General features: G+C 40.0%; 3 protein-coding genes across 7 annotated transcripts; 2 read left to right on the plus strand and 1 right to left on the minus strand.

The window, feature by feature from the left end:
- Positions 1–26,957: 26,957 nt before the first annotated feature.
- LOC117249205 (uncharacterized) lies at positions 26,958–68,498 on the plus strand. Its single transcript, XM_078165504.1, has 41 exons — positions 26,958–27,114; positions 27,530–27,706; positions 28,687–28,826; positions 31,059–31,169; positions 31,256–31,416; positions 32,676–32,840; positions 32,938–33,090; positions 33,394–33,476; positions 36,359–36,506; positions 36,594–36,707; positions 37,190–37,267; positions 37,366–37,461; positions 37,651–37,757; positions 39,514–39,583; positions 41,348–41,440; positions 41,689–41,784; positions 43,162–43,389; positions 43,474–43,528; positions 47,213–47,358; positions 47,469–47,528; positions 49,705–49,846; positions 50,831–50,978; positions 51,160–51,299; positions 54,018–54,128; positions 55,752–55,912; positions 56,014–56,178; positions 56,969–57,121; positions 57,423–57,505; positions 59,191–59,338; positions 59,577–59,690; positions 59,836–59,913; positions 60,123–60,218; positions 60,332–60,438; positions 61,638–61,707; positions 61,803–61,895; positions 61,994–62,089; positions 63,142–63,345; positions 64,927–64,981; positions 65,079–65,215; positions 66,618–66,735; positions 68,155–68,498. The coding sequence occupies exons 2-41, from the start codon at positions 27,576–27,578 to the stop codon at positions 68,235–68,237; spliced, it is 4,737 nt and encodes a 1,578-aa protein (XP_078021630.1). The 5' UTR covers positions 26,958–27,114; positions 27,530–27,575; the 3' UTR covers positions 68,238–68,498.
- A 626-nt stretch (positions 68,499–69,124) lies between these two features.
- On the minus strand, positions 69,125–73,913 carry cbll1 (Cbl proto-oncogene-like 1, E3 ubiquitin protein ligase). Of its 2 annotated transcripts, none has more exons than XM_033614674.2 (6): positions 73,799–73,913; positions 72,611–72,775; positions 71,809–71,915; positions 70,829–70,912; positions 70,675–70,748; positions 69,125–70,465 (listed from the first exon to the last, which is right to left on the minus strand). In XM_033614674.2, exons 1-6 carry the CDS (start codon positions 73,809–73,811, stop codon positions 69,454–69,456), a joined length of 1,455 nt encoding a protein of 484 aa, XP_033470565.1. In that variant the 5' UTR covers positions 73,812–73,913; the 3' UTR covers positions 69,125–69,453. The 2 variants fall into 2 exon arrangements, with proteins under 2 accessions (XP_033470565.1, XP_033470564.1); XM_033614673.2 differs by having other exon boundaries at positions 72,611–72,778; positions 73,799–73,910.
- A 1,075-nt stretch (positions 73,914–74,988) lies between these two features.
- Positions 74,989–107,413, plus strand: ppp6r2a (protein phosphatase 6, regulatory subunit 2a). 4 transcript variants are annotated; one of them, XM_078164995.1, is made up of 24 exons: positions 74,989–75,424; positions 79,754–79,923; positions 82,037–82,291; positions 84,290–84,476; positions 84,704–84,841; positions 84,935–85,000; positions 85,155–85,267; positions 85,805–85,918; positions 86,174–86,300; positions 88,161–88,313; positions 88,851–89,075; positions 89,180–89,244; positions 90,284–90,399; positions 90,488–90,573; positions 91,323–91,403; positions 91,540–91,637; positions 99,193–99,250; positions 99,485–99,612; positions 99,736–99,857; positions 99,961–100,105; positions 102,022–102,110; positions 102,263–102,455; positions 103,951–104,058; positions 105,869–107,413. In XM_078164995.1, exons 3-24 carry the CDS (start codon positions 82,065–82,067, stop codon positions 105,915–105,917), a joined length of 2,688 nt encoding a protein of 895 aa, XP_078021121.1. In that variant the 5' UTR covers positions 74,989–75,424; positions 79,754–79,923; positions 82,037–82,064; the 3' UTR covers positions 105,918–107,413. The 4 variants fall into 4 exon arrangements, with proteins under 4 accessions (XP_078021121.1, XP_033470639.2, XP_078021123.1 ...); XM_033614748.2 differs by having other exon boundaries at positions 102,266–102,455; XM_078164997.1 differs by having other exon boundaries at positions 74,992–75,087.
- Positions 107,414–110,338: the final 2,925 nt, after the last annotated feature.

Here is a 110,338-nt window from a genome sequence, read left to right on the forward strand (position 1 = left end):
GTCAGACAAAAGAATATGGTTTATAGCTTGAACAGGAAATAAATCACTCTACTTATGATAGTCACTGTGTTGCTACAGGGCTATAAAGTGTCTGTGTAGGACTTCATAGTAAATTTACAGTCAACTTATCTCATGTGACTGAAAAAAGCCTTCATTCAGTATGAACATTTAGCAAATATTGGCTGTACATACACATCTCTGAATCCACAATCGCACTGCCTACAAGATAAATGAGTGCAGTAAACCACTTTGTCAGGGCCATATCTTTAAGGCGTGCACATCCACATAATGTTATACGTGTTCTGTGTGAAATTCCCATGTTAAAATTAGTATCTTTGTAATGTGGATTGTGTGCAGAATAAAGTACCTGACATGAAATTTAATTGACTGATAATGCTGTAACTAAATGATGTTGAAGCACACATTTTATAACATCACCTGAATATGGAGCTAGATTTGTCTCATTATTATTTGTGTGAACACATAGACAGGCCAAGTGTTAACATGTAATTTGTAAGTATAAAACACCTTCTACAAATTCAAAAAAAGATTTGTAACTAAAAAAACATTTTGCAAATAGAAAACAGATCTGCAAATACACAAATATGGAGCTAGATTTGTCTTAATACTTTTTCTTTGTGTGTAAATGTGCGATCTGTAAATATAAAACTTCCACCAAAACAGAAATGAATTGTAATATCACGAGAATATTTTGCAAATATAAAACGGATGAATAAACAAACTAATTAAAAAAAAATGCAAATCCACGAGCATATGATTTAGATTCACAAATCAAAAAACTGGATTTACAAATATCTGTTTGACAGTTATAGGCTACATGTTAGGAAGATATTCACAAATGCTTTTGATTTATTTCCAATTAATTAAACATATTCACAGATATTTTTTAAATGTACGAAAATTGTGTATTATCAGATCCATGATATACTTGCAAAATAGTTTTGTAACTTTACAAATCTTTTTTGTACACGGTTTTTTTTTTTTTTTTTTTTTTTTTTTGCATTTGACTAACACAGACGAAAGTAACCACGCAAGTTCTTTAGCTGACTTCCATCACTATAACATAAAGTAGTGTCAGTATTTGCTGGTTCACGGTTTGACATGGACTCATCACTTTGCCTGATGAATCAAGTCTCTGACGTATGAACAGTTGACAGCCCCGAGCCTTTCTCGCCTTTCATTTCCTGTACCTTAGCTAGCTAACACTAACGCGGCATTGATAACGGACAAACTCGTAACTACATATTTCTGAAATGTGGAAAAAATATACATTTTTTTTAATTCACAGCAATGTTCGTGTTACAAGTACTAACCGGCGTCCAACTGTAACGTTACTGACGTTATCCTCGCTGTGACAGGAGAGAGGGTTTTTCTGGCTCTCCACAGTTCAGCACTGAAGCTAACGTGAAGATGCTAATGAAGGCAGGATTCTTACCTCCGTCCTCCAGCTGCTGTGGGGATGCTGCCCGGAGAATATGAACATACACCTAGACCTGTCCTCTTCAGTTGAAGTTTAACCAGTTTAACGTCCTTGGGGGACGTCACATAGCGGCAACCTGTTATGATACACAGATAGTCTACGCTGAAAGGATAAATTACTCCATTGTGAAATTCCTTTCCATCTTCCGGTTTCCAAAGATTCTTACGCATGCGCTCTCGTCTTGTACTCAGAACGGTTTGTAGTCCTTATAAACGCTGAGTGTTTGAGCTGAGGCTTTTCTTGCCAGATAACCAATGAGTTTCAGTTTAACATGTGTTTGCCTTATTGTTTAAGTATAATCTTGGCAGGTGTTTCCGTCAGTCATCATATGCAAGTGTGTATGTTAAAATTAGGTTAAAAAACTGTGTTGATGGGGCGTCGGTGGCTTAGTGTTAGAGCAGGCGCCCCATGTACAAGGCTGTCACCGCAGTGGCCCGGGCTCGACCCCAGCCCGTGGCCCCCCGCCGCACGTCACTGTCACGTGTTGCAAACTAACGTCAGAGTGAGAGCTCTTATTTTTATTGTGGATCTTTGGCTGCTTGGGGGCAGGGAGCTGGATGATGAAAGCAGGGCCGCCGGCGTCATGACGTGTGGTCACGGGGCTCCCTACTGTGCTCTCTCACGAGCTCCATAACGAACGACGGCATTATATAAAATGTCCTCATAGAGTTGTTTTGACAGTTGAATCAATAAGTAGTAATTAATCACTGTGATCCATAACAATGTAACACAGATTTGACCCCCAGCACATGATGATGATGATGATGATGACAGAAACTGTCACATAATGTACTATTGTATGGGTTTATACTTGATATCTCCTTGGACAGTTTGGTTTGCTTCTGAAGACATTTTTACTAAGGTCATTTGTAATAAATTATTCATAAACATCACCACAAACATACAACCCCAATTCCCAAAAAGTTAGGATGCTGTGTGCAATGATGTGCAAATCCTTACCCTCTATTCAGTTGAATACAGTCCAAGACAAGATATTTAATGTTCAAACTCATAAACATGATTTATTAATATACATTTATTCTGATTTTAATGCCTGCAACATGTTCTAAAACAGCTGGGACAGAGGCATGTTCACCACTGTATTACATCACCTTTCCCTCTAGCAACACTCAGTAAGTGTGTAGCATTCAGCATTCAAGGTGTCTTCACAGATGTGAAAGTTACCCATGATGCTATGGGCACTAACTAACACACCCCCATACCATCACAGATGCTGGCTTTTGAAGTTTGAGCTGGTAACAGTCTGGATGATCCTCTCGTGTCATGTCACATTGTCCATGATTTCCGAAAACAATTTGAAATGTGGACTCATCAGACCAATGCACACTTTTCCACTTTGTGCCGGTCCATCACAGATGAGCTCAGACCCAGAGAAGTCTGCAGCGCTTCTGGATTTTGTTGATATCTGGCTTTCACTTTGCATGGTAGTCTTAACCTGCATTTGTAGATGAAGCAACAAACTGTTTTTACTGACAATGGTTTTCCAAAGTGTTCCTGAGTCCATGTCGTACTATCCTTCCTACAACTAAGTCAGGTTTAAATATAGTGCCCTTTGAGGGGTCAAAGGTCACAGCCATTCAGTGCCCCAAAAGTGTATATTTTACAAAAAAAAGATAAAGTTGATCAGTTTGAACTTTGCAATGCAGGTGCTCAAGCAGAAAAAAGAGCATCCCTTTCACAAAGTGCACCCTGCTGAGAGGTTTCTATTACCCAGCACCAGATTATTTCTTTAGCTTGAGACCTAAGTACATACAATACATTTGTGCACAGCTACGAGCAGGGGAAATGTCTGCTTACTAACAAGGTGTCTAAATATCTATATTCTATAGTATATGCATCTAGAAGCAGCTACACATACACTTGCTGTATGGCTTGAGGTAATGTACAGAGAGCATTGATGCCATGCGCTGAGTGTGCCATCTGTCTTTCTGTATTAACACTTTGTTTCCACTAGAGGGCAATAACAGTCAAAAAGTTCACAAACTTTAAAGCAGTGTCTGTAGAGTTTAATCATAATACAACACATGTTTTTCATGCTTTTAGCTGTACTGACTTAATACAAACAATATATGAGAAATATGTGAGAAAGTGCAAGACCTCTATATCAGTATATTTTTACAATATAAAAATGTTTTCTTAACATACATCCAGCTGTCTCACAAAAACAAACACTGACTGATCTTTTGTTTTTTTAGTGTCATAGTGTGAAGAAGTATGGAAACTGGCCTTTAAGATGCTGCCATTTAGTCTGTGTATTTTTCTGTGTAATTTATTAAGAGAGGTTGAAAAGGTTCAAGTACAAACGTTTTCAAATTTTCCTTAGAGATAAATAAAGCATCATAAGATTTGGTGTTAAAGGGCTTTTTGTTTGAAAATTCCTTTAGCACATTAAACCAAACACTTATTTTCAAACCAAAATAAAGAAAAATTTTCCTCCTCTGAGATATATATTTGAAATCAAAACCATGGCAGCTGAAATTCATGGCAGCTTTTTTTTTTCTTTATCAACTGTAGGCTATATCATCCTAGCAGACCCAACATGCCCATGATATTTGTCATTGTATGAAATGTGTGTCTTGCATACTGCGTCATTAGTCACGCCAAAAAAGCAAGTTCAAAATGCTGTATGCAAGAATATTTTTTTGAAAAGACATTAAGACATAGAAGATTAAGAATGACTATTAAATTAAGCAAAGTAAAAAAAAATAAAAACCCAAATAACAGAAAATGTTTCAGTTTACACAGTTTTATTTCAGTAATAAATAGCCCCAAATGTAGTAAACAACATAAAAGATCAGTGGGGAGAAAAAGAAGATCCTCTACTTAAGTGAAAGTAAGTGTTCAGTAAACAAACACAAGTGTTACTGGCAAAATGTATTAAAAGCACTTATACTAATGAAACAATATTTAAGTAGCATTTTATTGTTGTAGCTGCTTGGAGTTGAGCTAGTTCTTTGTGTACAGTTAGCTAGTTTAGAACAATTATTTATATGAAACCATATAAAAGGTATAAAGGAGAAATCATTATTTGAGTAGGTGCTAACAAACCATTAGCGTTGTTAGCATTGCAAAAGAAATTCTGCAATACTGCTATAAAGAAGCTCTGCCATTACACCAGCTTGGGTTTTTTAATATAGAATCACGAGTGCGTGATTTTAAATAGCATGCTTCCATCCCTGCAAGCAAAAGAGGCATGACATGACAGCATCGGCATCTGTTGTGGCTGGGCCATTCACACAAGTGTTGATTTGGCTTTGTTACAACCTCAGCTGCTGGCTTAACAGTGGAACAATTCTGTCCCCCCATCCCATGTTTGTATGTTTGATACAGAACAGCAAGGTGGAATAACGGCACAGCATTTCCGTCTTAAACAGGCTGTATGAAAGGGGCTATGAACATCTGAAATGAGACAAGCGGCTCCAACTAGACACTGTTTTTTTGTAAGGAGTCAGATGCTAAAAAGGTTAGGAACCAGTGGTCTTATCTAATCTTCAACAATATTTTAGAGCTTGTTATATTTTTTTTTTTTTTTGCTGTGAAATAAATACGTTGGAGTAAAAAGCACAAAACCTGTCTCTGCAATTGTTGTGGAGCAGGAGTATAAAGTTGCAGAAAATGGAAATACTCAAATTAGTGGTATAAGGAAGTTATGATGAGCTCCGGCGCACATCATCTCGTCACATGATTGTAACTTGACATTGAATAACATCAACATACATATTACTTAGCAATCATCATTGCATATCTGTGTATAACAAAAAATCCCAAAGAAAATAAGAAATTATTAATGTAATTTAACAATTTTAATAGTGGATTTATAGTTATAGAATAAACATATAACTTTGTTATAGTTGCTATTGACAATTTTACAAATTAAGAAAATTAACATGAGGGAGATAGCTTTGCCTTTTTCAAGGGCATATGTAGCAAATGACACTGTTTCTAATTCAATGACAGTTCTTCTTTGAACACAGGCATATTTTCAAGGTGGCAGACACTCATAAGGGCCCATTCTCCACCCAACACATTGTTGGAAGGCTCACTTTCTCCATGGGCCCGCCACCTCATGGGCCCCAGTGCAACCACACTGCCTGCACTGTTTATATTTACGCCCCTGACTTTAAATATAAGTATCTCAAATTTGCGCTAAACTTGACTGAACGTACTTAGTTACTTCCCACTGCTGCTGAAGAGTGCTGTAGTAAGAAAACAAGGACCTACTGTAACTTCTTTCATCTTGGTCAATAGGTTAAAAGGGAGTGGGTGCGGGCTGTTTGCTGGTTGGTGTCAATGACCTCAGTGATAAAGCTACAGTACAACAGTCTTATTCAGCTTTTGCTACAGCTTTGACCAATCACAAAAAAAAATCTTGCTGCTTTGCATTTTCCATCACTGCACTAGGGTGTAGGTTTCATATTGGGAGGGCACATATGAAACAGGGGATCATCCCCCAGGAAATTTTGAGCACCAAACACTTCACCAAACAGTCATTGGTTTATGGTGGAAAGGTTTTTAACTTTAACAAAATAAAACTCCTCTCTTACTTTCATGTTTTATTTGGGGGTTAGAGATGTGCATATTCTAAATATTGAGGGGGATGTGTCCCCTGCGTGAACTTTATGTTTTCTTTTATTGTGTTCTATTCACATTGCTAGCTGTGGCAGGTCCACACCAAACGTTTTGGACGATTAGGAAACAACATACAGGTAAATGAGTTCTGAGCGTGTGATGAAGTAATCACCGAGTCACTGGCGTTGATAAACTGCGATCTCAAAGCCAGTTTTATAAATATTTTACAATGTTGTTTTGTTCTGTTAGGCAGTAAAAACAGTATTTATTGCTTCTTGAATTAGGAGTGGGGGAACATTGTTATCATGATGGGTTTTCCCTGCGTCTTTTGGCCTTCAGCCTGATGCTCCGTCCAGATGGACAAAGAATTATAATCACAGTGATGCTACGTAAAACTGTGTCTATTCTCCCTGTGTCTCAGTCTTTCATAAATTATTGTCAAGGCATCAAGTTGAACATTGTCTCTTAAAATTTATTCATGTCTCCATGTTTTTGCAGCAGTTATATCTTACAACACCACTGACCTAAAACCACAGTGTGGCGCCAGCATTGTCCGGGTGAGAACACTTCCTGTTCCCTGTTCTCACTTTGATTTATTTTTTTTAAATGACCTAATTGCATTGTCACTGCTAAGTAATACAGCAGATACAGTCTATTATGTGCTGCCAGAAATAACAATGGTCAATGAGTCCTGTGCATTGAATTAACCACCTGAGACCCACATAGACCCATTTGTCTGGGTTTTTTTTTTTTAGGTGGGTGGGGGGTCTATTGGGGGAGATAACAGGTCAACAGTAGATGCCACACAGAAGTGGTTTACATCAGCTGGGAACCTGAAGATTCATTAGAGATGTCATAAATTTGTAAGAAACATTTTGTTTTGCTTAGGCACCTGTTCAGAGTTTAAAGGTTTGGAGTGTATAAGGGCTTAGAGTATTATGATCGAAATACAGTCAGGTCCATAATTATTTGGACAATGATATAGTTGTCATCATTTTGGCTCTGTACACCACCACAATGGGTTTTAAATGAAACAATGAATACCTGCTTAAAGTGCAGACTCTCAGCTTTCATTTAAGGCTTTTTTCAAAAATGTAGTATGAACCGTGTAGGAATTACAACCATTTCTTCACACAGTCCCCCGACTTTAAGGGCTCATAAGTATTTGGACAAACTAACATAATCATCAATTAAACAGTCAGTTTTAATACTTGGTTGCAAATCCTTTACAGTCAATGACTGCCTGAAGTGTTGGACACATAGGCATCATCAGATGCTGGGTTTCTTCCATGGTGATGCTCTGCCAGCCCTTTACTGTAGCCGTCTGCACTTCCTGCTTGTGTTTTGGGTGTTTTGCCCTCAGTTTTGGCTTCAGCAAGAGAAACGCATGCTCAATTGGATTCAGGTCAGATGATATGACTTGGCCATTGCAGAACATTCCACTTCTTTGCCTTAAAAATGTCTTTGGTCGCTTTTGCAGTATGCTTCAGGTCATTGTCCATCTGCACTGTGAAGCATCATCCAATGAGTTTTGAAGCATTTGGTTGAATCTGAGCAGATAATGGTGCCCCAAACACTTCAGCTTTCATCCTGCTGCTCTTGTCAGCAGTCACATCATCAATAAATACAAGAGAACCAGTTCCACTGGCAGCCATACATGGCCATGACATAACAGTACCTCCACCATGCTTCACTGATGAGGTGGTGTGCTTTGGATCATGAGCAGTTCCTTCCCTTCTTCCTTCTCTTGTCTTCCCATCATTCTGGTAGTTGATCTTTGTTTTATCTGTCCATAGTATGCTGTTCCACAACTGTACAGGCTTTTTAGATGGTTTTTGACAAACTCTAATCTGGCCTTCCATTTTTAAGGCTAACCATTGGTTTGCATCTTGTGATAAACCCTCTGTATTTATTCTAGTGAAGTCTTGTCTTGCTTACAAGAGCAGCAGGATGAAAGCTGAAGTGTTTGGGGCACCATTATCTGCTCAGATTCAATTAAATACTTCAAAACTCATTGGATGATGCTTCACAGTGCAGATGGACATTGACCTGAAGCATACTGCAAAAGCAACCAAAGACATTTTTAAGGCAAAGAAGTGGAATGTTCTGCAATGGCCAAGTCATATCATCTGACCTGAATCCAATTGAGCATGCGTTTCTCTTGCTGAAGCCAAAACTGAGGGCAAAACACCCAAAACACAAGCAGGAAGTGCAGACGGCTGCAGTAAAGGGCTGGCAGAGCATCACCAGGGAAGAAGCCCAGCATCTGGTGATGCCTATGTGTCCAACACTTCAGGCAGTCATTGACTGTAAAGGATTTGCAACCAAGTATTAAAACGGACTGTTTAATTGATGATTATGTTAGTTTGTCCAAATACTTATGAGCCCTTAAAGTCGGGAGACTGTGTGAAGAAATGGTTGTAATTCCTACACGGTTCATACTACATTTTTGAAAAAAGCCTTAAATGAAAGCTGAGAGTCTGCACTTTAAGCAGGTATTCATTGTTTCATTTAAAACCCATTGTGGTGGTGTACAGAGCCAAAATGACGACAACTGTATCATTGTCCAAATAATTATGGACCTGACTGTATATGATAGCCATGCTCCCATGCTCACTTATGTCTCATAAGTTGTTGAAGCAATTTTTGGGTTGATACCATTTGTTACAGAGATTTGGTGCTAAATCTAAGAATATGTTACCACTCCAAAATTGATTAAAAAAAAAAAAAAAAAGGTCAAATCCCACCAGAATACCATATTAAGACACCAGGACCTTGAGGAACACCACAGAAAAATCCATGCTGTGATTTGGTGTGAAAAAACATTATGATATTTGGTGGTTTCCGTAAGAATAGTATTTTTCTGCGATTGGATGGCGAGCACTTCTGTTCTGGAAACTGCTAAGAACAAAAATATCCATGAAAGCCATCCATCCTCTGAATACTCAAGGTCTCTAGTTTGTGGCTGTAAAGTTTCATGAGACTGTGATCACTATATGTCATTTTATACAGTCATAATCATTTTAAGAAAATGGTCTCACTACAATGAAATGTCAACTGTGGGGGCTAACTTCACCACACATGAACAAAATTGGGCTCTGTGAATCCACAAGAGTCTCGGCTCTCCAGTCATACCCAGTATATGCAAAACTGTATCAGAAAGGGGAGACTTGCAGGTACCCACAGAACCAATATTTTCATTCTGATATGTTGAGGTGAGAGATCAAGAGACCTCTCTGAAAATGGCCATGCTGTTTTTCCCTCGCCAAAATTTAGACTAACTTTGGAGCGTTATTTAGACCCCTTCCTGAGAAGCTAGTACTACTGCATTCATTATGTCTTCTAGTTTCATATGATACCAATACCATCACTCTAGCTTTAAAACTCAGCCTTCTATAACCTCTGAAAGACAGGAACGTCGGCTGGGATCTCAGGTGACCAGATGTGAAGCTCTGTCAGCCCTGCACTAAATAAACTTAACTTCTCCATATTTATCACAGACTGATTTTACAGAAGAAGGTTGCTCTGGTATTTGAGCTTGCCTGCCGCACGTCTACATTAAAAACAATGAATCTGAGGGCACAAGAAATGCGGCATGTGTACGGCCCCTTATTCCACCTTGCCATTCTGTATTGGTACAACCATGGAATGGGGGGACAGTGTTGTCTCCCCTTTAGGCCAGCTGCAGAAGTAGTAACAGTGCTGAGTTAACACCTTTGTAAAAAGTGTGAGCCTGCAGGACGCGACAGATGTGACGTTTTGACGACGTTATGTGTGCAACCCACGGCTGAGTGATTTCAAAAGCCACTAGCAGCAGCTTAGTCAAAGAAGAAGAACGGCAACCGAAAATGCCAGCAAACTGTGTATGTAAGAGTATGAGCTCAACTGCTATATAACTGGGACAGTAAATGATTGTTAATGCCGTGTTATGTTGTCTTAATGTTTAGAAAGCACTGCCCACTTGTGTTATATGTCACACTGGACGCCAAAGCTGTTACATGTCGCATTATTTTTGTTTCCGCAGTGCTGGCAGGCTATTAATGCACATTTGGAATTATGCTGCCGTTGTCTGGTTCTGTGTAAAAAGCAAGGCAGCACGACGAAGGGTTTTCGTCACAGCAGTATTGCTGAATCTCTGTGTAAAATAGGCTCCTATGTGTGTGTTCCACTGGCTAGCTAATCGTCGCACTGAGCTCATACAGTGGTTATCCCTAATACTGGGATAGCGTTCTTGTAGAAGCATAATGCCCACCCTCCGGTTTCCCCAGGTGAACAGTGTTGGCTCTGTCAGCATTGTTGTCGTTGTCCGCACTGCTTATTGAGCTAGTACTGTTAGCCTCTAGCCGCTGGAATCATAGATATGCTCTGAATGTCACATACAGCTTCTTTAATACTGGGTTTTATTTTGTAGTGATGCATCATCCTTTATAAAATCTAAATTTGCATATATATTTATTTCTAACTTCTGTTGTCAAAAGTACATTGATTCTCTCTAAAATGTAGTTGACTTTGAATATACTGTTTTCACTGCCATGCTCCTGTCTCTCTATTGTCCTAAGTAGGCAACTGGACTACTTGAGTTTCTTGAAGACATTTCACCTGTCATCTAAGAGGCTTCTTTAGTTCAATGTAGACTTCAGTGTAAAGATGAAATGTCCTCAAGAAACTCAAGTGAGTCCAGTCGCCTACATTTTAGCACTTAGGAAGACTGAGAATCTTTGCCAACACGTCTATCCATTGTGTTTTCCTGTGGTCCCCATATCCCTGCTTGTACTCCATGTCCCCAGTTTGTTCATGTGTGTGTTTGTGTGTGTGCATGTGATCATTTCTGTCCCGCTGTTAACCTGCACCCAGCCTACCACCACACCTGCTTGCAATCAGCTCATCACCTGGCTACAATCAACTCATCAACCCTCTGTATATCAGCCCCAGCTTTCCTTCCACTCGTTTCCAGACTGTTGCTCCAGTCTCAGTGGTAGCTACACTCAGGCCTCTACTCTATTGACTCTGCTTGTTGAATTGTGTGAAGTATTTGTACCTCATCTAATGCTTGTTTGTTCCTCTGCTTCCTGTGCCACCATGCCGACTAGCTACTCTCCATTCCCACTCTCCTTCCTGCAATTCTCCAGCCATTCACTCACCTTGGTCATCTCCTGCTTTAGTACTCCTGCAATAAACCTGTTAAACGTCATATACATCCTGTCTGTGTTCTGTGCTTCGGACCATTTGCAGCAACTCACAACAAATGTAGCAGAAAATGGAAAGATATGTGTAAAGTACACATATCTCAAAGTTGTACATACCTTTTCTTAACCTAGAAAAACATTTTTTTCATATCCTCATGATAATCTATAGCAAAGTTTATTTAACAGTTTTCTTCCCTATTTCATAAATGAGCATGTAAGCAGCATGTCCTTATTGCATCTGAATTTGAAAAGGTGTTCACAAGTGCAATGACTGGATCCAGCAGTGTATATGTCAGAATGATTCAAAACTGTGTACTTATTGTTTGATGTTTGGCACACACGATTGCTGTTACACAGGAGAAACAAACCAATGTGTGGTTAAAGGAACAGGTGCATGCTGGTTTTCAGAAAACAAGGGGGAGTTAAGGCCCGAACATACTCGTGCGTACTATAAGCGGAGCGGATTCCGCGAGTTATGTTCGCAGTCATTCGGGCTTCCATAGTCGAGCGCACTTCCGCGTTGCAGTTTCCTGTAGTGTGAAACACACTACATTACCCACAATTCTTGCGCGTCGATGTGAAAAATACATGCTGAGCAGTCACTGGTGCGCGGAGCGGAGTCCGCGCTGTCGTAAAATCTGAGCTTTGCGCGCACAGGGCTTGCGGACGTCCGCTTTTGGTCTGGGTGGACCTCCACGGAGTCCACTCCACGTACGTTCCGCCGGAGTATGTTCGGGCCTTTAGTGTAGACTGGCTGATGATGTTTCCCACCTATGAACGCAGTCAGCAGTTGAAGCATTAGGTCTGTGACTCACAGCTCATGGAGGTAATTAAGGTATTTTAAAACCCTTGTTAGTGCCCAATTACTAATATCAATTGTAACCCTTTTCTGAGTCAAGTGATTTACACTTTCAGGGGATAAATCCACTCAAAATTTTGTAGAAAGAGGTTCCGTTTAAAGGAGCAGTGTGTAGGGTTAAGTAGCATTTAGCAGTGAGGACTGTACATTGCAACCAGCTGAGACTTCTCCTGTTTGCCAAGCGTGAACCACCAGCTAGGACTCCTTCAGTGGTCATTGTTCAGGAGGTTTTTCAGGGGGCCGAATTATTTGCAGAGGTCTCTTCCTCTCCAAAACAATTCGACCAGGTGATTTAAACAAAAAAAACAAAACAAAAAAAACCCACTAAATAAATCAGTTTCACATTAAATATTTGTGTTTTTCCAATGCTGTTTGGCATGTCACAGAGGGCCAAAGCACTAAAGGCCCAATCTAGAGCCAGTCAATCAACCTGTGCTTTACAAAAAGTTGACTGGGATTTTTCTAAGAAGAGGCCCAAAGTCAGACTGTGTGTGTGTGTGTGTGTGTGTGTGAGGCTTCCGTCCAATCAGTGCTACTTCCTCTGCAGGAGTCTTGTGACATGGGGGATCTATAGAAATTACAGACAAACAGCATGACCCCATCCTGCTAAAGTCTCTACACCATAGTAACACTGAGCAACATCATTAAAACATTATAACGTTTATTTCCTGACATTGAAAAAATGTCTGCGTTTGTATCACTCTCCCATGGGTGGAGCAACAAGGACTTCTGTCCCTTTTGTGCTCAAGGTGGCTCCGCCAATAAAAATAGCTTTTGTCTTCCATTCCTTCAGTTTGATTAGTTGAGATGCAGAAAAAATACATTCTTAATACTTTATTCACTTGCATTACGGGGGAGATATGAGGAGAAAAGACAATATCTGAACAGGAAAGGGAAATAAAATATAGTTGACACATTTTTTGCATTTTTTCCTGAGCTTCATCAACAATGCTGATGATGATATAACACATCAAAATGTGAAACGATAACTTAGTAGTCTTAATGTTCTGTTTATTTCCAAGGATGGAAGGGAGCCACAGAGAAGGGTAGATGCTAAACCGTACCCATCGAACCACAAAAGTGTTTTGACTAGTCTCTACTGTGCTGTGATTGGCTAATACTCATCATGTCGACAGCGCCGGGCTTTGGGGCTATTTTGACTTAGTAGCCAAACTGTAGAATTACAACTTCCAGGTCCATCATGTGATGCCATGTGGTCTAAAAAGACTCAGCACTGATAATTAATAATTTTATACCTGAGAAGTCATATTTTGCTCAACTTAAATCTTTATTGGTAAAAAAAAAAAAAAATTAAATCACAGTAGCAAGTTTTGCGTATTGTAGTCTCAATATATGTCAGTTCTTACATGAAGATGCTTTCTTTAACAATCTTTAACCATTGGTTCCTTGTTTGGCCCCCAGTTCCTCTTAAAAGCTTTTTCTATAAACAGAATTTCAAGCAAATTCCATGACATTTTCTATATTAAATTACAGAAGTACCACAGTACACACCTCAAAGGGACATGGTCACTGCCATCTTGCACTGGTTACGTCATTTGGAGCCAGAGCCTGCACAGTAGTAATCTCCATGGTATAGAGTTCCAGCCCATACATCCATTCAACCCATTTCGAGCGCACCAGTTGGCACACAAAGCTGTCAATCATGATGCCAGTCCAACTTTTTATAGAATCAAATAACTATTTAAAACCAAGCGGAAAAATGGACACTTGAACACACATCAGTATGTCAGCTATTACATAACTACCTAAAACTACCTAGAATGAAAACAGACACCATTTTTGGGAAAAATGTATTTGATGTCTGCTTTGAGTTTTTGGTTTGGCCCATGTCCCATCCACCAACATATCGGGGGCGGGGTTCATGACTGAAACCAGCCACCAGGGGGCAGTTGATATGTTTTTGATTAATTTTTGAGGAGTCGTCATGTTGTCCATGTTTTTTTATATAGTCTGTGATTGTAATATGGGGGTGTATGAGGATCAATTATCTTCTGGAGCCAGACTCAAGCGGCTATGTTAGGAAGTGTAGTTTTTGACACTTCACGTTGGCTTTGTCTTTCAGCCCCAGAGGTTTTCGATTGCCTAGCCCCAAACCTTATCCATAAACATCAAAACTAAATGCCTAACCTCAACCCTTATCCTAAATTGAACCTCAACCTGATTCTTACCCGAACCTTAAAAGCAAGTCTTAACCCTCCAACAGCCCAACCTGGTTGTAGGTTTAGGATTCAGGTCTAGTGGCATTAGCTTTCATTTTAGGTTATGGTTTGAGGAACAACACACAGTCGCACAGTTAGGACCAAAACATTCACAATGTAAGCACGGAAATGCAAATGAGAGAGCTCACTCTGCCTGCTGTAGAACTCCACACTGCAATACTAAATGCTGCAGTTATTGCTTGTGTTTCATTAACAATTAACAACAGGTGACACATTACAGAGCACGATGATTTCAAACTACTTTACTTTTATGCAACTGCTCTGTAGAAACGCTGTTTTGATGTGTATGCATATGTACCTATGACAATGGCCTATTTTATTATTTATTTCATCATATTAAACTTGCTTTGTATACAAAGTCATGTCTCTAGTACAGTTTGTTCTAACAATCCTCCAGTCACTAAATGGATTCCTAATCGCAAATATTTTCTTGTTGCTGTAGCTGACACGTACACCTGAGGTATGTGATATCTGTTTCATGTTATGATTTTATGGTTCAGCACCACTGACTGCTGCTACAAGATAATAACCTCAAGTCTATAAAATCTGACTGTATCAGTATGAATCACATGTTTCCAAGCTCATTGTAAAATAAAGTGTTTGCCTTTGTTTCCTCGTCTTCAAATAGCAACCCAATCAACCTTGAAGATTTCAGGAAGGAAATTTCCATCCTTGAATATTAGGAGGTTTACAGCTACATCACTGTAATGTTAGTCTCAGTCCGGTGAGTCAGTTCAGGATCTTGTTATTCATCCATTGTCATGCATGCTCCAAACTTAAAACATACCTGGCATAAACATTGACACTAGCCCAAAAGGTATAGGCCTTTATTAATTTTAGCGTGAAATAGTGGAGGGAACAGCGGGATTTTAACTCTCCAAAATGCCACTGTGATGTGACAGAGCCAAGCTAAACCAGAATGACTATTATGAGGAACTGGTGATGAAAATGATTGTCAGGAACAGATATGAGAGGTGACAGAGATCCCTGGTTGTGGTCAGATGAATGCTTTGTAATCACAGCATCCTTTGTCACAGGTCACACGTCTCTCCTTGTTTCCTCTGCCTCTTTCTTAATTCAACACGAGTATCTTGAATAACAGATGCTGCACCTACAGAACTATACATACAGTATCTGAGTGTATCTCTTGAGAAGACATTGTATCATGCTTATTGTTACATACTTGTCATTTTAAATGTCAAATGACACATATGTAACAATAAGTCTGTTTCAAGACTTTGTGAATAGTCATGCTGGCAGTTCTGTAAGGACTTTCAGCTAAATGCTAATGCTTGCCCTGAGGTAGTCTTTTGACCTGTCCAGGGTGTACCCTGCCTCTCGCCCAGCTCTCGTGTCAGCTGTGACTCCTGACAGGATAAGTGGTTACAAAAAATGAATGGACATTCACCGTGTTAGGTTAGCGCATCAGCATACTAACATTAACTCGGTAGGGTGTAGAGTGCCCCGGGGATGAGCCCTAAAACCCTAAGATGAGTTAGCATTTTAGCACTCCTGGTTCCCTTGTCTGGAAATCAATGGAATCAATGGGTTTTTTGGTTGTTTTTTTATGTGTTTTGTTAGTAGTCTGAAATAAGGTCTATGGTTAACACAAGCTTAAAAGACATTCATGTTTTGTTCTATTACCTAGTCTTAGGGCTGCTGTCAAACTGTGCCTATTTGGGGCAACAAAAAAGTTTGTCTTAGGTGCGTCGGTACATTGAACAAAGTAGAAAGGACAGCAGAGGCTAGAAAACCACAAAACACATCTGTGCACAGTAAAAAAGGTGTTCAAAGTGCAAAAAACAAACAAAAAAAAGATAAAGAATGAGTAAAGACAGTAGAAAACGTTTCAGTCCTTGACTATCATCAGTGCACTGATCAGCCTCTGGACCATGTTATGTGGCATTCTAGCCCAGTTACAGTAGTGCACTGGTATCCTCTCTAGTTTGTTCTACGACATATAATACCTCAGTAAATACCCCACCCGTAAAAATTTAAGCTTTTATGTGTCTTAAAAAAGACGGTTGTTAACAAGTGGCTAAATGAGACTACAGAACGTTATCATGTCGAGCACAGCTTTACAGTTATGCTGTGGGGGCAACGGTAAGACATGCAACCGTGGTGTAGTTCTTTTATGGCCTAACGTTAGCTTTTTACTTCTAGAGATTGCGTTAAGGCTTCAGGAATCATAAAAATAATTCATTTGTGAAGTTTATCTTGCTGAACAAAACGTGAAAGTATCATAAACCTTTGTTTGCCAGTTAATCTCAGTCAGCCAAGGAGCTGACTTCTAGTTCGGCCCTCTGCCAACTTATATGGGGACAACAATGATTTAATCGTGTGGCTCTTTAGATTTTAGAAATGTTATCGGACAAAAATGAATCAAATAGTGACAAAGAAACAAGTTATTTTGAGGGGGTCGTGATGCTCAGAAAAAATATCCACTGATTTACAGACAGTCTCTTTCACAATGTAAGTCTATGGAATAAAATATTATTGGGCCCAAAAGAGTGCCCTAGGAATGAGTCCTAAAACACAGAAATGAGTTAGCATTTAGTATTCCTGGTTCCCTCATCTGGAAGTTTTTGGGCAAATGCCTAAAATCAGGTTGGTGGTTAACACAAGCTTAAGAGAGGTTTATGTTTCATTCTGCAACATATGATATGTTAGTAAATACCCCACTCATGAATTTTGAAGCTTTTGTGTGTCTTAAAAAAGGTGGTTGCTGACAAGGTTAAACGAGAGTACAGAACATCATCATGCTGAACACAGCTTTACAGTCTCGTAAAGATTAACTTTTTACTTCTGAAGTGTGCATTTAGGCTTCAAAATCGTAAAAGTGGTGTTCATTTGTGAAGATTATCTTGCTGAACTATTGTTTGCCACTGGGTTTATTTTCTGCAATAATCCGAAATCAAGCAGAAAAATCCCATCGGCACTGGCCTCTAGGAAAACGTCATCCCTTGAGCACTCTATTACTAAACACAAAGAACAGCTATGGCTGATAGGTCGTAAAGGGTGGACCGACTCTTTTCCCAGTATCAGTTCCTTTTAGTTGAGACATGTAAACTTATTGAACCTTTCAAACCTTTAGGGTTTTTGCAAAATATGTGGTCAGTTTTTCCTAATTCATCATGTACAATCATTGCCAGTCATCATGTATAAGTTCACGTTAATGATAATGGAATATTCATTTTAATTCATTGACTCAGCTTCCACTTGTATCTAGGTAGGCTATGTAAGTTATTATTATCAATGTGTTGTTTAAACGCTCTGAGCAAAAAATACAACACATCTTTGTAGCATCAATTTTTTTCACTTTAGAACTTAAAGCTCATGAACACACTGAAGTTGGACAAACCACCATTCAAGGAGTATGTGGATGCACCATTGGCATTGGCTCATGGAGGTCTTGACTTGATTCCGATTCAACTGCTTCTCATTCACTCACCATGGCAGGAAGTGTGAGCAGTACATTACGATAATAGTGACTGGCTGAGTGGATAAAGTAGGGGACTCATGAGCACTTGGATGTTAAATAGGTTGATGCATACATACTGGACACTAAAAAGAGTAATTCAAAAGGATTTATTTGTTCATTTTTGCCCGTCACAACTGATGGGAATGTTAAAATCAAAATACTGGGTAAATATAAGAATGTTGAAGAGCTAGGGGATCAGCACAGTCTTTGGAATGTATCCTCTGGGAAGCCATGAATGTCCATACAATGGGTGGACTCTGTGTGACATCTAAAAGGAAAGTAGACCTCAAGATAAACAGCCTGCACATTTCTGTATATTTTATATTCTGATATTCTGTGTTTGTTACTATTTATTAAAATGAAAACTACATGTCCTGGTGGCTTTAGAGGATATTTGTACTTTTGCCCTCTCTGACACCCATCTTTTCTTTCACTCAGGAGACTAGTATTTGCATCTTAAAGTCAATATTTACTTCTTTTAACAACGTAGCCTGGTATGCTAGTATGTGTAGCATGCTACACTAGTGATGTATGTCACGTGACACACTTTACATTACATTAGTGACAAAAGTTCCTATTTAAGGGCCAAACCACAATGTTTTTCCCAAACCTAACCTACGTAGTTTTTTGCCTTAAACTTACCAAGCAGTTTTGAAATTGAACTGCCACAGTTTAATGACATTAAGGATGTGTAATGTTGGCAATATATCTCATTTTCAGTGTTAACTACATTTTTCAGTAGTGTGGCAATATCGTCACTACTTTCTGAGTCAACTAGCTTAACAGTAGAGAAGTTCATTAATTGATCAAGTAGCGTGATAGCGTCCATAAAAGTTACGAGTTATTTTTCCCAGCAAAAGCTCTGAACTGCAGCTGATTTTTTTTCTGCCGAGGTCTAAATGAAAGTAAGAATAATACAGTTCAGGATAAGTACTGTGACTGACGCCAGCAACACACTGAGGCATGTAAACAAGGGAAGCACTTCCGTATGACATCACTTACTAATCCTAGTTTATTCTGCTTGCTGCTTCGCTATTGGCTTTTCTTGGCAAGACCTGCCCTACTTTGCCTCTGATTGGCTACATTGCGCTTCTTGACATGCCTCTCACATGTGTTGCCCATAGACTGTATATATTAAGTGCATTTGTAGTGGACACTAGAGAAATAGACACAAGGGCCGAGAAAAGAGCTAAGGAGACAGAGGGCAGTATTAAGAAGGAAGAGAGGAGAGAGAGAGTGACATACTAATGTCACATGTTATTTGCAGGACATGTTCATGTTCTAATGTCCCAAAAAAAGAAAAGTTTCAATTTAGGTCTGTTATTTTTACTGTTTTTATTACTGTCTATGGTTTTATTGACTGAAAATACATTTTGGAATTCTGTTTTTGAATTAGTGATGTAGCCAGATAGCCTACTGTAAAAGACCAAGACAGAGAAATGCATGAAGTAGGAGGAGGAGAGAGAAAGAGAGAGAGCAATATGCTGACTGATGATGTCATGTTATTGGAGGACATGTTCAAATGTCACAAAGTCTTCAGAAAAAAAAAAAAGAAATGAAGAAAGTTTTAATTTAAGCATGTTATTTTAATGTAAACAGTTCAACTGAACATTTTTTTGCCTGCCTATTTGTTTGGCTGACAGTTTTTCTTATCACTTTCTTATCACAGAGAAAACACTGATTTGACATAAAGCATAAAGCTACTTTTGCCATTTTCTCATAGCTTAGCGTGTTACATTTCTCTGGAGATAGCTTCAATGTAGTGAAAGTTTATTTTGATGTAGAGTAGCCTAACTAACAGCTTAGCTCAATACATTTTCCAAGCAGCTTGCCCAACAGTGGTCGTGTTTGGGCTGGTCATATAAGATGTTTTGGAAGTCAGTGAAAATTAGCCTTTTCTGAGAGCGCTGTATAAAGAGGCTCACAGTCTTTTTGCCAGTGCTTCCACATCATGAATGTTGCAATGATTTAATGATGCTTGAAGGGTAACCTTAAATCAGTCTGGTGGCCTCTGCGGAAACGAACGAAATTACAGATATTTTTAAGATCAATCAGTCTCTGTAATGTCAGCCCTCATCTTTTGGCACAAGTTCAGTATTCATTTCCTGCAAACATCCTGCAACACTTGTTCAAGTGTGAGTTGAGGGCGTAGAGAGGAACTAAACAATAAACATGGAATACCACTCATCTCTGGTTTAGGACTACTTGCCATGTGGCTGTGGTTGGAGGCATAAACACTTTGTTTCCTTTTTGTGATGGGCTACCGGACGTCTGAAAACACCACTGACCCCAAGGAGAGAGACAGAAACACACAGCTGTTATCTTTTAGTTTGGGTTAAAAGTTATCTTTACCCTTTAGTGTTGAATAAGTCTGTGATAAGCAGAGTAAAAATATCAGATTATCATGCTGGTGCCAGATAAGAAAAGAACTGGCACACTTTTCCTTTCAAAACAACATAGCATACTTTAAAACCTTTTTAAACACAAGAGATCCTCACAAAATTGAAAGGAAAAGGTCAGCATTTTGGGAAATACACTTCTCTCCAAGAGTTTGGCAAACAGATTGACACCACTTTCATAACTGTTGAGTCATAATGAAGCTGGAGGCAGGAGACAGTTAGCTTAGTTTAGCTAGATTAGCTTAGCTCAACATAAAGACTAAAACAGAGGAACAGCTTGTCTGGCTCTGTTAGTAGATTTTTGTTACCTTTTAACAGCATTATGGAAGAATGACTTAATTCCTGTAAAAATGAAAAGTTGAATTTATTAAAAAAACAAACAAACATTAAAACACATTCTTACACATATTAACATTGCCCACTACAGCCCTACGCAGTATAGCGTTACCATTAGCTTGTTCTGGCTAATGTAAGCAACTTTTTAGGTAGGTATTGCTGTTCAAATGACATTACTGAGTTAGTTCGCTGACTGTATGTGCAACTATAGCATTATGTTTTCCCATTTATATGCATTTTCTATAATGGAGCTCTATTTCATGGGAAGCCTGGGGCCGATGTATTTTACGCAGAAGTTTCCTGTAATTTTTTGCATGTTCAGCAGCTTGTCCAACTGTCTTAAATACTCTAGGTAATGCTTGCAATTTACCAGAATGAATTAGGCTACTTAAAATAAAGCACTTTTTGAAATACACATTTAATCCACCCTGAAATTTGACTACATTTCAAATTTCTGACCATAATTTAAGACAAAATCTAGCTGGTTTGAGGCGACATTTTTGGATGAAACCTTTAACATAACTTCATACTCCTGTTTGAAACTACATTTAACTGTCATGTTTGTTCTTTACTGTTATCAATTTTTTTCTCGGCCCACGTGAACCTATAAACTTTGTACCCCATTTTGGCATTGATTCCAGGGTGGAAAGCTTTGAAGGTCCGAGCATCAACATTGTTCCACTAATGGTAGAACAATGTTTACTCTGTCCTCAAACATGATTGCTACAGCCACTGTGCGAGAACACTGCATGGTTGGTAACATTAGTCACACAAGCAAACATGCTCACATACACAGCTTTCTCTCCCACACACCAACCCCAGGAAAATACCCTTTAAATATACGTCACAGCAGTCTGTGGTACTTGGGTGAACACTGTAAACACTTTGGTTTTTAGTGAGTCGGCGAATATATAAAGAGTAGAGGAGGAGACATATTGGAACAAGGACTTAAAAGACACTTGGAGGCCTGATCATGAGTTGACTCTACTGCATCAGTAAGTGAAATTCTAACTGCTCAATATTTACACTTTCTCTGTATCTTCATGACACTGTAAATCTGTTGTATCAGGGTGTTAAAAGTTCTCAACTTAACTATTATTAACTAAGAAATTGCATTATGTTTCTCCAGCACTTGAAGTCTGGGGCCAAAATCTATTGATCTTTATTATCAGTCCATTGTCAGTAATCTTTGATTGCATCTGTTATCTTTGTACACAATGTATTTGCTATTTATTGCCCGTGATGGGTTTAAAGTCTGTGTCATAAAAAAACACCTTTCATGTGTTAAGCCTGAGTTGCTGAGAGTGTTTCATGTACACAAACATTTTACCTGAAGGAGTATTTCTTTTGATGGATTTCCTGACTGTATTTCTTGGTCAAATTTGGCTTGCGTATCCTGTATCCTGTAATTTTTGTTCCGCTAAATGTCCTTGTTGGGCATCTATATTGTATCTCTCTCAACATTTCCATCTGTCTAATCAAAGCTAACCTATCCAGTATGTGCCAGAGGAGATAACAGTATACAATAGAGTGATGCATAAGTGTTGGAGGTGTTGCTCTCAGTTCATTAAGATTTACTGTGATGCATTTTAGAGGGTACCAGTGCAAATAAGAAAAAGTGAAAGAGTTCATAACATATGGTTAGCATGCCGTTATTATGCAGCTTGCATTTCATTAAAAAAAAAAAAACATATTTTTTATGAACCGGGTGTCTATAGTTTGAATAAAATATTGTTCTGTTGTAATGTGAGAGAGAATACAAAAGCATTGTTTGTGTATGTAGAATACATAAGACCTTCACCACCATCATCACCAACAGACCATCCCTGGTGGTGAGATTAAAAGTGCATTTTGGTTCTCAGTATAGAGCATAAAAGTGACATAGCCAGTGGATGAGTTACATGGTAGTTTTTTAAAGAGGCACTCCAGTAATTTAGGATCGTATTTCCGTACAGTTAGGTGACTTCCAGTGTACAAAATGGTTCAAACTGTTGCAGGAGATGCTAAAATATCCTGACTTTTTGTTCAAAGGTGTATTTATTTAGACTTACCCTGTTCGGTTAAAACTTGTGTTTTCAAAACTACATACTGCAGTTTGTAATGTGGGTTTTAAAAGTCTCCAAGTCCAAGCTGAGAAAACACTGATGTTCATCAAAGTTATGTTCTCATTCTTTTGGGCTACATCCACACTTAAATGTTTTTGTTTGAAAACACACAACTACTGCTACAGTTATGCCTAGCGTCCACACTTCTCCACTATTTTGGGACCCCTAAAATGGAAACCGTTGAAAATGCTGCTTACCTTGTTTGAGTTTGAAAAAGCAGGTGTTGCATTTTAGTCTGAACGGGCAGAAATGACTTACAGAAAAAATGACGCAGACCATCACGTTCACTTCCCGATTGGGTCTTCTCAGTCACAGCTTGTCAGGACAAAACAGTATTGCTAGGTCCACATATCTTTTGTAATTTTATCCTTTTCTGCGTAGGTACTCCTTTACTATTGTCATGGGTTCCTCTGATGATGGATAATGTGCCCAACCAGTACCACTCTTATTTTGCCATATTTGCATTGTACCGACTCCCAATATGTTTTCCTCCACCCTGCCTGTCTTATACTCATGCTACTTTTAATAACAGTTCAACCTCGTTGTTGGTCCATGCAAAGAAATCTCTGGTCTTACTTTCCATCATCTCCATAGTATTTTTTTTAATAGATTTCTAAGTTCTTAATACTTTAACAATACACAAATGACGACGATGAAAACAACATAAATCATAATAAAAGTAATAGTAGTAATGATAATAATGTTAAGAAATTACAAGATACGTAAAGGATAACAAACTGCCAGCAAAAGGAAAGAGAGTACAATTATACAACGGTTCGTACTATGTCCATCTCTATAGTACTTTCTGTAACTAAGCAACCAACCACAGAGTTGACAATCTGCTTCCTGTTTACTGTATGCCTCAACGTGCATGCCTAATGTACAGCCTAATATCATGTATGGTCAATTGATATGATTATGATGTTTTCAGGTGCTAAAACACTTTTACACCCGTTTACAGAGATCATTTTTAATTTTAAAACAGAAACAGAAACCTAATGTGTAGTAGCTCTTAGAGAGCTCCTCCAGAGCCACAGATGATACCATACGACTGTCAGACATTTGTGTCTCTTTCATTTTCTCCATCTTTCCCTGTTGGGCTACAATTCCCAAAGGCCTCGATTTCATTCTAACATACAGCAGTAGCAATAGACAGATAGATAGTGTATGTTTTTCTCAGCCTTATGTAAATAGGATGACTATCAGAGCAGAGACCCTACAGTGTTGCAATGTCAAGCAGATTACTTTCCTGACTTCACATCCCCTCTATCTGTCTCACCAAATCCTGTTCACACCAGCAGGACAGTCCAGGACACTGTGTACTGAAGCTGCACGTTGTTCTTGTTCTCTGCTTTCTTTTTTGCTTTCATTTGTAGTAAGAGTACATTCTCTCCTGACTGATAAGCAATGGATATGGCAAACATACACACAAAGAAACATATCTGATGATCTACAAATGCAAAAATTGGATTGTTACATCAGGTCAGCAAAATCCGGTGGAATCTCAAGACAGAACCGAACTTTGCTTTGCGACCCACCACTTTCAGTGTGTTGCCTCTGCTGCTTAGTCAAACAAAGCTGAAGCAGTTGAAGAGGAACCGTACACTAAATTATTTTTTCCCACATAACTACATAGATTCTTGTTGGCATGTTATTTAATAGACCTCCAAGTATAAAGTGCGTAACACTAGCAAACTGAAAGTCTAATTAATGCCTCTGACGCAAAGCTGCTAGTTGCTTTCTTCTGCAGTAGCAGTAAACACAACACACAACCCTATGCCAAATATGACATGTTTAAGTGACCAAAACATTATAATTAACTTTCATGAACTGAATACACACTGAAATGGTGGCAGCGGCGGCAACGCTCATATGCTACTCTCTGAGTCCGAGGTCACACCATGGTTTCATTACCTGCATTACCTTGTCACCAGAAGGCACCTACCAGTCATTCAAAGCAGCTCGGCCATTAATTATACATAACTTTAAGCCTTGATAACATTTAAATGGGTGAGTTATATAGAAATTCACCCCCCTTCCAGTAGTCATGAATGGCGAAACTAGAGACCAAAACCCACACAGTGCCTCTGTGACAGGGGACAAGGGACAAAGGGACACAAATGTGTTGCTAGAGACTGTCAAAGCTCCACTAGACTCTGTGGCTGTGTCTGAAATCATTCACTTATCCCTACTCACTACATAGGGAGGTCTGTGTGGAGCACTATGTAGTGAGCTCATCTTGTAGTGACCATAGACTGTATGGTAGTGACCCAGCTCGCTAGCATTAGCTAGCCTTATTAGCCCTGCGCTGTACAGTATTTGTTAAGCACTAGAGAGGATTAATTGCCAATTTATTCGTAAATCTTCGGGGACCAACGACTATATGTTAAACTGACAACTTATTGCATGGCAAAGAAACTGATAATACTTATAATAGGTTAAACATGTACAACAGGTTGTAATCGAGCCGCTCTCTCTCCTCTTGTCTGTCTCTGTGTCCATCCCACACAGTCTGCTCCTTTGGCTCAACATATAATGGGATATATTGCTTGGTTAGTGACCATTGGTTTTAGACTACTTTTCACAATACATTGTAGGATACTTTGAGTCTACTATATAGAGTATAATAAATCCCACTATACATTTGAACAGCTCTGCAAAATGGCAAGCCCACTATTTAATGGACTATATAGTGAGTAGTGAGTGATTTTAAACACAGCCCTAGTCACTACAGCAGAGACTCAAAGAGTCTGACATAAGCCTCTACAGTTCTGGCTAAATCTGGACTCTGTCATGCTGTAATGCATTCCTCATAGTTTAAAAAAAAAAAAAAAAAGAAAAGAAATCACATAAAAAAAAGAACCCCCCCCCCAAAAAAGACGCCACTCTATATAAAAGAAGAATATAGCTCTCACTCCAAAAATGGTTGGGGGAGGGGTTTAATAAATGGTCAGTTGCAACTTGCAAGATAATTTGCAAAGGAAAACAGGTGTGTTCTGTCACATAACCTATAATTTGATTTATTTTAATTACAGATAGTTGTGAAAAATTATAGGATAACATATTCATATTTCGTGTTTTGTGTACATTAATTTTGTTTATAGTGAATGCAACACACATGCACATGCCTGCACAGTCCATAAAGATATTGTTTCCTTCAGTCTCCTTTTTTGTTTGATCAAGGGAAATAAATGCATACCAAGTGGAAAGTGGCTGACCTTGGTCATTGATCATTATTCCAGCATTCATTTATCACTGAGCAAGGTGTGACAGAACAAAGGCTGGCCGAAACCACCTGATCATGGCCATTCGATCAAATCACGTGGGTTAATTTATTATAGTCATTTTTATGAGGTCGCATCCACAGTCAGAACTTCACACATGATAACAAATTCGCAGGTAAAAAAAAACATGTGCATTCACAATTATGCACCATTTGGAAAACGTCCATTCAGATCTCCAAAACCGGAGACTGGATTTTCACAAAGAGATGTATTCATGCATCTGGGGTCTCACACACACACACACGCGTGCGCGAACATAAAAACACACATGCACACATACATTTCCCATGAACCTGCCCTGAACTGTGCTTGATCCTGGGCAAACAACGGGGGCAGGCAGGCATTACTTCCACTTAATTCTGAGTAGACACTTCGATAAGACTGCCCTGAAACCAGTAAGCAGCAACCCCCCACCCCCCGCGCACACCTTAGGCTCCTACAGTTTCTGCTCTTTCTTATCAGTTTGGTAGGTGTTGCCTTAAATTTGAAGAAAGACTTTCTCTTTCCCGTTAGCTCTCTGTTCTGTCAACTTTGTGGAGGGAAAACATTAAAAGGTCAGTTCAGTTTTTAAAATGATTCATCAGTTTTGACCTGCAGTGTTGTTTAATCACACACTCGATAAATAGATAGCTTTTTGGAATGATACTCTTGCATTCAGCAATTATTTGCTTCAAACAATCTCGGTTCCTGCAGACTATTTTTACCCTTGACGTGCACTGCACAGTGCTGCAGCCGACCTTTAGCGGTGTTTCCCATCCTGAAAAGCTACTTGATTTCCACTTCATAACAATGACCTGCCCTGTCCTGTCCTGCCTGCCCCGTCCACATCCTCCCTATCCTGCACATCGGTACAATATCTTCCAAATGCTCTTTGGGGGCGGAAAGTCTCCACTGAAAGTTGTGGGTTGAAGATATCAGTAAGAACAATGGTCAAGGATAAGGCAGGAGTCCAGTGGTTGTGCGAAACAGGGACTTCATCATAATTGCTGTTAATAATTACAGTTGTGATAAGCGTCAGAGGTGGCATTTATTGATGGCAGAGTCGTCTGAGGTCCCAGTTGATCTCCAAGAGCGGGAGGTGGAAGAAGGAAGAGTGGAGAGCTTGGATTTGAGACAGTTAAGGACACTGTCAGGTATGTGGGACAACCTGCTGAACTTTTCATGAGGATATAAATGTTACTGGAACAAGGAAATGTTCCTTTTTTTGAGCTTTTGGGTGTGAAGTCTTTGAAATCAGATGATCTTCATGAGCAGCAGGAATTCCAGAGGTGCTGATGTATTTTGGGTTTGAGTTGATCTCAGAAAAGTTAGGAACACATTTCAGTGGTAAAATTTAAACCAAGCCTCTCTGGTGTTTTTGTTTAGAGCTCAAAGAGCCTGACAAATCCCCCCTGCCCCAGGACAGTGCAGGTACTGACCTGGCTCTTGTGCACTGCCTTTATTTGACAGTCTGGACCTTTGTTGTTTGCTGTTAATATTATTTGATGAGTGATGTTCAAAGACAAGACAGGACCCTCTTCCTTACCTAATGTGATTAATGAATCTCAGAGACACATAGAGAGGAAGCAGCAGTCCTCCAGGCAGCAGAGGCGAGATGATACGACCGGGAGCTCAGCAGTATGTGGTGGCCAGGCCGCTGTACTCAGAAGACTCCTTCGCAGAGGACCATGAGAAGGTGTACAGGCACCGCAAGACCATAATGGACCACATCAAGCAGTACTTCACGTAAGGAGCATGCAGTGCTTTTGGTTTTTGTTTCCCGTGTAATTTTTGACTTCATCACTGTATGATTAACCTTTTAAGCCTGTCCTTTATATAGGTTAAGATGACCAACTTAAAGGGGAGAGTGGGAGAAGTTGAGCTTCTTCTTGTTCCTTGAGTCATACTTCTCAAACTATACTTACACTTCCAGTACTACATATAGAGAAACCATCCAGTTTTTGCACAGTATCAAAGCCTACGTTTTGGCTCGGTTTTTACCATTTAATTTTAGGTGAAATTATGATGGTTGATGTAAGATTTTGTAAAGTTAAGTTTTTTGTTCCTGCTCTGCTCACTTTAGTATTAAAATAACACCGCTGCACAATGCATAAGGTCCAATCCTGTATATAACCCATAAAACACATCTTTCTGTTTGTAGAAAATGAAATAACCAAATAAATGCTGTTAATAATTTGTACTAACTTTATTTATGACTTTTCGTCCTCAGACATTCATCTGACAAAATTAATATAAAAAAGAATGCAAAAACGTAGAGATTATTGTCTTGACAGAGGTTGTCTATTAATGTTCAGCAGGATTTCATATGCTTAACAAATTCTTGTCTAAAATAAATGCTAATTTATTTTTGTCATTGTAGCAGAAAATTTAAAAAGCGGCTCATTTGACCACGCTCGTCCCTGCTAAGTGATGCTCAACTTCTCTTCTTGCTTTCCTGCCTTCACACTCATCAATATTTAGCTTTAGCTATTTTTCCACTTATATAGTCATTGGTACAGTGTGATGGCCCTTTTCCCTTTTACCCTGTTTTTGACTGATGTGTAGATGGACTGATATAAGGAATTCTTACAAAGTTTAATTACAGTGCAGTTAATCGGTTTAGATCTTGAGTCTTTTTTCATCAAATGAACGTACCTAAGAGACAGTGAGTATTCCACCCTACATTTATCTATTTAACCTTGTGTGTGCTGTTGTGCATTTTGCAGATGTGATGCCAAACGAGCTAAGAATGCAGCTCTCTCTCTCCTGCCGGTCATTGGCTGGATGAAAATGTATAGAATCAAAGAGTGGCTGCTAAGTGACATTGTGTCTGGTCTCAGCACCGGGCTGGTAGCTGTCCTGCAAGGTAAAAGTTTACAACTGCAAGTGTTTTGCTTTAAACTGAGTGTAAGGTAGAGATTTAATTCCTTCTTTAAACCAAAGCTGCAGCCTCAATGCAATGAAAGATGTCTTCATGTCACTAGTAAATATGGGGTACCAATTCACATTAGACAATACCAAACATATATTAGTCACATTCTAACATAATCTAGACGTGTCTCAGCACTATTACAGTGTCTAAAATTCCCAATTATTGGCACAATGGCAGCTGGCAACATTATCTGACTGCAGCTGTCCCCTGGCCCACAGAAGAAATGCAATATCAGTTATTATCCCAGATTGGGAGAAAAGAGGGGAAAATAACAGATTTCAACAGAAAAATGCTGCTTTAAACACACTCCAATCGGCCTGACAGTAAAATGAAGATGAAACATTTATAGTTATCAGTGGCATCATTCCCACTGCATGACCTCATCAAAGGGAGGAGACAAATGATTCTTCAATCACACAGTATTGGTATCAGTAGAAAAAAAATCCTGTGTTTGAACATTCCCAGAGGGAAAGATCTTTAGACTCTTGTCACTGATTTACCTGAAGAGTTCCTACATTATTGTTGTACAGTTCATTTGTTGTAACAGAAAGAGAATTTTTGTACTTCTTCTCAAAGCCACCCAAAAGATTAGGTGGAAGTCCTTAGATTGTATAATACAGTCTTTGAAATTGTTGTTTTGGCTTCAGCTTAACTGTATCATTAAGTCTCGTGTCTAATCTGATAATATATGATAACATTAGCCTCCCGTCTGAGTTGTTTAGAGTGATAATACGGCTATCTTTAACAGCAGGTCTGGGTTATATAAACAAGCCCTGAGGTGGTATTTTTGCATATTATATATACATTTTTGTCCTGTATCAATTAAGATTTTTGTTTTTGTAGCTCTCATTGTGGGTTAGTTTTAATTCAGGTTAAGTTTATTTAGCATGCATCAAGCTACTAGTTATTTAAAGAGCAATTCATTTCATTTGCTTTATTATATTTACAGAATGTAGCAATCCTAATGAAAAAATACATTATGAATTCCTTTATAAATGTACTGTATATGTCTTTTTTCACATCATCAAACCTATATTTCAAATGATCTCTTTTTTACTACGCACATAAACACCATTTCAAAAAAACTGCAAACATCATACTTACTTTAAGAGGTGAGATATTTAAAAGAAATCATCGGTTTATTTCAATTTCATGCCAGGTTTAAAGGTACTTTAACTTAAACTATAGTGGGTGAGGGACATGGTAGCTATGCAAGACGTCCCTTCAAACAACAGATAGAGAATCAGAATCAGCGGTGGAGCGGATGTGATTCATTATAGTCACTCAGATGAGAAGCATAGTGAATTATAGAAGTAGAAATAAGAATTATACATTACAAAGTTTGTAAAAAATAAAATATGTGCAACAATGCCATCATGATGTTAGTATTTAAAATAAAAAATATGTATATTGTGCTGAGTATGTAAAGTGTGTAATCTTTTTTAAAATATGTGCCTTATGCTACAATATAATGTATTAAACTAGTATGTAAAGTTAGAAATATGAAAAAAATGTATACATGCTACAATGTACAATACAATATATACATAAGTAGGAATAAGAATAGGAATAGCAAATATATATAATATGTGCAACATGTTAAATATAAATTCATGAGTGAATACTTACTTTTTTTTAATAAAAAATAAAATAAACTTCAAGTTATAATGGGAGCAAAAAAAAAGTATTTATAAAAAACAGAATAAACTTAGGGCACCAAAACTACTTAAGTTAAGTACATAATATAATTCAACTTACATACATAGGGTAAAATGTGTCAACATTGACTTTAGGTTTCACAATGCCCTGGGGTACCAATAGAGGTCTCCTGGGACAAAGTCCTGTTTTTGTTTGACCCATTCATCCACACAGACCTTCTCCCTGCGGGAATTTTGTTGCTCTTCACGCTATGTCACCTGACTTCCTCTTTTGCTCCCGTCATAATTACTATGGCCGCGTAGAGTGTCATAGTTCAAAGCGTAGGGCCACTGACCAGAATGCCATATTTGACAAGTCAAGTGAGAACACCCTGGACTATAGCTGCAACTATCTGATCACAAAATTGTTTAGTATAAAATGCAGTGTACCTTATCAGAGAAGTGAAGTAGAGGAAACAAGATAAACTGCTGTAAATGTGTATAATATGTGCACATTTTTGTGTGTCAGGTCTGGCCTACTGTCTACTGGCCTCTTTGCCACCCTGGTACGGACTCTTCTCTGCCTTCTTCCCTGTTGTCATGTATTTTTTCCTGGGCACCTCTAGACACATCTCAGTAGGTAAGGTTACTACTTGTGTGTATCCCCGTCCCTGACTGCTCTCAAACAGCTACAACTACATCCTCTCACTCTCCTTCTCTTTGCAGGTCCGTTCCCAGTCTTGTGTCTGATGATCGGCTCAGTGGTCACCAGGTTGGTCCCCGACGAGGGTCCGCCTGCCAACATCACAGGGTTTGAAGGCCTGACGAAAGATGAGCAGAGAGTGTTGGTGGCTTCGTCTGTGTCCTTCCTTGCCGGCATCATGCAGGTGAAACACACTCACCACAACCACAACGATTATCTCCTCAACAGCTAAATCAACAGTGTGTGGCCAGATAACTTTTATCTTGTCAACACAGTAATTAGTCACTGTATATGACATTCAGAGCATTAATACTGCAGGAAACAACTGTTTGCTGTGTAAATATTTGGTGGAGTAATGGTGTTCTGAGTAGAGAATGAAGTCACACTAACTGTGTATTGTAATTTGAGCTTTTCTGTGGTTTGTTGTGGTAGCCATGCCAGCCACACGAGCATGTTATTCTATGTGAGTCCCTGAGTTTGTCCAACTGGCTAGCTGATCGCTGCCTCTCTGCACTGTGCTCATACGGAGGTTACCTCTGATAATGCCATTCCGACCCATGACCGTTCCAACACTATTATCTCTGTCAACACTGCTGCTGTTGTTAGCACTATTTATGCAGTTAGCACCGCTAGCTGCAAGTCTCCATGTTTAAAACTGTGTGCAGACAACCCCTCCAAAAACTCTGAATCCTAGAGCCTATTTACACGTAATGATAACATGCGTTTTGGTGATGCAAACACAAGTGGACAGCCGAGGCACATCGCCGTTCACACCTATGTCTATCATGCATCTCAAGCTGACCACTTGCATTCAGCCTTTATTAATGCCTATGTCACTTACGCTCGAGGGTCAGAGGCACCAGCACACAGTTATTACATCCACACTCTTGCTAGCTGCTCGCTAGCATGCTTTCTAGTCACGTCAGTGGTTGTGTCAGTACAGCTGGAGGTATTGCTGTCAGCAGAATTCAGCCAGTCTTCTTCTATAGGGCATAACAATAGACAGTCCCACAACACTTTGTTCAACTCATTGTAAAATGGGCAAGTTGTAATGATGTCCTGCATTGATGGCGTACTTGTTGTAAGGTATGCATCAGGATGCGTTAGTATTTACACTACAAAAGTCATGTGGTCAAATGCATCCCAGACCATCTTGGCAGGTGGTTTGAGTGATCAGATCACAATGCATTTCAGTGGTCATTTACACCAGTGTACCTTGTAAAAACAGATATGTTCCGAATGTTGCTTACAGCTCCCTTAAAGTATTCTTGTGTACAAAATATGATATTGTAATCATCATCTTTAGTGTATCTTAGTCTGAATGTCCTCCAGATCTAGGCGTAGTGTTCTGTTGCAGACCCTGACCTCTCTGCAAAAGGAGGGAAAATATAGCTGGGTTTCATAACCACCACCACATCATCTTGACCTCTCTGTCTCTTCCAGCTTGCCATGGGGGTTATGCAGGTGGGCTTTGTTGTTATGTACCTGTCCGACACTCTGGTGTCCGGCTTCACCACTGCAGCTGCTGTCCACATTCTGGTATCCCAGCTCAAGTTTGTGCTCGGGTTGACTGTTCCAGGCATCAGTGGTCCACTCTCTATCATATACGTAAGTCTAGAGCAGCCTTGTTAACACACTGTTAACACAGTCAAGGAGTGTGCATCATTCATCTTTTAGACCTGACTTTTTTGTGTGTCTTTTTCAGACCCTGGAGGTGATCTTTAACAAGATCACTTCCACCAATGTGTGTGACGTGGTGATCTCCTTAGTGATCATGGTGGTGGTGTTCATTGTGAAGGAGCTAAATGACAGATTCAAATCCAAGCTGCCGGTGCCTATCCCCATAGAGGTCATCATGGTGAGTAACATTGCACAACATGATCTTTATACACATTTCCATAGCCTGAGGCACTAAGGGCTTGTTAGTTTTATAAACAGTATTATATTACGCTAACTTTGGATGTGACTTTTTATGAGTGTAAAGGAGTATCATCTATAACAATCATTAATCTGATTTATGAGATCATTTATGGCACATAAATAAAAGCATTTATGTCAGTTCAAGGAAACAGCTCACAAACTGTAAACAAGAGTTCATATTTCTCATCTTAAAACTAATGGCATGAATCAGGCCTAACAATTCCTGTCATTCCTCCTCCAGACTGTCATTGCATGTGGAGTTTCATATGCGTTTGACTTCAAGACAAAATATGGCATTGACGTTGTTGGCCCTATTCCAAAAGGGTAAGACATTTCACACTGCAGCAAAAAGCAAGGAATTTTCAATACCATCAGTGATAATTAAAATTCAAGGCCAAACACCCACGAGACAAAACACTACTCCCAGACCAGTCCCATTTTATGATTAACTGCTTGACAATCATGCCAAATGATATCAAACATGCTCTATACTTTTAGGTGCAACACAGTTTAAATTAGGCATGTCCTGATCCGATCACGTGATCGGAAATCGGGGCCAATCACGTGGTTTCAGACTTGGTCTGCAAGCTGTTTGGGTGGATGGTGCAGGTCAAGTAGAATCCACATGAATGCCAGGACCCAAGATTTCCCAGCAGATCAATACATTGTGACGAGATGATCAACATTATTCACTTCACCTGTCAGTGGTTTTAATGTTGTGGCTGATTGGTGTACAGTACAGGCCAAAAGTTTGGACACACCTTCTCATTCAATGTGTTTTCTTTATTTTCATGACTATTTACATTGTAGATTCTCACTGAAGGCATCAAAACTATGAATGAACACATGTGGAGTTATGTACTTAACAAAAAAAGGTGAAATAACTGAAAACATGTTTTATATTCTAGTTTCTTCAAAATAGCCACCCTTTGCTCTGATTACTGCTTTGCACACTCTTGGCATTCTCTCCATGAGCTTCAAGAGGTAGTCACCTGAAATGGTTTTCCAACAGTCTTGAAGGAGTTCCCAGAGGTGTTTAGCACTTGTTGGCCCCTTTGCCTTCACTCTGCGGTCCAGCTCACCCCAAACCACCTCGATTGGGTTCAGATCCGGTGACTGTGGAGGCCAGGTCATCTGCCGCAGCACTCCATCAGTCTCCTTCTTGGTCAAATAGCCCTTACACAGCCTGGAGGTGTGTTTGGGGTCATTGTCCTGTTGAAAAATAAATGATCGTCCAACTAAACGCAAACCGGATGGGATGGCATGTCGCTGCAGGATGCTGTGGTAGCCATGCTGGTTGAGTGTGCCTTCAATTTTGAATAAATCCCCAACAGTGTCACCAGCAAAACACCCCCACACCATCACACCTCCTCCTCCATGCTTCACAGTGGGAACCAGGCATGTGGAATCCATCCGTTCACCTTTTCTGCGTCTCACAAAGACACGGTGGTTGGAACCAAAGATCTCAAATTTGGACTCATCAGACCAAAGCACAGATTTCCACTGGTCTAATGTCCATTCCTTGTGTTTCTTGGCCCAAACAAATCTCTTCTGCTTGTTGCCTCTCCTTAGCAGTGGTTTCCTAGCAGCTATTCGACCATGAAGGCCTGATTGGCGCAGTCTCCTCTTAACAGTTGTTCTAGAGATGGGTCTGCTGCTAGAACTCTGTGTGGCATTCATCTGGTCTCTGATCTGAGCTGCTGTTAACTTGCCATTTCTGAGGCTGGTGACTCGGATGAACTTATCCTCAGAAGCAGAGGTGACTCTTGGTCTTCCTTTCCTGGGTCGGTCCTCATGTGTGCCAGTTTCGTTGTAGCGCTTGATGGTTTTTGCGACTCCACTTGGGGACACATTTAAAGTTTTTGCAATTTTCCGGACTGACTGACCTTCATTTCTTAAAGTAATGATGGCCACTCATTTTTCTTTAGTTAGCTGATTGGTTCTTGCCATAATATGAATTTTAACAGTTGTCCAATAGGGCTGTCGGCTGTGTATTAACCTGACTTCTGCACAACACAACTGATGGTCCCAACCCCATTGATAAAGCAAGAAATTCCACTAATTAACCCTGATAAGGCACACCTGTGAAGTGGAAACCATTTCAGGTGACTACCTCTTGAAGCTCATTGAGAGAATGCCAAGAGTGTGCAAAGCAGTAATCAGAGCAAAGGGTTGCTATTTTGAAGAAACTAGAATATAAAACATGTTTTCAGTTTTTTCACCTTTTTTTGTTAAGTACATAACTCCACATGTGTTCATTCATAGTTTTGATGCCTTCAGTGAGAATCTACAATGTAAATAGTCATGAAAATAAAGAAAACGCATTGAATGAGAAGGTGTGTCCAAACTTTTGGCCTGTACTGTATATCTTCAAGATTGATATATAGTACAATTGAGATAAATAGAATTTTGTTAGTGGTACTCAGAGCTTTGAAAAAATAAAGACATTTGGAAAACTTGATGACTTACAATAAACTATTGCAAGTAACAGGACAGTGTGCGGGAATTTTCTTTCCTTGGTGTTCAGATTTTAAAACATATTGTCATTCTGAACACCATAAGTGGCATTCTATTCATCTTCATTTTATCAGGGCATGGGCATACATGTCAGACAGATACTGTATCTCAAAACCTGGACAAATAAAAACAAATCTAACTACTTGAAGTTGATTACTGTCTTTCTAAGCTTCCCAGTTCTCTACTGTTTTTACTGTAAAGACGACATGAATAAATCTCTCTCAAACAGCTGTAACCTTTGTTGGGGTTAAAGCAACTGGTCCAGTAGTTAAAAGTTTATAGATTTAAAAGCACATGGCACATGGTGTCTTGGTCTCTCACTCTGTCAGAACAGACTAATTCATGGACCATTGTAAAGACAATGAAGCCGTAAAAAAAAAAAAAAAGCAATATCCATGTATCTGTACGGTTACATCCATCAGTACTGGTGTAACACGTGTAGATAGTGTTTTATTATCTCTGTGAGTTCATCTTTAATGGCCATCTGTCAGTGAAAAAAAGTGTCATTAACTAAATACAGTTATTCACACTGTCATACACTTTATGCACGCTGGAGTAAAACTTTAACACTCGCAACATGTTTTTTTTGCCATGAACTTGATGACCCATAACCACAATGACGTTTTCTGCGGTATAATTCAAACTAAGGTGTCTATGTTTAATATTATTTCAACACAATCCACCCTCAGGTACGAGGCTCCCATCCCCCCCAATCTGCATATCTTCCAGGAGACAGCAGTGGAAGCATTTCCCATGGCCATAGTGGGTTTTGCTGTTGCCTTTTCTGTGGCAAAAGTCTATTCTGTAAAACATGATTACACCATCGATGGAAACCAGGTATGTAATAATGCGAAAATGGACCGCATGTAAAGTAAAAGCTGCATGTCTTATCAGGATTTTGATAACAAGACGTGTTTTCTGTAGGAGCTGATAGCTTTTGGAGTCAGCAACATCTTTGGAGCTTCCTTCAAGTCTTTTGCTGCGAGTACAGCTCTCTCCAGGAGTGCAGTGCAGGAGAGCACAGGTGGCAAGACTCAGGTAATATAATATCTCATGCTTTCTTATTCCTTAATTATAACCTTAATTCTAACCATTGAAATGCTGTATTCCAATCTGAGACAAAATCAGTTGAGTTACCGATGAGTTTAAGCTGCAGTGAACATAGACCCAATTGTAAACTTGAGACCAGATTACAGACATTCATGTCAAGTCACAGTGAGGGACCAATAAAAACTCTAACCAACACTGACCTCCAGTGATTGAGCGTGAGAGAGTATGATATTCCTCTACTGATATTTATCAGATAAATGAAAAATAAAGCAGTGGCATTTCAGATTAACTAGAACACACTCATATTTCGAGACACAAATTCAGACCAACATGTCTTGGACTTTTTTCATTTTTCTGCTGTGGTTTACAGTTTTCAATCACCTAAACTTCACGTAAGCCCCTTTAAGATGTGGCACCAAGGGAGCATTCCTCATCTCTGTAGCTGAACATACCTGTTCTGTCCTTTTTAGGTTGCTGGATTACTGTCAGCTATCATAGTGATGATCGTCACATTAGCCATTGGATTTCTCCTGGAGCCGCTCCCGAAGGTAAACCTCAGATCTCCCTCAAACACTACCAACATACTAGTGAAGTCTTCAGAGAGTGGACTGGCTGAAATCTGACCTTTGATTAATTATTTTACCAGTCTGTGCTGGGTGCTGTGGTCATCGTCAACCTGAAGGGTATGCTGATGCAGTTTAGAGAAATCCCATACCTGTGGAGGAGGGACAAACCAGACTGTGTAAGTTCCTACACACAGAGTAATCACAAAAAAAGTTTTAAAACCAAACATCTCTGCATTTGAAGATTTATTAGGCTCATTTTGTGCTACCTAGCAATAAAAAAGGTACATATAATATGATATATACATACAAGAGACATATTGCCCCCTTTAAAAACTCCTCTGTTTCTTACCAATGTGTGTGTCCAGGTGGTATGGATAGGTACCTGTATTGCAGCCATCTTGCTGGGGCTGGATCTCGGATTGGCTGCAGGTCTCGGTGTGGAGCTAATCAGTGTTGTCCTCAGGACTCAGTTGTAAGTATCTGGCCACTAACTCTTTACTTTTTCCACAAACAAAACTTAATAGCTATCATATTTTTTTTGTTTTAGCTTGTAATTTTCTTTCAAGTCTTGGCAGCATGCAGTTTCCTGTTTGATAATGGAAAGTCTGAACTGTTTCCTAAACTACTTAAGTCTGTAGTGCTCTGGGGAGGGCAAATATGGCAAGCCGTTTTAACATTTAATCACTAAGTCTGACTATCCGGAATTACCATTATAGATATCTATAACGTCATTTTGACTAGTAGTAATGTCATTGTGACTAGTATGAATTTTAATTTAAGATATCTGTAACGTCATTCTGACTAGTCAAAACTGAATGACAGATATCTATAACGTCATTCTGACTAGTCAAAACTAAATGACAGATATCTATAACATCATTCTGACTAGTCAAAACTGAAATACAGATATCTATAACGTCATTCTGACTAGTCAAAACTAAATGACAGATATCTATAACGTAATTCTGACTAGTCAAAACTGAATTACAGATATCTATAACGTCATTCTGACTAGTCAAAACTGAATTACAGATATCTATAATGTCATTCTGACTAGTCAAAACTACAGTTACAGATATCTGTAATTCAGTTTTGACTAGTAGTTCATGTGTATGGGGTTTGTCATTATAGATATCTACAATTACATTATGACTATCTATAATTCCAGTTTGAGATATCTACAACGTCATTTTGACTAGTCATAATTCAGTTACAGATATCTACAACGTCATTTTGACTAGTCATAATTCAAATTCAAGATATCTACAACGTCATTCTGACTATCTGAAACTCAATTCAAGATATCTAGAAAGGACCATGTAGATATCTTCAATTGATGATAATTAAAGATATCTTGAACTTGAATTATGACTAGTCAAAATTAAATTGTAGATATCTCAAACTGGAATTACAGATATCCACAATTCAGTTGCAGATATCCGCAATAACAATTGCAGATATCCGCAACTACATTGGAGATATCTATAATGACAAACCCCATACACATGAATGGCAAAAATAGTTTGAATCTTACTAGTCAAAACTGAATTACAGATATCTGTAATTAGAGTTTTGACTAGGCAAAATCTAATTACAGATATCTTGAATAAGAGTTTTGACTAGGCAAAATTATGTTGCAGATATCAGTAATGAATATCCAGTCTAGCGATTAAATGTTAAAACGGCTTGCCATAGGGCAACGTTGGTCAGCCCACCACTTGGGTTCAGATTGAAAAATCTTATCAACTGTTAGTAGATTGCAATCACATTCACAGATGCTATATGCCAAAGATTTCTTCTAGCACCCCCATGAGGTTCACATTTGGCACTTGGAGTGAAACATCTTCAACAACAATTGGATGGATTGTAATGAAATTTCTTATACACATTCATGTCCCTCTTAGGATGAACTGTAATCACTTTGTTGAATGCTTAACTTTTCATTTCATGCCATCGTCAAGTGAATTGATCTATCTAGTACTTTGGTTTTCGACCCATTACCTGCAGAACTAATGACATTCCCATCAAGATGGTGAATGTAGTCAATATTAGGCCATTTGCAAAGCATTCGCCTGTTAGCACTGTCATTGTAAGTGTGTTAGCATTTGGCTCAAAGTTCTGCTGTGCCCAAGTGAAGTCTCACATACCTGCTAGCATGGCTGTAGAATCCCTGTCTTGTTATTGCTCAATACCAAATTGAGTTTTTATATCTTTTTATTTTTCTTCAGTCCTCGCTGCAGTGTGCTGGCCAACATCAAAGGAACTGATATCTACAAAGACAGAAAGGACTACATTGATGTAAGTTGTTTTCTGTTACTAAGGTTAAAGGAATAGTTTGACATTTTAAAGGGGACCTACTATGCTTTTCCTTATTATATATAATGTTACAATGTTGGATGCTGATATTAAACATGGTCAGGGTTTCAAATAATGAGGTAAATGTATGTAGAAGTAATCCCTGTGAGCAAAAACCTCAGGCTTTAGACCGTTGTGAACACTGTTTCCAACTTTTTTTTTCTACTTTGACTACAAGCTGACATCAGCTCATGACAGATTTCTGCTCCAGGAGTGCTACTGCCAAGTGTTAACATTACATACTGTGCTACAAGTAGCTACATGCTGATGTCATGCCATGACATACATGCCAAATGCAGCACACTGAGGCAGGCAGACAGTAGGTAATTAGCTTTAATGCACACACCAATATACAACAGTTCTGGGGTCTTTGGGTTTAGCTTGCTTGTAGTCTCTGTGGTGAGTGAGTGGATGAGAGTGGGAAGCCAATACTTGAGGGCAGATTGAGAGCTGGGGATTATACTGTGAGTGCAGGTGGGTTTCTCGTGAGGCTGGTAGTGGAGTAAAGACTAAAGTAGCGGGCTGAACCAGGAGATCTGAGGGAAGCAGGACTGGTGTAGCACCATGCAGCCACTGAGGCAAGCAGACAAGAACCAGGAAGGGAGCAGGCAGGACAGGCAGGACAGAGGGCTGAGGTGATTAGCAGGGCAGAAGCAACAGAGGCAGGTCAGGAACAAGCAGGGTCATTACAGGGAATCAAGCCAAGATTGAATGCTGGAAAGTCTTGCATGAAGTCAAAGAACAGTCTGGCACTAAGGGGAAGGCAGCAGCTGCTTATATGTAGGGAGTGCTGATGAGAAGCAGCTGTGTGCACAGGTGAGTGGAGTTGACTTGATTGGGGGGTGTGGCTGGCTGGCAGGGTGCAGGTGAATGGAAATTTACCAGGAGCAGGTGAGGGAAAGAATCAGATTGTGACACTACCTGATTTTAGATCATATTCCTGCTGGAAAATGTCCTGTTATGAAGATTTTGGTTTTGAAGCTTTTATTGGTGATTTCTCGACAGAAAAAAACCCACCGGTCTCTTATACAGTAATTTCCTGCTGCTACATGTAGCTACATGCTAACATCATGGAAACATTGTTTGCCAATTTTGCTAATTTTTTTCTATTTTTTTTTTATTTTCCTGATGGAACAGCAGCTAGTTTGGAAGCTTTTATTGATGGCAGAAAGTGCCGCTACACTTCTTAACAGTCATTCCTCAACTGCAGTGATGGCGCAGAAACGCCGACATACCAAAGACCAGGAAATGATGACAAATTGGAGCAAACTGGGCTTTTGCAGGAGAGGGTCATAAACAGACAGGCGCTAAAACGGAGTGTCTCAGACAAAGGGTGAATACAGATGTTCCAGCACAGACAATATGAGAAAAATAAAGTGTTATTTTTAACATTAAAGCATGTAAACATATTTGAATAAAAACCCCATATACACATATGAACCTGAAAAGGAGCATAATAAGTCCTCTTTAACACACTTATTTGCTTACAGAGACTTAGATATTCTTATATCTTATTATTTGATTTATTTAAAATTAATAAAATAAGCAGGAGGAGGGATGTTATAAAAATGTCTTTGCTGACAGTTTCATTCATAGAATCATTCCTGTTTCCTCCTCCTTCTCTGCTTTATGTTCATCTTACTTTTGAAAGAGAATACTTTGCTGGAATTTTGGTAATTTGAGTTTAAAGATAATGACTCTCTTCAGATATATGAGCCAGATGGAGTGAAGATCTTCAGGATACCATCACCCATTTTCTTTGCCAACATTGAGTTCTTCAGGGGCAAGCTGGTAGAAGCTGTAAGTACAACACTGACATCAGATTGTTTTTTGTTTTGTTTTTTTTTTCAATTCAAAAATAATAAATCATATCTAAACACCGAAATTTAGCTAATTTAGTTTGTAACATCTAATTTGGTGGAAAATGCTGTAAAAAAAACAAACAACCAAACCATGTTGTAAACAGACGGATTGAAAAATTTAGCAGATCTTATCTTTGACCTGATTGTCTAAAACTTGTGACACACTTCACATCAATGTCTTATCAGATTGGATTTAACCCCTTGAGAGTATTGAGAAAGAGAAATAAAGCCCTGAGGATGATCCGTAAGCTTCTAAAGAAGGGAGACCTTCAGTGGACATCAGTAAGTAATGCCTTTGACCTGAAAACAGCTCACTCCTGTTCTGGCAACACTTTCACTATGCCATTAAAGTCTTGGTTCTCTGATTTTTATGCTGTCACTGTTGTCTTTTTCTGTTTTGATTTAAAATCTGTTCATGTCAACAGTGTAGAAATACATTTCCACACATTAAGCAATACAAAAAGTAAATATTACCATCACTTAAATACAATTATCAAAAATAAATCGGTTCTGTAAATGAATATAATGAAACTGAATCTTTAGTTTAAAAAAATTGGAGTGTGATGGTGTGATTTGCTCAGCAGATGGGACAAGGGTCACCTCCACTTATCTCAGATGCAAGTAAATGTGTGATCATGATAAGACCGGCTCTGTAATGTGTTGAGCAGATGAGGGTTTGTTGTGTTTGGTTTACAGCATGTCTACAACTTGTCTTACAACCTTTATAACGGGCAGGCTATAATTGTATTTTCTTGAGTATAAAAGCTGAGGCCCTGCCCTATAAAAATCAATGACTATGTCAGTGGTTGTATTCTTGCCAATTTTTACTTTCAAAATACAGTTATGTGTCCAAGATGACCAATAAGAACCTACAAACAATTACTTCTAGAAAATGGAGTGCCATGATTCCCCTGTGCTGCAAACCTTGTTGTTTCCACACTTTACCTGGGGAGGTTGTAGTGTAGACACACCCACCAGTATACCTTTGACCCTACAGGGACATTATCCCTCACCAGCTTCTCATCACTCTTGAGCCAAGTTTCCATTCAAATGTTGTACAAAAAACTTACAGAAAATCAGCAAAAAAAGCACATTAAAGCTGGGGTAGGCAGGAATCTAGAACAAACAAAGAGAAAAACAATGGTAGAATTTAAAAATATGCCCTTCTCCTGCAGCTCCCCCTCCTCTGTCCTAAGCTCTTCCCACCAGACAATCATGGGCTTATGCACACATTTCATACAGTAACCCAGTGTTTCCCATACACTGATTGATAAATCTTATTTCATCACAGAGTTAGACACATTCGCTCAGACCCTGATTGACCCATTCTTGCTCTCTCTGTTCATCAGATCACAAATGAGACGGGAATTAGCTAGCTAACATTAGCCACCCCACCGTCCTGTTGCCACATTGTGATTCAAGACTCTAGCTAACGTTAGCTAATGTGAACTTGAAGCAGCAGATATGAGCCTTTAGCTCTGGTTTGCAGCTCCAGCTCTGAAAAATACTTCTTCTTTGGGTGGCTTTGCAGCAACCCTTACCCATGTTTTGCCTGCAGTACCTTTGTCACATATAACCCTGTGATGGACTGGGAATTTATATAGAATGTGCCACAGCTCCGTGTGAACAAGATGTATAAACAGTATTTTACTATCACAGAAAGGCTTCCTGAATACCTCGTGCGGACCCATCAGTGAGTCAGAAGATGAGTACAACAAAGAGGAGCTGGACCTGCCGACTGACTTCAAGGACCTTCCCACCCGCATTGACTGGAACACCGAGCTTCCCGCCAACATCGTTGTTCCCAGAGTAGACCTCCACAGCCTGATCTTGGACTTTGCTGCTGTCTCCTTCCTGGACATCTCTGCTCTGAAGGGTCTCAAAACGGTGAGCTGTTCATTCACAGCAACAACAGAAGTAGTTCTTTCACCAAGGCTTGTCAGTCTTTAATTATCTGTACCTTCTCTACAGATGCTGAAAGAACTGATCCGGGTTGAAGTTGAGGTCTACATTGTGGCTTGTGATCGTAAGTATAAAACTACAGTATTTAAAGTCATTGCTTTTCTTCATGTCACTTCCAACAGACACAAAAAAATACTTGTGTGTTCAGAGATGTGTGAAGTGTGTCCATGTATTGTAGAGCACTAGGTCTTCAGAGGGGGCAGTATATTCCCTAAAATGGATATAGGAATATGGGTTGACAGTGATTTCTTTTTACTTTGCCCTCAGTTGAGCAACTTTTGCATAGACTTTACTAAATTATTGCCACTTACGGCAAGTCAGGTTGTCAGCTGTCACTTCTTGGGCTCCGTACAACACAAATGTGCAGCTTCAAATCCTTTCTGCCCCGTTGTTACACATCCCAGCTGGCACACGCCCAACCTTCAATTCTGAAATGTGATTGAAATTATGTCAGTTGTTGTTTCATCATCAAAACAACGTTGAAACAAAGTTTAATTCTGATGGTAGTGAAAAGGTTAACAAAGTTCTCATTAATCAGCATTGAAATTTCAGAAAGATCTGTTTCAATGTTGAAACAATTTTAAATCAGTTTTTAAAGTTTATCAAATAACATTGAAAGATAATTGCAAAATCAATGTTGATCATCGTTCATAATAAACACATGATTCAACAGTGATTCAATCATGGTGTATGACATTGATTCAATAAACATTAGAATGCCAGCTGGAATATTTTTTTGTGCAATTAAATATTCGGTGTGGGCATTTGCCAGAGGTGGGACCAATTCATTGCTTTGCAAGTCAAAATAAGTCTTAAGTATCTGAACTCAAGTCCAGGTCAAGTCCCAAGTCAAGACTGAAAACTCTCAAGTCAATTTGTAAGTTTTAAACTTTGAGTTCCAAGTCCGAAACAAGTCTTATTACACTCTTCACCAAATGTAATGTGATTTTAAAAACAGAGCAGTAATATATTAAATTTACAAAAATTCCTGATTTTTAAAATTGTGTTTACTTGTTCAAACAAGTTTGTAAATACAACTGTGACTGAACCTAATAAGAAAAAAGCAATGCTGACATTGCACTCTCATAGCATATAGCACCATGAATCCATACCAGAGTTACCTCATAACTTCCGTAAAACTTCATATAATAGCTCGGGCTACTATTTGCTTAAATCACTAAAATCAATGGGCCTATATTTGGGACAGGCAACTGTAATGGGACAGGTCTTTAATTCCTTCCACACAAAACTGTTGCTCTGCAAAGATGGGAAATATAATCAAATAGTTTATTTGAACCAGTATGAATGTGACTTGTATAAAAATTTGTCTTTAGATAATATTTCAATTATGAATCATTCATTTGATTTAGCTCCAACAGACAGTACATAAGAAAGAGAGAGAGTTTTAGCACTTAGGATTACAGCACGCAGCATACCAACACAAAACTACTTTATCCTGTTAAAACAACATTCATAACTTGGATTAATTTTCATGAAAAAAACGTTTGATTCTTTTGATCTGAGGACTCTTACAGACTAAAGGAATATGAATAACTTAAAGAGTAATCAAGGAATGGACACATAATTTGAGGTAGCCAACAGGCTGGTTTTATACATCCAAAGAACTTCTATAAAAAAATGAACTGCTTGGCAACCAGACCAGACGTCTAATTGAGACAGATGTTTATTTGTGAAAATGTGTAGCCAGGCCAGGCTAGTAAAAGGGACTAGGGGTTTAACTGAAGTTTTATGGTATGTTAATATTAGCCTCAACTTATACTCATACACGTTGTCCTCCGCTTATACTATTATTAGACAGTCCTCTCCCCAACCACTTTCGTCAGCTCTTCCGAGGAAACCCCAAGGCGTTCCCAGGCCAGCCGGGCAATGTAATCCCTCCAGCGTGTCCTGGGGCGGCCCCGAGGTCTCCTCCCGGTTGGACACGCCCGAAACACCTCCCAAGGGAGGCGTCCAGAAGGCATCCTTACCAGATGCCCGAACCACCTCAACTGGCTCCTCTTGATGTGGAGGAGCAGTGGCTCTACTCCGAGTCCCTCCCGGATGTCCGAGCTCCTCACCCTATCTCGAGGGCTTAGCCCAGCCACCCTGCGGAGGAAACTCATTTTGGCCGCTTGTACTCGTGATCTCGTTCTTTCGGTTACTACCCAGAGCTCGTGACCATAGGTGAGGGTTGGAACGTAGATTGACCGGTAAATCAAGAGCTTCACTTTCTGGCTAACCACAACGGACCAGTTAAGCGCCTGCATCACTGCTGACGCCGCCCCAATCTGCCTGCCAATCTCCTGCTCCATCCTACCCTCACTCGTGAACAAGATCCCGAGATACTTAAACTCCTCCACCTGAGGCAGGACCTACCCCCCCGACCTGGAGTGGGCAATCCACCCTTTTCTGGCTGAGGACCATGGCCTCAGACTTGGAGGTGCTGATTCTCATCCCAGCTGCTTCACACTCGGCTGCAAACCGTCCCAGCAAGAGCTGGAGGTCAATGTTCGATGGAGCTAGGAGGACCACGTCATCCGCAAAAAGCAGGGACGAGATCCTCCCATCACAGAACCTGACACCCTCCACCACTCGACTGCACCTAGAAATTCTGTCCATGAAAGTTATGAACAGAACCGCTGACAAAGGGCAGCCCTGGCGGAGTCCAGCCCTCACTGGGAACAGGTCCGACTTACTGCCGGCCACACAAACCAGACTTGCGCTTCTACGGTACAGGGACTGGATGGCCCTTAGCAAGGGGCCACCAACCCCATACTCCCGGAGCACCCCCCACAGGATGCCCCTGGGGACACGGTCGTAAGCCTTCTCCAAATCCACAAAACACATGTGGACTGGTTGGGCGAACTCCCATGCCCCCTCCAGCACCCTGACGAGGGTAAAGAGCTGGTCCACAGTTCCGCATCCGGGACGAAAACCACATTGCTCCTCCTCAATCTGAGGTTCAACTATCGACTGGACCCTCTTCTTCAGCACCCTGGAGTAGACCTTACCAGGTAGGCTGAGGAGTGTGATCCCCCTGTAGTTGGAACACACCCTCTGGTCAGTAGCCTCAAGTTACTGTTATTTGTGCAGCTTCACATGTCGAACATAAATGGAAGTTGTTGCGTCTCCATCTGTAATTTTCAACTTTTAACGTTTTGCATACTGCAACTTCTTTTTAATGAACATCGCATAGTTTTGTATGGAAACAAAATTATGTTTCATTTTTTTCCAACTGGAGCTCAATAGCATAACACAAGTTCATCATGGTTCCCTTCTGCAACTTGATTGGATGCTGTTGGATTGGTTCAAACAAAGTGGATCATCTGGGGAATTAAGTGTTGACTTGCTGGGAATGAATAGCATTAACATTGGTTGTTTCAGGAAATGAAAGAAAATTACTTGGTTTCTTGCACACTTTTTAAATAACATACTTTAAAATCTTTGGGCTTGGGGGGGATTTTGTCAGGTTTTGTCAAGTCGAGTCTAAAGTCATCAAATTTGTGACTGATTTGTGACACACCTCTGGTATCTGCTTATTTATCATTTATACTGCCCACAAGTATGTCTTTTATATACCCACCCATTGCATCAGTTATTTATTTTGTGTTTATTAGTGCTGTTAAAATGCTGTTTTACCAAAAGTTTTAACTGGTCAAGACTTATTTATGGTAGATTCTTGTTTAACTGAAATGGTAAGCATTGACTGGTTCTGGAACAGATAATAACCCATTCTTCTTACCTGCAGCTTACATCCAGATGAAACTGCATGACTGTTGCTTCTTTGATGATGAAGTTCAGCCATCAGTGTTCTTCCTGACACTGCATGACGCCATGCTGCACATCCTCGAGAAACACCCAGACCGCACAGAAAAGAAATCTGACAATGAAAGAGTAAATATGACACATTTTTATTTGGTGAAACATGGCGTATACAATATTTGGAGGAGGCTTTAGTGCTGTGTACATGTAAACAATACTTAACTCTTCATGTTGTCCTGCAGATTATAACAACAGTCACAATTCACCACCCTGGAGGCAATGTGAGGAGCAGAGATAGACATGTACGTATGCATTTTGTGTTTATTTTTACACTTTGATCAACAGAAAAACTACAAATGCACCAGAGTTTTAACCATCTTTATTACCTGAAAGGCTCATTCTTTAAATGTGATGCTTAAAAGTTCATTTTTATCAGCTCCATTAATTTCTAAAATGAAACAGACTGAACACATCTCCTTCTTGATCCACAGGTTCCAGATCGAGAAACCAGATTTTAACTTCTGAATGAGAAGACGTTTATTTTGGGGGAAAAAATACCTAAAAGACCAAAGACAAAAAGAGTAAATGTTGAAAGATGATGCTGTATAAAACACTGATGTAGTGAATGACGAAATACTGTTTTTGACTTTGTACATCTGACAATCTAAGTTTACATATGCAATATTTACGGTAATGTAAAAAAAAATAATTTCATGGTATTGATGTTTTTTATACTGTATATACTGAATTTGTAGAAATTTTAGATGCAATATATTTTACATGTTGTAGATATATATATTTCCATGATGATGAGAATAAATGAACTTCAAAATAATATTCTCTGTTTGGGACCAAAGCAATGTGAAAGAGTCTGAATGTTCAGTGGCTGAAATATTGAAATAAATATTTCATCAATCTAAATAATGTCATTCAATGTTTCTGTGTATGTTTTTTTTAATTTCCTTAAACTTTACATTCTTCCTTCCCCACACTGTTAAAAACTGTCATTCTCATCCCAGCTGGCACTGGCCATCAAATAGTTGTGAGAAAGACAATGGACTCTTCAGTATGACAGACATTAAATTCTAGTTGGAATCAAAGTCAGGTTGACGATATTCTAAATTTTAAAAGATGTTAGAATTTCATATTGTTTGGACAATAACATTATGACATTTTGCAGACATTAAGTTTTTGCTTAACTTAAGACTACATGTAGTTACCCCATGTCAAGCTGATGTTGGCATGAGACATTTGGAAGATGTTGGATTTTTGTTACTTAACACAACTTAAAACCAATAAAACATCAGCGTCATCTGTCATCAGTACATCAAAATGGTGTCGGCATTCAATGCCCTGACATTGAATTATGTTCATCTGACATCACAAACTAAATTCAGCTAAATATTAATGTCTATGTCTATATCAATGTTGGTGGCCAGCTGGGATTGGACATAAAGGCTGGATTACCAACAGGCACTGAAAGCACCAGGTTTATTGGGTGGCATTTGGTTTGTTGATTATTTTTAACCTTGTTTGTGAATATGGTGGTCACAAACAACAACCCCCCCGATTAACCTTTTCTTTAATAAGACAAATATACAGCTTTATTTTAAAGGAGTATAGTGATTGTAAGTAGTAAAACATTTACTTGAACCAAGCCTTACAAGTTTAGGGGAGACTCGTGGGTACCCATAGAACTCATTTTCATTCAGATACCTTGACACGAGGGCTCAGCTCATATGTAATATTCATTGCTAACATTGCTTCTGTTGTCTACTTGTTCCTGTCGATCTAAGGTAAAGGTTGATGTATCTCATTTTGAAGAAAGTTTTGTTTGGATTTATTTTAGTCATTTCATCAGAGTAGTATTAGCAGCAGTGATAGTAGCAACAACAGATGTGTTTTAAGTTGTAGTTGTAGAAATGGTAGTACTACTTTGTTTTGATGCATTTTAAGAAACCACAAGCCCAGATTTGAGAACAGGTGACAAAAACACCAAAAAAGAAAGAAAAAGGTAAAAAAAGAAACACAAGTTCAATACAATCAACCTATTGCATACTGGTGTCTAAAAAGAAAATGCTGTGTTAAAGGACTCCTCAGACATGACAACACACGATACATCAGTCAGGGCATAGATTTCCATCTTTATAAGCCTCAAGTAATTTACACCGATCAGCCACAACATTTAAACCACTGACAAGTGAAGTGAAGTCATCTTGTTACAATGCAATGTTCTTCTGGGAGACCTTGGGTCTGGCATTCATGGCAATGGCACTATACACACACCAACAACCCAAACACCATTACAGACCAAGTACACCACCTCATGGCAATGGCACCCTGCCATACCACAAAAACTGCTCAGAAATGGCCCAAGGAACATGACAGAGAGCTCAAAGTGTCAACCTGGCCTTTAAATTCCACAGATCTATACGACTGACCATTTGATGCGCTGGTGCCCCTCCTCGCAACCCACAGGACTCAAAGGATCTGTCACCAATGCCCTGGTGCCAGACACTGCAGCGTTCCTCCAGTGGTTCTGTGTCCACATCTCAACCGGGCAAAGGCCCCACCATGGATCAGACGTTGACCTGTCGAGGCATGGACAAGGGCCTCTGGGGTACCAGAACGTCTCATAAAATGCTTGATCAGATTGGAGTCTGGAGAAATTGAAGGCTAGGTAGACATCTTGAGCTCTTTGTCACAGTCCGCGGGCCATTCCTAAACAGTTGAATGTGAATGTTAAGAATGTTATTGACTTCACCTGTCAGTGGTTTTAATATTGTGGCTGATAGGTGAAAACTTTAGCCAGACACCTAAAAATACAATAATAAAATGCTGTGTGACAAAGTTGACTTTGATATGCCTCTGCAGTGATGTCACCACAGGCCAAGTCCATGTAATCTTTGTGCTTGAAAAATATCCCAATGCTTAAGAAATGGTGGTGTGTAATACTTCATTGATCTTCTTAGATGGACTGCTGCACCACGGAACTTCATAATTTCCAATATGACACTATAATAAAGTTTTGCAACTGTTGCACCATCATTGATTTTCCCTCACTGCATCTGCACAAGGACCTCTAAGCATTTCTTACTCTAACTGCTTCCATTTTTTTGGGACAATTTTAGGTACTCAAACTGCTATATCCCTTTCAATTTGACTTTTCTCTGATTGAACCTTTCTATGTGATCATCATGTGAGAGGTAAAGCTCAGAAAACACGTTTGCAGTTGTGATTATTGCATTGAATTTGCAGTCTTAGATCATTTTTAAGGCAAACTTCTAGTATGAAGAAAGTGAGTATTTTGATTTAAAACTACTTACAGAAACTAAACGAAACCAAAATATTCCCAGCTTGTGGGGACACCTCTCATCTAATCTCAGCTTGAAGGTAACTGAAGCAAAGAAATGAATGACACAATAAATCATAAATCTTCGTTAATGATTGGACAGAGTTGAGACAAAACTGACATAGTGATAGAACTGATCTCAGATCACAGATTAGATAAACACAGACTCTCAACACTGTACAAGAAACCAACGGGCAAAGGTTCTTTAAAGAAGCTTTCTCCAGAACTTTTCACATTATACTTGGGATGCTTAAGACACCTGTGGTGTGAGGATGGCAACTTTAAGGAAACAATACGCAGTGGCCAGACCTGTGTACTCCGAGGACAGCTTTGCTGATGATCATGAGAAAATCTACAGGGTGCGTAAAACCACCTGGGACCATGTGAAACAGTATCTGATGTAAGTGAACCCCAGTTCTTTAGATATCATAGGATCATAGTCTTTGATTTGAGTCAATAACTTGTGCTCTTGATTTGAAATCTTTTGCAAAATAAGTGTATATGATAGACGATTTGATGACATTGTGTCAAAGGAAAATCCAAAATTCAGTCTAGGAGCTTTTTATTTCTGTTAAATCCAGCTGTGATTCAAAACGCGCCAAGAATGCAGTGCTCTCTCTTCTGCCCATCATTGGCTGGATGAGGATCTACAGAGTTAAAGAGTGGCTGCCAGGTGATGTGGTATCTGGGATCAGCACTGGACTGGTGGCCATTATGCAGGGTAAGGAGCAGGATGAAGAGAACTTGAGTCTGTGACTGCAGGGTCCTATCATTGTTTGTGCATTCAGAGACACCGTCTAGACCTCCATACTTACTTTTGCTGAACTGTATGAATATCATTTGCTTTGTTACAGAATATTGCCTTAGAATGTAGATTGTAGACACTGCATAATGAATGTACCACCCAGTCCACTAAATTTTTTTTTCAAATTGAACGTTATTGCAAACCACAGACTTGTCACTTTTTGATATTACTGTGTGGTACATTGAAACCTTAACATTTCTCGACAATGCTGTGATGAAAGTGTGGTTGGGTTTAGGCGCAAAAATCATTTGGTTAAGGTTGGGAAAAGATCTAATTTTGGCTTAAAATATGCAAATATGCAAAATACCCGGGTTTGGTGGCACAAAACCTGCTGGAAATGCAGGGACAGGTCCATGAAAAACATCAGGGTTCTGAGACTTGAACGCTGCTGGGAAACGCAGTGATGTGTCAGTGACAAACACCCAGGTTCGATGTCACACATGCCACCAGGAAACACCACAATGTGTCAGTAAAAAACACACAGGTTAAGTGAATCAAGCACAGTTGTGAAATACCACAGTGGGTTGGTGAAAAACACCCAGGCTCAGTTAAAAATCACCCAGGTTCAGTGCCACAATGCTGCTGGGAAACACCATGGTGTGCCACTAAAAACACCCAAGTTTGGTGCCACAAACACATGGAAACACCACAAAGGGTCACCAAAAAACAACCAGCGTTGGTGTTCTCGAACAGTGTTCTGCAGCTTGGCATATATTACATGACTTTAAAAATGTTGATATAAAGTAGCTATGTATGAAATGTGCAAATGTAACATATTCATGGTACGCAGAAACGTATAATGCCAAAATTTTCTTCTGGCGACCGGGCTGGAATGCAACTTTCAATTATGAATTTGGCACTGAATGTGTGGTCCAATTTTTACACTTGTTTACGTAGCTAATATTTGATCAGATTTTTTGTTTGCTTGAATTTTGCTCATTACAGGCAGTGTTCTATGTAAGTGTACTTCTCGTATGGCTGCTTGTCACAATCACCAAGATCAGTGATGCATTTGAGAAATGTGGCGTTACTGATCCCCACACAGTCAAATGAAAGATTCCCAGCAGTGAAAGTACAAGAATAGATGCATAGAATTGATAAATATGCTAAAGACAATATATAGTATCCATAAGTATTAAAAACTATATTGAGACACAGATTAGTAAGTAATAAAGGGTTAAATAGAAAATCATGGTTATATTCCTTAAAGTAAAACAGTATTGTTTGTTTTTATGTTGTTTTCTATTGGAATCCAAACTCAGTTGTCATTGGGCATCGTTCAAAGGATTTATGTTGTGTTCACATTGGGCGCGAATAAAACAATTTGTCCAAGTGAATTACAAGTAAAGTCCCTGTAAAGATGTGATAAGACGCAAATTCCGCTAGGCGGCTCAATGGATGCCAGGGACACGACACGAATGATGCGAAATACGCAAATTTAGCAGCGCAAATGAAGCGAGTTGCTTTTTCGAGTTGAAAAATGTGAACTTCAGGGAATAATTCACCCAATGACAGCCAGTCAGCATTGAGATCCTCCAGATATATAAGATGCTGAGAACATAGCGGTGGAAGTTTATTCATCGATTCAGTGATTTCACATGCATATGACGCGAGTTCTTTGCACATATGAAGCAAGTCGACACAAACTATTCTAGCATTCAAACGAGCCATAATGTATTTTTGAGCAGCAGAGTACATCCAGTACACTAATGTCTCACACTCATTCAGTAGCTTTACCTATGGGCATTTCTCACTTAAAATCCATTATGCAGTTGGAATGCACTTCCTACTCAATTTCATGTCATATTTAGTTTCCTATAAATAATATGTTAATATGCAATTTCCAAAACAGCCATTTCACAGGACCTTGTTATGATGCTGGTGTAGCATTTAGCTAAGTACAGCCTCACAGAGCTGCTAGCATAGCCGTGGACTCTTACTGCCCTTTCAGACCCAACACAGTTTGAGCTGCATTTACCATTGGGTTGGGCACACACAGCAGCAACCTGTTTGAACTTTGGGTGCAGCAGCAGCTCGACAGGTCAAAAAGCCATCCTGGAGCAGCGCAAGCCACTGATAATGGGTTTCATAGAGCAGTGGTGCCATTATTGTGTTTGGTTTGACAGGCCCATGTTTTCACAGTTTGGATTCTGTTAATACACTTCCATGTAGTACACCATGTACACGAGGTATGTGCGTCGTGCATGAATTTTAACAGGGTAGTTTTTGACACTGAGAAGTGTCCAGCATTCCACACTTAAGTTTTGACTGTTATTAGTACATCATCCTCTTAATGCACTGCATTTTGCTGTACTTGTCAGTGTGAATGCACCAATAAATCTGGTAATGGTAAATATCTTTACCTACCAGAGCTTTCAACCTCATTTTAATGCTGACCAGCAAGTATTGGCAAACATACCCAGAGATATTACTTCTTTCTCTTAAATAGCATCCATTTTCTAAAACTTCTTTCCCTTCTATTTACTAATTTATGTGGCAGAAAAAATAAGTGGTAATTTTTTGTTTATTTCATTTGGTTTTTTTGTTTGTGTGTTTTTTTTCCAGAGATATTTGACAAAAATATCCATTATTATTGAAGTCTTCATTTTGTGTTTTTGCTGTGATCTCACTCAGGTCTGGCCTTCTCCCTGCTGGCTGAGCTGCCTCCAAGCTATGGCCTCTACACAGCTTTCTTCCCCATGCTTATATATTTCTTCCTCGGTACTTCAAGACATATATCTATCGGTATGTCAGTCACTATACATTATTTTCACGTTAAAGGTCTAGTGTGTAGGCTTTAGTGGCATCTAGTGGTGAGGATGCAGATTGTAACCAGCTGAAACTATTCTCATGTGCCAAGCATGTGGGAGAACTACAGTAACTGATTAGAAAATGCAAAGGGCCCAGTTTAGAGCCAGTATTTGTCTATTCTGGGCTACTGTAGAAACATGGCAGTGCAACATGGCAGACTCTGTGAACAAGGAACGTGGATTACTGGATACAGCACTGAAGGTAGAGTCCAGTTCTTTCTAATGAAGGTTGTTCAGTGGCATCTAAAGCAAAAAAGGCTTTATTTCCACAGCATGAAATTACCCCAATCTCCACATCACAGGGACCATAGAACAAGCACACTAGAAACCTATGGCGGCAGAGCAGCTAACTTCTGCTAGCCGAGTTGCTAACTTCCAGTTTAGCCCTTAAATTACATTCACAATGTAAGTCTATGGGATAAAGTCTTTTTGTGCCCAATATAGAGCTCCAGGAATGAGTCATAAAACCCGGAGATGAGTTAGCATTTTAGTACTCCCAGCTTTTTGAATGGGTTTTCGGTTAGATGCCTGAAATAAGGTCTGTGGTCAACACAATCATAAGAGATTTTTTGACAGTAAATACCCCACTTGTGAATTTTGAAGCTTTTGTGTGTCTTAAAAAGGTGGTTGCTAACAAGTGGCTAAATGAGACTACAGACCATCATCAAGCTATGTGGCTTTACAGCCATGTTGCATATGTGACACTGAAGTCATGCGAATGTAGTGTAGTTAATTTATAGCCTAACATTAGCTTTTTACTTCTGGTGATTTCATTTAGGCTTCAAAAATCATAAGAGTGGTGTTAACAAAATGTGTAAGTACCATAATCATCTGCTTGCCATAGAGCTTATTAAATTGAGTGGGAAAATCCCATTGTTTTTTTTGGTGAGGGAACTCGTGTGATGCTAACTTCCTTGTTTGCCTACATAAAAACGTCATCCCTGGAGCACTCTATGGCATCATGTAATGATCCTGTAAACTGTAATTTTTGACCACTATGTAAAATTAGCTTAAAAACCTGGCATTGTTCTTGTAGACTTGAAAAGGACAAAATGAAAACACAACGTTTCTTAGTTTCAGGTGATTATAACCTAATGTAAAACATACTTATTCATATTATATTCCATTTCTGCCACTAGATCCCCTATATCCTACACACTGGACCTTAATTTTCTCTACAGCAAGTGAAACAACATAATAACTTGATTTACCAAGACCAAAATCATAGAAAAAAAAATTATTATTTTGTTTTATGGTAGATCTGCCAAAGGGGTTTGATATAAATTGATATGAATTCAACTTTAAATACCATCTGATGATTTTTCTTTTAATTGATAGCTCTTTGGGACACACCACTTATTATCACAGTTATTATAATGTATTACTTATCAACATTTCTCTTGTTTTTCCTATATAATAGACTTTCTGTCATCAGTCATAAATATATTACTTAAAAGCCTGTATGGAAAAGGTATCATTTTAACAAAAGGGGGGGGAAAGATTGTGTGTTCTATGGGTTAACAGTGTCTTCCACCTCTCCACACCCACCTTCACGCAGGTGCCTTCCCAGTCCTGAGCCTGATGCTAGGAGCTGTGGTGCTCCGCCTGGTGCCAGATGAAGGATCACCAGCCAACATCACCGCCTTTGAGGGCCTGAACAAGACTGAACAGAGGGTCCTGGTGGCCTACTCTGTGACCTTTCTCGTGGGGATTTTTCAAGTAGATTTGACTTACCATACCATACCATACCATACCATGTTGGCATGTTGGCATGTTCTAGAAAGAATCTTCTTTTCCCTTATTTGTTCTGTCCCACGCAGCTTGCCATGGGTGTTCTGCAGGTGGGCTTTATTGTTGTGTACCTGTCTGACACTCTGGTGTCTGGCTTCACCACAGCAGCTGCTATCCATATCGTGGTGTCACAGCTCAAGTTTGTGTTAGGGCTGACCGTTCCAGGCATCAATGGTCCACTCGCTATCATATATGTAAGTATCTGACAGTTATGTTATTATTGTCTATGTCATTTTGTACTGGGAATTAGCAGAGATTGACCACTTCAAATGTTTTTATCATTCAGGCAGTAGGGAAAACGAGGTAGACCTAGGAAAGAGAACATATAGCTTTAGTCCCACAGACAGTTCTGAGAGGCAAAGGTGTGTCTGAATCAAGAGAGAAATCTTCAGTGGTTGTAGCTAGGCCTGGTTTGTGGATGGCTGTTTGGAAGTCGCAAGTTCTGGGTAAATGAAAATTTACCCCCATTACAGTTGTCATGAAGGTTGAAATTAGCTTTAGAGACAAAAACTGTTTTTGCACCAGGGTGTAAACATGTTTTTTTCTGCTGAAAAGCTGGGCATGGGGGTCTTTAAGGATTTACTCACTTTTGGAACCAGCCCCAAGCGGCCATTAGAGGCACTGCAGTTTTTGGCATTTGGCATTGGCTTCATTTTTCTGCCCTGGAGTCTGCCTCTTGGACAGAGCTCCAGTAACATGCAGAGGAACTCAATACAATATGATTTTATAGTGAAGCAGTACTGGATATGCATATGTTTAATCTTAACGAATGCATAATGTTTTTGTATTTACTGCCTTAATCTGCTATAATCTGATGTATCAAAGTACACTAGCACACTGTAGATTGAAGAAAATGTATTAAAACCAGTGTCTAAACTACACTGGAGCAGTTATAAATTATATGGCCTTTTTATGATTTCTGCATTGTCATGTGGTTTGCATTGGAATTTTTACATTATCAAAATGTGTGCTTCTTTTGCACAGACCCTAGAGAAGATCTTTGTCCAGATCGCCTCCACCAACATCTGTGACCTGGTGATGTCCATCGTGATCATGATGGTGGTGTTCATTGTGAAGGAGCTGAATGACAGATACAAAACCAAGCTGCCTGTTCCCATCCCCATAGAGGCTATCATGGTGAGGGAAAACTTAAAGGAAGATACTTCTCCTGAAGAATTTATCTTATTAACTGCAAACCATGCACTGTATACTTTACATTATTACCATTTCAGTTTGTCTAATTAACTACAAATTATACTTTTCATTATAATGATTCCTCAAAGTATAACACAGTTCACTTGTTAGTTAGCACCATCATTGTGTTATAATACAGCTCTAAAAACTCTCACTGGTAGGGCATTCAGGGAAGCTCTGATACCTGGGTTTTGAGAGTCATTTGTCTTAGAATAATTCTACAGTTTCATTCCCACTCTCACAGACTGTCATAGCTTGTGGGGTGTCCTATGGCTTCACCTTCGAGACGAGATATAATGTCACTGTTATTGGCACAATGGTTAAAGGGTAAGTTTCAAATTCTACCGTCATCAGTAGATCATAGGTGAAAATATAGGCTACTTTGAGTACTAAAACTGAGTGAAACTGTTCTTTAATCTTTGTTTTTTGTGAAATATTTGTCCTTAAATGAAACCTTATAAGCATATTGAGAGGATGTGTCTGGAACAAGACAAGGGGCCCCTATTCAACAACAACACTTTTTTTTTTGCAAGGGACTGTACTTTACCTACTGGAGGAGGGGGGTGGCTGGGCTGTGACTTTTTTTTTTTTCTTTTTTTGCTCTTTCTGTTTTTCTTTCTTTTGTTTTTTTTTTTTTAAATATTAATCTTTCCAAAGCTGAAAATATTTTTCCTTTAACCTCCCATTGCAACTGGGGGACAATGTATGACCCCTTCTCCACCATAATCACAAATAAACACAACATTTAGGACTTTTGAAGTGTAAATTCAATCACCAGAAGTAAAAAGCTAACATACATAGGCTATGAACTACACTACGGCCGCATGACTTCAACATCACCACTGCAATAAGGCTGTAAAGCCATGTTTTCCATGATGACGTTCTGTAGTCTCATTCAGCCACTTGTTAGTAACCATCTTTTTAAAGACCCCTGAAGGCTTCAAAATTCACAAGTGGGATATTTAGAACAAAACACGAAAATCTCTTAGGCACACAGCTGGCGTTAGCAGCATATAATGACTGCTTTACCAAATAAACTGTACACAAGAGTAGCAATAAAAGAAACTTGGAAAGGCGGGTGTTATTAGATTTTAAAAATGTACCCTTTCATGTTGAAAGTTAAAAGTAAAAAGTTGAAAATGATATCTTGAAGTTGAATAAAGCCTTTGTAATTCATACAGAAGCACAAAATTGAATGTTTTTACAGGGTCTCCTTAGTCTAAATTTACATGTAGAACGGTTGGGTGGTATCTGTTTTTTCACACCTTAATACCTTCCTGGTTTTCCACCGCTATATGATGATATTTATGTTTACCACTACCCCCATGCTGCCACTTTGCTACATTCTACAAGCTCTCGGCCTTTTCATTCCAATAGATACACAAAATAAACTCACAAAATGTCACGAGAGGTAATATTCTTAAAGCTATTCCCTTATTAAATAGAGAAATACAACCATGCACCTTCTGAATTCATGTTTGTCTCGTTCACCAAACTAAGCTTAATTGCCTCACTATCTCGTCATAAAACACACTTCATTCAAACTCGACAGAAACAAGATAAAATTCACCTATTACTATTGAAAATAATTCTGTTGGGATTACAAAGTACCCTGGTATATCAAGCCTGAAAGTGATTTTGATGATGGAAGCCTTTATTGTGCATGATGTATTGAAGGACTGTCGTAAATCTGAAAATCTGATAATAATTTCTGTTGAGAGGGTATTTAGAATAAATACAAAATACAACCTTTTAAAATTGTATGTCCCTCTCCTAAGCCAAAATTAAACAAACAAACAAAAAAAACCACAAGTCTCTCCCCAGTGCTTAAAGTATTTTTTTGACATGCCTCCCCCGTTTTGAATAGAAGTTTAAAGTAGCATCAAATGGAAACACTTAAGTAAAGTACCTCAAAACTGTATTGAAATACAGTACTTGAAATGTGCTTCAAGCTGCATTTCCCCCACTGTTCTGATCCTTTTAATGCACAGTTAAACCCAATTATGTTTCAGGTATGAGTCACCCACTGCGCCTGATATTGAAGTCTTCCAGATGAGCGCTGCAGAGGCCTTTCCTATAGCCATAGTGGGGTTTGCTGTTGCCTTCTCTGTGGCCAAAGTCTACGCTATCAAACATAATTACACCATTGACGGGAGCCAGGTGAATGATATTAACCCTGTCTATCCTTGTTTGGCTCTGACATAGGAAAAAGAGTTAATTGTTTTACTGACTGATGATGAGAGTGCAAGAAGACTCCTCATAATGTTGGTCATGAAGATATAAAGTTGTGTTGAATATTGCTTTTATCTCAAGGTTTAATGTGAGCTTTCATGAAATAAAAAAAAATGGGTCACACGGAAATCAAAGCAAAGTTCAATTTTTCGTTGATCCATCACAGGAACTCATTGCATTTGGGATCAGCAACATATTTGGTGCAAGTTTCAGGTCGTTTGCAGCCAGCACAGCACTATCCAGAACGGCTGTGCAGGAGAGCTCAGGAGGCAAAACACAGGTGATGAAACAATCTGGGTCACAAATCTTACAAGGTCACTACACGCAGATACTTTTGTCTTCAAAAAGATTCACTGTGATGTCGGTTTACAATCATTGCTTCATTGGCATTCTAAAATGAAACATTAACTGTTTTACAAATGCAGATTGCAGGGCTGATCTCAGCCTTGATGACGATGATTGTTACTGTGGCACTTGGCTTCCTGCTGGAGCCGCTTCCCACGGTGAGACTCACCTCTGTAATCTAACGACTAATGCCATTATGTTTATATATCCTCTAGTTCATTTTGTTTTATGCTAGAGAGTTTGACTTTTGATTTTTTTTTCTGTCACATTCATGCAAATATGAAGTAAGCTCAGTTTTGATTGTATATCTACAGGTCTAAATGTTTTTTTTCCTTTCACCTTCCCTTGATATTTGACTTCATTGCAGTCTGTCCTGGGTGCTTTGGTCATTGTCAACCTGAAGGGCATGCTGATGCAGTTCAGAGAGATCCCGTACTTATGGAGGAGGGACAAAACAGAACTTGTGCGTGTTCACAATGTCTCATGATTCACTGCTATAACTAAGATGTACAATATTTACGCAGTTTATTTCCTCACACAATCTTTCAGTGTTTGACCTCTAGTGTTTGTCTGCAGGTGGTGTGGGTGGGAACATGTCTGGGTGCCATCTTCCTGGGACTGGATTATGGTCTGGCAGTGGGCTTGGGGGTGGAGCTGATCACTGTGGTCTTCAGGACTCAATTGTAATGACACAAGTTATGACTCTGATGTTAGTTCCTTAGTATGAAAACTGACTGAATAATAATAAAATTATGGATTTACTGCAGTGGATAAAAAAACTACTAATACTAACACCCCAACAACAATTCACAGCATCAATCAATGTTTTTGTCCTTTTAAAGGGGCGTCCCCGTGATTTAGTGCTGCACTTCCATTAAGATGGAGACTTACAAGAAACAGATATTTTAAAAAAGTGGTCAAAATCTAAACAGCATCCTGACTTTTAGTCCCTAATATGGGTAAAGCTCAAATAATGAACAAGACATGTAGGAGTACTACCATGGACAATGTGAAAACACAAATGGAGCCTATCTAGAGTGAACGATTAGTTTGTCTGTTAACATAACAAAAATAAAACAATTCTTATTTTTAGGGGACTGTAAACTGAAAATATGGTTATAAATATTATAAACCATGTCTGCCAATAGATGCCTGAAATCCCACACACTGGACCTTTGATGAACAAAGAACCCTGTCTTATAATGCTTTATCTTTGACTGATGTCCAATTCTAGCATCTTTTTTATTTCCACTAGGCATAAGCAAACTACTGGACCAATCAGCCTAATATTTGGCTTGCACGTGAATGACTGTGTGCTCAAGGACCTCTCCTGGTTGCAGTTATTCAAAATTGTTGAAAAACCTGTTTTATTGACTGTTATATACCACCAATGACTACTGACTCCTCATTACTCTTAACTGGCTGATACAGGCTGCAAGTTTTTTTCAAAACAAGAAACCTTACCATCTGTTGCAGGCCACATTTTGGCCTTCATCATGGCTCAAAAACTGATATCAATCAAAAAGTTTGGTCTTATTTTGAATTGCAGCATCTGCAGATTAATTCCATACCCATTATGTTATGATCCACCTAAGTTAGGCACGAAAAGAGATGGTATGGTATGATGGTATGGAAAATAGGTGAGGCATGTATTTTTATTAGCTTCTGAAACATGCTGTGGCACATCTGCTCAAATTATGAGAATTGTCAAGAGAGGCTGCAATTAGCTTGGGCAGCCACCTGGCAGAGATCTGCACTTTACTAAGTGCACTTTTCTAGTTTATAGGAATATTAATTGTATAAAATAAAGGTAATGTATTTATTTTTATCCAAAAAACATGAGTAGTATGACCAAGACTACAAAGACTTCATGTCTTTGCAGCCCCCGCTGTTCCGTCTTGGCTAACATCCCAGGGACTGACCTCTACAGAGATCGCAAAGATTATCACAATGTAAGTTTGTTAAATGAAATCAAACACAATACTTTTGAATGTTTTCAGTTCATATTTTGAAAAAACTCTGAATCGCATTTCCCTTTCCCTCTTAGATATTCGAACCAAATGGAATAAAAATCTTCAGGATACCCTCGCCTATCTTTTTCGCCAATATTGAGTTCTTCAGGGACAAGCTTGTAGAGGCTGTATACACTGCACATCTACTCTCACTCTCTCTGCTTCAGTTTGTTGTTCTCAGAAAATAAATGTATATGAACATAATCCAAACATGTGGTTGTTTCAGGTTGGGTTTAACCCTCTGAGGGTTTTGAGGAAGCGGAACAAAGCTCTGAGGAAAATCAAGAAACTGTTACAAGAAAAGGATGATGACATTACAGGGGTGAGAGCTGAAATATATTAGAAACTACTAAGTGCTTCAAAGTGTTCTTCCAAAAGTTTTAATGGTAAAGTTTGGATATTTTGAAGTGGGTTTGTATTGGGTACTTATCCATAGTCAGTGTATTACATGCAGTAGATGTTAGCCGGCAGCCCAAGGTGCCAAGGTGACCTTGAGCCTTGCTCATGAGCCTTGCTCAAGGTCACCTTGGCAGTGCCCAAGAGGCGCAGCTACCTATCCATATTTTGTCTGGATGGGGACTTGAACCAGTGATCCAAGTCCTTATGGACTGAGCTACTGCCGCCCATGTACTGCTGTGGATGGGGGTCAGTAACAAAACATATTTTGGCTACCTAAAAAAAATCCAAATCCGTTTAAGTGTACGCTGTATTGAGAGTATTGTCACCACTTTACCCTTTTGTAAGACAGCCTGTTGTGATGGGGAAGCCAGTAACAGCTTCAGTTCACTGTTTATGCTCTTTCTATGCTAAACCTCCAGACTCCATTGACAAAAACAGTAATTATGGCTCGGTGAACATGGGTGCTGCTGGTCTACAGCTGTCTCGATCGGTTAGTAATGTTATTGTGTGACTTTGGTGAATCCAAACTAACCACTTTAAAAGCCAAAGTCACACAATAACATGAACATGATAAGTGATCGAGGCAGCAGCAGACCAGCAGCTTCTGTGTTCAGCAATTAAAACACTGTTTTTCTTAATGGAGTCTGGCTGTAAAAAGAGAGATGTAACGGCTTCAGTTCCCCATCAGAAACTGCTGACTCACTGTAAGGTAAAGCGAGAAAATGTCTACATATAGTGTACTCTTAAACTGATATAGATTTTTTAGGTGGCTAAAGTCTGTTTTGCCACTGCCTCCTTCCACAGCAGCACATTGCTTAGCTTCTGTGTTGGACTCTATCCTGCCTCTCCAAACCGGGAGCATGCCAACTGACATCTGTATGTTATACTTTGACTGTGGATAAGTACCTCATACAACCCTACTTCAAAAGTTCTGAACGATCCCTTTAAGCCTACACTCCTACACCTGTCATGCAGAAAGGAACAAGGGATTCATACCGCCAGAAGACTGATGACCTCCTGAACGAGGAGGAGTTGGATCGTCCCACCAACCTCAGGATAGACTGGAACAGCGAGCTTCCTGACAACATTAGTGTTCCTAGAGTGAACCTCCACAGCCTGATCCTGGACTTCTCTGCTGTCTCCTTCCTGGACATCTCTGCTCAGAAGGGACTTAAAACGGTACAAAGTCATTCGGGGGTCTCCCAAATACTGGAGCCCAATAAATGCTGGTGGTAGTGAGGCTAGGAGGGTAACAGTGTCTGGCAGGATGTTACCTCCACCTTTTCATCCAAACAGTTCACTATGGCTTTTGACCTTTCCTGTCTCACATAGGTTGTTTGTTCCTACCCTCTAATACAACCCATGGAGCATTTCCTCAATTAGCACCCTTTCCGGTGGCAGGAGAGCAACATGTCCTTATGCTTAAATGACAAAATAGGACAATCACAGATGACTCATAAAATGACATATTACTGTTACCAGCTGCAGCTGTAGTAATGAGGTTAACGTGATTAGGTTTCGGAAACAAAAATACTTGGTTAAATTGAGGCAAAGATCCTGGTTTGGGTTAACATTAGTACATTTGCAACGTAACCTAAGTTATGAACGAAAGTTAACGTAAGCTAACATAAATATGCTACTTTAAATAACTTAATATAATGTAATGTAATGATGACTTTTGGTATCATCTCGGACAGAAGCAACAGTCTCCGAGGTGAAAGTCCTGTTTGTTTGACCTCCATCCACCCTGATCTCCTGCCAATACAGATTCATCTGACTTCCCCCGTCACCTCCACCTTTTCGTCCAAATAGTCCCATTCAGAAAGCTGGAGGCAGTGAATTTTTGTAATTTTTCTCAAAAGATGACTATCTTTCAGTTATAAAAACTGTTGGCAATTAATTTTTCTTTTGGTCAACTAATCAATTAATTGTTCTGTTTTTTCAGCTCTAAATAAGTCTGCAGTTCCTGGAGCTGTTTCATTATAAAAGCTTTTCATCTGAAGCAGTATCAGCAGGCGATGTTTGCAATACAGTAATGAAAGTTTTAATACTATGAATAATCCAAAGGATACTTTTAAATACAAACAACTTTTTTTGACCAAATTTTTTTTTTGATTTTGGCGATATCCTTTGGTGCAGCACCCTCTCTGCTGTGACACCTCCTGTTTAAGGCTTTACAAAGATCACTTTATAATTCAACAATGTCGTCAAGACTGTAACATTGGACCTTGGATATTCTGTTGATGCAGTTTGGATGTCTAGAGGCAGAAAATATTTTGTGTATTCCAAATTAACAAAACTGGAAGAGTAAAAGACATTGCTTCCTCTACAGCAAATTTTTCTTGGGGAAGACCTTCCAGACTGTGTTCAAGACACCAAAACAAAAAGGAAATGCACAAGATTCAACAAAAATAGGAATATGTTGAAAACTACACTGCCATAATAACTTATGAGAGAAAACAGAAATATCTTCCCTTCTCTAAAAGACCTTAAGATTGACTCAACATGAGAAAAAACCTCCTTTTGCAGAATGATCACAAAGAAGTAGGCGGTGAGTAACCTGGAAATCCAGATGCCCCACCCCTAGCAAATTCAGATTTCTAGATTTGAGTCTGGATTTCCAGGCTAGGTGGTGAGGACTCTACAATAAAGTACAGCCAATGTATTTATCACTCCTCAGCTGTGTATGTACTTCCTATATAAACTGTTTCTCTCCAATGTGAAATCATCTCACAGATAAACTTACCGTATTCTCCACAGACAATCAAAGAGTTCATCCGTGTTGATGTGGAAGTTTACATTGTTTCTTGTGATGGTGAGTTTCATCAGTGTTTCTCAAAAGCACAACATCCCAGAATCTGATGTGAATACTGCCTGTAAAAACCCACACCATGCTTCTCATATGTTGACAGTGTACATCCGGGAGAATCTACACAGCTGTATGTTCTTCGATGATGAGATTCTGACCTCCATGTTCTTCCCGACCCTTCATGACGCCATGCTGCATGTGCTGGAAAAACACAAGGAGGATAGAACCAGAGGCTGGGTGGTAAGAAAAACTATGTATACTATAAATACTGTTTCTATCATTGCCTCTGTACTTAGTTCTGTACTTCAGTCATTACTAAGTCATGGAGCTGAAACTGTCAGCCTCAGGGTGACATTAGAGGAAAGGTCATGGGGTCATGACAATCAAAGGTTTCATTCCCTTGATATAATTAGATGCATGGGTTACATTTACAACGCCAAAATAAAGACAAAGAAATAAAGTGAAATAAATTAATAATACAGTATGTATTTCCTTTTTATGTATGTATTTATCGTAATAACAAATCAAATCTCAACACAGAAAACAGTGTCAAGAGATTCATTGTGTTTCAGTGTTGTCCAGCAGAGGGCAGCATAGGCCAATACTTTGGTTTAGTATTTTCAATCTTTCATAGAGAGAGTCACAGTTTTATCCTCTGGGGAGGGACCATGTTCAACAGTTTCATCGCTAACACCTGGTTTAATATTGACATGCAAGTGTACAGAGTTTATTAGAGGACATTAATAAATATTATTATTGCTTTTTAAAATTAATATACAGAGCAGATTACTCTGCAGTTGCACAGTCACTGAGGAGATAAGTTGCTCAAGAACAAAGTGCAAACGGGCTGATGGCCTCATCCCTAGCATCCTTAAAGGTTGAGACAGTGATTCTGGAGACAGATAATTGATATCAACTCAGCACCCCAACAAATACACCCCTCTCATCAGCGCTCCTTCAGAAGCTTCGTTTTACCGTCACTCCCACTGCCTATTGTTGTGAAGCTTGGTCCAAGATTGTTTCCAATATCAGTACCAGGGCTGAATGCTGGATTCTCTTTCAGCACACACAGAACAGACAGCTAGTGGACTGTGTGGAGATATTTGCTGAATTTGACAAACAGTGTATTGGATTAGAATCACAGACTGCACCTTTAAGCATCACAGCATACAGGGCAGAACAGCCTTCACATATCATCATTAGAATGTGAAAACTTTGTTAAATTTAGCTGTGTTTCAGAAAACACAACAATTCTTTTGAACTGAAAACATGACTTCGTTGACATTTTCATTTGGATCCTGATTCTATTCTAGGCTATTTTTTCCCCCAACACACTGACTCAGGTTAATTTTTAAATTTCATTGTGCCTGGCCTTTTGGGAAGCTTCAAACTTTAAATGTATATGAAAAAAATTAACATAAAACACAGTGATTGTAGTTCTAACCTTATTAATACATTATGATGCTGTGAGATCAGAATGTGATCCAAGCAGAACAAACACACTTTGGAAACTTTGTGAATCTACATGTGTCTTTAAACCAAAGAGACATGCAACATGAGACTTTTAATGGAGTAGATAAAGGACTGTGAATCATCTTGTGTATTACAACAGTTATAATGCATTGATTTTTTTTAACTTCAGGGGACTGTATCACGAAGCGAGATCAACCTTTCCTGGGTTACCCAGACCTATCCTGGGTTGACTAACCCTAACAATGGCAATCAGGATAATCGGTATCACGACGCTGGATATCAACTCGGTAACTCAACCCAGGATTGTTTTATCAAGAGCCGTGAACGCGCACGCAGCGGACCAATCACAATCATGAGAGAAGCGCAGCGTCACCGAGCGTCACTGAGCGTCCTCACAGAGCGCTGTATGTGAGGGAAAAAAAAAGTATTTCTCGTGAGGATCAGAGATTAATTCTACTAAAATATGAGGAGGAGAAAAGCAACTTTACAGAAAAGGACAACGCCGTGGCAGCTGCAGGAGGAGGAAACATTATTAGTTTCACATAATGTTAAAAACAGACAGTATAAAATTTACAAGATTAAAAAAAGAAAAGTGCCAGAGAGGTTAGAAGCCACTAAAAGCTTATCAAAGAAATTCCCCTGTCAAAACATCAATGAAATCACATAATAGACAAGAAAAAACGGGTCAGGAAAGAAGAAATAGAGGAGGAGAGAGGGAAAAATCAAGACAAAACAAGGTAGCAAATAAAATGATGTGTAGGTTAAATTACTCATCACTGGTTCAAGTAGCTACAGTACCTGTACCTGTACATCTGACACTGATCACACCCTTGAATCCCATGAAATCAATGCTGCGCAGATGAATTGCGTGTATTACAATTATCGTCTAACATCACTGCGTCTGATAAATTGGTCTTCTTTGTCATAACGTTATATATGCTACAGTAAAGCTTAAAGCTGACGCCACAGTTAAATCATATCAACACCAAATTGATAGTCTGAATAAAATCATCCTGATATTGAGCTGTGTTAGAAATCAGCAGCTGCGCAAAAATATACCTAGTCTCCCTCTTTAAAAAACAAAAAGGAAAATCCCTCAAACACCATGAAGCGTAGACATGATAGGCTACTTTCCACATTTCCACATTTCCAGCAGCAAAGCTGTCAATTAGGCCCATTATCTTTAACAGGGAGCATTTCCTCCAACAAAAAAATGTTGGCACTAATTAATGGTGCTATTAAGTGTCTGCAAATGATCAGTTTCTTTCTTATGAAGGGGTGGGATGAAATTTCGACTTCTTTCCACTCCTTTTTGAACAATCTTTTCGTTGTCTGTTGTTGTTGCTTTCTTTTATTTTTCAATGTTCAAAATAAACTTTCAAATCAAAATCAATCAAATTAATTAAACTTCCCGTCATGACTGGGCTGCATTTCTGTCAGCGGAGTCATTTTTTTCCGAACAGCTGATTGGCCAGTGGGTGGTGCGTTTTATAGGATCAGATTCAACCCTGAACTTACCCTGCTCCGGAGCAGGATAGCCGTTCAGAGTAAGTTACCATGGTGATCTACCCCGATAAGAACTGAACCGGCTTCGTGAGACCAAAAACCCAGGGTTAACCCTGAAGTTACCTCGCTAAGACATTAATCCTGCTTCGTGATACAGGCCCCCGGTCTCTGACACACTTTGTTGTTTGTTTGTTTTGCAGTTAGCCGACAGCAGACTGTAGAAGAGCAACTGTCCCCAGGAAGATCCCTTCAACCACATCAAGATCAAAATGCTGTGAAATAAACTGCACCATATCATCTGTGGTCAACACATGACCACAACACAATCAACTAAACAAATATTTTGTATATTGAGTAAGTCAGCGATTTTTATTCTGTTTAGGTAAAAGTCAAAGTTCATTTTGTGAGTTTTACAAGTGATCCAGTCTCTGTTGTCACAACTTGTTATTGAAGTAAGCAGTCTTTTTTCCACACTGTACCTTTGCTGAATGCAATATAATTTCAAGATTAAATGAGGATATGGAAGAATTGGAGGTAACAAACAGTTCAATTTGTTCATTGTGTCAATCAAATGCATCTTCAATACTCCATAAATGTGTGGCATGAGGCACCTGGACAGTTAAAACAAGCCCTCACTCAAACTATCTGAAGGTTTTTCAATAATAATTTTAGATCTTTAAATGTTACACAAGATACATTTTTAGCCTAAGATTAACAAAGCTGAAAAGGTGAGGCGTTACTGCACTTACTTAAGTGCGATAACCTTTTTCTGAAGACACTGAAAGTCTGTCAGTGATAGAAGGACCTTAAGGAAACAGACAGCTGCCAAAGTATCAGCTTATTCTGATAAACATGAAACACAATGTCCTGTAGTGTTAACTACACCAGAAAAAGTTAAAACAGGGCATTTGTTTAGTACAACCCATAGGGTGTGATATTTTCTGCCTTTCACTGAAGAGCAAACTAACAAAGACATGAGAGAAACAACTACTTCAACTTGAGGAAATGGTCTTCTTTCATAAAACCTGATTAAATCACCAAAATTAAAGATCTTCTTAAGAAAGCTTCAAGTGCTTCAAAGCTAACTGTTGCTCTTAAGAACCTTCAAAGCAAAAAGACCAACTGGTGATCCTTCATCAGTCATCATATCAAACAAAGATGAGATGCACATCTGCTGTTAAAAATTTATTGAGACATAGTTAGCGTCTTTTAATGTACAGAACAATGCGTGAAATCAGCTGACATATATACAGAAATATTTACCATACGCTATTAAAAAAAAAAAGGGACATTCTTGCTCTTCTCCAAGTCTATTGTATGTTCAGCGGGGAGTTCAGACACTTAACTAAAATGTGCAGCACATACACATTTGCTTCAGAGCAAGTGTCATATCAAAATGAAAGTTACATCCTGTAACCCTGAGGTCTACTATCACATTATTCAGACAAGTGGTATGAACAGAATGACACCGACTGTTGCCCGTTCATTCAGTTGGCAGTTTACTGATAATAAGGCCGGTAGCGGCCCTGATCTGGGTGGTGTGGTCCGGGCATTTGGCCCTGGGGAGGAGGGCCCTGCATACGCGGAGGTGGGGGCCCTCTTGGAGCGGGCCACATTCCAGGACTGAGCCCTCCTGGTTGGCTAAACGGGGGACTGAGGGTGCCCTGGTCTTCAGGGAACTGCTGCATGGAGTTGGGGTTGTAGTGATGAGGTGGGGGAGCATTGACAGGTGGGCCACTGTGTTGTGGTGGAGGTCCTGGGGGCGGGTGGTTCATATAGGGGGGCATCTGGCCCATGATATGGCCCGGTGGTGGTGTGATTGGTGGAGGAGCTGTGGACATGGGTGGAGGAGGGGCCTGGTTGTACACCATGTGTGGTGTACCAGAGGCCTGGGGAGGATGCTGCATGGGGTGGCTGATAGGAGGAGGCGGAGGAGGTGGGGGGCCAAAGTGCTGCTGCGGTGGCGCCATCATGTGGTGGGAGTGGGAGACTACAGGTGGTTGGCCAGGATAGTCCCCGGGATGATGGTGGGGAGGCTGAGCAGGGCCTGGCCCTCCAGAATGGGGCTCCCGAGAAGAAGAGTCATCTTGAATGGGCACAGTGATGAGATTGCTGTGCTTACGGGTTGTTACCGTGGCAATGCGGAATGTCTCAGGACCAAGAGCGTTCGGTGGTGGGGCCTCGTGAGCTGTAGGTGGGGGCGGCTGACTGTAGGGGTCATGGCTGCCGTGTTGGAGCGGGTTGGGGAGGTGAACATGGTTCTTGGGTAAGTGAGGTGGAGGCACTCGGAAACGGTCAGGGACCTCGGATGCAGGGGGCAGGTGCACGGGGTCCTGTCGGCCACTGGAAGACTTGGCTGCCCTCATGTGGCGGTGGTTGACATGGGCCTGCAGGTCACGCTGGGACAGGTAGGTGCGCTTGCATCCTGGCACAACACTGCACATGTAGAGGGAACCACGCTGGCACTGCTCAATGCGCTGCACTGGGTCTGTGCAGTTGTACATGGTGAGGCTGAACACAGGGACAAAAGTTCAGTGACACAATGCAATAACAAAATAAATCTAAGGAGCTACATTACAGAATACTACACACGCTTTTAAGCAAAATGCTGCTACAACAGGTTCAATAAGTATTTCAAAAACAGATTCAGATGCACTGTCAGAAATTGCAATATTCACCACGACACATTTAAATATTTAAAATGTCTCCAGAAAACTTACCCAGGACACATTTTTTCTCCTTTCTTCTCATGGAGCAAAGCACAGTCGTAACAGAAAACATGTTTGCAGGGGATCTGAGGAGTAAGAGGACAAGAGTTACACAGTTTTCTGTGACTGCCTGCAGAGAAAGGGTCAGTTTAATAAAAATACATACCATCCGTCCATAGAGCTGGATAGGAAGACCACATTTATCACAAAAGTGAATTGGTACTTCATCCCTTTCTCCAATCAGATTTAACTGTTAAATAAAGAGGAAAACAAACACAGTTATACATTAAAACACACTCACATACATTTAATCTGACACCATCTGTACTGAGGACTTGTCGTCTTTGTTTGTTCATTCTTTGCGAGTGAATCTGACACTTCCCCCCTAAGGGTTACTTACCACACTTTTTTAAAGCTCAACTATAGTCGTCAATTACATGACATGCTTTTTAGGCATAACTGTAAAATCCTCGACAAAATATCTGAATGTCATTGAAGCAGCAAAAGAAAATGCCGCTAACTGGAACTTAAGTTTCACTTTTAGTTTTCGGCAGAGCTATTGCAACTGCTCACTGCTAAAGAGAGAGTGAAAAACAGGGTTTCAAGAGTGAACTAAAAATAAACTACGACGTTTGGTGGGACGTCCTCAAGGCCAGAACAGACAGGAGAGTGAGAGCATGCTGTAGGTGGTGACACACCAGAATTTAAAAAAAAAAGATAAAGCCCAGCGATTTGTGATCCAAAGTTATTTAAATACAATGACTTCATAAACAAATCTTTGGTCAAAATATAAGACAGCGTTCTATGGTTTATTTGAATTTCAAGGACTTTTTGAGCAATTTGTAAAATAAAAAAGGGATGGGGATGAGATTTTCAAGGAATTTCAATAATTGATTTCCTCTCCTTAAAATTAAAAATTAAAAAAAATTAAGTGTTTGTCATTAATATCTGTTTAAACACTGTATGGGCTGCTGCATCTTTTTTTTTTTTTTTTACAGATATTTTTAAGGGCATTTTTAGCCTTTATTTGATAGGATAGTGAAGCGTGAAAGGGGGAGAGAGGAAGGGAGTGACATGCAGCAAAGGGCCACAGGCTGGAGTCGAACCCGGGCTGCTGCATCTTTTCACTCCCAACAGGCGATGTACCTTATAGTCCCAAAACATTGCCTGGGGGAATCTCCTCTGACTTGCAAACACATCACCAGCTTTAGCTCCACAATCAAACCTCTCCTCTTGCTTGAAGCCAAAGCTATCTGTAAAACACAAAAGACCAATATTAATGATACAATACAGAATAACAGAGAAAGCCCTAAAGTAACTAGTAGTGACAATGGGCCTTGATAGGGCTGGGACCAGATCTCAGTGTATTTGCAATAATGGATATCTCTAGAATATCAACAACTAAAAGAAAATAAATAAATAGAAAATAATAGGAATGTTATAGGAAAACAAGACTACATAGTAAGTCTTTAAGTCAATGTTCAAGTAATACTGCATTTGATATCACAATTAAGAAGAATATTATACTGTGTACTGTAGAATCCTCATTAGATTATTTGCGGCCTGTGGTCAATTATGGTCATGATGGGTAATTTATTGCCACCCTCTTGTGGTGCTAAAGCTAAACTGCATGATTCCGCCACAGTTTTCAATTAATCACTGAAACTCCTGTCTCAATTTATATTTACTTTTATAAAGTATGTATTTTCCCAGTTCTAGTCCTGAGACCTCCAGTTAAGAGACTCCAAAGTAAAACAATGAAAACTTTCCTCACTGCATCAATTGCTGGTACACAAACGACATGCTGTATAAAGTCTCACACATCATGAAGACATCTGGCAGAACAGGAAAACTTGGTCAAACTTTTGAACCTCACCAACCCTGACTGAAAGACACTAACAGGACTACCATAGCTCCTGCAGAACGGTGCACTGCAGAATGTGCCTACCATCTTCTCCAGCCTCACTTTTACATGGCCTGCTGCTGGGCCTCTGGGTGCGGGGTGGAGGTTTGCTCCTTATGGGCTGCTTGGATATGAGTTTGATGGGGATTCGTCTGCGTACATCTGGGCCTCCCAAACTCCCAGAACCATCGCTTCCTTGAAGATCATTGTCTGCTGGGGAAAAAGGTTGCGCAGGAAAATGGTGCTTTTGAGTTGTACTAATGCATAAATTTAAATAACCCACAAAATTATAATACATGTACTTGAAGCGTTTTAGTCAGTGTTACACCCATTTGATATGGTTATTATAAATAATAGTGGAGAACTGAAATGAGCAGTGTGGAAGATGAAATCCCACTGAATTTGTGTTTTCTCGTTATATTTGTTGTAAAATGGACATTGCCCTTTCGAAAACAGTTTTAGAGTTAGCTTCCAGGAAATGATGCTCGAAGTTATGATGAGCATGATGCATTGTGGCCCCTATTTCATTACTGAATAAGGATCCCGTATTTTGATATGACTGTTACTGAGGGGGGACGTTTCCCACTGCAAAAGCCCTTACATTAACGTTATAAGTTATGAACGTCTAATCACGTCTTGTAACTTTGGGTATACAACCAGACTATCGACACCGCAATTCATTTAATGTGACCTTGGTGGTCTGCTTCTAAGACCATAAAGTAAAAAAGCCAGGATGAATGACTCATACATTTCAGCAAGTTTTGTGAAGACATGCATTAAGTTATGTCAGCTCTTTGCTAAATCGGTTAGCATGGTGCTAAACGTTGGTAATGTACGTTAGCATTCGCGCCCCAACTCAATCGCAGCTAGCAGTTACGCCTTTTAACATGTGGAAATACTATGTTTGCCATTCAAATTAGCAGCCATGTAAACTCCGCAGCAACAAGGCATGTGACCTTATAGATTCGTTTAGAACTTAACGGTATATTTTGGTGAACACAAGTGTTGTAGCGTTACTCCGCCGCTAGCCAGTTTTTGCTAACATTAGCCTGGACTATGCTAGCTTTAACGCTGCTCTGGGAGATAACATGGTGTCGCAGCGAATCAGCCGACACAGAGGATGATATGTTGTTATTTGTAGAGCTGGCACAACAGCAACTATAACTGCGTGGGGAAATACGTATGGCATAAAAGAAGTTTGCTAACATCGGCCCTACTGGCTATTTTGCTTACCGCTTTGGTCCATGATCCAGCGAGTGAACGCAATGTATTGTGGGATTGAGCGGGCGAGGAGAAGAGGTGAAGGAAAGAGGTAAAGCAAGCAAGACAAGAGCAGAGGGAGGAAGGAAAGGAAGAGGAGGAAAGTGAAAAAAGTTGAGAGATGAGGATAAGGGAAGATAAAAAACAAAACAGTAGAATAAGAAAAACTCAGGACATAATGAATAAAAGGTAACTAAATTGAATTTCCCCTCAGGGGATTATTAAAGTATATAAAATTAACTATGATATTACAAACTCAATGATATTTATTTTATCATTGCTGATATATCTAATAACATAAGGCTCAGTCAGATTCTACTGGTAAGTATTTTTTTTTTTTTTTAAAGAAAATCAGATCACGCAAACATTACTTTTTTTTAAAAACAGTTTTGTAACTGTTTCTAGCATTCATAACATGGTTTCGTGTCAGTAGCTTCCTGGCTGCAGGGCAAAACATTGTAATGAATCACTGCTATGGAAGCAAACAAAAGCAACAAAGCATTGCTTGCTATTTGGAACTAAATACTTGTTAATTGTAAAATTTATTCACCACTGAATACTTAATTTTGACAGATAAATACCACTGTATTAACTGTATTGAAATATTTTATTTTGAAAACCGCCTTTCTTAATTGAGGTGGTTTGAATTTCCCTCTGTGAAATTTCCAAAAGGTAATTTCGAGATGTGCACTTTCAAAATCTTGACATTATTTGTATGAGGTTCACAGAGTCAAACATCCAGGTTGCTCAAAAAGTAAAAACAAAACAAACAAAAAAACACCTGCGTGGGGCGAACTCCCTTTAATTAAACTGAACACAGTTTGTATTGACTGATTTAATCAACGGCTGTTTTATGCCCACACAACACATTTTACAAAATGTTAAAAACATTTTACGGCCAATCTGTTAGTGTTGTAGCCTATAGTTAAAATGCCATGAAGGTCATTCATTCTTAGTGTGGCACATTGATAAGACCATATTGACGCAATATAAACAAATATATTTTTTTCAGTTTAAGGCCCTTAGAACTTGACTATTAGTGTCGTTTAATATTATAAAAATAACAGTGTCGTACTGTCGCATCATTCAGTTCTCCAAAATGCTTTGCTGAGCTCAGTGCACTGTCTGAAGTCAATGCACGTCCCCAGTGTAGGTCTACTGCGCGCTCTCGTAACCATGTCGCCATTTTGATTCGAAAAATATGACTGAGTTTTTCCTGCTTTGCATGCTAAACTTAGCCCCGCGTTTGAATTACTTTGTGCGTGAGTACGAATCATACACTTTATATCTGAAATAACAGGTATTGCTATTAATGTCAAGTAGCCGTTAATGTTAGGGAACCGTTTATTTGACAGACTTTAAAGCCACATTTGACTAACGTTAGCCAAGTTGAGCTAGCTAACAGTAGCCTGTGCTGTCGCAGACTGACCCCTTCTTCAAAACAAATCACTATTCGCTCACAGGCAAATGTCTGTTAGCTAACACAGCTAGCTAATAGTTAGCTGGATAGCTAGTGACTTAGTAGCTGGCTGCTTGACGAAAAACTCGACTAGCAGTCTAATACAGACGGAAGGAATAGCAGCGGACTTTCAATCAAAGGTAAGTTTTGGACGGAAAGATCGTCATGAGTTTGAACAACTAGCTAGCGTTAACTGCTGCTCCATCGACAAAGTTGAACCCAAGTTGGAGAGCTATTTAACTTGGCTAACTCGGCTCAGTACACGTTAACTATTAGTAGCCGTTTAGCTTACGTGCTAATCAGAGGAAAGGAGGAACTAACGTTAGCGAAACAGTTTGCTAAGTTAGCTAAGTTATTGTCTTTAAATCACCAAGTAACGGTGATGACGAAACTAATGTTGGTTAATCGGCCAACTTTGTCGAAGAAATCTGTTAAACTGTTAGATTACTTAACTCTAGTTAACGTAAAATAGTCGATAAATTACGTTCAACATATGTAGCTGGTGCCATCGAGACTAACGTAACTTGTTATCCCACTGATATGTTCCTTATAACACTGCAGGCCTTTTAATATCGTTAATGTCTAGTAACAAACAAGCTAGACGGTAGTAAAGTTGTGTTTTCGGTGCAGCCATTCGGAATAGGCTGAGGCCAACAGCAACGAAGCCTTGCTGAGTTTCTGAAATCAACTAACACGACACAGAGATCAGTTTGTTTGCACCTGAATTCCAGATGAATAAAAAAAGAGGGACCTCGTGTTTAAATGACTACAGTGAGTAGTGAACATTTACCGTAAGATCTGCAATCACTGTAAAGCAAATCTACGTTGTTTTTATTTGTATTATTCGGTAGTGGTATCTCTACTGGAGTTGAAGTAAACAGAAATCTGAGCTCCTACCGCAAGTCAGTTGATGTGCACTCCATGCCAAGGCTACTGCAGCTCAGTTTACATTTCTTTAGCAACCTACCAGTGTGTCTCTTATTGTTAATCAGGCTTTACAAATAGGGGACCCCCGTATATATCAAAATAACATAAACGAATGATGAAGATACATCATTTTATTGTTATTGGTTTAACTAGCACTATAAAATGCATGTGTCATCAGCTATCACATGCCAGGTGCCCATCTCAAGTTATCGAAGTCTGATGCATGGCTTATCTTTGACAGTCAACAAACCCAAAGGTAGTCAATATTGTGAATGGAAGAGACCCAGGAACTCTTTACATTGTGATGGAGTGATATAAAGCACAAGTAGTCACTTGTTTTATTTTCAAAGAACTATTTCAATGTTTTGGGAGTGTCACCTTTGTATCAAACATGAGATATAGTTGTGTTTACACCTTTATACAACTTCAGTGCAGCCAGTGAGTAGCGACAGGCTGAGTAAAATTGTAGCTTTTGTTTGACTTCTGAAGTGCCCCATTTTAGATTGTTTGATCATTTGGTAGTGCATGTCACTATGTCACTATCTAGCACAGTGTGATAGACATTACGTCGCCACCAGTTGCATTTTTCTTTACATTCAGCAAGTATAGGGGAGTTTATGTAAAAGTGTAGGTGGAATTTCCTTGTGCTTGATTTTACGGCTTTTTAACTTGCCTAAGTACAGACGATTGTTGGCTCACAACATCCACACGTATGCCCTTTGTATGTGCCATTGTTCCTCTTTTCATCGTCTGTTATATGTGCCAGTAGACTGTTTTTGTTGAGGTTGCCTCTGGTGGGTTCTATTTTGGATGTAAAGTCAAGCATTTGCTTTCCTGCTCAGTGTCCACAGGGAGCGTTCAGCGGGTTATTATTGCACTTGTGTACTCTGTAAATGTATGCCAGATGGACGCTGCTGCATGTGCAGGGAAGGGTCCTTGTCAGGAAAAAAGGAAAAGAAAAAGGAGGAAGCACTTTGATTTCCCCCTTCAGTTTTACTTCCATGATTAACAGTTGATAGCATGTTGCTCAGAGAGACACGTTAGCTTTGACCAAACCAGTAGATGTAATTGCATTTTGTCACTGCTCATGTGTTAGGTTGTCAAGATTAGCCGCCACGGTAACCACAAGAGGAAAAACAAACTAAACATGCTTGCGTAGTCACAAAAAGGTGAAATACTTGTTTGTCATCATTTAAGATGCATTCTCCAGTTACCATCATCTGATAGTAGGCACTTAAAAGCCTCTGTTGTGGTGCTGATGAGACATGAAAAGTAGATCCTGACCAAATCTTTTTCAGCAGCTGTCTGAGTATAGAGTGATGAGCATGCACACGACTTCCTTGTAGTTCTCAACAACAAGTAACCTGCCTGGTTTTGTTGGGTGTAAGCCTGGGAACTAGCTAAAATATTTCATCATAATTTCCAGTGTTTAACATTGATATAACATAATCTATTATGTAATTAAAGTAAACTTTATGTCAACATCCGACGTAGCAGTAATATGTGATATGGGCCTATTGACTCTAGCCTAATGCATTTTCATAAAACAGAAGAAATCCACAAAATAAGTAGTGTAAAATCGGAGGGATGCACTTTCCTCGTCAGTTTGTCTTGTAGGGAATCCTCACTACAAGTAAACATTCCCATTGTGTTGAGTTAAGTTAAACCTAAAAGACAACATCCCATTTATAATGTGTGGGCACTTTGATGTTCCCAAGTGTCATGTTAAATTACGTTAAAGCTTTTAAACATCTTCTGTGTCTTATTGAAACTGAAATATTAAAATCCACGACAGAGTAATTATGATTTTTGATTTAACCATTAACATAAATAATTGTAGATGTGTTATACATTGTTTTATTCATATTATTCCATACTCTGTCCTGACATATCTGGTATCTTTGTTTTTCTACATTTGGGAAAAGACTTTGCAGGTTTGAACAAAACCAGTGTGCTCAGTCACAATTTTATAATAATTGATCCACCAAAGCAGATGTAACGTTAGACAGGCTAATACTGGGGATGTCTCACAAATCTTGCCTCAGACCCATGCATTGAGTTCATGACAGTGCCTTTTAAAATGTATGTTTTAATTAAGTTTCTGTTTATTGCTCTTAAGTAATACAGCTGTGAAGAGAAGGCTTACATGAGTGAAGTTATTTAAATATGTTTGACAGCTGAAAAACATCCTGTGATGTGCCTGTTGGGGTCCCGTAGGACCAAGAGTTAGATATCATTTGAATTGTTTTCATCTTTTGAACAAATAACTAAAAGCATGTTTAGTGCTACAGTGTAAGTGCTTAGAGATATATTTAAAAAATGATAATTCCAAGCAAGGATTGTTGAGATGTAGTCTGAAGCTTTTATGTTCATAAAACTAGAATCTACTTTCTGTAAATTTGACTTGATATTCAGGTTTGTTGCCCTTATTCCAGAAAGACAATATTCCTATTAAGCTGTCTATATGGCCAATGAAAATTAATATTTAACTAATATTCCTGTTAATGTGCAGCTGTGCATACACTGCTTAACGTGCCCCAACTCTGCTAAAGCAAAATGGAGTCGCTTGTGCTGTTTTGCTTCTTTGCATCAAAATAGGATTTTTTCAAAGTTTTCCATTGTTGACAGACTTGTTGGACGGTGCAAACACAGCCTCCCTCTTTAATTCCTTCAAGGTTAGAGTTGTGATATTTGTGCATATCCAAAGACCTGTTGATATGCAAGTCTTTCATAATGTTTAAAAGTAGGTGTGTTTCTCCCTCCGACCACAAATATGGCCTTTTCTTTTGGGCATGCATCTCTACCCCAGCCTTGCAAACTGTTAGTTAGTTTGTTTTGTGTACAACGCACAGAGCTGACTGTAAACAGGCAAGATGCTGTGTGTTGCAAACTGTAACCCTAAAACATATATTCTAAAACCTGAATAATACCAACATAATCCACATGTCTTAATTTGAAAATGCTACATTTGGATTGCTATTTGCTATTTACATGACCTATATAAAATTCAGAATATAGTCATATTGGGAATAATATAGAGATATTAGTGTGCATGTAAACGTAGTGTCTGTCATTAGCTGTTAGTTGGAATGGCATTAAGTTCATAAATAACAATGAGACTCTTTACCAACAGAATTGTCTTCATGTTAGAAGTGGTAAACATCTCACTGGACTATCCTAATAATCTTACTACTAAAGTTACAAATAACAGGTAAATCAACGTTTTACTCTGCATGGGATTTCTTATCATTCCAGCCAGTTAGCTTTGAGATTTTAAATTGAAAAGAGTGGAGTGCAGAAATGTGAACGAGGACAAAGTGGAGTATTTCAAAAGACATGTAGAAACAATATGTATTGTTGGCACCCATGCAGAGCTATGTCACCAACTTGCAAAACTTCATCAGTCTTAATGTATACGTTCACATACAGTATTTGTACGGATCTAAAATACTGTCTAAACTGTATGTTAACACAGTGTCATTTCTTCTAAAATCTTGTTTCACAGTTGATAAATAATCTCCACTGTTTTTCCTGTCGTGCAGGTTATGGTGAGCCTCTCAGCGTCTCATCTCCTAAACAGGCCTGCGTTTTAAGAGGAGACCCATGCTGATAAATGCCAGGCCTCGCCACACTCTCTGTCGTCTGCACAAACACAAATGCCTGCCTGCCCGTGGGGGAGGTCTGATTAAAGATATCCACATTTCATCCACTGGTACGTGTGAGCATTCCACTGTGTTGCATTTTTTACATTTACATGGACCACAATAGTGCAACTGTTGTTATTGTAAATAATGTAGTATTTCCATTGATCTGGGGACATGTCAATCAATCAATCAATCAATTTTATTTATAAAGCCCAATATCACAAATCACAATTTGCCTCACAGGGCTTTACAGCATACAACATCCCTCTGTCCTTTGGACCCTCGCAGCGGATAAGGAAAAACTCCCCAAAAAAAACCCTTTAACGGGGGAAAAAAATGGTAGTAACCTCAGGAAGAGCAACTGAGGAGGGATCCCTCTTCCAGGACGGACAGACGTGCAATAGATGTCGTGCAGAACAGATCAGCATAATAAATTAACAGTAATCCGTATGAGAGAGAGAGAGAGAGAGAGAGAAAACAGGAGAAATATGATCTCGTTTCTTAGTTCCTGTTCATGCTGATAATATTCAATTCCAAATCAACATTTAAATTTTATACAGCTGAACCTAATGATTGACTGAAGATATCACCTTCACATTATGTCACAGCATCAGTGTTACCCTGCTGTACTTGACTTCAGACTCAATCTTTCTGTCAATTTCATAATGACCTTTGTGGACATCCAACAGTAGAGAATGTGTTGTTGTTCCTGTTGCAAACCTATGAAAACTTTGAATACTCAGTCTTAAATTTATCATTTATCATATTATTAGGAAATGCAGTTTATAAGAACATTTACGATTAATCTCCTCCCATCCACTACGATGCCGAGATCCTTGCCTGACTCTATTGACTTTCAGAGGCTGTAGCAGACTGAGTTTTGAAGCCTTGTGAAAACCTAAGGAATCCATTGGTACCCACCATGTCATGCTAGATTGTCGGGAGAGGGGTTAAATAACGCTCCAAAGTTAGGCTAAAATTTGAGGAGGCATGGCCATTTTCACAGGAATCCCTTGACCACTCACCTCAAGATATCTGAATAAAATGCCTTCTGTAGGTCCCCACAAGTATCCCCCTTTACAGACATGCCCACTGTATGATAGTACCATGCATTATTTTTGCCTGTTGTATATGAATATGTCTGCACACTGGGGTGTGTAAACAGTATTGAAATTGTGTAAGACTGGAAAGTTGAGCTTCTTGTGGATTCACAGAGCCCATTTTTATTCATGTGTGATTATGTTAGCACCATAGTGGCCGTTTCACTGTAGTGAGACCATTTTTTAAATGGACATGTACACTGTATAAAATGACCTATTGTGACCTTTAGGATAATTACAGCCTCATAAAACTTGACAACTACAAACTAGAGGCCTCTGGGATTTAGATGATAAATGACTTTTATATTGACAATAAGGGGGTTTCTCAGCAGTTTCCCTAACAGAAATACTCACCATCCAGTCGCCGAAAAATGCAATGTTATAGTAATCCCCAAATGTCAAAAAGTTTTGGATACCAAATCACAGATGGCATCAACTGAAAATATGCTGCAATAACTTAGAAGACATAATTGATCATGGGAATTGACATCATATACTCACATCATAATGTTCTAAGCCCCTATATACTATATATATATACTATAAGCCTAATCAAAACACTGTTAATTACATATTCATGAAGAGAAAAACTTAAACACAGTGCTTTGAAATAATCTTTAGGTTCCCAGCTTTCAGATGATGTATATTACTTTTATGTGGCCTATAGGCCTGCTGTTGACCTGCCATATGTCGTGAAGGTCTTATGTTCCCCCTAAAAAAGACAAAAGAGGGTCTGTGGTATGCAGAGATGTAGTGGAAGAGGTTAAGTAAATACAACAATGTTGTAGGCCTTGTAAACATTGTCTATGATATAAAAGGACATACTGCAAGTGATAGTGCTGTCTTGTTGTTTCAGCTATTATTGGTTTAATCCTCAGGCTTACATCTTTGTTTACATCCATTTCTCTCCCCTGCTTCCTTCCCCACCTATGCATCCACTCTTCCCTTCCCTTCCCTTTCCTACCCCTTGCTTGTATTGTTCTCGCTACTGCTGGGCCTCTGTATTCCCTGATCTTCCTCCATCCCTGTGTTTTTGTCCTTTACTTTCCTTCCCTTCTCGCTTTGCTTTCCTATGGCCCAGGGCTGTGTCCCCCGTCCCAGCGGCCACCATGTTTTGGAAGTTCGACCTGCACACCACCTCCCACATCGACCAGCTGCTGGACAGGGAGGACGTGACGCTGAGAGAGCTGATGGAGGAGGATGACGTCCTGCAGGAATGCAAGGCCCAAAACCGTCGGCTGCTCCTCTTCCTCTCCCAGGACCACTGCATGCAGGAGCTGGTCAGCCTCATCACCACAGAGCCTCCCGCCGACCTGGAGGAGAGGAGCCGGTTTAAGTGAGTCTTCAGTGATACAGAATATCATGACGGGGACAGGGAAAAATATACCCTATCTAGTATCAGTGCAACCATTATCAACTGCTATAATGACATGGTACAAGTTATATTGTATCTTACTGTTATCCATTTTATCAGATGGCCTGAATGCAAAAAATGCACTAGTCTCTAAAATGAGCATAGAAAACTACAAAAACTTCCTATAAACTTTAAGCCAGTTGATTAAATGCTGCAAAGTTAGGTCCTTATTGAGTTTGGTTCAAGGTCCTTTTCCAAGAGTCTGAACTCTTCAGTGTCAGTTTTGTCCAGGAAATTTTAGCTGGACCGCAGAATGCGAAGCCAATCAAGTAAACGTGAAAATCTGTTGTTGAGTTAGAGAGTAAGTTAGTTACACCATTGGTCGAATGATTGATGATGAAAGTGTTGGTGTTTCCCCATTGGTCGTTGCTCTTTTGAAATGAAGAGGCGCTGAGAGAGCAGTGATGACACAGACTTCCTGTTTATTTTGTCCCTCAGTGGAAACAAAGCTTTTACTTAAATTTTACAGATAAAAAACAATAAATTGTGAAAACAAATTAGTATTTGAAGTCCACTGTGTGATCTATCCTGGCTTCATATGAGTAAAGGAAAAGTTCACTAGTTGCTAGGCTAATCTATGCAATGAGAAATGTCATAGGCTTATGCTAATAATATTAGCTATTGTATTTGTGTGGAAAATGTGTCCAGTAAAGGGTGATTGTTTTGTGGGTGAACATTGTGAGTTATAATGGAGCTGAATTTGATACTTTTGTTTAAGGTTGTTGCTGTCAAGCCATGTTTTATGTGTGTTTTAGGTGTGTTTGTTGAGTCCTGTTTAGGGTTGGGACTAGTTAGGATTTTAACGATTCCAATTCCTTACCGATTCCTCTTACTGATTCCTACATTATATTCATTATACTTGCTATACTTAAACAAGTATATAATAAACACAAATGCAATCATACAAATACAAAAACTGTATTCTTACTGCTGCACAGTACAATTAGATGAAAATACACATTTGTGTGTGGTGTGTATTTCAGATTTAGAGCTTGTATCATCTCCCTGAGAACATATAACAGCAAAAAGTGATTCTCTGATTTCTATAGTAACACTATTACCTCAAATTAACCACAGCAATGTAATAAAAAATACTTATATGCATTCATGCTTCGGCACTGTTGTTTACGTGACAACACCTGAAAAGAACACACACACACATTGGCTGTTTGTTTCTACCTCTCCCCTCGCTGGAAGTCTCGGACCTCCCGCCGCCTGCCTCCGCCTTGATTAAACGCTGAAAATAAAATAAAAGAGGGAGACAGGTTTTTCCTGTTTTATTTTATTTTGTTATATTTCTCGCTGGAAGCCTTGTACCTCCCACCGCCCGCTCCCGTCTCAAACACGGAGGTCTTTCTCTCCGTGGAGCACCCACGGTGCACGCCCGGCCTGTTAAATAGCCTGTAACCAGAAATATGCGACCCGTGCCGCACTCTAATGGAAATGCATGTGACGGGTGTTTTTTTTTACAATCTAGGAACTGTTTGCAGGAACCGTTACTCCAAATGTGATGGAACCGGTTCCGGAGCCAGAACTTTGGACCCGGTTCCAAAAAAGAAACGGATCCGGATCCCAACCCTAGTCCTGTTACATACAGTCGGTGGGGCTAGGCTGAGAGCAAAACTCTGTGACTGAGTGAATGCTACCACCTTTTTAGGTTGTTGCAGCTAGTATAATTCATTTGAATTAACATGCATTCAAATCATGTATTATCATTATGTACCTTTGATTTAAATGAGGAATTACAAAAATAAATTGCAATTGAAGTGTAGCTAGTGGTTGTGTTCTTTGTTGCATCATATTGTCCCCTTTTAGACACATCAAGGCTCAGATAATCTCAAACATTTCAGAAATGCCACTTTAAAGTCATTAATTGCACCAAGACTGTTTTTCATGATCATTCTGTTCTTTTTTCGTAAGGTTCCCCAACATTGCTTGTGAGCTCCTGACATCAGATGTGTCCATTATAAATGATAAGCTGGGCGGAGAGGAGTCTCTCCTTGAAGTGCTTTATCACTTTCTGGAACAGGACCCGCCCCTCAACCCACTACTGGCCAGCTTCTTCAGCAAAACCATCGGCAACCTCATTGCCAGGAAAACCGAACAGGTATGTTGAAAATGTTCATGGCTTGAGCCATGGTTTCTAGATTAAAGCATGTGAAAAAGCAATCAAAGCGCTGTCACTCCATGTACTGGTTAGCAAAATAGACATACAATACTAAACAGAGGTGTGGTATTGTGGAAAACAAAGACGTTAGGGATTGCTCATTCAGATTCACCCAGCCTGCTGCTGCTGTGTGAAACCTAAGGTATTGAGCACTTTTTGTTTTCCAGGTGATTACCTTCCTAAAGAAAAAGGAAGGCTTCATTGGTCTGGTGCTGAAACATATTGATGCCTCTGCCATGATGGACCTGCTGCTTCGCCTCATCAGTTGTGTGGAGCCCGCCCCTTTGAGGCAGGAAGTCCTGCATGTAAGCTCTCTTAATAACGTTGCTGTGTACTTCCCATAAGTGAATACTAGCCTTTAAAGTGTTTAGCATCATTTCTGGCTTTTTTTCCCCAAGTGGCTGAATGAAGAGAAGTTGGTACAAAGACTCACAGAGCTCATCCATACTGGCAAAGATGAGGAGGTGAGTGTCAGGTCTGCTGGGAGTTCACTGTCACTATGTTGTCATGATGCTCTCTTTGGCACATGGAGAAGCTATTATGTATACAAGCATTAACATAACTTTAAAAGAGTCATCTGTTAATCAGGATTTTCAAATTCAATGACTTACGTTTCAGAGACAATCAAATGCATCCCAAACGCTTTGTGACATCATCCGCCTTAGTCGAGACCAGGCCAATCAGATGCAGGAGAATATGGAGGCCGACCCACTATTGGCTGTACTAGAGTCGTAAGTTGACAACGGCTTTTGATGAAAGTTTTCAGAGAATAAGTCAATCTCACCTTTGTCCAGTTGCCTGTGGTATTTGAAGTGAGTGAGTATTGAAAAACCTGGCTGTATCAATTAGACACAACATTTAAATAAAGGCACCAGATTGGCTTAAATTGATGAAGAAGACAGTCAGACCTTTTTCCCATCTCATGTTAGTTAATGGTGTCACATGCTGTAATTGGCAGGTTGTGGTAAGATGTGTGCTCTTACATGTCCACACAAGCAGGGATTGTAAACATACTGAAACACTCCTGTGTGGTTGTTGACTCCAGATTTGAAAATTCCCCAATCTAGAGTGGAGAGATCTTTAAAAGGTTGTTGTGTGCACAAGGATTTGCTGGCAGAGCCTGTTTGACAACATTTCAGATTTTTGTGCTAGTTTGAGTTTGTGCCCTACATAAATAGCGTCCTTGGTGTACAGCATCTCACCTATTAGTGTTATCATTATCTAGTTTGTTTGTTAAATTTACTACTGCAATAATGTTTGTCTTTCAGGCAGGAGAGTGTAGCGGGGCTCCTCAAGAACATGTTTGAGGGTGAGAGGAGTGAGGCCTCAATTGTTAATGGAACTCAAGTGCTACTTACCTTACTGGAGACCAGGAGGTCTGGGTGAGTCAAAGTGTTTTTTGTCAAGTTTTTAAATTATTATTGTGGGAGATTAGTTAGTCTGGTCCTCCGGGGTGTTTTGAGCAATAAATCCTCATGGTATATTTGTATTGTATTTACTCCTACAAGGAATTGGGAAAGTAGAGGAAATGCTTCCCTTTGCTTACTTTGAAAATAATACTGACTCAGTAACAAAAAGATCATTTTCATAGTTTCAAGTCTTTAGGCCTAATGTTATTGTTTGCTTGTGTCTCCCAGGTTGGAAGGACTGATGGATCTGTATTCTCAGGGTTATGAAAGGTCTTACACTGTCAACAGCAGTATTTTAAATGCCATTGAGCCCCATTTAAAGGACTTCCAGCAGCTTCTTCTGGATCCCCCCAAGGTAAAGCCACTGAGCAGTGCCAAGTCATGAGGCAAAATAAATTCTAAACATAAACACTAGGCATGTGGCAAAACCAGAAATTTAGTCAGTACCAATATCAGTTAAATTCCAGAATTCTTGATACCCGACTTGTTACCATAGTAAAACAAAACAACAAATTCCTACGACCCAATCACAGCCGTGACGATATCACAGTACAACATCACTCCCTCTCGTGTGATGTTGCTTTTATACAACATTCAGCAGTTAAATAAGCAAGGCTGATTAAGAAATGTTGAAAAATGAGGACAAAATAGATAATTTAAGCATTTTATTTGTCTTCCACCAACAAAAATATTTCCCTCAGGACTCCGCTGTCACCGTTGCTATGTAACGCAGACATGGTGCGCCAGGCACTTACTCTTTATACACATTTATCTGCACGTTTCCATTAATTGTGCAGCCGGTGAAATAAGTTTCTGGTGACTGCATGGTGGACTGTCGCTTCACAGGCACAGCCGACTCTGCCTTCTGATCTGACAGTATGTTGCTTTTCTCCAAGTCATTGAGCTCCACTGATGAAACACTGACAAACCTGGATGTGTGCTCAGATGGATTCAGCTTCTCCTCTCCCTCATCTTCCTCTGATGACCATTCATAGTTCAATTCAAAACTTATTTTAGGAAATAAATCCATATTTTTGGCTGTTTGACAGTGGATGAATTAATTAGCCTACAACGCAACTGCTGACCTAACTGACACTAACTGTCAGTTTTGATTTGATTGTTGATTGCAATCAGCTGTGAGGCGGAGTGATACATACACAGTGAAATAACCGTGATGTTGTACTCCAATATCGTCATGGTTTTACTGTCTCTCGACCAATCAGATTGCAGGGCCGGAACTAACTGTTGTATAAACTTCAACATACACTCCTTTTATTGTTAATCATTGATGATCTGCCTTGGACTCAAAGTACAAGTCTGTGTAGGTTCATGACTTTGATATATTAATACATAGCCTATGTTACATTATCATACTTATCCTCTATTATGTTGTTCAGCACTTGTACGTGTAGATGTGACTGGTGGTCTTCGTCTGACGCTATTTGTCCCGCCCCTCTCTCACTGGGAGTGGACAGCTGGGTAAAAAGTGACAGTGACGAGTGAGCGTTTCATCCGAAGTTGAACATTTGTCAACTGTCTGCCACCAGGAAAAAAATGCCAAACATGAAGCCCTCAGGGTAGAATAGGCGCGCAGTGCCTCGTCATGCTACTGGTGTTTGTTGCATAGTGTAGGTGCGTGGCGCTCCCATTCGATAGAATAAGCAAAGTACGCAGGCCTCAGGAAGAAACACTTCTCTTTTCGATGAATCAAGTCAGCGCTGTCCTTGTCGCTGCACTTGTTGCTGTCTTCCATGTGTTGTTGCACTGATGTGCTTGTAGGCATTCTTCATCTTCCTTTGGCATTTAATGGCAATCTAGAGCTCTTGCAGGTACTTTCAGTGCTGGAGAAAAACAATTGCCATCACTTTTTCAGAATTTTTGGTGGTACTGAAGTATCGGTTCTCATGACATCCCTAATAAGCACTTAGGAATTGTTTGTTATATGACCAGTATTTGATGGGTTTTGTAAAAGAGATCATAGTTAATCCCATCTTTTGTTATAGTATATATTTTTTAAGTCGACAGCTGGCGCCTGTAGGTAGCACACTTTAGCCTTATCTTTGAAAATACTGTTGTAGCTGATGGTGAATTGGAAGTACACATTTTTATTGTCAACAGCCATGTTTTCCCCTCTGTGGTCCAGTTATAGCATTAAAACTCCAGCCTCTTAAGTGTCAGTATTGAAACAACTCTGCTTTTCTCATTGCCTCTGCAGAAAAGTGCAATATTGACGACCGTTGGCGTTCTAGAGCAGCCACTGGGGAACGCCCGCCTTCATGTGGCCAGGCTGGTGGCCGCCCTGCTGCAGACCAGTGCCCCCAGTATCTGCCAGGAGCTCTGCAATCTTACCACCATGGACCTACTACTGGTGAGGCTGAGTCTGGCTTGACTCTGCACATTGAAACTGTGTAGCTCCTTTTTAATTACACACATAGTGAGTATGATGCGTCAGAGCCCTCATACGTTGTTCAAAGGTGTTTTAGAGTGAAGGTTGGTCATGAGTCACAGAGGCACTGATTACCTTATCACACCACCTGACCAAAGGGCAGTGGGTGTGGCTTATTTGGAGCAGGCTCATATAAAACCCTCATGCTTGGTGTGTAGTTCAGCAGACATGGTATTCAAATCCTCCACTGCTGCTCTCGTTAAACAGTACAGAGGCACTGGAGAAGTCATTTCTGGGCCTGATAGTACTACCATGACTTTTTAAAATAACCATGATAGAAGAAAACAGAGCCACGTGGTGTTGCAGTAACTGAATAAAATGTTAAAAAAAAATTTATGTACTGTTGGTACATCTTGACAGCTGCATGCCATTAAGGGAGGGCTCCACTTAATTTAGTGCTGCCTACAGCTGTTCTGTCCTCTGTCGCTGACTTTGCGTGACATCTCTCTCTCTGAATAGGATCTGTTCTTCAAATACTCCTGGAATAACTTTTTGCACTTCCAAGTGGAGTTGTGTGTGGCGGCTATCCTGAACCATCCTTCCTCAGAGGAGCGGCCCAGCCCAGGCCTCCAGAACCACGATGGGAAGCCTGCAGCCTCCAACCCTGAGGCTCAGGGGGAGGCAGCGGAGACAGGCAGGACCAGCGACCCACAGACCTCCATCCACAATGCCCTTGTGGCACATGTAGGTGGCTTAAGCAGCTGTCCTAAACTTGCCAGAACGTTCCCTGCTTTTTTATAATTTACAACTATTTCCATTTACATTCTGTGTTTCTGTTGAACCCTCAGCTCTTCCAGAAGTGTCATCTGGTACAGAGGATCCTTGACGCATGGGAGGAGAATGATAAAATACAGTAAGCATCCCTTGACAGCCACGGCATAGCAATGTACTCAAACGCATTTGCATCAAAATAGAAAGTTTTCCTCCATCACATCTTACCTCTGCAGCTGCTGCTTTATGCATGTCCTACTCAGTATTTATTGTAGTACGTGTAAAACTTAAAATTGAATTTTTGTGTTTTTATTTATGTCAAGTCTGTCACTGAAGTAAAGAGAATCATAGTAGTATCAAAATAAGCCCTTTTTACACGGAGATTGTACTATGGTCCCTGCTTTATTCCGGAACCAAATGACAGCGGCATCATTCCGCTCCTGTGTGTGATTTTAGACTGCATGCCGGCATTGCGGAATCAGAAGAGGTGTGACAGGCGTGTAACACAACTGCGTTGGATCCAGTATGACATATAACACATGCATCGGCAGCGCTTTTTAAACAATAACAAAGGCATAACATGGCAATAATAATCATTTACCATCTGTCTCATATGGCAGCTAATCTCATCCTCTGCTCAGAGGGTAAGGAGCTCCAGGACCTCATTGTTTTCCTAATGTGTAGACATTATGGCCGCAATTCTTCCTCTTTGTGTTCTACCAGCTATTTTTTATATCTCCCAAAGTGGGTCACGTGCATAACGCGTTGTTAAAACGTCACACCTGTGCCGCCCATGATCCTATCCTGCTGGCTGTCCCATTTGTACAGACATCATTTTGGCGCTGTTACCACCTTTGTTTCTGGCTCAGAGGCGAGACAACTCTGTCCCCCCAGTTTCGCGATCATACCTTACATACAGAATGGCGAGGTGGCATAATAGCACGATTTTCCTGCCTTGAACAGGCAGTGTAAAATGGGCTATAGGTAACTGTTTCTAATCAGAATCTTTTGAATACCTTAGCTGTAGGATCCCTGGCTAGAAGTCAGCAAACGGTGTACAGTGACATTGGTGCATTGCAGATTAGTTATGATAATGTTATGTTAAGTGCAGTTGTGGCATTGAAGTGAAGTTACTTAATGCCAGTTGAAGGTCATTGTAAGTGTGTATTTGTGAATTTCAGGAGTGAGGGCGGCACCAGGAGAGGCAACATGGGCCATCTGACCAGAATTGCCAACATGGTTGTCCAGAACCTGGAGAAAGGACCAGTACAGGCCCAGCTCACTGACCTCATCAAAGGTAATCACATATTGCAGTTGGCCTGATGCCAGATCAGTTACTGTTTTAATGGAAAAGGCAAAGAAAAATAATCTCCCTGTTTTTGCAGAGCTGCCAGAAGACTGCAGAGGTCGCTGGGAGAGCTTTGTGGACGAGACCCTGAGAGAGACTAACAGGAGGAACACAGTCGAGCTGGTAAGACATCACTCAGTAGCACTCCAGTCCTTCTGTGTGGAAAGCTCTCTTTTAACTTCCTCGCATTTCCTCTTCTTCTCTCCCAGTGTGAGGTCGCTGTGTTCAGAGCAGCCAGCTTATCAGGACAGGAGTGAGCAGCCCAGAACAGTGTCAAAGCAGTCTTTATCCAGCTTCTCAGCTAATTTGTCTTTTCAAATTTGTCATTTAATAAATCTAAGAATGTAAGAAACACAAGTCAGAAGTGTTGTTTTACTCAACAACAATAGTGGCCATGATTATACTTTGCAGATTTATTCCCTCAGTGAGGTAGACAGCAGTCATATCTGGTGATACATTTATACAGGAGAAGGGTACCGAACTAGGCATGTTTCCAAATTGCAGAAGGGCATTTGCATTGCAGAAAATGTATTTTAAAGTTGAAAGTAGTTTGGTATTCAAAAAGACTGTAAGTCTGTAGCCCTTAAGGTAAAACCATGGTTTAGTAAGACAAAGGCTCTGTTATACTGTAGGATGACCGAGGATCTGATCATGGTGTTGTAGTTTTCCACAATTTCATTGTCAATGTCCTTTAAACATGAGTTTTATGTTACGGCATCAACACTGATATGTATTTTCTCTACACTCGGTTTTCACAAGTTAATTTTTTTTTTAAGCATTTGTCATTAACATGATGTTTAAATGTGTCAAGTAAGGCCACAGGGAGTCTGTAATGTTCTGCTGGACCAAACCTCTGCACTGTGTCCTTGCAGGTAAGCACCCACAACATGCACTCGTCCAGCGAAGACGACGACATGGAGAGCCCCTTCCCCAACGACCTGTCTCTCCAGCAGGTAGGATAGACGCCACCATGGAAACAAAGTGACACTTCACACCACTGTTAACCACAATAATGAAGAAATATCCATCTCTAGAAACCTCTTCTGTATGTAATAATATGACCTTAAAAAGTGTCCTTTGACTTTCCAGGCCTTCTCTGACTATCAGATCCAACAGATGACTGCTAACTTTGTGGATCAGTTTGGCTTCAATGACGAGGAGTTCAGCGAGCATGATGAAAATATCAAGTACGTAGTGAAAGTCTTCCACAGCTTGTTGTCCTTTAAAGGAGCAATAAGCGAAGTTCATCATTTCTAGATTGAAGGAATTAAAAAATTGCTATGTGAAGAACTAGAGGTGTAATTTCATCTGGAGTATAGCATGACCTCACACAACCTCTCTCTGTGTTGATCTCCAGCCCCTTGTTTACAAGCCGGTCCGGCTGCGCGTTCATGTACATTCATGTGAATCCCCCCCCCCCCCCCCCCCCCTCGGAGCCCTTGGCCCTCCCTCCCTATAAAAGGCTACAGCCAGTGAGCAATGGCAGCGCGTATTTTCGAAGTGAAATGACGGAGTCAAATGTCTGTTTTAATTAGTGTTACAGTAACATTAGGCACATGTCGCTATGTCGATTCAATTAAATTTAATGTTACAATCGTAGCATGGGGTAATGTCTGGAGCTTGAGTTATTAGCGGCTCTGTCCCAGCAATGGGTCAGGCGTTACAGTTGTGTTAATTGTGTTAAGTGAGTAGCCCGGCAGCCCAGCTAACATTTGCAATTAGCATTGTAAAATGTAGCCCGGCGGGCAGCCTGGCGGGCAGCCTGGCAGGCTGTGTTTAGTTATTTCCCTGCCTACTTCAATGATGATGGTACCTGTAATAAATGTAATATATTTGCTGAGATGGAGGTGAGGCTGAGTGACTAGAAGAGCTGGTAGAAGTGCTCCATAGCTGTAAGTTACTCCAGTAGCCGTAGTAGCTCTAGTGCTAACTCCAGGAGCTAACGCTAACGTCCCTACTTTGCGTGAGCAGGAGCCATGAGCCACGGGCTCACGGAGAAGAGTAGGAACGTTAGCGTGGCAGCCGACTAGTGCTAACGCTAGCAGGAAAGCAGGGAAATAGCTAAACACAGCAGAGACTGAGAGTGAGTGAAAGACATCGCTAACTGCTAAACTAAGCCAAACGGCTGTTTAGGTTTAGGCTGTTTAGGTTTATTTCCTCGCCCCTGTAGCGAGTGAATCTGCCTGTAGTGAAACCGGGGCTAACCGGTGCTTCTTCCTCAGGCTCCACTTCACTCAGCTGCCAGCACAGCCAGTTAGCCTCCGCTAGCCTCCCAGCTAGAGGGGGCTAACCGGTACTTCCTCCTCAGGCTCCACTTCACTCAGCTGCCAGCACAGCCAGTTAGCCTCTGCTAGCTTCCCAGCTAACATTAGCCCCGGCTCTCCGTTTGGATCCAACCGGAGCACCGAGCCCTGATTTGTTATTCAGGTTAATGTGGGAAGAAGCAGCGGGTATATCGGGCAGCTGAGTGAAGTAGAGCTTGCGGAAGAAACACCGGGACTGTCTGGATGTAATAGTCCGTGGAGATGCTGCGGTGCTCTGCTGCACAGACGAGGTGAGTGGGGTGGGGGGTGGAGAGCAGAGGTAGAGGGAGGAGTGGCTCATGACACACTTTGTTTTGGTCTACAGGCAGTGCACAACAGCAAACCTAGCGGTGAAATGATTTTGCTTTTTGCCCCTTTTAAAGCCACAGTGTGTAGGAATTTCTCCCATCTAACATTGAAATCATATATTGTATTCAAACAGATGGCGCACTCTAGCGCCTCACTGTTTCAAACACGTATTGCAACAACTGTAGCCGCTGTGTACCAAAAAGCTATGATAACACTGATGAAACCATGTCATCCAATACTACATGGAGTATTCATTCAGGCTTCTACACAGACACACGCGACGCGAGTTGACAAACCCCCTCCTCACCATGCTGGCTGTGTTTACAACGTAGGACTGTTGGGGCGGATGTAACTTGAAACAAACCAATCACGTCTTGTCCTTTGACAACTGACAAGTGGCTCAACCTTACACACCTCATCCCTCTCCTCGCATTACTGCGCCGCTAACAACTGTTAGGGGCCAGTGGCACTACTGCCGCATAACAAAGTCCCACTCTTTGGGTTGCCTTTCCCAGGTGGAGAGAGCTGCTGAAGGAGAAAGGTAATACAATCACAGGCTAGCGCTAACAGCTAACAGCGGCGCAGTGATGCAAGGGGAGGGATGAGGCTGTTAGTGACTGGCCGCTAACAGCGGCTAACAGCCAACAGCGGCACTGGCCTGTGATTGCATTACCATTCTCCCTCAGCAGCTCTCTCTACCTGGGAAAGGCTACCCTGATGTGGGCCTTCGTTTTTTTAATTCGCCGGTCACGCTGCCTTTTCTATTCCCTTTTGTGCTTTCTTGGCGACAAGGATTCCGTCTCCCATGATGCTGCATATGCATGATCCTGCATTATGCTCAAAGAGTGGGACTTTGTTTCAAATTTGCCAGGGTAGTAGCGAAGCGTCTCTTGCTCCTCTCCTTCGGCTCCTCAGTCACACAGTGCTGGCCTGGCTCTCAACGAAAACGCCGAAGGCGGTGCTGTATGTCCCTTGCTGGCGGGTGTATTCTCAAGATGGCGAAACGTAATGGAACCCCACAGACGACTTACCCGCACAATGTACAAACAAATCCGAAATTCTCCTTTTACGAGAATAAGTCAGATTATTGGTGGAGGTAATAGTACACCAGTGATGACATATTTATTAATGCAGACATCAATTTTTGCCAATAAACAACTGAAAATGTTACACAATGTCCCTTTAAGGAAAACGAAACAAGGTTTGCAACTCTGCATTGAACAACTCGGTGTCTTAACCTATCAAGTCAACACAGCACCATCCCTCTGCATCAGAGATTAGTGACAGATTAGAGCCTCTGTACCTCTGACAGCTGTGTTGTGTTGAGAGGTTGTCCGTCCCAATCATCTCAGGAAGGTCTTGGTGGACTTTCTTCAAATTTGGCACAAACGTCCACTTGGACTCAAGATTGAACTGATTAGCATTTGGTAGTCAATGGTCACTGTGACCCCACAAAACACGTTTTGGGCCATAACAGAGAATTCATACACTAATTAGGACCAAATTTGACAATGGGATAAAATGATGATGTGATGACACCTTATATCTAAAAGGTCAAAGGTCAACTTCACAGTGACATCATAATGTTTTGCAAGAAACACCTTCCTGACCATTATTTAATGCCATATCTCAGGAACAAAAGTGGAGACATTTGGTCAGATACTGAATTGGTGACACTAATCTTGAGTGTCCACCTTGAAACTGTGCTGATTGTGTAGATTTTTTGTGCTACTGGGAAAAGGTGTGTGTGAAGCACCTATGTTTAAGAAATTGTAGCCTCTTTGCAGCAACCTCCACTTTGTGTAGTCCACCACAAGCTCATTGGGTTCTATTGATATTTAGCTTCAGGTGAAACTCCCCATCAGCCCTCTGTACTCTTCTGTCAGGGTGTCCGCGGGGTCTTAAAAAGTATTAAAAGTTGATAAATCAAATGTTGGAAAATTAAGGCCCTTAAAAAGTATTAAAAAGTCTTAATCGCGATTTTATGAAGTATTAAATTTTCTTGGCATTCAAGCTTTGACAAAAAGTAATTTATTTTCCTCCTTGCGACTATTACAAACAACGATGTGTAGGTAGACACACTCGGACTGCCACTCGGGGTGGGGGCTGAGCGAAAAAAAAGTCCAAAAAAGTTAATAACTTAAAAATTATGGCGAAAGCGTCATTTCTTGCAACCCTAGAATTAAGATGAAAATATTCACAAATGAAAAAGCACTTCTGGTTGCTGATAAGTAGTGTTTAACTTTTCATTTAACATTAAAAATTAAAACCCTCGGCGCACACTGCAGTGCAAGCAGACAGATGCGCGACTCAGAGCAGCATGTGTCACTGACACCAGACTTAGGGCCGAATTCACAAAAGGATTGCGTGGCTTTTGCGGCCATTAAACCGGTAAAAATGGAGCAAACAGATACGGTCTAATTCACAAAGCAGAGGGTGAAATGCTCCACTAACTGCGCTGCCAAGCAGATTGCGTCTCGATGCTCCGGTGTTATTTGCAGGTATTTAAATGAGGTAATATGCATATATTTGGTGCAAAAATTGCCCCTTTCTATGCAAATGAGCCTCATTGATAAACAACGTCCAATTCACTAACACCAGCGCTAATAGCCACACGGAGTTTGAGTGAAGTAAATAACGTCTTTAGAAAGCTGGTGCAAACTGGGTGCTCCTCTGTGGAAGCCTCTCGCCCAGACTTTCCAGTGATCGTGGCAGCAGTGATCGTCTGTTAAATCAGTCTGTAAATAATATTTTGACATTATTATTATAATCATTATTACTTCAATGGCATCTGAAGATATTGATGTGTTGAACAGGTGACAGTCTGCGGTCGTTCTCAAAACGCTCTTCTGTCATGCACTTCAAAAGCAACTTTCAATAATTTATTTTACGAAATGGGGAAAAACAAACGTGAACAAAAACGGTTCCATAATTCATATTAAATTCAAAAGGTAACGAAAAAACAGCTACAAGTGAGAGGGAATAGTGATCAAGTGGTCAAACTTGGTCAAATCCACAGCCTCAACCCATCCGACACTGTTAGACTGACTCACCAGCAGACATCACTACATGAGGGTATACAGTATTCAGTACTTTGCCAAACAAAGTCTGCCATTGTTCTGCCACAGTGTTCTTGGCGCAAAGCCAGCATTTATACTTTGCCATGTGGCTAATTGCAATCAGGGGCAAATCAGGGGCAAACTGCACTCAGCTGCCAAACTTTGTGGGCTTGTTTGCACTGGTTTATCATTAGCGCAATATCCTTTGTGAATAGGACGTTAAGACGGAGCAAACTACGGGTGCAAGTGAAGTGCAATTGAAGGTGCTATCAGCGGCTGCAGTTCATTCTTTGTGAATTCGGCCCTCAGAGCGCAGCGGACCAGTGGAAAATGTCACCATCAGCATATTATTTTACATCAGTAAAATTTATTTTATCATTATTTTGAGTCACACTGTTGAAAGAATTTAGTTGTCTCTGTTCAAGCAGGATAATATGTCTCCATTCATTGCACATTGGGCTTTCTATTTCCTTGTCAGAGATGTTTTCTTCGAAGCTTCGAATTTTTTGGGTCAGCCCTAAATCCCACATGTAAGGGGCTAGCCATAAGGTTGTTGTTTTCAGCAAGTTGGCCTTGAATAGCTGATGTTGAGCTGTAGAGCTGTGTTACTTGTTATGACCTAAGGTGTATTTTAATAAACCTGCCTTTGGTTTAATTTATTCTTTCAAGCTTTATTCCTTCTCATTTTATCTGCGTTCTGTTGTATGTTTGTGCTCCATAGATTTAATTGCAAACTACAGCTGTTTCGTAAGTTAAAGATGCATTGCTGCTAACGACAGCTTGAAGTGGCGATGAGGTCTTAAGGTTTTTTTGGAAGGTCTTAAAAAAGTCTTAAAAAGGTATTGAAATTAACCTCAGGATTCCTGCATATACCTTGTCTGTAAATATGGTTTTAAAGCAAAGACACTGGGAGTGTAATATATCAATCAAATTGATGTATAGATTCAGTAATTAACGATCATCTATATAAAGTGAGAACATTGATGTGAATCATCATCTTTAACATAGGCCTGTATTTCCTGTAATTCCCATGGTATGTTTGTGTCACCTTTTTTGTCCAAGCACACCTCCTTCCTAAATATTCAAACAGTGCTAGCAGCTTAGCACCAGGCAGACAACGGCAAACAGCCAAAAGACAACAAGGACTGTTGACTGATATCATCTTATATTGAGGCCAGGCCCTCAAATTGAATCAAATCGAAATCCTATCATGGCAGACTTTGTGATATCTGCAGATATCATATTGTCATCCAGAGAATTGATATGATAGCATATCGTTATGAAACTGTGACTTACAGCCCTAGTCTCACTGGAATCATACACATCAATTTAGGAATAAATTGTACCAAAAATACACTAAATACCTTTTATTAAATCCCTTCCAAGTCTTCCTTACATATGAGTCTGGACCGACATGATGTAAACTGCAATTTGACTGGTTGGTGGAGGCGTACAATGTGAGGTGGTAATTCTAGTTCATTCCCAGATAGGCTATTTGATATGATGTCTGCTGTCTCATACTTTAGTGTAGGTGTTTTGCTCTTTGTTGTTAACACATTCAGCTACTCCACAGCAATTCAATTCAATTCAATTCAATTCAATTTTATTTATAAAGCCCAATATCACAAATCACAATTTGCCTCACAGGGCTTTACAGCATACGACATCCCTCTGTCCTTAAGACCCTCACAGCGGATAAGGAAAAACTCCCCAAAAAAAACCCCCTTTAACGGGGAAAAAAAACGGTAGAAACCTCAGGAAGAGCAACTGAGGAGGGATCCCTCTTCCAGGACGGACAGACGTGCAATAGATGTCGTACAGAACAGATCAGCATAATAAATTAACAGTAATCCATATGACACAATGAGACAGAGAGAGAGAGAGAGCGAGAGAGAGAGAGAGAGAGAGAGAGATGCAGGTAATGACAGTAGCTTACAACAACATTAATGAAAGTAATAATATTATAGTTATAGTTCTGGCTACTGTGGTACAATATGTTGAAAGTATGTATTAATATCTGACAGTATACTTGTGTGACAATAGTCATATGTGTATAATAACAGTAGAAGTATGACTAATGACTAATGATGGCAGCAGCAGCAGGAGGCATCTGGCAGGACCACAGCAGCAGCACAACCACACACGTCACACTGTCCAGGCACCGCTGCGGTATGAGTTATTCTGAGAGACAGTGGAGCACAAAGGCTCCGGAGAAGAAGCCGAGTTAGTGACATCCAGAATGGCCGAGTTAGCAAGATGCAGTAATAGGATGAGAGTGAGAGAGAGAGAGAGAGAGAGAGGGAGAGAGAGGGAGCCCGGTGTATTATAGGGGGTCCTCCGGCAGACTAGGCCTAAGTCAGCCTAACTAGGGGCTGGTACAGGGCAAGCCTGAGCCAGCCCTAACTATAAGCTTTATCAAAGAGGAAAGTCTTAAGTCTAGTCTTAAATGTGGAGACGGTGTCTGCCTCCCGGACCGTAACAGGAAGATGATTCCACAGGAGAGGAGCCTGATAGCTGAAGGCTCTGGCTCCTGATCTGCTTTTGGAGACTTTAGGGACCACGAGTAACCCTGCGTTCTCAGAGCGCAGTGTTCTGGTGGGATAATATGGCACTATGAGCTCTCTAAGATATGACGGAGCTTGACCATTTAGAGCTTTATAAGTTAACAGTAGGATTTTAAATTCAGTTCTGGATTTTACAGGGAGCCAGTGCAGAGAAGCTAAAACAGGAGAAATATGATCTCGTTTCTTAGTTCCTGTTAGTACACGAGCTGCTGCATTCTGAATTAGCTGGAGAGTTTTTAAGGACTTACTAGAGCTACCTGATAATAGAGAGTTACAGTAATCCAGCCTTGAGGTAACAAAAGCGTGGACCAATTTTTCTGCATCTTTTCGGGTCAGGATAGGCCTAATTTTCGCAATATTACGCAGATGAAAAAATGCAGTCCGTGAGGTTTGCTTTAAATGAGAATTAAAAGACAAATCTTGATCAAATATTACTCCGAGGTTTCTCACCTCAACCTACAGGATGTTGGCTCATATTTTCTTATTTGTCTTGTTCTCTTTCCTCAGTGCCACATTTGACAGAATTGCCGAAATAAACTTCAATCTAGATGCTGATGATAATAGTGTAAGTGTTTTGCTGGTGTCATCAACTCACTTTGCTTTTGCTGTCAGAGATATTATTGTTACAGCTACTGTTAATGTCCCTACAACAACTGTTGCTATTGTTGAGCGTTTGGATGGTTAAAACTGTTCTGAGTAACATATATAAATAAGATACTCTAAACATATTGGTAATTTGTTTATTAGGCATTGTTGCAAAAAGACGACTGACTTCATTTAAATGTTTGTTTTTGCTCAGGCCAATGCGGCTGCTTTTGAAGCCTGCTGTAAAGAGAGGATACGCCAGTTTGATGATGCTGAAGAAGAAGAGGACATTTGGGAGGAAAAGGAGATGAACTATGCAACACAAGTTAAATCCAGAACAAGGTAAACCTGATGAGGTTTTCTACATTTGGGTACCTTCACTGCAGTGTTTTGTACACAAGGTATCTCTGTCTTCTGTCGCTTTCATCTCTTCTCAACATCTGTCCATTGTCACTCTGTCACCAGGTTTGGAGTCTCCCAAACCTCAGAAAGCTCCAGAAGCAGCTTGGAGAACGGAGGCAGGGAGCGGGACCACGGATCTGAATCTGATGAGGAGGAAGAGTCTGAGCAGAACACATCAGAAACAGGTAGCTTAAAGGACAGCAGCTATCCACAGAACACAGCTGAGTGTCATGTAACCTTGGAAACTTTTTGTTCAGTTTGAAAGAGTTATGTTGGTCTTGTTTCCAGGTCCAGGCTGGACAGCAAATTTCAGGGACTCTGGAGGGACTGCAGCATCCCAAACCCCAGCAGGGTGGGACAGCTCATCTGGGGGTGGAGCAGGGACACAGGGAAGTGGCTGGGCCAACTTCACTGAGTTCCAGCCTTTCTCCGGGTAAGAAGCGAACCTGTTAACATGAATTCCTAAGTCTGCTAGGATGGAGAAAAAAATAACAATAGTAAATAAAATAGTAAAACTATGTTTCCTAGGTTATAGGTTTAACTGATGTAACAGGTATCACTGTCAGGGTGTTTCCACTGCAGGAAGTTTCCCAGGGGACCTCGAAGTTTTTGAGGAACTTACAAACTAAACCTGCATTTGAGCCAGGGGCAGTACTGTCCAAAGGTTCAGGGACATTAGAGACAAAGTCTAAAGCACTGACTGACCATCGCTGATTAAACACATACACTGCGGCTGTTTCATTTCATGTACCACTTCATTCACAATTTGAAGGAGTACTGTAATATCAGTATTTGGACGAGAGTCAGACATTTCTTGTTGTTGATTAACGTTTAGGTTATTCTTCGCTGTTTCTCTTGACTTTTTTAAAAAGAATAAGAAAGAGAAGGAGCAAGCATGCAACATAGGCGAGTTAGAGTGAATGAGGGAAAGGGAGCGGGTGAAGAAGAGAAATAAAACTTAATTGTTTCATGGTGGTTCCGTTCTAAGCAGAAATAAATTGCCATTACATACTCAGTCTTCTTTTCCACCTCTTTGTGTCTCCTTTTCATTTTGTCCAACTCAAACATCAGTTACACAACATTAAACACAAAGAACAATAGGATGGTGCTGTGTTTCTCATGTGTGAAAATAGCCTCTCTAATGCTGCCGTCTGTTTTTGATCCTTTGTTCTAATTTGCCTAATCTTCAGTTCTTCAGATGTGGTGGAAGTGCAAACAGGGAAAAAAACAAAAGGCCTCTCAGTTCCTAGTTTAGATCCTGACAGTAGTTTCTCTGGTTCCATACCTGGAACTTATTTTGCCAGTCAGTTGATCTTTAGAAAGAAGAGCTATTCTGCCCTACAAAGCCTGACAACTAGGGGTGGGCGATATGGCCCTAAAATAATATCATGATATTTCAGGGTATTTTTGCGATAATGATTTTCCTGATGATATGACAAATTAATTAAAAAAAAAAAAAAAAATACACGTTTAATCAGTTCCCAAATACAAAAAATGTACCCTGGTATCTCTCTCACCTTTATGCTCTGCCATTTCTCCTCTAATCATCAACCTGTGACAGGCTGTTATGATACCATAGGTATCACACATTCACATGTGGCAAGAGGATCCCAAATCTCTGGGAACCCAAGGCAGAGCACAGTAACTACGTTTACTGCAGTTTGCCTAGGGTTTTGGTTGGAATGTGTGTTCTGCAATTTTTACACCCTGTTTGCTTCAGAACAGGACAAGATTGAACTAATTTTTTTTTTTTTACAAGATAGAATAGACATCCAAAGGTTTCAATTTCAATCTTAACTCAATTTTTTCACTTGGACGCAACAATGAACAGATCAGATTTTGGTGGTCAAAGGTCACAGTGACCTCACAATTGTGACAAATTTTCACACGTATCTAACAGGGTAAAATGATGAAGTGATGACATTTTTTTTATCCAAAAGTTCAAAGGTCAACTTCACTGTGACATCATAATGTTCTGTATAAAACATTTTCTGGCCATTACTCAGCGCCGTTTCTCAGGAACAGAAGGAGAGACATTTGGTCAGATACTGAATTGGTGACACTAATCTTGGGTGTCCACCTTGACACTGTGCTGATTGTATTGATCTTCTCTGCTGCTGGGGGGAATAGAAGTTTGAAGCACCCTGACCCATGTTTTTACAGACATGGATGTAAACTGTAAGAGAAACTTGGCTGGTTCGCAGAGGTATATAACTGCGAGACCGTAATTCTAGTTACCATTTGACATATTGAACAAAGACCAAAGATGGAAATTCTGCAGAAACTATTGTCATTTTTTTTTTCACAACTTGTTAACACTGCTTCCTGGTTTCTTGCTGATTTCTACAGTACAGAGTCTGATCCCAGGTGCAGCTCTCCTGTGGGCTTGGGCAGCAGTGATGCAGATAAACAAGCCAAACAAAACCACGAGAAGAGTGGTGAGTGTTTACCTGCATGCTTAGAGCTCAGCTGACTGTTAGAGATGCACACTGAGCCCCTAAACACATTCCAACTTAATACACATGAAAGAATTGACTTTGTGATGTTGTCAACTCAATTAACTTAATCAACTTCCTTTTGTTTGCGTCAGCAGATGTTAGTGCCTCCTCTGGTGCTTGGCCCGTGGGAGAAGGGAGGAAGGCTCCCCTCGTGGCCTCAGACAGCAGCTCCTCCGGGGGATCCGACAGCGAGGAGGATGACAAAAATGCCGGCGCTCCTCCCACCGCAGCCATCGCCTCGGAAACAGCCGGCGCCCCCGGCAAGAAGACAGCTGACCTCAAAAGGTTTGCACCTTTTATCTGAAAGCTTTGCTATCAGATGCTGAGTGGTAAAATCCTCCTCTGTTGCCCAGTCCAATCCGCAGCCGTACATGTAAAGCTGCTCCGTGTGTATAAATGTCTATATTTGTAACATAATTACCACATTGAGATAATTATAGACTGGACTGGGATTTGAAATTACTGGATTCATTCAGTTTTGCCTTTCTAAGTAAAGTATATCCTGGGAGCTGCTCTGGTGCTCTACAAAAAAGTTAAGCTTTAACTGAGAGCTGCAAGTTCAGAAAGTAAAAGTTTGTGACTTGACAGCGGAGTAGTTACTGGCTAACAATGTTACTACTTTTCCCAGTATTGTGAGAAATGAAAGTATTGCAGTGAAGTTACCAATAAATATTAGGGCTGGGTATCTGTATTCGATACCTTTTAAAGTATCAACCAAAATACCTCAGTACCCAAGTAGTATGAAAACTTCTTCAGTCAAGCAATACATGCGTTTGATCCTTTTTGTACCAAGAGCTAGAAAAAAAAAAAGACTATTGATATGGTTTTGCTTGCAGCCAATCACTACATGTGTTCTTTCGATTTAATCTAACATGTGATTGGCCTGCTACCAAAGCAGCTACAACCTATACAGTCTGTAGTGTGGTGAAGTCAAGCATGGTGTATTTGACGGAGTTGGCAGTTCAGTGTGTCAAGATGCCACCAACCCGTGAGAAAGCATGGCTCTCCTATACGCCGTGGCGTCTGGTGACATTGTACACCACTGAATGCTTCTGTTTACATGATGGGTATCAAATGAAGTATTCTGTTGATGAAGTCAAAATATTTACCATTTCAGTTGTCATGCTCTCAGTTGTTGGGGGCACACAAACACACACCACTTAACTGTCTGGAGCAAAGGGTGACAGAAGTATTACTGCAGGGATTCTACACAGAATGGAAAGTATGTAAAAGTATGGAATTTAATTTTAGTTATTTCCAGGCCTGGATAAGGAAAGAAAAGAAAATACATTATGGAAAAATATTTGTGTCTTTCATCGTGGCATTCAGAGCAGGCAGCCAGCACTTGATGTTGCTTGATGTTGTTGAAAGCAAGGCAACAAGTATGGCCGTGTGACTGAATGCACAAGGGCTGTACCCCTCAGAACTGTGCGAGTTGAATCAAATATTGCTGTTTTATACGAATATTCAAATAGTCATTCTTTATATATATATATATATATATGTGTGTGTGTGTGTGCGTGTGTGTGTGTGTGTGTGTGTGTGCGTGTGTGTGTGTGTGTGTGTGTATATAGAGAGAGAGAGTTTAAAGGGGTTCAGCGGGACATTCAGTATGACAGTGACATTAACGTTATACAGTAAACAAGCTAACTACACAAAGCAGAAGTGTGCAACAACATTTCTTGCTGACAGATATTAAAACTTAACTTGACCCTGCAGACTGTGCAGAAACTCTGGTTGACTGAAGTGTATGTGTGTGTGTGTTGTGTGTGTTTTGCAGCGAGGAGAGTCCGGTGTCTCTGGAGAAACTCTCCCTGTCAGATCCTCCGAAAGCTTCAGATCAGCAGCCTGCTGAGGATTCACCTGTAACCACACAGACTGACAGGAAGTAAGTAGCCTCATGTCGACACTGTGCTGAAATAACTCTTTCATTAACTCTTTGATTAGTCATTTTGGAGAATTACAATCGATTTTAATGCATTATCACAAAAAAGAAGCTTGTGAAGATGGTGCTTCGCATTTATATTAGTGCTGCTCGATTATGGAAAAAAGTCATAATCACGATTATTTTTGTCAAAATTGAAATCACGATTATGCGGCGCACGTGATGACTTATTTACATGACAGCATGTCATTTCTGTCTCCACATGGTCGCGCGTTTACAATTGTTCTCTGCTCTCTGTATTGCGCACGGCGGAGTTCGGCCCTGATGTGCACACACACACGCACGCACACACACACACACACACACACACAGACCAACCTCTCTCGCTCTCCCTCTGCCATTTTCTGCACGCTGTTTTTGAAATCTTCTGCAATCACCTTCCACCCACATTATTCGTAGTTCACCTACTTGACTGGCTTGTGGAGTGAATAGAGGAGGGGAGGGGGCAGTATTGCGCATGTGCGGCTTCCGGGTGCATTTGATTTGCAACACAAGACAACGAGAGTAAACTGACAAGAAGCGCATAATCGTTTTATGTCGATTATTTTGTTTTCATAATCGTTGAAAGCCCAAATCGTAATCTAGATTAAAATTCGATTAATCGAGCAGCCCTAATTGATCGTAAATTAGTATTTTTAAGTTTTGGCAAATTGGACAGTCCAAAGCAAATGTATGGGCCTCAAAGCTTCTGATGTAGCCTGGTAAGATCATCCTGATGACGTGAGCTCAGCATTCTTTTTCACTCTCTGTATCAGTCTGGACTTGGTGCCACCCTAAACACTTTCAGTGGGCCGGAATACTCGCCTTGACATACAAACTCTGAACCAATCAGTGTAACAAAACACAAAGGAAAATCTTCCTGATCACCAACTGAGCCAGCTGATAAATCAAGTTTTTGCCAAATCCAGTCTTTTCCAATGTCTTTTCTTTGGGGAAACTCTGCGAATTTTACTCTTTTTGTTGTTGAATTGTCATTTTTGACTCAGTTTCTGTAATAACTTCACTTATTGCTGCATTAACTAGCATTAGATTCAGCACCTGTTGCTTTGGGAGCTGCCGTTACTGTTTTACGTCATCAACTACACCGTAGTCTCTGATTGGCTGCTTACATTGTCAACTATTTTGCAAATCTCAGGTTGTCCCGGCTTGGATTTTAATTTCTGGGAAGTGTTTGGAGTTGCACCGAGTCCAGACTGATACAGAGAGTGAAACAGAATGTTGAGCTCACATCATCAGGATGGTCTCACCAGGCAGCTTGTGATGGGCATTTTATGTTTTTACTGTTTTCTGATATTAAAACACCACGTAACATTGATATTTTCATATTTTCAAAAAATGAAAAGAACGTGCAGTAAAATTGATGTGAAATAGTCATTATTTGCAGTCCTGGTTGACTCATAGCATTGTGCAGAAGTGTTTCCAGTTGTGTAGCTGAAAATAGTGACAGTTTTATTCAGTCAAAAACATGTTTGTCTTTGTGTTGTGATGAAAAACAGTCACTAAACAATCCTGGCACTGTATGAGGGCTGAGGTTAGCTACAGACAGCATTGTGTATCTAACTCAGACAACTGTCTGTGATTTGTCAAAATTCTCTGCTCTAACTTATTTTTGCATCACATTCTTCCATGAGGGAGAGATGAAGGCTAAACATAGTTCCTTACGACTGTGTTCTCTCCCAGCTCAACCCATACACAGATGCTCATCCTCCCAGGTTCTGTGTTTATGTGACTGTTTCCTCTGTCATCCTAACAGAGAGGGAACGCCACCACCCCAGGAAGTGTCGGTCAACGGGCCAGTCTGAGGGCGAGTGCACTGCTAAATCCATCAGTGACAGTGCCGCCGACTGTCAGCCTCCTCCAGAGTGACTCCCCTAAATAACCTCACTGCAACTACGGTGTTTTTACTGAATCACTCGGCCATGTTATTGGACCTGGACACTGCCAATCAACACCAATAATGAGGTGGCGGAACATGTAAAAAAAAAAAAAAAAGATGACAAATAAGAAACAAAACCAACAGACAGGATGGAGTGTAGAGGAATCATCTTCAAAGCCTTTTTTCTGATGTTGCACATAATTACGTGCGGTTTTAATGTAGCAGTGATCTTTGAAACGACAGAATCCGAGGGGTAACATCATCATTATTATTTTTTTATGTCCTGAAAGATTTCTCTCCTACTTGCTCGAAGCTGTTGGAATCCCATTGTTAGGGATTTTTACATCGTCACCCCTGAATGGATAGCACAGGCTAACTTTTAACGATGCCTCAACAATAAATACCTTTTTTTGAAAACTTTTTTTTTTTTTTTTCTTCAAGCTTCAGAAAAAGCACTTATGCAGCCATTTACTGTACATTATAGCACAATGTAAGTGTTCTACCCTCATCTCTGCTGGCTGTCTTATCTGTCCTCTCACCCAGATCAAGGTTGTTTTCCATTATCTCGTGTTTTTTTTTTTTTTTTTTGTTCTTTTTTTTTTTCTCTTTGGTCGCTGTTGATGCAACATCTTGTTGTCGTACATCATCAGGTTTCTGAATGTTCTGAAGTGCTTCAGGAGGGTCGGAGGAGGAGGTGGTGGAGGGGCAGGTTGATGAACAGAGCTCTAATAGTATTACTGTCTTTTGCTCATGTGCAATAATGTCAATTAGCCATTTTATTTAAAAATGAAATTCAGCATCTTTTTCTTTTTAAAAAGAATCAATTTAGCGTTGGAGACTCATTTGGTGTAGTTTGGGGCAGACAAATTTGGATATAATCTCAACTTGATCATTTTAGATTTTTTAATTTTTTTTTAAATTTTTTTTTCTTTTTAGTGCATGTATAACCGGTTCTCTGTTGACCTAGCTAGTGAGCTAAGACCTTCTGATTGTATTGACCTTTAAGTTCTTATTGCTATCCCCCTTAAATCAACCAAACATTATCTACCTATATTCAAATATTATCTACATTTAAAAGTAATTTTACAAGCAATCTTGAGATTACTATTGTTGTCTGTTCCTTTTTTTTCTCTCTCCACCAAGCACTTACTCACAGGGCGAGAGTGGCATCTGGTAAGAGTGACGCTGTATGTTTTTTTGTTCTTTTTTTTTTCTTTTCTTTTTTAAAGTTTAATTTTATTTGTCTCTGAGCAGCAGGAATGGAAAGAGGGCAGGTCTGGGTTCTGCAGAGCTCCAGGCCTCTTTGGTGTACTTACTTAAATCATTTGACAGCGATCAGGTTCTACGATCATTGTTAAAAAAAAAAAAAAGAAAAAGAAAAAAGAAATTAAAAGTGTCTGGTTGACCACATTAATACCAAAAGCTTTGCTTTGCCCGTCTGGTTGTCGTCCTTCCACCTCTGCAAAGATCCAGCTGCCTGGCCTTGTGACTAAGACAAAGATATTCAGTTTGAAGGCCCTGCCGGATGATTAAGGTGTCATTTGTCCCGCCCCCAACAGGTGCAGTGAATCTGTCAGGAGAGTGAGTTTGCACAAGCCCATGTAATCCAAGGTCTGCAGGGAGGTCAGAGGTCAGGGTCAGCTACAGAGCAGCAGCCAAGGAACTGGTAGGCAGCTACAACAACATACCACTGTGTGTGTGGGAGGTTTTTTTATGATTCAGACTTACTGATGCTTCTCTAATGAAAGTTACTGGTGCTGTTTGTAAGTATGACAACTACACACTGGGCCTAATGCAGCAACATTCTCTGTGTTTTCTCTTAAATTTCTCATACGAGGAAGAAAAATAAGACTTAAGTAACTTACGATGCACCAAAGATTCTTAACCATCTAAATGTGCTCGATAATGAATCCAACTTGATCATAAGTCACCCAGGAGTATAAGTAACACTCCCTGAACACTATATACTGATAGCAGGTGTTGTGCCGTGTGCAAAGACTCGTATTCAAGAATATCAATTGTCACCTGTAGGAAGATCTTCAGTAGCGAAATCAATGTTCTGTTGAATACACAAAATAAATGTGATGTGAGTACATCAGTACTGGTGTTACAGGAAAAATCAAAAACCCAACAATGGCAAAAATTTGTGATGCTGTAAACGCCGTGTCAGCAGTGGTGGATGAAGTATTCAGATCCTTTTCTTAAGTAAAAGTACTAATGACACACTGTAGAAATACTCAGGTTACTAGTAAAGTCTGCACTGAAAATTTTAGTTCAGTAAGATTATGAAAGTACAATTAAAAGTAAAAAATAATAAATGCAGAACAGTTTAAATCAATTTAGTAAATAATGAGAAGGAAAAGGCACATTTGATAAGTTAGAACCACAAAATTATTATCATCAATTATTATGATCAAATAGTTGCTAATTTATTTTTGAATGAATCGACTAATAGTTTCAGCTGCAGTATTTTCACATAGTTTGTGTGCCAAAATCTTCATTTGTAAAGTAATTAAAGTTATCAAATAATTGTGGTGGAATAAAAAGTACAATATTTCCCTCTGAAGTGAAGTGGAGTAGAAACAGGAAGTGGCGTGAGATAAATATACTCAAGTTAAGTAAAAGTACCTCAAATGTGTACCTAAGTACAGTGCTTGAGTAACTGTGCTTAGTTACATTCCACCGCTCAGCAAAGGGACATGCAGTAACTGAAATGAAAAGAAAATGGTTTTAAAAGCAGTAATCTTGGCAATCTGACACGACTCAGCAACAATTCACCCGTCTCATCGGATGGATCTGTGTGATCCCTAAAAACGTTCACTGCGTCGGGCCTCTCAGAGCAGGCATTTAAAAATCCAATCATTCTAATTACTCTGAAACAATCAAACTTTGATCATATAGTATTTATTCATACTTTTTATGATCCTCAGATTTAAAATGTATGTACGTACGTGTCTTTGCATTGGACAAAGAATGTGTGGACAGTGAAAACGAGATGTGCTTTTTCTTATCTTGGAGTCTCAAACATTTGTAACATGTTCTCTTCCCTAAGAGAAGAGCAAAAATAAGAAAACATTAGTGAATCTCAGAAGTCAATGGGCACTAACAAAATAATAAGTCTCAGATACAAACAAATAAGCAAAATTTGTTTGTGTATGACTTACTGCATGAGGCCCAATGTGTCTATGCTGCTGTTAACAGTTTTCCCAAACCTAAGCTTTTAGTTTTTCAATACATTTTTTAATTCACAACAGCCAGACGAATGTGTATGTTCATGATTTGTTTGCTCTGGCAGATGATTTCCAGCCGGGGGAGTTAGTTTCAGAAGATGACTGACAACTTGCGGAGCCTTTGTGCTTCACACAAAGTATATGATGGTATCATTTTTGGCTCACGCACCATGGCACAGAGGACACTACAGTGAGCTTACTCATCTAGCTTAGTAAAGAGGGGCACTGTTGAGGCATTTTCAAAAACAACCCAGTTGGCTGCATTTAACGTTGAACTTTAGTGTTATTTTCAAATTCTGATGGCAAAAAATGCCAACACTTGTTAACAGACATACGCTGCACATCACAGCTCATCTCTGGTCACCACAGTCTGTGTACATTTGTCTGTCGCCAAGTGCTACATCACATTTCGTTGCTCTGATCGTATGTAGGTCTATTGAAATGCAACCAGAAGCTTCTTGGTCTACGGCTGTTGGTTACTCCCCTGTGGGCTTGCAACTTGCATTTGGTTTGATGAAGTCGGGCTATTGGAAAACACTTAAGGGATTCCATCTCAGTCAACAACTTCCTGCCTTAATAGTGTTTCTGGCATTTTAGCTGATGTCAGAAAGTAAGGTAAAATGTGTGTCTTTGAATGCACCACTAAGGATACATAGAACAACCCCTGCTTTGATCTGCAGATTGTCAAAGCAAAAATGCAACTTTGACCAAAAAAACTCAGCCAGTGTTCACAGTGGTGGATAATCTTTTTTTAAAAGATGCCATTACTTTTTATATCAACAATGCATGAAATGAATGTGTGTGTGAAAGGTGTCATCTGTAATGATAAAGCCACAGAAAGTGATCACCTTGCTGCAGTTCTCCTCAACTCCATGTACTGTGAGGCATCTTTTAGATCAGTGTGTGGTTTTACAGCCCACTACTTGTTAAACTGTTGCAGTTATCACGCTCGTTAGCATCATTTCAATAAACCTGTATGTTAACAGCACCAACAGGAGACAGACAAGACTACATGGTGAACATAGCGTAGCATTTAGCAGCTAAATAGGCAGGTATTTCCCTCAGGAGGTGGTGGAGACCAAACCAGAGCCAAAAGAGAGAAAATTGGGCACTAACA

This window comes from Epinephelus lanceolatus, chromosome 23 (assembly GCF_041903045.1).
Source record: "Epinephelus lanceolatus isolate andai-2023 chromosome 23, ASM4190304v1, whole genome shotgun sequence".
In the NCBI taxonomy this organism is placed as follows: Eukaryota; Metazoa; Chordata; class Actinopteri; order Perciformes; family Serranidae; genus Epinephelus; species Epinephelus lanceolatus.

Coding starts and splice junctions, on each gene's coding strand:
- LOC117249205 (XM_078165504.1), top strand. CDS start 27,576: ATGATACGACCGGGAGCTCAGCAGTATGTGGTGGCCAGGCCGCTGTAC. Junction 49,847..50,830: donor CATGGACAAGGGCCTCTGGG/GTACCAGAACGT, acceptor CTTGGGATGCTT/AAGACACCTGTGGTGTGAGG. Junction 55,913..56,013: donor TTCTCGTGGGGATTTTTCAA/GTAGATTTGACT, acceptor TGTCCCACGCAG/CTTGCCATGGGTGTTCTGCA.
- cbll1 (XM_033614673.2), bottom strand. Junction 71,916..72,610: donor AAGTGAGGCTGGAGAAGATG/GTAGGCACATTC, acceptor TGTGTTTTACAG/ATAGCTTTGGCTTCAAGCAA. Junction 70,749..70,828: donor TCCAGCTCTATGGACGGATG/GTATGTATTTTT, acceptor CTTACTCCTCAG/ATCCCCTGCAAACATGTTTT.
- ppp6r2a (XM_078164995.1), top strand. CDS start 82,065: ATGTTTTGGAAGTTCGACCTGCACACCACCTCCCACATCGACCAGCTG. Junction 88,314..88,850: donor CCACCATGGACCTACTACTG/GTGAGGCTGAGT, acceptor CTCTCTGAATAG/GATCTGTTCTTCAAATACTC. Junction 91,404..91,539: donor ACGACCTGTCTCTCCAGCAG/GTAGGATAGACG, acceptor TTGACTTTCCAG/GCCTTCTCTGACTATCAGAT.